Source organism: Rhinatrema bivittatum, chromosome 8 (genome assembly GCF_901001135.1).
Source record: "Rhinatrema bivittatum chromosome 8, aRhiBiv1.1, whole genome shotgun sequence".
NCBI lineage: Eukaryota > Metazoa > Chordata > Amphibia > Gymnophiona > Rhinatrematidae > Rhinatrema > Rhinatrema bivittatum.
This window is the reverse complement of record NC_042622.1, coordinates 134,427,727-134,571,905: the sequence shown is the minus strand read 5'-3', so window position 1 is coordinate 134,571,905 and position 144,179 is coordinate 134,427,727. Positions and strand designations below refer to the sequence as shown.

General features: G+C 43.7%; 2 protein-coding genes across 2 annotated transcripts; one reads left to right on the top strand and one right to left on the bottom strand.

Annotated features, from left to right (window-relative positions):
- Positions 1 to 63,120: 63,120 nt before the first annotated feature.
- Positions 63,121 to 128,393, bottom strand: SAPCD2 (suppressor APC domain containing 2). Its single transcript, XM_029613508.1, is given in 7 exon segments — positions 63,121 to 65,207; positions 74,802 to 74,906; positions 94,164 to 94,265; positions 96,852 to 96,998; positions 109,209 to 109,226; positions 109,228 to 109,337; positions 127,343 to 128,393. Coding segments are annotated over 7 exon segments (1,398 nt in total). The 5' UTR covers positions 128,130 to 128,393; the 3' UTR covers positions 63,121 to 65,078.
- Positions 128,394 to 129,573: 1,180 nt separating this feature from the next.
- Positions 129,574 to 134,169, top strand: LOC115097852. The gene is made up of 2 exons (XM_029613967.1): positions 129,574 to 129,815; positions 133,267 to 134,169. Exons 1-2 carry the CDS (start codon positions 129,677 to 129,679, stop codon positions 133,875 to 133,877), a joined length of 750 nt encoding a protein of 249 aa, XP_029469827.1. The 5' UTR covers positions 129,574 to 129,676; the 3' UTR covers positions 133,878 to 134,169.
- Positions 134,170 to 144,179: the final 10,010 nt, after the last annotated feature.

Below are 144,179 nucleotides of genomic sequence, written 5' to 3'. Positions count from 1 at the left end.
TTCTTTGTGTTTGGCCCAAGTATCATGGCCTTCTGTTCTATGTGTTTTTCCTGTCCTATTTGGTAGGCCCTGCAATCTGGCTCAAGTATCATGGTCTTCTGGTTTTGTGCTTGTCTTGTCTATTGCCTTTTGGTATCTGTTTTTACTGTCTCACCCTTTACTTCTTGTCCCAGTTCCAGTCCTGTCCTGTTTAGGTGGGTGCCTTTAGTTACGTGTATATACCTTAAGTCAGCCACCAGAATTTGAAGGCTGAACCTGAGGGGAAGGTGACCGGTACAGGCAGATGATCCCTGGTACACAGAAAAAAAAATTCAGTGCAGAAATTACCAAGCTCCATATGCAACAGCATTTAGCCAGCTAACTCAAAAGTTACCCTGCTAAATGAATATTTGGACACATCCAGCTAATTGTTATGTTTTTTGTAAGAATGTGAACCCTGGGCTGAGATGAGAGATGTCTCCGCCAACAGGGAGGAGCCCTTTGAGCCTCACCGTCAGCAGGCTTAGTCTCAGTGGCGTGGGACCAGGGCCGGTAGAAGCACTAGGCGAACTAGGCCTGGGCCTTGGGCGCCGAGTATTAGGGGGGGCCGCGAGCAGTGGTATCCCGAGGGGAGCCAATGCCCCCAGGCACAGGGAGGCTCATGCGGCTGCCGGTGGACCTCATCCCACTGGCGGCTGAGCAGCAACACATAGCACGCAAGTAGATCGGCAGGGCCATGGTGGAGCTCACATTGCTGGAGCCGTGCGGGCAGGAAGGAGGAGGAGCATCAGCGTGTGCTGAAGAGGAGCAGCTCAACGCGTGCAGAAAAGGAGCAGCCGCCGTGGGCCGCCGCGAATCCCAAGTCGCAGTGACCTGAGAAGAGGAAGGGGCCCGGTAGCGACCAGTGAAGAGGAGGCCCAGAGGTGAGAGAGAGGCTGAGGGCCTGTAGAGTGTGTATGTGTGTGTGTATGAGATGAGTTGAGAGATTCTGTGTGGGAGTGAGGACCTGAATGTTTTGCAGAGACAGCATGTGAGAGCCTCTGTGTGTGTGAGAGAGACAGCATGTGAGAGTGAGAGCCTGTGCTTGAGCAAGACAGCATGTGGGAGTGAGAGAGAGCCTGTGTGTGTGAGAGTCAGACAGCATGTGCCATTGAGAGACTGTGTGAATGAATGATTGTATGAGACAATGAGAGCCTGTGAGAGCCTGTGCTTGAGCAAGACAGCATGTGGGAGTGAGAGAGAGTCTGTGTGTGTGAGTTAGACAGCATGTGACAGTGAGAGCCTGTGTGTGTGTTTGTGAGAGAGAGAAAGCATGTGAGAATGAGAACCTGATTGTGTGTTTGAGGGAAGAAGATGGAGAGAAAAGAAATTTAAAAAAAGACAATATAAAAGGAATTTGCAAAAAAATAAGCAAGGGAAGGTGGAAAAAAAAAGCCTGTGACCAATCGATTAGAAAAATAAGATCAGACAGCAAAGGTAAAAAAATTACTTTTTAGTGATTGGCACATGTAATCTTTGGGAATGTGCAAGAATAACACTTTCTCTATGCGGATCCCACAATGTACGAGATCAGCATGGAGGAAGTGGAAGCCCATGGGACCTGCACAGAGGAGGCATCAGAATGGGCTTCAGTGCCAGTAGCAGCAATCGGTGCTCCCCAATAGCCATGCGGCAGCAGTGACAGTGGCAGCAGAGGAATGAGAGAGATTCCGAGGTTACTGGCAAAAGAAAGAGAGGGGGGTCTGCCTTTAGTGTGTGCATGGGTATGAATGGGACTCTGCTTGGGGGTGTATGTGTGTGAATGCATGGGTGCCTGTGTGTGTGAGAATGAATGTGTGCATGCCTGGGGGTCAGTGTGTGCGTGTGTGAGAATGACTGGGAGCTTGCCTGGGTGTGTGTGTTTGTATGTATGTGAGGGAGCCAGTGAGTGTGAGAGCATGAGTGTGTATGAGAAAATCCAGGGGAGTAAGAGTTTGTGTGTGTGTGTGTGTGTGGGTGGGGGGGGGTATGGAGGGAGAGAGAGTGTCTTAGAGCCTGAGAGTGTGTCAGTGTCTGTGAGAGCGAGAGGTTATGGTGGATATAAGAGCATGAATGTGTATGTATGTGACAGTGTATGTGTGAGAGAGAATGGACGTGTGAGAGAGAGAGGATAACCTCCTAATCCTCGACAATATCAAGGTGACTGGAAATCAAGAGCTCCCATAGAAGGGGACCAGCAGGGGCTTTTAAAAATCCTTATTAGTTTTAATTATTGGATGTTATTTGATATATGTGCTGTTTTGAAATATTTTATTGGTATTTGGGAAATTGTAAAAAATGTATATGTTTTTAATTAATAAAAATTCTATTTATCAGTAGTTTTAAAATATTCTTTTATTATAGTTTTACTATTGTAACTGATGCTTTATGTTTCTTGATTTTATTTGTTTCATGAGGAATGGTGGTTCTGTTTTTCCATTGTTAATACACAGAGTCTGGCTACTTGGAGTTTCCATTTCAGTTTTTGTCTAATTTGTGCTCCTTTATTTTGTATTCTGTATTTGGTGAGGGTCTGGCTCTGCTCTGTGTGTGTGACCTTGACGAGAGATTATGTTACCATGCAGTGTCTGTATAGGGATCTATAGCAATCGGGCTTGTTTTGTTTCCTCAGTAGGTGGTGTATTGGTATTCTAGGACCCAGTGTAATATTGATCCTTGCTTTTTCACAGGTAGGGTTATTGTTGTTTGAGTCCTTGGTGTTATTACTGTTATGTTACAATGGGATTGCAGTATAGATTTTGAGTGTCTTTTTTGCGATGTTTTATTTTAGTTCACAATGTGCCTGGCAGTGGAAGGTTGTTTTGCTGCTGTTACTGTGAGGTGACACCAGAATTTGAAAATATCTTTTAGTATGATGAGCTGTAAGGGAAACATCCAAGCTCCATTGTTTGGGGGAATTTCATGGATGCACAGAATTAGAGAACTGGAGGTGCAGGATTTGTATTGACATTCTGTCCCTTCCTATATATTCCAGACTTCACTCTCATAGCCATATAGAATTAGTTGAATAAGGCAATTTTACTAGAAGTGTGAAACTGGCCAGCTTTTTAAAATTACGCAGAAGACCCTTTGGACTTTTTTATTAACACTTTTTTTTTGTAACCAATTTTAAAGCAGGATCCATGCTATAGAGGTGGGTGTGATAAAGAAATGTAATTTTGGCTCCCCCCCCCCCCCCCAAAAAAAAAATTCTTCTGTCTAGAGATGCTACTGATTTTCTGTGACCTAAAGCATTAGTACAAGAAGGATTAAGGGGAGATGCTGGAGAAGCACACAAATGCATTAGCCCTGTATGAGAGTTGTTATTGGTCATGGGGAAGATTTGTTTTGTATTACTTTTTTGATTCTGTTTTTGAATTTGCCTTCTTAGTTCGCCGTAGATGCCCTGTCCAAGTATAGGTTTGATAAAGTTTATGTGCTCCATTGTAAGAATGGTTTTAGTTAATAGGAAAGGTTATTATGGTAGATGAACAGCAGGCTAGCACTTCAGGTGCACACGAAGGGGGCGCACAAAGGGGCAAGCTCATCTGTTGCACTCCTTTGTGCACTTCAAAGGCGCGCACCCACTGGAGACCCTTGGTACGCCACTGGGTGCGAACCATATGGGGCCGCAAGCGGTGGCAAAGAGGAGTGGAGATTTGGCGGGCCGCGAGCAGTGCCCAACCTGCTAGCGATCCAGAAAACCACACAATCAGTGGGCGTGATCGAGAACGATGTAGGAGTCGGGGCCGAGACCTGGGGGGGCGCAAGGGAGAAGGCTCGCTTAGGGCGCCTAATCCCCTTGCACTGGCCCTGCGTGGGACACAGCTAGAAGTAGAGACTTTATTATGAAGGAAGGAAAAAGTAATATCCACAGAGTTGTAGATGTAGTAGTACAGTCCTGAGCAATGGGGAATACCCAGAGCGAGACCTCAGTTGAGAAGATCTGGTAGTGGCCCGCGGAGCGGGGTATGCAGAGGATGTCTGTACAGTACATAAGAACATAAGAAAATGCCATACTGGGTCAGACCAAGGGTCCATCAAGCCCAGCATCCTGTTTCCAGATGTTGAAGAACTGGTAGAGATGCCAGAACCAGGAAGTGGCTCCCATAGATAGTGTGTCGGTACTCTGCAGCACAGAAAAGCTGAATGGCTTCTACTAAAGGAAAGCAGTAGTGGCCCGAGGCTCGGGGTACACTGCGAGATTTCGTCAATGCAGTTCGTATAGCAGAAGTCAGTAGAGGTACTCACAAGCGATGGTTCCAGGAGAGAAAGAGACCTGAGAAGCAGGTCTGGTAGCGGTCAGGCAGGTAGGCCCTCTGAGGAGCGGATAGCCGGGAATTCCTTGCTAACTCGAAGGCAAGGGCTGGTCAGATTAAATACACTAGCGGATTGACATCATTGGGAGGGGACGCCCCCGAGGTTTCAGCCATGACTTGTTCAAAGGAAGCCCTTGTGCGTGCCTAAGTAATTCCGGGTCCAAGATGGCGGTTGGCAGAGCCCTTGCTGTTCCGGGAACGCCGGAGAGGTCGGCGGGGATTAGCAGAGACCGCCATTCTTCCTAGACTTGGCGGGGCAGGGAAAAAAAAAAGAGGTGAGCATGAGAGGTCGCAGCCATCTGCGACCGACAGGCATAACACTAATAAGTTGGGAGGCTAGAATTTAGCCGTTTAAGTTAGGGGCGTTTCAGGGACATAACTGGGAGGAGTTGAGTTAGCTGGATGTCTTCGCTGGCTAAATCTGGTCGGGCCAAAGAGCTGTTCTAAAGTTAGCCAGCTATATCCATTACTGCAGCTGCGCTATTGAATATACCTCCAAAGTTAGCTGGATAAGCTTAACTTTGCTATCCGACTGTGTCTAAAAATAGACATCGCAATGTCTTCCCTGAAACTGGAGAAAAAGACCTTAGACTGCAACAGTCAGCCCAAGATTTTTTACGTATGTATTTTAACTCTATATTAGTGACTCCATACCGATTAAGTTCTTTAAATTATCAAAAAAGAGGAACAAAAACTTATCATATATGCAGAGTTCCTGATAAAGGAAGTGTTGTGTTCTCACTAAATCATGTCAATCACTGGTTAAACGCTGATCTTGCAATAGCAAACTGCCAACGTGGCCAGCATTTCGCAAACAATGGCTGCATCCGGGTATCTATATAAAAAATAAAAATCCTTTTAGAACTCTTATTCATATGTATTGGACTGATATATATATAACTACTTATTAGCCTTATAGCTTACCCTTGATTTAAATATAAAATGGCATATACAAGCAGCAAAGCAAATTTAATTGCATGTTGTCACTCATTCAAAACAACCTACAAGATGTTCAGTTTAATGCACATTTAAAGAAACACTCTCCATTCCACACAAATATTTAGACCATTTGTTTTCATAGTCTGTAATTTAAATATCCACTTCTGCTCCAACACTAAAAAAAGGTCCCTATTACCTCCTCGTGTTTGCTTTCTCACATGATCTATAGCAAAATACTGAAGAGTATCAAAAGCATGTTCATGATATAAACAATGGTGAACCACTGCAGCTTCTAACCTGCATTGCTTTAAGCACCTTCAATACTCCATCGCTCATGTTCTTAACATCCTAGTCATTTTGGCACATATAAAACTGGGCAAAGGTATTGCACCACATAAATATCAAAATGTGTAGAACTTGCAGTATAATCTTTCAATATATACTCTTCCCCTGATATTGGATGAGTGAATTTCTTCTGTTGCATCATAATCATGCATACTGAGCAGTGTCCTCATTTATAATGACCAACCAAACCACCTCCTTCCAATGTTCTTTGTATAGTCTCAGTAAGATTAGGCAACGAGAAAGGACTCAAATATTCCTTAGGATTACAATCCTTTGACTATGCTATTCTAATGTCACGTCCTGTGAATTGCTGGTGAAATTGAACCACTGACCAGTGAAAGCATATAATCTTAGCAGTTCTGAAAGACATTCTTGAATATCGCATGACACAGGTGACAGTATAAGTATCCTCTTTCTAGTTGTTCCTGGAATTAAAAGAAAGTCCTGGTTAGAATATAAAGTGTGTTTAAAAGCTTTACTAATGCAGTTATATAGGTATTCCAGTTGTATTAATTTCATGTTTAATGAACTGGACTCATCTTTGTAATCTTGTATAGACATACTGTTCCTCCTGCATCTCAAAAACTATGAATAAGGTCAATTAGTCTTCAAGGCTCCTGGATGTGAACTGGTGTAATGCAAAAGCGAATTCCTAACAGTGGAATTAGGATGCATCTTACTGGACAATATTCCATCTTCATCTTTAAATACCAATAAGTCCAAGAATGGAATAGATCTTTCATCAAATTATAAAGTGAACAGCATGTTCCCCTCATTTATGGAATGATATTAATTCTCGTAGTAATGTTCTCTCAAAGGATTTTGTTGAGGTAGTAGTCGCGATGTAAAAGGACTCAAATACCTCTGCCAATTTTGACACAGTCCGTGTTTCGGCTGAAACCTTCTTCATGGGGGCCATATATGTGTGACTAGTTTCAGTGTCTGTTTTCCCGGCCACATTACCGGATGGCCGGGAAAACAGATGCTGAAACTAGTCACACATATATGGCCCCCATGAAGAAGGTTTCAGCCGAAACACGGACTGTGTCAAAATTGGTAGAGGTATTTGAGTCCTTTTACATCACCATGATGTTAATTCTTCCATAGTTCCTGACCATAAGAGGAATATGTAATCTATAAATCTCTTTTAAATGCTGAGACAAAAGCATCACAATCCGAAATCAAAGGGTCCTGTTTTTCCCACAGTAGGGAGACCCAGGCCAGAGCCTCCCATTCAGTAGCACTTTTGACCTATGGGCTGGAGAGTGAATACTATAGAGCACTGATTCTGAAAGCCCTGGCAGGCTTTTGGATCTCCATAAAAGCGCAGGGGGTTTCCACCTGGGGTTCCTTATGCGTATGCTCCATAGCTACTAGAGGTGTAGGAGCTGAAGGAGGCACTTGCTGTGTCCGGGATCCAGAGGGCCCAGGGGGAGGGTTTTAAACGAGCGCATTAACTTGCTCCTGCAGGCTTACCGGGCATTGCTTCAGCTAAATGTTGATTCAGCTCTCCCAGGAGCTTCCCCTGGGCTACTAAACAATCAGCCAGCGTGATGGAGTACATATTGGCCAGAGCTTGATGTAATAGTTGTTATCTGTGAGTTGCCCCAAGAATGAGCGGCTTAGTGTCAGGAAAGTCCAATACAGGTTGTTGATGGTAATAAGTCTTCTGCCTATGCCAGTCACCTGCCCTTCAGATTGGGCCTTCTGATTCTGATTGTCGGCAAGGCATGAGAAACAGGGGCAGCCCCTGATACAGACAAGGCATGGGAGACCTGGAATAGAGCACGGGGCTGGTACAAACCAAGTATCCAGGAACAGGATGCAGATCAGGCAGGAATGCTGTGGGTAAAACTTGGAGACAAAGAAGTCTTCTGCACACAGGAATGGAGCTAGAGTACAAGGACCAAAAGGTAGACCCAAACTCTGATAACTGACTGATGAAACTTCCTAAGTATAAATACAAACTATACAGGAAACAAGATGGCTATCAGGGGAAAGTGAGGGGCACTGGGTTAGGGGACTGAATAGATAATCCAAAACAGCTCACAGTGCCACCTGCAGGTCAGAGGAGAATCCATCAACAAATCCTTACAGCTGACATGCCGCAGATATACCATCCTAGGTGACTTGCTGCTACTATGACTACCTACCATGCCCCAGATATACCACCTTGGAGGTCTTGCTGCTACTCTGCTTGCCTGCCATGCTTCAGATATACCACCTTGGGGATTTTGATGACTCTCTGCATACCTGTCATGTCTGAGATGCCTACAGACATGAGATGCACCACCCTAGGATCTCGATGCTATTATGCCCAGCTGCCATGCCCCAGTTGTACCACCTTAGTGGTATTGCTACTACCTTGTGTACTACCTTAGTGGTCTTGCTGCCAATATGTTGTAACCTTGACCACTTTTTGGGTTACTAATAGTTCATACAACTTTCTAGTGCAATTAGAGAGATAATTAGGGGAGTATCCATTCATGGACAACCCTCCCACTGGCGGAGCTGTAATGGATACCCCTGGTCATGAGGTTTTATAACAGAGCTCTGCAGTAGGCTCTGGGGGAAGTATTACTTGGAAGTCAGGAGAGGTTGTATTTTCCTAAGTTGGATTTTGGCCTACCTGGAGCCTCAGAAACCCTCCGAGATGCTTACAGGAGGGGGGCCAAAGGGGCTCCACTGCTGTATTCTCCCCACATGGTACAGAGTGGCTGCTCTGGGATTGATTTTTGGGATTTTGTACTTTTATTTAGAGGAGCCCTGTTGGAGGCCTGGGTCCTTCCAAAGCCCAGGGAATGGGGAACCCTGGGCTGAAGATACCCAGGGCCGGATTTTAAAAGGGTTACGTGCATAAGTTATGCGCATAACCCTCTTAAAAGGCCCCTGCGCGCACCGAGCCTATTTTGCATAGGCTCGGCAGCGCGCGCAAGCCCCGGGACGCGCATAAGTCCCGGGGATTTGTAAAGGGGGCGTGTCGAGGGCATGTAGGGTGGGCGGCGCGAATTTCAGGGCGTGTCGGGAGGCGTGTCGGGGCGTGTCGCCGGCCCGGGGCGTGGCCGAGGCCTCTGGACCAGCCCCCGGGTCGGGTGATGGCGCGCCAGCAGCTTGCTGGTGCGCGCAGATTTACGCCTGCCTCTGGCAGGCGTAAATCTGCCAACAAAGGTAGGGGGGGGTTTAGATAGGGCCGGGGGGGTGGGGAAGGGAGGGGAAGGTGAGGGGAGGCGGAGGGAACAGGCAGCGCGTGCCGGGCTCGGCGCGCACAGGTTGCACAAATGTGCACCCCCTTGCGCGCGCCAACCTCGGATTTTATAAAATACACGCGGCTACGCGCATATCTTATAAAATCCAGCGTACTTTTGTTCGCGCCTAGTGCATGAACAAAAGTACGCGTGCGCGTAAATTTATAAAATCTACCCCCCAGTGTTTAGGGAAGATCTGCCCAACAAAGGTGGTGACCCGTTGCAGCAGATTCCTGCAGTTGATTTGTTTTCTAGCATCTGGGAGGAAGTGTTTTCTGCCCATCAAGGGGACTGGCAAGAACTGCAGTCCACAAGGATTCCTACCACCAGGGATCCCACCAGAAGATCAATCTGTTAACTGTGAGTAAAAGATTTACATTCAAAGAAGGACACCCATGTGGCATCCATAGAGAGCCCTGAGGGATAGAGACATTAACTCTGTGCCAAGATAGACTTTTGTACCATTGAGAGGGGTTTCCCAACCATCCAAGGGGGCCTAGCGCAGAGAGACCACTGCACAGTCTAATCCAGAAGTGTGGACGGATTCCTGGCCTAATAAATACACAGATCTGTAATTCTGAGAGAAACTGCAGAGACTGTGGCGAGTGATTTACAATATTTAATTGGGCCATTCAACTAAACTATCAGTAAAGCATTATTTTGGACACTGCCTACATGGTCCGAGTGTGGTTTCTTTGGCACACAGCGCACAGCAGAATGAGGGAGCTCCATCACAGCTCAGTAGTCAGCCCATACTGGGTCCGGAGAGGACTCCTTTCCACCCCTTGTCCAAAAGACCTACACCTTGGGATAGGAGGAGAAGTAAAAGCTAGCCAGGGTCCCTGCCCCAAAGAACTTACAAATAACTTTATGTCCCCCTCCGTACTCTACTTGTACATTAAGGACGGGTTAGAATAAGAATTACGGCGGTTACTACCCCAAACCAATTGTGTCCGATACTTCACTTTCGATGCATATCCAGCATGGCTCTCTACTTCAACAGCATGGGAGAAGACTGATACATCATGCATTTCCAGCATAGCTCCCTGCTTCAACAGCAGGGGGGAAGAAAAACAACCAATAAGGACTGTATAACATAGTCTGGGTAAAACAAATAAGCATGGGTGTAGCTTGCTTATTGCGGCGGTTACTACCCCTACTACCCCTAACTAATCAAGCTAGATATTTCAATGGTGGGGGTGGAAGGGAAATAGAACCAAGAGCTAAGAGAAACAGATAAGTATGAGAGAAAAAAACGTGTGAAGCTTGCTGGGCAGACTGGATGGGCCGTTTGGTCTTCTTCTGCCGTCATTTCTATGTTTCTATGTTTCTATCTCCAACTGCTAGATAAATGTAGGTTCTTAATTTTGTTCAGACGTCTGCTCAGCTTCCCACCAGCTGTCACAACTCCTCTCTCTCTATCATGTAGCCTCTGCCAGAACAAGTCCACTGCTGGTGAAGGGCTTCAGCCTGCCAGATACTCAGGCCTATATGTGGCACATAACCGGTACCAATTTTACCTGACCAGAGGGAAGACCTTATCATTGTCAAAAGCTACATCTTTGTTCCTGCAGTTAGTCCCAGGCAGGGGTGCACTTGGTGCTGCATTTTTTTAGAATTATCTCCTTTATTACACAATAAGATCAACTGGTACAAAAAAGTTAGATCATGCAATCAAAGTTGCCTTTCTCTGAATCACTGGTGCAATTGAAACATACTACTGATGAATGCCTGACCTCCTCAAGTGATGGGAAGTCTCCAAACATCACACGTGGGCCTAGCTCACTTGCTTCCACTGCTCATAAAGAATATAATAAGGCACTCCAAAAGGTCTCTGTGATTGGAAAGTGCTGCTTCATGCCCAATTCAGAGAGGGAAATAGCAGAACAAAGCTGAACCACTTATACCTCGATTAAAACCACTACACCAGGGGTTTTCATCCCTGCCCTTGAGAACCCCTTAACTAATCTAGTTTTCAGGACATCTACAATGAATATGCTTGAGATAGATCTGCATGCATTGCCTCCATTTTAGCCTGATGACGCAGATGACTAGTACTGTGCACGGATACGTAGAAGGCCCTTGGTTTGATCCCCGAGAGGGCAGGGGTGTAGGGTGACTGCTGAATTTGGTGCAGCACCACATTTGCTGCTCCCAGGTGACCTAGAACACAGAGCACCCTCCTACATTACCTTATCAGCACTACTTTCTTGGATGCAAATGCCTAGCAATTTTATGCTCATAGCAACCAAAATCTTAGAGGGAAAATTAGCTAAATCCATTCCTTAAAATAATCAACTAATCTACTAAGAGCAGCTACAATAAAATGTGTGAATGAAAAAATATTTTCTGCAAGAACATTCAAAACATCTGAATGCAGATTAATTTAATAAAGAGCAAACTTCTGTTTAAAATAGTATAGGAGTAATGAAGAGGCCTCAGACAGCTTTCATGGCAGGCAGGAAGAGGGAGAAGGCAAAGAGGGCAAAGAGGGTTTGCCCTCACGAGCCTCTTCCTTTTATTGTACATTCATACAAAGGCAGATGATGTGTCATTACATGATTGGCTACTTTCCCATAGCAACAGAAGAGTCATTACACCATTGGCTTTGGCTCAGGGGGTGTGCACGGATCATATCATTGGCTGCTGAAATCTATACCTCCTGACTTTGTCCTGCCTCTGACTAGGGAAAACCCAGCCCTTCTTTCAGGCTAACAGGATTAATTATAGGCCAGAGAAATACATGAAGTCAGGGATCCTCTCCTAGGCAGAGAGGCTTAAGCACAAGTGATGCTTTTATTCAGGCAAATGTCAGGGAGAAGGGAAGTTAGTGTTTAACCCTGATGAAATGGCTTGCTGGCAAGCGCATATTTCCCACATCTCACCCTTTCTGTTTTTGTTTAGGGCAGCTCAGTAAAGCTTTAGACCCTTACTGAAATCTGTTATGTCTTGGTATGGGCTGGAAATAGGGGAAGAGGGATATGAAGAGAAGAAAGCTATAATTCGACGTGGTGTGCCAGCTGTCGATGAGCTTCTGAATCTCCATATCACCCAGAGCAGGTGCAGGTGGTGTGCCAACGCTGCAGGGCTCGTGATTCCCTATTAGGCATCTTACAAGACATCTTTGTATTCGGGCTGAGAGCAAGGTTTCAATATGGATATGAGGTTGGGTATGCACTGAATACAGCATCACAGGCAAACAATTAAGACAATTACAGTAATTATAATAGAAATCACCCTTTTGAGACCAGAAATATCAGGGAGCCAGGACCATAGCCAGTCCCATGGAGAAGTTGGTATTCTGTCTGAAAGTGGTGCATCAGCAACCATGGTTTCTATCTGCTCTGTGGTATGTGTGAGGTTTGCTTTATAGTCTGATATGTACACACAGCAATGAGATCCAATTAATGCACAAACACCACCCTTAAGGCTAAAATGGTTTCTAAGGTATAGCTGTTCTGTAATGCTACTTCTCTAATCTGAGAAACTTCTGTTGTGAGTAGTTTTAATGCATGGACTGTCTGATTAAATATGGCAGTCGTCCAGTTAGCTAGGATGTGTAAGTCCCTGTAATTCATAGCTGTCCCCATTGGAGGAAACAGGCTTCTAGCTATCTGAGTTTCTGTATACTTTTCTATGGGATTATTTATCGCCTCCCTTTTGTTACGGAGCCTTGCTTTGGGTAAATTTGACTGCATAGTATGAGGGGAGGATGTAGCCTAAAGTGCATCTGTCTCTCCATCTTGGGGAAATGTACATATATGCTCTACGCCCACATAACATCCATATGTTTCCTAACAGATTAGTGGACATGTCATTGGTTATCATTTGGGCTATATAACTACAAAAGGTAAATCCTTCATCCCCTCTATACTTTCTGTACCTGCTTGGGTCTCCCACTGCACATCCTGAAATCTGCCAATTGCATACATATGTGGTATAATAATGTAAGTGTTCAGTGATTAATACAAATGTTCGGTTACAATATGGATATTTCCCACCTGAATTCCCTTTCCATCCCCTGTATCATAGTCCCAACAAAGAGCGGCAGTCTCTTGAATACAGCTACCAATGTGTAGTATGGTATTATTAACTGGAGAGTTAATGAAAACACCTCTCTGTAAAGGATAATTAGTCCATACTGTAAGGTTAAATGGTACAGCATGCATCAGTAGTTCTCCGCAGGCTTGGGTTGGCATGTGTGCGCAGATCCAACAGTCTGTTCGATTCAACAGGTGTGAAAAGTTCTGATTCGAGGATGTACATGTTGTCCTGTCAGAGTCCTTGTTCTGAAATCGCCATAGCTGGAGAAATAAGGCAAAAGATGAGGATGCAGAACACAATTGTTAATGAGTTGGCATTCAGGCAAGAAAAGACGGCTAACAAGTTCTCTGGAGTTTTCTCAAGGCCTTGCTGTTCTAAGAGTTGTGCAGATTGGTTGGATAGGGCCTTGATCTGTCCCCAGGTCATGTGGTGCTGCTTTTTGCAAGGAGTCCGATCTCTGTCCTTCTGAGGGCTGTGGAGACTCATGGAGAAGTTTGGGATCGGGTCCTGTAGACCTGGACACCTTTCCATCTTTCCACGGCTTGATATACCTGTGGAAGCAAGCAGAGAAACATATCCTCGTTCCCCATTTTAAGGGAACGGGACCGTACCAGACATTAAATATGCTATACAAAACTGATGGCTGTGGGTGACTAACCCTAGTCCCATAATGATTACTCATGGCTGTGTTCTTATGTGAACCTGATATGTTTAGATGATTTAAAGTAAACAATACTTTATTCAGCGGGAAAATCCTACTTTGTTCAGGGGCAATCCCCCTTTTTTCTTTTTGTTTGGTCCAGAGCTCTTAAGCGTATGGTTGGCTCTCTCCACAATGGCTTGCCCTGTGGTGTTGTAGGGGATGCCAAATACGTATTTAATATTCAATTATTGACAAAATTCATGCAAAAGGAATGGCTGCAGTAAGCAGAGCCATTTTTAGTTTTCAGAACGTAACCCCATTATCAAGAACGTTTTTATGCAGTGATCAATTTTCATTCAGTAAAATAGCAATAAATGTAAATTAATCATTTAAAGGAAAAGTCATTTGCTGTAAGCTGAATCAAATGACAAGTATATTAGACATTACATTAAACATATGTTACACAAGACTGACATATATTCATTCATCTTGCAAATATTCATTTACACAAAACTGACACATATTCATCCATCCTGCAAATATTTCTTGCATCAAGACAGACAACAGATAACACATAATATGAGCTAAAAATCTTATCAAAAAGTTATCAAAAACAAAATTAGATCAAGGATCAAAAGTCAAAAGTCAAAAGGTGTTTAGAAAAATGTTAAAATAAACTGCAAAGTGTCCATCTTCACATCTCCTCATGGCAGGAAGGCTGTAAATCTGGAAAATATTAAAAACTGGCATACAGCAAAAAATTACTAAGGTAAGGATTAAAGTGAAATTCTTACTTTTTTAACCTTGAAGAAATCAATTCTATTATTCAATTTAATAAAATCAATTTGGATTTGCAAGAAAAGGCTTGGGAGGGATTGCTTTAGATGTAGCAACCTCTGTCAGTAAAAATTTTAAGGTTCAGAATTCTGTATAAATTTTGTGAAAAAGAAAATAAAACTGAAGTGTCCTTAATACAGAAGGTCTGTAGGCCTGAAAAATAAAAACTATTATACAACAGAATTATTAAAACAATAATATAATATAACTTGTAGAATAACATAGCGCCTCCTAGTGGAGACACCATCATTACTTTATAGATTGCAACTATTGTTCCAGGTTGCAATCAATAATACTCTGAGCTTAAATTCAATGTGGAATATCAGAATAGAATTTCTTCATATAATTATTAGAATAGGAAATTAAACATGCTGTTGCATGCTAAAGTTTGAAAGTATTAAAAGATTAAAGACATATAGAAAGTAGAGAGAGAAACTGCAGGACTAAGTCCAGTTTTTTTTTTTTTCTTTTCAAAAGTTCTCCCTCCCTCCCCCATGAGTGGCTAGCAAGAGTTACAGAAAAGGGGGGGAGGAGCAGTGTTTCTCAAAAGAAAAGAACTGCACCCAAGGAGTTAATCCTTCAGTCAATAGGAACTTGAAGATAGCATTGTTTAACAAATTAACATCAACCATATACAATGGCTTGGCAAGGACTGATTCCCTGCAGACAGACACTATTTTTTTAAAAATCTGTGCGCTGGCAATTCAAGCAATTGCTTATAAACTTAAATCTCAGAGAAATGGAGTCATTTTAAATGTGAGCCAAATAAACTTTGCAAAAGGGAAATTTTCACATGTAATTTATACAGTATATTATTCAAATTTCAGTACAGTTTGTAACATAAGGTTCAGCATTCACTTTGTGGGGGAAAATACTCTCAAAGTATGCAGATTTTTTTTAACTGAATTTCAAATAGAAACTACTCCTTAAGCATGCAGTCCCTCTGCAACTGAACATCGAAGACCAGGAGAAACCATTTTTTCCAAATTTGTACTGTCTGCACAGTTACTTTGCCTAATCTGGTCTACAAGAGGTCATTGAAGTGTATAATTAAATCAATTTTTTCATAGTGATATTTTCTTTGCTTGTAACGCAGGAGTCTAATTAAATCCTTTTTTTCATATTGATATTTTCTTTGCTTGTAACCCAGGAGTGCAGCTGCCTGGCCCAAGGTCTTACACGCTGATTTCTTTGAAGACCTGGGGGCAAAGCCACTGCACATGGCATTCCGGGCTGCACTCAACTCTATTGCTGCCACACCCAGCTCTTTAATCCCTTTTGTAATAGGAGAGGTTTGAATCCCTTTCAATAATTCCTCTCTTGTGAGATTTCCATGTAATTTACCTGGACAAATTGGTGATGCAGAATTAATGACTGTCTCAGGCAATGGCAAATGAATGTTCAGGGAGTGGTTAGTGGGGAAAGGGGTTTGCAGGCAAGATGGAGGAAGGCTAGTTTTTCTGACCTCAGTGTTTTCTATTTCCTGGGGCCTTTCCTCTGAGGTGGACGCAGAGGAAGCCACAGGAGCCATGTGAGTGTGTGTCCCCAGATGTTCTATTTCATTTTCTGTCCCCCTTTGTTCATGGTTCTTTTCTGGGATGGGGAAGGCTTGAAGTCCTTCTAATAATTCTGTTTCTGTAAGGTTTTCTTTCTGCAGTTTCTGCTGAAATTCAATGCTAATCGCCCCACCCAGGCCAGGTTGTAGCTCTATTGTTCTCAAGGACTGCTTTTCTGAAGAAATGGGGAAGGTGTGAATTGCTTGTGCTTTGGGTGTAGGTATGGTGAGCTGAGGATACAAAGAATTTGCTGTCTCTGAGGAAGACTGAGAAGATGGGGGAAGGGTATGTCTGCCTGCTTCTAAAAGCACATGGTTTGAAACTGCTGTCTTGGAACTTTTTTTTCTTTCCATGTGTTCGATGGCTTCTGTGCATTTTTGCCAAATTAATCTTTGCTTTATGGGAGCTCTGGGAGCCGTATGAAGATAATTGCCGATTGAAATCCAATTCTGGGTATTTAGAGTTCCAGACTCCATGGAATACCAAGGGCAACGGCAAGCTATTTCACTTATTAATTTTTCTAAGTCCCCCAGGCTGACTTGCGCTATTTTTCTTCTGGTGATGAAATAATGATTATTGATGATTTGCTGCAGCTTCCTGGCATGTAGCCTCTGCTGTATAGTCAAATCATTGCCCATGCTTACGAGTGTGGGGAACAAACTTGCTGAGAAATACTTTTAAAAATTACTAAGAAGTACTTTTTGTTAAAAATATTACGATAGCAAATCTGTTGAACGGTACGTACCTTTAAGCTATGACCAGCTGAAATAAGCATGGAGTTTATCATCACTGTCGCGGGTCACCAGATATAGGAGTAATGAAGAGGCCTCAGACAGCTTTCATGGCAGGCAGGAAGAGGGAGAAGGCAAAGAGGGCAAAGAGGGTTTGCCCTCACGAGCCTCTTCCTTTTATTGTACATTCATACAAAGGCAGATGATGTGTCATTACATGATTGGCTACTTTCCCATAGCAACAGAAGAGTCATTACACCATTGGCTTTGGCTCAGGGGGTGTGCACGGATCATATCATTTGCTGCTGAAATCTATACCTCCTGACTTTGTCCTGCCTCTGACTAGGGAAAACCCAGCCCTTCTTTCAGGCTAACAGGATTAATTATAGGCCAGAGAAATACATGAAGTCAGGTATCCTCTCCTAGGCAGAGAGGCTTAAGCACAAGTGATGCTTTTATTCAGGCAAATGTCAGGGAGAAGGGAAGTTAGTGTTTAACCCTGATGAAATGGCTTGCTGGCAAGCGCATATTTCCCACAAATAGAAATCAGGAAGGAAGGACCATAATGCCATAAAAGCCAGTGATAAGGACCTTTAATTTTCACTGCAAGAATTCAAGTTACACAAAACCTGGACCTTCAAAATGCAGACAAACACTTACCAAATCAAAATAGAAATGTGCCAACAAAAACTGTACTGGAAACCAGAAGCCTGATTGTATTATGTAGTGCAATAATGGAAAAACAGAAACATCATCATTCCTTGCAAAACAGCAAGCAATAAAATCAAGAGATATTAAACATCATTCATAATATTAAAACCATGCTAATAAAAAAAAAAATAAATGCCAACATAGCCAACAAACATCCAATAATTTTTAAAAACTTGCATAAAATTTGCTCTAATATTTACCAAACATCAATAAAATATTTCAAATCAATAGAAAAATCAAATTATACCCAATAATTAAAGCAAATGAGGATTAAAAAACCTCCTGCTAGGGGTGGAGTCAAGATGGCGCCCTGATCGGTAGCACTGTTTGTTTGCTGCGGACGAATTTCCTGGAAAATCTGTTTTTCCTGCTTTACAATCCCGCCAAAAAGAAAAGGCAGGGTGAGGAACTACCCCTCCGTAACCACCCTGCCTCCCGGGCAAAGAACCATTCTACAGTGCTCCCAAATACCCATACAACAGGGGAATAGCGTTCCGGCTGTTGGACCCGCAGAAGGAGGAGCGGAGCTAACCACGGATGAAATATCGCTATCCCCACCTGATGAGAGGTCACCATCGGAGCATAGAGAGACTTCGACTCCGCGCTCGAGGACAGACTCCGAAGTGAAGATCAATCGCTCGCAGGAGGAGGGAGCAGAGCCGCAGGACTCTCTAGTCACCAGCCTCCAGGAGATAGAGGTGGTTCAGCCCGGTGAGTGTAATCGAGATGGTGGAGAAGTGCAGGTGGGAGGTCAAGAAGGTAGGCCTGCAATATCCCCTGATCTTTCCACCGGAGTACTGATAGGCTTGAATAAGCCTGAGGTGGTGACACTGGACGCTCTTTGGCATTTAACATCTGCCATAGCAAAATCATGTGGAGACTGTTCTGATAAAATTAATGTTCTTTCTCAACAAATGGATTTGCTGAACAAAAATTTTGAAACACAAAAGCAGGAAGTAACAGGGAAATTTGAAAAATTGGAAAATGAGATCAAACAGGTGAAATCTGTGCAAAATGTGATAATTCAAGATTGTGGTAACATCAATAGAAAAATAGAAATAATTGAAATACGTTAAGACATCTTAATTTACGTATACTGAATTTTCCTAGGATAGTGGGGGAATTTTCTCGTGGTACAATTAAAAGATACTTTACTGAAATTCTGGAATATCCTTCTCAAGAAACCCCACCCCTAGACAAAGTATACTTTTTGCCAAACAAGAGCAGACAGAATGTACAAGAAATCCCAAGAGACTTTGCCAACTTGACGGAGTTTCTAGAATCTTCGGGATTTGAGATAATTGAAAGAAGTACTTTATTGATTACATTCTATAATGAGAAAGATCTTACAGATGTAATGAGAGCATATTTCAAAAAGATGGAGACACTGTTCTTGGGCGCAAAATTGAGAATATATCCGGACTTGACGAAAACCACACAGATGAAAAGAAAAGGTTTTCTGGCATTGAAGCAGGAAACTTTGGCGTTAGGAGCTTCATTTTTCCTGAGATTCCCCTGCAAGTGTGCAGTGAAATACAACCGAGACAGTTATATTTTTTTTCAGCCAGAACAATTGAAGGACTTTATACAATCGAAAAGAGCCCAGTTGACGTTTGAGAATTAAAATAGCTCATCATTTTGCTACTCAGGGTATTATAGGGTAGCCTGTGATCTGTTTTAGAAATATAATTACCTGTATCTTCCTTCTGTTCCCTCCACCCCCACTGTGATAGTGGTCTAAAGGGTAACAATAAGGGATTATTTCTGAATTATATATTTCTGTTGTATAATTATTGCGAATATGATGCCATGTTTCTGTACAAAGTGAAATACTTTGATGTTTATTTTGAAAAGTTAATAAAATATAAATAAAAAAAAAACAAACCTCCTGCTCTCCACACCTAGGACTTTTTTATTTCAATCACCTTAGATTATCATACATTGGGGAAGGTAGGGCCACACAAACTATCTCCTCTCTCTCTCTTTTATTTACACACATACTAACATTCATTCTTTCACATACCCTCTCTCTCTCTCACACACACACATGCTCTCTTCCCCACGCACATGCCTGCGAGAGCCTGTGTGACAGACCAGGCCTTAAAATACTAATACACCATCTACTGTGCAAACAGAACATGCCAGACTGCTACAAATCCCCACAGAGAAACTACAAACTACACACTAGTCAAAATACTGCACCTCTTTTTTCATATTATGCATAGCGGTGTCAATACCTCTGAAAAAGTGTTATCTGAGAAGAGTTGGCTAGTTGTTTGTAACTGTAGTTTTTGCAATAAACAGAAAATTACAAAAAAAAAATACTGCACCTCTATCATATGCGCATCACAGACAGACCCTTACCTAATACAGAATAAGGGACTACAAATTAGAAACAGAAACATACAGACAAAACTGAAATGGAAAGCCAGAGAAACCAGACTCTGTGAACTCTGGAATACTAAAGAAAAAGCAAAATACAAATGTATAATAAATACACCTTCCCAAAGATGGCATATTCCAATTGCTGAAAGGCAAAATAATTTTTTTTACCTTTGTGTATGATCTTATTTTTCTAATCGGTTGGTCCCAATCTCTTTTTTTCCGCTTGTCTGTCTTATCCTTATACCTTTTTCAGGGTCTCTTTTATTCTTTCTGTTTCTTCTCGCTCCTTCTGTCTTCTTTCCTTCCTACACACACACACACACACACACACAGAGGTTCTCTCTCCCATGCGGGCTCTCGCAAACAAGCTTTCTCTCACAGGCTCTCGCTCTCACATGCTATGTCACACATATGCTCCCATTCCTCCTCAGACCCACATAGGCTCTCACTCTTACATGCTCTCTCACACACAAATACACAGGCTCTCACATGCAGGCTCCCACTCCTATACATACGTACACACACAGGCTCTCACTTTCACACACAGGCTCCCATTCCCCCCCACAGAGACACAATTCTCTCTCACACAGCTTCATATTGTAGCACAAACACATAGGGCCGGATTTTAAGAGGTACACGCAGGCATACATTTGTGCGCGCAACCTGGTGCACACAAATGTATGCCCGATTTTATAACATGCGCGCACAGCCGTGCACGTTATAAAATCTGGGGTTGGCGCGTGCAAGGGGGTGCACACTTGTGCAAGCCGAGCCCTAGGGGAGCCCCGATGGCTTTCCCCGTTCTCTCCGAGGCTGCTTCGAAATCGGAGCAGCCTTGGAGGGAACTTTCCTTCCGCCCTGCCCCCCAGCCCTACCTAACTACCCCCGCTCACTTTTGTTTAATAAGTTGCGCCTGCCTCTGGGCAGGCGTAGGTTGTGCGCACCGGCCAAGTGCTGGCGCGTGATCCTCCGTCATGGCCCCCGCCCCTTTCACAAAGCCCCAGGACATACGTGCGTCCCGGGGCTTGTGTGTGTCACCGGGCCTATGCAAAATAGGCTCGGCGCACGCAGGAGCGGTTACGTGCGTAACCCTTTGAAAATCTGGCTCATAAGCTCTCATATGCTCTCTCTCACATGCAGGCTCCCACTCCCATACATATGTACACACATACAGGTTCTCATTCTCACATGCAAGCAGCCACTATCACACATTCATATACACAGGCTCCCTCACATGCTGGCTCTCACTCCCACATGCTCTTCTGTCTTTTGTATGCAAACACTCAGGCATGTCCCATCGGGTTCAGAAGGCCACCAGCAGACCTGAATCAAGAAGAGAAGCAGGCCCGGAAGGCTGCCAGTGACCTGGGAGGCCACCGGCAGTTGAGAAGAGGAAGGAACCTGTTCTCCCACTGCTCCTCATATTTTTATTTATTTATAAAATTTTTATATACTGTTGTTCAGACTGGCCATAACAATGGTTTCCAAACATGAAATGCAAATAAAACAATTAAATTTACATAAAAATACCCCTAAAAAAATCAATAAGAATAGCCGTCAAATAAGAAATCACCCTTTAAAATGGGTTAAAATTAAACAAAAATAAAATACAATGTAATGCATTCAAAATATAAAATAATGTAAAACAATCTAAGTTCATAATAGTTAATAAATTTTTGTCTCGCACTCTCAGTTGTAAAATAGCTGCTAAGTAGTTACTAAGTAGTTATTAAATAGTCAATCTTAACCTTTTAATAAAAATAATTCTTAATCAGTCCCTCTAAACACAGTTCCGAACAGCCAAGTTTTCAAATTCTTTTTAAAAATTTTCAAATCAGTTTGGATCCTCAACTCAGTGTGAAGCTCATTCCATAGTTTAGGGTCTGCCAGGGAAATGCTTCTATCTCTGACCTGACTTAGATGGGCCAACTTTACTGATGATATTGTTAGAAGGCCTTTGTTAGCCGATCTCAGGTTTCTCTGGGGTTTATATAGATGAATTGCTGCATTCAGCCAGTCCGTTTGTTCTCCATAAATAATTTTATGTAGAATGCAGAGTACTTTATATTGTGTATGATATTTTATGGATAACCAATGAAGTTTCATCAGAATAGGTGTTATGTGATCGCTCTTTTTTGTTCCAGTTAGTAGTCTGGCTGCAGCATTTTGTAATATTTGTAAAGGGCGTAATGTGGAATCAGGTAATCCTAATAACAATGAATTACAATAATCAGTACTAGAAAAGATTAATAACTGCAATACTGTTCTAAATAAAGGCTTTAATCGTCTCAGTGTCATCAGTTTATTATAGCCTTCTTTTATTTTAGCCGAGATATGTTTTTTGAGATTGAGCTCTGTGTCGATAATTATACCAAGATCTCTAGCCTGATTTGCGGGTTTGATCATTATATTATTTTGATATGGTATGTCAGGAAGAGATTCAAGTCTTGTTTTTCAGTTTAATAAAATAACTCAGTTTTATTAATATTTAGCACTAATCTCATGTGTGTGAGCAATTGCTTAATTATATTTAAGTACATGGCTGTTAGTCTATATGTTTTTTTCTAGTGTATCATTTATTGGGATTAGAATTTGAATGTCATCTGCGTAAATAAAGTGTTAAGCCTAGCCCGGCTAGCAGGTGGCAGAATGGTAACATATACACATTAAACAATGCGACTGATAATGCGGAGCCCTGCGGTACTCCTGTAGCGAGGGCAATTTTGTCTGACCTCACGTTATTAATTTGCACTTAGTATGAACAATTTTCCAGAAATGATGTAAACCATTGTAAAGTTGTTCCAATTATTCCAATTTCTTCTAATCTATTGAGAAGTATTGTATGATTAACTGTGTCAAACGCAGCCAAGAGATCCAAGTAATATTAAAAGGTAGCTTTGTCCACTGTCAAAACCCCTTAATACCGTATCTGTCATTGCTAATAGTAAAGTTTCCGTACTAAAATTTTTCCTGAAACCAAATTGGGCAGGGAAAAGAATATTGTTCTTTTGTAAATGCTCCGTCAATTGTTTTTGGACCACTTTCTCTAAAACTTTGGCTAAGAAAGGAAGATTGGAGATTGGTCTGAAGTTATTTAGAAGGGTCGGGTCTAGATTTTGTTTTTTTAAAATGGGTTTGATAGTAGCACACTTTATTATCTCAGGCACTATTCCCTCGTTTAAAGAGAGGTTAGTTATGGAAGTTATGATGAGGCAACTGTGTCCACAATTGCTTTTAATGAGAGTATTGGCACCGTGTCTAGAGGTTGATTGGCGGGATTTAATGTCATTATAAGTCTTTTCATGTCTTCTATTGAAATTTCCTCAAAGCTTGACCATTTATCTATTTCTTTAATTTGCATATTTATTCCTTTGTCTATATTGGGACCCATGCTCTCTATTAAGTTATTTATTTTGTTCCTGAAAAAGTGAGCTATATCATTACATCTATTTTCTGAAAGCTTAGTATTATTAAGGGAAGGCGTTTTTGTCAGATCAGTGACTATATTAAACAAAGTTCTCGGGTTATGGGTAAACTTTTGAATTTTATAGACAAAATATTCCTTTTTTGCCTTGTTTATGAGTTTCTTGTAATATGCTAGAAAGGATTGATACTCTCCAAGTGTTTGGTCCGTTTTATAGGTGTCGCGTTCGTGCCTGTTCTTGCCCTCACTCCACCCTCTCCTAACTTGGTGGCGACTCCCTTCGGTCTGACGGACAGATGCTGCCGCGGCTTCTCCTTGCTGCTTCTCCCTGGAATCCCCGGGCTGGCCTGACGCTACGGATCTGCCATGTTCCCAATGACGTAAGGGCGCGCGCGCTCGCCAGAGTTTGTATCAGCTAGGGCGCGAACCTCAGGGGCGACCCCCGTAGTGACGTCATCCGCTTCCAACTTAAAAGGTCTTTGCTTGCAACTACGAATTGAGTTAGCAAGGCGAAATCTTTCTCCACTGCTCTGCCTCCACAAACGTACCAAGGGGTACCTGCTCCTCGGAGGCCCCGCTCTCCCTTCTTGATTTCAGATTCTAAGACTGGATCCGGTTCTCACTCCTCGAGGGCCTACGTCCCTGAATGCTCAGAAGACTCCCTATTGCCTGGAAGCGATCGCAAATGTGAACACTGTAAGTTCTATTACAGATAGGAACCGGTACTCGCTCCACGAGGGCCTATGTTTCTAATCTCTGCAGACTCTCTTCTGTCTAAGACGTTATCGCAGGTACAGAGATCGTGAGTTATTAATGCAGATAGGAACCGGTACTCGCTCCACGAAGGCCCTTGTTCTAAAACCCTTCACAGCCTCTCTTCTATTTCAGAAGCTATCGCATACCTATAGCTTGTGAATTACTATTACAGATTGCAGATAGGAATCGGTACTCGTTCCATGAGGGCCTATATTTCTAAAAACTTCCAAAGACTCTTTTCTATTCCAGAAGCCATCTCATACACAGATATTGTGAGTTCTTATTCCAGACTGCATATAGGAACCAGTTCTTCCCTATGGCTCCTGTTCCTGAATATACTGAAGACTCTCTGTTGCATAGAAGCCATTACAGATATCTACAATTGTGAGTGTAACATCTATTTCTGGTTATGTATCCAGCATACCCTGTCTACTCACTATCTATAGTCTCTCTCTACAGCTCAGCAACCCAGAGATCGCAATTCCAGTATCTGAGGGACTTCAGCCCTGCCGTGCACATCAGCTCACTACTGCCACTCTGGTGGTTCTACTTCCTGTCTAATAAAGAACTATCTGTGTTTGTCTCCATACTCCAGTCTAGCCGGTGGTCCCTCTCAGGATATCCTCCTGGGGGTGCTGTCATCTGTCATCGGCCCAAGGATTCACCAATTTACCTTAAAGTGTTCATTCCTTACACTACTAGAGCGGTATCATAACAGACTGCCACTCTGCGGGGAGCCAATCCACAACAGCTCACCAACTCCATCTATGGAGTACAACGGACTGCAGGCTACTCTCTTCAGGGAAGCAGATTCCATAACAGATTGCTACTCCTCCTCTCTGGAGGAACAGATCTACATTAGGTTGCTATCTCCTCTCCTCTGAAGGAGCTGATTACTAACAGTCTGCTAACTCCTCCCCTTCGGGGAAGCAGAACCCATAACAGATTGCTAACTCCTCAGTCCATCCTATAACTGATTGCTATCTCCATAACATGAACCTTAACAGATTACTACTCCTCCCCTTGGGAGGAGCTAATCAATACAAATTGCTAGCTCCTCCCCTTGAGGGAGCAAGAATCATAACAATTGGATCTCCAATATCTTTCCTTTTTTCTTAATTTCTTTTTTGCCTCCATGATTTGTATATTAAACCAAGGATTTTGAGGTTTGGTTTCTTAAAAGTCTTTGTTTTTATGGGGTTTATTTTGTCTGCTATAATCAAGGTTTTATCATACCAGGAGGTAATAGCATTGGTTGCATTGGAAAGGTCGACATTATCTATGTTTCAAACTCCTTATTTAGTTCCTCCGTTTTAAATGCAGGGTGATAGCTTAAGGTAATCGGTGAAATACTATTTGCTTCCTGATTTGACTTAAATTTTAAATTAGTGTTTATTAGATAATGATCCGACTAAGGTACAGGAGAACATTCAATATTCTTAACCGGGATTTCTAAGGTATTTGTGAAAATTAAGTCCAGGCTATGGCCAGCTTTCGGGCCAATTCAGTATGGTGCGCTCAGCCGAGCGCACCTTTAGTCCCGGTTTGGCTGCGCGTTTTCGATATGCTATTTGTACCTCTTATACAGTAAGGGGTAATAGTGCATTGAAAACGCGCGGCCAACCCCCCGAAACTAATAGCGCCCGCAACATGCAAATGTATGTTGATGGGCCTATTAGTTATTCCTGCGCAATACAGAAAGTAAAATGTGTAGCGAAGCCGCACATTTTACTTTCAGAAAATAACGCCTGCCCAAAGACAAGTGAATTTTGGCTTTCACAGGGAAAGTGTACAGAAAAGCAGAAAAAACTGCTTTTCTGTACACCCTCCGACTTAATATCATAGCGATATTAAGTCAGAGGCCCCAAAATTTAAAAAAATCTGCCCGTGGCCCACAGGTTGGAAGATGGACGTTTTCCGAACCCGTGGCTGTCAGCAGGTTCGAGAACCGACACCGGTAAAATTGAGCGTCGGCTGTCAAACCCGCTGACAGCCGCCGCTTTTGTCAAAAAGGAGGCGCTAGGGACGCGCTAGTGTCCCTAGCGCCTCCTTTTACCGCAGGCCCTTATTTAAATACTCGATCACGCGCCCAGGCCGTCGGGAGAGCAGGCGCTTGCCTCGGAGCGCCAGCTCTCCCTCGGTTTTTACTGTATCGGCCCGTTTATGAGTTGGACCTGAGGGTATTAAATTAAAACCAAGTGCTGCAAGCGAGTCTATAAGGGTAATACATGCTGTGGATAGTGGTTTGGAATTCATGTGAAGATTAAAGTCACCAAGAATAATTGTAGGCTTATTCAGATTTACATTAAGTACAACAAATTCTATTAAGGGTGAAATATTATGTTCTAGAAGTCCAGGTATGCAATAAATCAAACAAATTTGAAAATTTGGCCTTTCAAATAGAGCGATTTCATGATTCAGTGGTATACATTTTGAGCATAATTTCATAGCATATGCCTGCCCCATGCTATTCAAAACTCGCAGGGCTAGCATTTCGTCTCTGCTGATCTCGCGATGCACGAGATCAGCATAGAGTACATACTGGCTGCACATGGCTCGCAGGCCGGCACACTTAGAGAAGGGAGAGAACAGGCTTCTTCCTCTTCTCAGCCACCGGCGTCCTCCAGGGCTTCTTTCTTCAGCCACTAGTGGGATGGGGCTCTGTTGGTGGCCTCCCAGGCTGTTTCTCTTCTTGGCCACTGGTGGCCTAGTGGGCCTTTTCCTCTTCTTGGCCGCCAGCAAAATGGGGTCTGCTGACAGCCTCCTGGTCCTGCTCCTCTTCTCAGCCGTCAGCAGGATGGGGTCTGCTGGCCGTCTCACGGGCCTCTTCCTCCTCTGTGTTGCCGCACAGCACACCTTGTTTTAAATTTGGTGGTGGCCTGTGCACCACTGTGCACTATGGACCATACGCCCATGCGAGTGGGGTCTTCCTCTCCTCCCGTCAGCTGGGGATATTGTGGAGGTAGCATTCACAGCCCCGGAGGGAGGGAGTCATGGTGTACCAACACCTTCTTGATCAATGCTTTTCATTTAACATTAATGTACTAAGAGGACCATTAAATAATGAACCATGTATTACAGGAAGCAGAAGCATAAATGCATTTGCCCCTGATGCAGAGAACATTTGAAATGCAAACCTGTGTCGAGGTTGGATTAGAGCATCTCAGCACTAGCAGTCAAGTAAATACATTTTTTATGAGCAAATAAAAAAAAAAAAAGAAGAAGAGGAAAGTGTTTATTGAGAGACTTTTTATATGGACTGATGATGTAAATGTTTGAACAGTTGTTTAGCCAACATATCACAACCAGTTCATTGTATGATGGTCTTCTTAGGACAATAATGTTGAGTGTAAAGCATTATTAATCAAGAAGATATTGGTGCATGATATTGTAATGTCCTTCCAAGGATTTCTAGGGATTCTTTTTGGTATATATACATTTCTTATGTGTGACGCACGGTGGCTGCATTCAGGGGCCATGATTGCAGGACCCCAGAAGAAGCCCTGATGTATGGCCACCCCCAGCTCAGGACCATCACTGCAATGAACAGATTAGGTATGGGGGAGGGGAACAGACGACTGCAAATGAAGGCTCATGGCACCAGATTCCAGCCCTAGTTCAGATTGAACTAAAAATACAAAGGAACAGGAGGAAACTGCTGGGTTAAAAAATACCCTCTCATTATCCCCATGATTCCCCGACATACTGAAAATTTGGTACAGATAGGACACTAAACACAAAAGTTATTGTGGGGGGCTACATACACACACACACACTCACACACACATTTGGCGATCTCATTATCATTGGGCATCGGCCATTCAGTCATACAAGAGGCTGGTGGCAGTTTAGTAAAATAAGAACTTTCACGCAGGTCAATCCAGTAACGAGTGGTAGGAAGAGCTGCGTTAGTGCCCGGCGCACCCGCGGTTGCCGCACGCACAGTCCAGCTCACCTACCGCTCGATCCTGTATGTAAATAGCTTGCAAATGCAAGCTGCGTCTAAGCTTGCAAGCTGCGTAAATAGCTTGCAAATGCAAGCTGCGTCTAAGCTGCTTTTCGCGCCTTGCTTCGGGAGGAGGGGAGAGAGGACTGGCAATCCCGAGCGTAGGATTGCCCGTCCTCTCTCCCCTCTCTCTCTTGCAACTTTTTTTTTCGCTTTTTTTTTTTCGCTTTTGTTGCTTCGGGAGGAGGGGAGAGGTCTGGAGCTGCCCCGGAGACCAGCACCCATGGACGCGGCCAGGGCAGGTGAGCGGGGGCTGGGGGAAAGTTTACCGCCTACCCTTACCCCTGCCTCTAACGCAGGGGTAAGGGTAGGCGGTAAGTTAGCAGGTTAAACGCACGGCAAAACGGCAGGGTAAAAAGCGATAGTCGGGGCGCGCGTTACTGGATGGTAGGGAATAGCTAATTCGATCGTTTACATGTTATATACATGCCGGGTGCGGAAGGGGTTACCCAGGGATTTAAGGACGCGGTAAGAGTAGGTTAAAGGGGATTGTGGATCGCAGGAAGGGCTAACGCGGCCGGAAAGTGAGTAGAAAGCGGGTTAGGAGCGGGGTAAACATGGCAGCACTTTACTGGATTGACCTGCTTAATACAATACTCACAGCAACACAACTTGGTTTTTACTAGCTTTTCCAAGTAATGCTTTAATTCCGTTCTCCCAGCACCCCCTAGTGGCACAGCATAGACTTACAATTTAACTCTCTCATGACATGCATAAGCCTTCTTCCCTTTGGGAAGGAGGCAAATAAGGATCTCTGGGAGTGCTCCCGTCAGGAGCCACTTTTCCAGACTTATTAGCCATTATCTGGGGATTGTGAGAAGTCTGTTTTGTGGATTAACGAATGTTTAGAATGTATATCAAATTGGATGAAAGCAAATAAGCTGAAGTTGAATCTGGTTACAACAGGCTCTGTGGGTGAGTAAAGTCTGCATTCATGAAGTTAAGTTTCAGTTAAAGTTAGATGGGACCATTCTTCCTTTGAAATCTCAGGTAAAGAGTATGGGATTCACTATTTACAGAGGAGCATCATATTTCCTCCACTGTTCAAAAGGCTATGTTTAAACTACAAATGATTCATCAACTGAGAGCATATTTGTTTTCCGCTGAATTGAAGATTGAGTTACACACTCTTATCTTAAGTTATTATTGTAATTCTTTACAATACAAGTTTTAACAGACTGCAACTCATTCAATATGCAGCTGTTAAGCTGGTGATTGGTTGCACCTTTTGGGATCACTTCACCCACATTTTCAGGCTGATGCAATACCATGCGCTGGCTTTAAAATTGAGCATCTGTTTTTCTAACCTGTTGGTGCCGTTTTTTTGTTGTTTTTTTTTAATTGTTTGGAGACATTTCTAATTTTTTAGTTCCTTCGACTTAATATTGCCACGATATTAAGTCAGAGGAAGTTCAGAAAAGCAGCATTTTCTGCTTTTCTGTACACTTTTTAGGCTCCTCCAAAATTAACGCCTGCTCAGGGCAGGCGTTTAATTTTGGCGAGTAAAAATGTGCGCATCGAGCCCACTGTCAAGGAGGCGCTAGGGGTGCGCAATTTCCCCTAGTGCCTCCTTTTTACCGTGGCACCCGATTTAAATATTAAATCGGGCACCCAGTAGAGGTGCATCAGCATGCGGTAAGGGAGCAGGCACTTTAACGCTCGCCGATATTGCATTGGCCTGTTTGAGTAGCTTCGTTGGCTTCCACTCTTGTTTTCAGCATGTTTCAAAATGCTTTGCCTTACTTTTAAGGCGTTGCATGGCCTAGGTCCCAATTATTTTGCACAGAGACCAAGTTGGTACATTCCGGGACATTGTCTAAGCACTGCAGAAGATAAATGTTTGGAGTTTCCATCAGCTAAGAGGTTTAAACTGATCAGATCAAGGACCTATGCCTTTTCTTGTTCAACTTGTGTTGTAGGGAATGCTTAACACTGGAGAAAAAAATGTTTTTTAAGATTTCGACATTTGGTTAAAGCAGAGCTATTTAAGAGCGAGTGCCCTTACCTTATTACTGCTCTATCGGGCCGATACAGTACAGTGCGCTCCACTGGAGCGCACTGTTAACCCGCATTTGGACGCGCGTTTTCGACGCGCTAGCTTTACCCCTTATTCAGTAAGGGGTAGATTTTAAAAGAAGCGCGATCAGCCTACTTTTGCTTGCGCATCAGACTCAAGCAAAAGTACGCTGGATTTTAGTAGATACGCGCGGAGCCGCGCGTATCCACTAAAATCCTGGATCGGCGCGCGCAAGGCTATCGATTTTGTATAGCCTGCGCGCGCCGAGCCGCGCTGCCTCCCCCCGTTCCCTCCGAGGCCGCTCCGAAATCGGAGCGGCCTCGGAGGGAACTTTCCTTTGCCCTCCCCTCACCTTACCCTCCCTTCCCCTACCTAACCCACCCACCCGGCCCTGTCTACACCCCCCCCTTACCTTTGTCGGGGGATTTACGCCTCCCGGAGGGAGACGTAAATCCCTGCGCGCCAGCGGGCCTGCTGCGCGCCGGGCCGCGACCTGGGGGCGGGTACGGAGGGCGCGGCCACGCCCCCGGGCCGTAGCCACGCCCCGTACCCGCCCCCAAAACGCTGCCGACACGCCCCCGCAACGCCGCGCGCTCCGGCCCCGCCCCCCCGACACGCCCCCCTCCGAGAACCCCGGGACGTACGCGAGTCCCGGGGCTCTGCGCGCGCCGGGAGGCCTATGTAAAATAGGCTTCCCGGCGCGCAGGGCCCTGCTCGCGTAAATCCGCCCGGTTTTGGGCGGATTTACGCGAGCAGGGCTCTGAAAATCCGCCCCTAAGTGTTAATAGCTCGCCAAAAACGCGCGTCCAACCCCCCCCCCCCCCCCCCCCCCCCCCGAAACTAATAGCGCCCGCAACATGCAAATGCATGTTGATGGCCCTATTAGGTATGCCCGCATGATTCAGAAAGTAAAATGTGCAGCCAAGCCGCACATTTTACTTTAAGAAATTAGCACCTACCCAAAGGTAGGCGTTAATTTCTCTCCGACTTAATATCATGGTGATATTAAGTTGGAGGTCCCGAAAGTTAAAAAAAGTTTAAAAAATTTGAAATCGGCCCGCGGATTAAAAACCGGACGCTCAATTTTGCCGGCGTCCAGTTTCCGAACCTGTGGCTGTCAGCGGGTTTGAGAACCGACGCCAGCAAAATTGAGCGTCGGCAGTCAAACCCGCTGACAGCCGCCGCTCCTGTCCAAAAAGAGGCGCTAGGGTCGCGCTAGTGTCCCTAGCGCCTCTTTTTACCGCAGGCCCTAATTTAAATAAATTAATTTACTGAATCACGCGCGCAGGAGAGCTCGCCCGCTCTCCCGTGATTTTTACTGTATCGGCCTGTTTGTGTTCATTGATCTCACTGTTTTCTTATGATGTCATCCTGTTTAGGGCGAAGCTGAATGGTTCTTGGCTATTTTCTTTGAAAATGTTTGCTTCAAACTGTTTTTTGTTTCTATTTTACTGTATGTTTTTATGTTTTGTATTTGTGCATTGCATAGAACCTATGGACAGGCGATTCAGAAATGGAAATAAATACTGTAAATACAATACATTTCCATGTATCTGAAACACAAGTGTCACATTAAGCCACAAGAAGTTAGCAAGTAGCATATTTAAGACTAATCGGAGAAAATTCTTTTTAACTCAACGCACAATAAAGCTCTGGAATTTGTTGCCAGAGGATGTGGTTAGTGCAGTTAGTGTAGCTGGGTTCAAAAAAGGTTTGGATAAGTTCTTGGAGGAGAAGTTCATTAATGGCTATTAATCAAGTTTACTTACGGGCCGATTCAGTAAAGTCCGCGGGAGAGCGGCCGAACGCCCGCTCTCTCGGCGCGCGCACAGGCAAGTGGCCTGTGCGCGCGATACTGTATTTAAATTAGGTGGTGCGGTAGAAACGGGCAAAAGGAGGCGTCAGTTCTCGAGCCCTCTGACAGCCACGGGCTCGGAAACCGGACACCAGCAAAATTGAGCATCCAGTTTTCGGCCCGACAGCCGCCGGCCCATTTTAAATTTTTTTTTTTTTTAACTTTATTTACTCTTCAGGATCTCCGACTTAATATTGCCATGATATTAAGTCGGAGGGTGCACAGAAAAGCAGTTTTTACTGCTTTTCTGTGCACTTTCCCGGTGCCGGCAGAAACTAGCGCCTACCTTTGGGTAGGCGCTAATTTCTTAAAGTAAAATGTGCGGCTTGGCTGCACATTTTACTTACTGTATCGTGCGGGCATACCTAATAGGGTCCTCAACATGCATGTGCTATTAGGTGCCGCGAGTTGGACGCGTGTTTTCCTCCCCTTACTGAATAAGGGGTAAGGGAATAGCCACTGCTATTAATTGCATCAGGAGCATGGGATCTTCTTAGTGTTTGGGTAATTGCCAGGTTCTTGTGGCCTGGTTTGGCCTCTGTTGGAAACAGGATGCTGGGCTTGATGGACCCTTGGTCTGACCCAGCACGGCAATTTCTTATGTTCTTAAGAGAGAAACACCCAAGTTTCCCCCAACTCTTTTTATCAATAGAGAAATGTTGATCTTAACTGCTGAAGAACAGTTAAACACACTTTTTTAGCCAGCAGGAGAACTGGCCAAACTGCTAGGATAATCAAGCTAAGTAATCAGTGATCTAATGCAAACTGAAGCAGCCTGGCCCTCCAAAGGGAGGGCAAGTCTGTAACATAAGCAGGAGTAAGGAAATGAAGTAAGCAAGAAAAGTAATCTGCAAGTAATTAGAATTGTTTTGTGACACAAGGGAATGTGGTTACTCAAGAGTTTTTTAGCCAAAAGATACCAAAATGTATGTGCCAGTACCTTCAGGCGGTATCCATTAGGTGGGGAGGTGACTTCTATAATCCTATTTTCCACTAATAAAAGGAGAAATCCACCATCCTGCCCGTACTCCAGCTTCCACTCAAAAGACACATAATCACTGTGAGACCAAGAATCTGCACCAGGTCAGAGATAGCAAAACAACCCCCAAACAAAGGGAAAAGACTGAAAAGGTTGTTGCAGCTGAGGTAATTGGCTCCAACACAGGGTAAACAGCTCTGAAAGGGGCTGAAGTTCAGCAAAGGTGGAGCTGTGGACAAGAGCAGGAAGAGTGCACCCTCTGGGAGGAAAGAAGAAATAAAAACACAAGTGAAAAAAGCATCAAAAAACTTTCAAAGCCTAAAATTAATAATAAGACCCTGCTGAAGGCTCAGAGTACCAGCTATGTAAGTTAAAAATTAATATCATTAGTTTTTTACCTCTCTTCCCCGCTCATTAAGACGGTAACTGTTAACGCTCAGCGGTCCGCGGGCCATTGCCGCAGACCGCCATGCTCACCCTCAAGCCGGCAGGGCGGGCACACCATGCCCCAAGTACAGGGGCAGCGTCCCGCATGCCGCCATCCACAGTGGATGCCCGGTCGATCCTGGGCCTGACGAGGCACGTACCGGCGGTGGGGAAAGGCTCCTGCTCCAGGGCGCCTGCTGTGATGGGCATCACCAGCCTCGGCTGTTCCTGTTGAAGCAGGCAGCCTGCTTCCGTTCTGCTCCCCAGGCCTCCCCTACACGCGTACGCACTGACTGAGCCCTCTTAAAGGGTAAATAGTGGAATTTTGCAGAGGTGCCCTCTGATGATTTCATGAGGCCTCTGGTATTAAAGCCTGCCTGGACCTGCCTGAGATGCCTCGGCAATAGGTCACACTCATTAAGTAGCTGCCACACAGTTCTTGTGCTCTGTCTTCGGTTCTGGTTCCTTACTCCTGTTCCTATATCTTCGTTGGTTCCTGTCTCCTTGTCTGGTGGTTCCCGGTTTGTCTGCTCCCTGCTATATCACCTTGCTTCCTTTCCTTTGGATTGACACTTCAGTTCTGACTTCGACTTGGACTTCAGCTTCTTCTTCGGTATTGGATTCTCAGCTGACCTCGGGCCTCCTTGACTTTGCTGGATTGCTGCCTGCCCTGAGCTTGACTCATCTTTGTTTCTGCTGCCTGCCACCAGCTTTGACCTCTGCCCGAACTGACCTGGCCTTCTTCAACCTCTACGGATTCTTCTTCAATCAGAGTCCCGTGCCTAAGTCCAGCTGGACCCAGCACCCAAGGCCTCAACCTGTAGGGAATGTGGGCTCATATTGGTGAAGTTCCTGATGGGCCTCTGCTCCAGCCAGCTCTGCCTGCCAACGGTGAGGACCTGCAGGGCTCCTCCCTGTGAGTAGTGCTAACCTCACCTCAGCCCAAGGGTCCACATACGCAACAGATTGCCAAGGCCATGGACCCGGTGGACCTAGCCACCTTGAAAAATATTCCTGGCCTAGCCCAGAAATTGCAAACCCTCCAGTCGGCCTTAGAACTTGATGTGGCAGACATGAACCGCTTTGCTGCACTCCTGGACTCCTTGACCCTGCTCACTGCTCGGGCGACAATTCCTTTGCCAGTACGCTCCGTTATGCAGGGGACCCTAACTGGTGTCGGGGATTTATGAATCAATGCCATATGCATTTTTCCCTTCAGTCGGCACTCTTCCTGAATGACTCAGTTAAGACGACATTCATCCTCTCCCTCCTCGATGGTAAGGCTCTAGCCTGGGGTTCCCCGCCATGGGAATGCTCAGATCCCCTTCTCACGAACCTCCAACAAGGTCTCAGCCTTTAAGCATGTCTTTGATGAACTTGGCTGGTTGCACATGATGGGTTTGGATCTCCTGCACCTGCGTCAAGGAAGTCAATCATTAATGGATTACACCATTGAATTTCAAACCCTGGCCACAGAACTAAACTGGCAGGGAGACAGTCTACATGCAATATTCTTGGAGGGCCTATCTCCCAAGATTAAGGATAAGCTTGCAGCGCAAGAACCTCCCATCTCTCTTGAAGGTCTCATTGATCTCACAGAGAAGATTGATAGACTCCTTCAGGAATGAACCCGGGAGACCCGTTCAGTTCAAAAAGGTCTCTCCAGGGGTATCGCTTCCATTCACAGATGACACCTTCATGCCCTCAGGGGATTTGCAAGAGGAGCCCATGCAAGTGGGCTATTCCCATCTCATGAATGAAGAGAAGACTCATCGGCGTTAACAGGGCCTCTGCCTGTATTGTGGAATATCTGGTTACCTACTGACTCAGTTCCTGGAGAGAAGGGGAACCATCCTACGCCATGAAGCATCAGAACAAGTGACCCTCGGCCTGGCTACTCCATCGCCCAGTTCCTGTTGCCTGACTCCCTGGAACAGCTCTCTGCTTGTTTCACCACCCCGGCCTTAGTAGATTCCGGCACTGGGACGAATTTCGCACAACAGGAGCTCGCGACAAGTACTGAATTCCTACAATTCCTTTGACATCACCTCTGGCGCAACTGGCAGGCCTGCACCCACCTTGCTCCTCACTGCAAATCTTTCTTCTTCTGGCCCGCTGATCCATGGAGAGAGGGGGGCGAAGGCTGTGCAGGTCACATATGAGTTGGATGGCAGTGTTAGTGCAGATTTGTCTGGATTTGCCCTCTCCCCCCACTGCTTTTAAGCAGGACCCTGAGAGAAGAAGGGACGCCCGGAACAGACGCAGCAGCTCTTCTCTCCCCTGGTGCAGCATTCTTAAGAGTAAGGCCTGTATCAGGTAGTGGGGAAATGCTACAGTGTGAGGGAGCAGTGGTGCCCCCTGATAGATGGTGCCAATGGCTGAGACCATATTGACCATAGGCTATCTACGGCTCTGCTCCCCTCCCCCTTCATCACTGGGTCATGGTAGGAGAAAGAGACAGATTCATGGGTGGTGGTCCGCTGAATAGTGCCTAAAACGTAGGTGGATTGAAAGTGGCCTGCTGTTGGGTTGCAGTGAAGGGACTGCCCATGCATGGGGGTTGGGTGGTGCTCAATTCAAGTGCAGGGAACATTGACCTGGCTTCAGTTTTCACATGCTGATTTTATAGTAGACCAATCTAATATCATTTTTCCAATGATCGAGGTGGCTCACAATGTAACAATTTGTAGGCTGAGATGATGATTGAATTGATGAAGTTCTAATCCAAGCTAAAATTATATCTGACGACTACAAAGAAATCTTTGAGTTCTGCTCACGCTGATATTGGTGGAGAGAGGGGAGGGTGCATGGACTTTCTTTCCCCTGCCAAAGAGTTCTGTGTTGGGAGTAACCATTGCTACTACTGAAAAAAAAAAAAAAAACCAATGATGCTGGCCAGCTGCAAAAACTCTCTTCTCCCCCCTCCCCCCCTCCCCCAATTTCTGTCATTCCCTATATACCTACTTCTCCAATTTTAACGGTCATTTATCAAGATTTTTCTTTCTCTGGCTCATGTATGCTACGATATTCCCCATAAGCATTACTTTAGCAATTTCCCATAACAATGCTGGGATAACCATATGTTTCATATTACATTCTTGATATTCTGACCATTTTTTAAACCTGGAATTCCCTAAACTGCTGATTTTCATAAAGATAGGTTGAAAATTCTACAGACCCTTATCCCTGCAGTAAGTCCCCCAATTCAAATCTATCACAATGAAGGTGTGGTCTGAAATTTTCAAAGACCCAGTATATGACACAGAAATCCAAGAGAAAATTGAGATAACAATAACTAATCAATTCTGGATTGTGACATATGGGCTCTGGAATCCTTTCCCCCACCTATCATTTTTTATGTTTCCCATGTTCAAGATCATTAAGATGAGTTTTCTGTAACAGCATTATAACCACTTTATACCTATGTAATGGTCTAAGTATTTTATGCCTTTTTATTGTTAACAGGTTAAAAAATGATTTACTAAAAGTTATCTGTGCTGCAGAAAGCAATGCTAGGCAGGGCTTGGCAGAGGCAGCATGCTGTTCTTTTGTTTGGTACTGTCTCTCCACTGGTATCAGCTATTTAAAGTTAAGACAGCAAAAGGAGCTGCTGGTTTGTGTCAGGATAGGAGTCCATCAACCATGATGTCACAGCCTAGACTCTTAAAGGAGCCAGGTTATATCAGCACCAAAGGGACAGGCACAAAAGCAAAAATAAGATTCAAAGTAAAACAAAACTAAGGCAGAGTAAAATAAAGGCAAGGGGATGGGGGATGGACAAGCAGCAGAGAACATTTACCAACCTCCTGCAGCAGTGACAAGCTACCACAGCCCCTCCATGACAAGCTACAGCAGCCCCCTTTCTTGGAGTGATAGAGGCACATTGGAGCATCGAGCACAGCAGGGACAGCATCAAGGGATGCTGGGATAGCCTCTGCTTCTTGCCTGTAGGAGAGAGGGTCCTGGAGAGAAAGATGAATCCCGGTAAGCATGCCCATGTAACTCCTGGAAAATATAGTTTAAAAAATGTTTGGACCAAATTGAGTCTTGGGGGTGACCAGTGCTAGCCCCCATCACTTGTGCAAGGCTGGTTTGGTATGTTTATGTGGCCAGGGAAAGACCCTGTGCTGAGACTCCAGACTAAGCAGAAATTCAGTCCTGTTTTCCTGCAGACTCCCAGAATGTGTACTCTACAGCTCAAAAGCATGAATCGGTAATTTGCCTAGCACAGGAGGTGACTAGCCCCTAGAACCTTGTTTTGGCACAATGCAACTATTTTTAAAATATAAGGAAAATTAAATAGAAGTGGCTGACACTTCTATCCTGTCACCAGGAAGGCGGAGAGTTAGAGTTCCAAGGAAAGTAAAGATTTTTTAAAAGTGGTACCACTTCATAGTGACATCAGTGGAGCAAGGCTTTGCTCCGAAAGAGATTTTCTACCTGTGGAATTAATGTGAAGGTAGAAGAATTTAGCAGAGGGTAGGACTGCTGGTGGTCAGCTTTGCCAGGCCCAAAAAGTATATGTGGTGAAACTAGCCTGCACCCTAAGGGGAACATCCAGAAACCAGTAACCCTGCTGTTACCGAGTTCATGTGTCCCTGGGAGATTTGGAAAAAAAGAGAGAAAGAAAGAAAAAGAAGATTTGATTCCAGATCCCAGAGAGATTCCTGTGCCCTAAAGGCAAAAAATGAAGGGACAGATTAGTTATTAGTAGAAGCAATTGAACAGGAACACAGTAATTGTTTTTTGCCTGTTCTAAATTACAGAGAAATGGGATTTTGTTTTGTGTTTACAGTAACTGCTGTTCCCCTGAAATTTAAGACAGGGACTACCTGATTATCATGTTTTTCCTTTAGCTAGATAAAACAGTTTCATCAAGCCACCAGACACCTGCTGCAGAAAGACTTTTAGCTTGTGGAAGATAACTCAGTGCTAGGGAGGTAGTCTTTGTTTTTTATTTGGTATAGTTAGGTAGTAGGTATCCCTTCTAGAGGCGGACACCAATGGAGAATCGGATGCCAGCAACCGCATGACCTATCGCCTGGATGAGAGAGTTGCTGTGCCAGACACTATTGCATCAGAGATTGCATCACAACGAAATGAGCTTGGATCCCAGATAAATGTGTGCATCCACCTACAAAAGGAAATCACACCTTAGGTCTGGCCAGACTAGCAAACTAGCAGAATCTAATTGAGCTCAATAAGAAAGTAACGCAAAGGAACAGACAACACTGAAAATGTGTTGCGGTTCCTGGCCACGGCAGGCCAAGGCCGGTCCCCCCTACCTCCTCCGTTGTTGGCTTCTGCCGCCGCCCGACACAGCGCATCCCGCTCCGGGACAGGCCAACCGCAGCCTCACACTTGGCGGCGAACGTGATCTTCCTCCGACCAGTGGGGCTCTCCCTAGGCGCGCGCGCACGGGAGACTCTGCCCTTTAAAAGGGCCATGGTGGGAAACCTCGGCCCGGCCCTGATGGATGATGTCCAGAGGGGTATTTAAACCCCGCAACAGTCACCAGCTCTTTGCCTTTGCAACAGGTCGTCTCCTCAGAGTGCTAGTTAAGAACATAAGAACATGCCATACTGAGTCAGACCAAGGGTCCATCAAGACCAGCATCCTGTTTCCAACAGTGGCCAATCCAGGCCATAAGAATCTGGCAAGTACCTGAAAACTAAGTCTATTCCATGTTAACATTGCTAGTAATAGCAGTGGCTATTTTCTAAGTCAACATAATTAATAGCAGGTAATGGACTTCTCCTCCAAGAACTTATCCAATCCTTTTTTAAACACAACTATACTAACTGCACTAACCATATCCTCTAGCAACAAATTCCAGAGTTTAATTGTGCGTTGAGTGAAAAAGAACTTTCTCCGATTAGTTTTAAATGTGCTATATGCCAACTTCATGGAGTGCCCCCTAGTCTTTCTATTATCTGAAAGAGTAAATAACCGATTCATATCTACCCGTTCTAGACCTCTCATGATTTTAAACACCTCTATCATATCCCCCCTCAGCCGTCTCTTCTCCAAGCTGAAAAGTCCTAACCTCTTTATTCTTTCCTCATAGGGGAGCTGTTCCATTCCCCTTATCATTTTGGTCGCCCTTCTCTGTACCTTCTCCATTGCAGTTATATCTTTTTTGATATGCGGCGACCAGAATTGTACACAGTACAAGGTGCGGTCTCACCATGGAGCGATACAGAGGCATTATGACATTTTCCGTTTTATTCACCATTCCCTTTCTAATAATTCCCAACATTCTGTTTGCTTTTTTGACTGTCGCAGCCCACTGAACCGACGATTTCAATGTATTATCCACTATGACGCCTAGACCTCTTTCTTGGGTGGTAACACCTAATATGGAACCTAACATTGTGTAACTATAGCATTGGTTATTTTTCCCTATATACATCACCTTGCACTTATCCACATTAAATTCATCTGCCATTTGGATGCCCAATTTTCCAGTCTCACAAGGTCTTCCTGCAATTTATCAAATCTTCTTGTGATTTAACTACTCTGAACAATTTTGTATCATCTGCAAATTTGATTACCTCATTTGTCATATTTCTTTTCGGATCATTTATAAATATATTGAAAAGTAAGGGTCCCAATACAGATCCCTGAGCACTCCACTGTTGCTGTTCCAGACGTCTCTTGTTCCTGTTCCTGTTTCTGATCCTGATCCTGGTTCCGTTGCTGCTCTTGCTCCAGTCCTTGGGTTCCTGAGTCCTGTCCTGGTGTTCCAGTTCCTGCTTCCCTGCCTGTGCCTCCATTCCTGACTCCGGCCTCCTCCTCGTCCTCCAGTTCCCGTGATACCTTCCTTGGCTTGATCTGATGGTTTGACCTCGGCTTCTCTTCTCGTCTCTGCCTGTCTGCTGCCCATCTCGACCCTTGGCTTGGTACCTCATCCTTGCTTGTCTGCTGCCTGCCCCCGATCTTTGGATTGGACTTTCGTTCCACACCTCCGCTGCCTGCCCTGACCCGGACCTCTGGCCTTGCTGTCATCTTCAGCATCACTGTCCTCGATGAGGCACCCGCACCTAAGTCCTGCTGGCCCCGGCACCCAAGGGCCCAACCTGCGGGGAACGGGGGCTGGTATAGGTGAAGCTCCTGCTGGGTTGTCCTCACCAGCTCCACCTACCGGCAGCGAGATCCATGGAGGCAATCCCTCAGTGGTGGTTTCATCACTCGTTCCAGTCCAAGGGTCTACAGTCGTAGCAAAGTGGACAGAAAAAACAAAATACAAAGGGAAAAAAGATACTTAGGCTAAGAGGGATGCTTGGTTTTTAGAAAGGCCTGGAAAAAAGAGAAAATGTACCCCAAAGCCTTAATTTCTTATGATACAGATCTGAAGGTTAAAAAAGTAAAGTGAAGACCAACACACAAAAGAATAAAAGTGATACTTATCTGACTTGGGATTGAATCCAGCAGAAGGTTATTAGAAACAAGTGAATAGAATTGTTAATGTTGTTTTTGCACTGCTATCAGAAAAGAAGAATTTGGAAAGTATTTACAATTTCTAATTGTTGTTTACTTGTTTATGGTTGACAACTTTTTTTGGAAGTATTATTCCAAAGATACATGCTAAAGAACTTGAATACTTGTATTGTTTACTACAAGATTGCTTCTAAACATTTTCTTTTTGGTAAAACTAAACTTTTCAAACTTGTTTATCAGCAATTGTTTATTTCCAGGGTACTTCAGATAACATCCTCCCCTCAGGACAGTTATCCTAAATTTCTCCTGCTTCCCTTCTTTGCCCCGGGAGACTTTCCTGGGTGGGTTCTGGACCCCATTCCAGGATACCCAGTAGGGAAGAGGGCATCAAACAGCCAACCCTGTGAGGTTCCATCTTAGAGGCCTTGCAATACAGCAACTTTTAATACCCCTCCAGCCTCAGCCATGACAGTGGAAGAAGGTCTCTGACCAATAATCTAAGCAGCACCTCCGTGTGGCAGTTTACCCCGACACATTCTAAGATATACATCATAGATTACCTCTACTCAAAAGGAATAAAAAAAAACATTGTTGATAGCCAAAGAATCCACACATTTTGAATCTCAGGTTAGAACCCCCCACCCTGAGGACCCCCTCCTATCTTTCAAAACTTGTTCCCTGGAAGTAGTGGGTACCAGCCAATCACTCAAGTCATCCCATTACAGCCCACTACACTAGTCAAAACCATACTATCCTTCAACTCTGCTTACCCCTCTCCCCTACCCCTTTAAATCTAATATCCCCACTGCTAACTCCCAAAGAAACTGGACAGGCACTGAGCATTTTAGAACACTGCCCCACCTCCCTACCTCCTCCTTGTCATAATATCCTTTGCCAATACAAAAATTAAAAAATTATGAATTATCTAAAGCAAAGAATAAACAAAAAAATACAAACAGTCTGTGAACTAAAATTTGTTCGAGCTCATAGTTGAAACTTAATGGACCCTATGGGCCTGATTTTAAAAAGCATTTACTCGAGTAAAAACCAGGTTTATTGGAGTAAATTCACTTTACTTGAGTAAGTGGGTTTTTGAAAATTGCTACAATATATGCCATTGACTTGTCTATAGGATTTACTCACATAAGTGCACTTTACTTGAGTAAATGGCTTTTGAAAATTGCTATAATAGTAGCTACATTTACGCATGTAACTGCTTTTGAAAATTACCCCCTATTTGAATTTAGCCCACAAAAAACAAAAACATCTTTGGGTAATCATCATAGAACCAAAATAAATCTCCTCAAAACAAAATTGCAAGATCACAAGCAGAATTTTGTAAGATGAAATAATCTAAGTTGTAGATCTGAACAAAGTATACTCAGATTCTGGATCATTGTTGTACCAATCAAAGATGCTTGTAGATCAAGCAAGAACGCAAGTAGTGCTGCTCCCTCCATATCTAAGCAATCACTTTCCAAAGTTTAGCAGCAAAAAAGAACTGATAGCACAAAGTAGTACACCAATAAATTTAACAAAACACTGAACAAATCTAAGTCTAGTCACTCAATGCTAGACTACCACTCAAGTTTTACTCTATTTCTTCTTGTTCTCCATTCAGCTTGTGTAAGAATTTGTGTCCACTGAGAAATTAAAATAGCTGGGTACTGCAACAAGGAACAGATCTTCTTTTCAAATAGCTGTGAGAATGCCTTCCTCAGTAGCACTAGCTTGACCAAGTAATTTTGGAAGATAAGGACTTTCCATCTCTCATATTCCACTGATGTACTGTACATTTGCATGTTGCCTGAAGATAAGGACAAAGTTCAAGAAGCGAGCAATCACAATGAACATAAGAACATGCCAATCTGAGTCAGACCAAGGGTCCATCAAGCCCAGCATCCTGTTTCCAACAGTGGCCAATCCAGGCCATAAGAACATGGCAAGTACCCAAAAACTAAGTCTATTCCATGTTACCGTTGCTAGTAATAGCAGTGGCTATTTTCTAAGTCAACTTAATTAATAACAGGTAATGGACTTCTCCTCCAAGAACTTATCCAATCCTTTTTAAATGCTAGGCCTAATAGCAATATCATGCTTTGGGCCCATCCAGTGCAGATGTTCTATGACCAGGAAATCAATAGATTCTTCTAAATGCAATTCTTTTACTATCCACATTTCAAGGAAACCTCTTTGCTCAGGATCTGCTATACTTTCCAGAATGCCTAGCAACTTAGGGCCTCACTTATTAAGAATTTTTCCCATAGACACAGAATGGGAGAAAATCCTTAGTATAGGGCTTCCCAAACTTTTATCCAAAGTGACCCCATTTTGGAACTTTAAAATTCGTATGACCCCAGAGGCATACTGGGAACTTTTGATTTCCTGTCACCCTGAGATTGTCGAGGTCGGGGGGGGGGGGGGGGAGGGTGGAGGAGGTGACAGCATGCGCACAAACTTTCTCACACATTAGCACACTCACATGTACACTCACTCATATACATGTTTATTCTCTCCCTTGTCCGCATACACGTGCACACTCACTTCTCTCCTTGTTCCACACACTCAGATACACATGCACTCACTCCTCCCTTTTACACACACACACACTCACTCTCTTCCAAACACATACATATACACTCACTTCTCTCCTTCCACACACATACATGCATTCACTCCTGTTTTACACACACACAAACTCACTTCTCTTCCTCTTCCATACATATACATGCACATTTACTCCTCTCCCTTTTCCACATATGCCCATAAATGAACACACTCACACACACACTCATTCACTTCTCTCCCTCTTCCACACACATATGCACTCTCATTCTCTCTTCTCACCTCAATTCTTATTAGCCACAGGAGCCTCCTCTTTCCGCAGGCCCGCAGGATATGTGCTCCACTTCCTCCTCCTCCTCCTCCTGCAGGGTCGGGCTGCTCTAGCCTTGTTTTATTTTCAGCGTGCGGCCCGAAGTTGTTGCTGCTCCTCCTGCATCTGCAGTTTCTTGTTTCCCGCAGGGGAGGGCAACGCTCCTGCTCATCTCGCTTTTCACATCATTTTCCTGAGGCACAGGTGCTGACGCTCCTCCTTCCTTGAGCCTGCGCTGCTCCAGATCCTTTTTCTTCTGGCCTTCTGCAGCAGGGCACCCGGAGTTATCGGGTGCTGGCCCGGAGACCCGGCAATTCGTTCAGAATTCTGGAGTCTCCAGGCCAAATCCAGAGAATTCCCAAGTATGCCCAGAGGATGACCAAAACAAATTAGCAGTGATGCAGTTCCCCTCCATCAATCACTCCTTCTCACCCTTCCTGTACTCCATTCTAATGCCCTCTCTTACCCTCCTCCCCTCTCTCAATCTCTGTATCTCTCACTCCCCAGCCCACCCCTTCTCTCTCACCTCCTCCAGTCCTTTTTACATCTCCCAGTCATCCACTCCCTCTCATGACATCTCCCATTGCCTCCTCCCTCTCATCCTCTCTCTCCAACCTTCCAGCTTCATCTCCTCCCTCCAACCCTTTTTTCACATTTCCATTCTTTTTACATCCCTCGCTTGATCTTCTGTCATTCCTTCTCTCTCACTCTCCAGAAGTAATCCCTCCCTACCTTATCCAACACAAAAAAAAAACCCCTCTTGTCTCTCATCCCTTTCTTCAAATAGCCCCTCTTCCAAACATCTCACTGGCCAGAGTCAATGGTAACATTTTCCTTTGGGCTCTGGGCAAAAGGTGGATGATAACAGTGGGAAGAGAGAGCAGGCTGATGACAGGGGCAACATTTTTCTCTTGTTTAGGTTCAGTGGTTGTTGAGGGGAGGGCAGCAGTGAAAATCTCCACTGGCCGTACACACAGCCCTCCCCTTCTTTCATGGCTGGTCCCAAGCTGCTGCCGCATGCAGCTCACATCAGGCCCTGCAGCTGCCCTGATCCCTGCAACTACAGAAACTCATGCAAGGGCTGTGCCACTGCACAGCCTACGAGTGTGCGCTTATTTACAGGCCCCATGCTGACTTCCACTACTAATGCTGCTGCTGGCACCGAAAGAGTGCTGTCACTTGAGGCACTTGTGACCCCAACTGACGGATGGATAACCCCATTTGAGGTCCTGACCCACAGTTTGGGAAGCCCTGCCTTAGTTCATCAGACCCTTAGCTTTTTTCTTTGTGACCTGTTCTCAAAGTCATCTAATTTCTCTTCATCCTGTGTGAATTTATCTTGAAAGTTTAATATATTGGCTGTTGCTGCACACATCAAATCATTGACCTCAGAGGTGCTCTGCTCAAGTTACTCACTCTGTCCAAAACCCCCGGACTTGCACCACCACTGCTAAGACTCCTTCCACAAGTGTGTGCTTATCGTCAGGGCACCCGAATCTCTGCCATCTTAGCTTCTGCTGACTTCAACTTTTGGGTGCTTTTGTTGCCATAAACTATACTTGCTGTGGACCTGACAAACTGATTAATTTAGCTTTCTCTGAATTTAGAACATTAGAGTCTCACTAAAACAGGAAGGGAGGCGGATAGCAATAAGAGCAAAGCAAATGCATATCTGTCTGATGCCTGCTCAATCCAACACGTGACTTGGCATATTTTTCCCAGAGCCCCAGCAATTTCCTTCAAATCCTGGAGAGTTTCCAAATGTAGCCATGGGAAGATATACCGATGGCATGAAATAGCCAGCTATCGTAGTTAATATTCACTAGGTACTGTGGAAGACGTTCATAGCAGAATGGAGGTTTTTAAGCAGATATAATGATGCTGTGCTGATAAGACCCTTTTTATTTTTATTTTTGTAACCCCTGTACCAAGTGACCACCTTCCCAACCCTGGGGATCTTTGGATGTATTCACCCAGGGAGGAGTATACTGTCTCTCAGGGGGAAGGCTAGGGAAAGGACCGCCTGTAAGGCCAAACTGGCAGAAAACACTTCCAAACAAAGTCCATAAACTCCACTGTTTAAATAGTAATTGTGCTCAAAAAAAAGTAGAAATGTATTTTCAAACACAGAAGTAAAAGCCACATCATCTGGTTTGAATTATAGTCCATTTCCATATCCACTTTACTTGTCATCGTGGTCAGATCACAATAAATTTTACTCCAAAATTCTTAAGTCTCTGACAAGTACTTCTTGGGCTGCAAGGCTACACCCTGAGTGTTAGGGAAATCCCAGTTCATGTTCCCTGCGATCAGATTTGTGTAGAGATTACTCCCTATACCCAGGGCCTGGTTCACCTTCACACAGGTTTTAGATTTTCTCATTTCTTTATAGGGGCCCACTCAAATCCACATTACTCTCCTCACTTCCTTGCTCTAAGTCTCTCTGCCTCAATTTGAGGGACCCAGTGGGATTCCTGGAGAGATGTATCTTTCTAGCACAGAAGTCTCAAATGTCTACTCACTTTTTAGAAGTTGTTTGGATTTCAGACATTTTCCTTCTGGAGCAGTCCAGAGACAGTGCATCCCTTGGGTCCATTGGAGCCAATACCAGTCTTGAGCCCTATAATGAAATAGCCAGCTGGTGCCTCTCCACTAGGCCCACCAACCCTCCAACATAGTTCCTCAGAAAAATCTCTAAGCACAAAACTGCTTCCCTTTTTTACTGTAATTATTGACTTCTACAGCACTTCCCAAGTTCAAGAGAGCTGAGGGTAACTGAAGATTTTTCACTCCACTACTTGTTTCCTCTCTCACACTTCTAGAAGTGCTTCTGGGTAAAGAACCCGTCCCCCCAAGTCCTGAACTCAGCAGACATCATGACCGTCACTAACCTTCTGCAGTTCAGACTCATAAAGTATCCTAACAGAGAGCAACTACTGGTGCCTCTTGCCTGCCTGCCTTCCTTCCCTCAAATAGTTGTCTCCGTGTGAAACATAGCCTTCATAGCCCCGAGAGAGGGGGGGGGGGGAACAAGTGCAGTCATACTGGTCCCAGTTCTTGTAGTGGTGTCGTCGGTAATCCCACTCACAGGAAGCCATCAAGGGGTATCACCCATGTGTACGGGAGTGGGAAATCTGTCGCAATAGTGCCATCTTTCTTCAAATTCATACCTGGGAAACCAGCACTCCTCGTATTGCTCGTGATGTCCCCATCGACAAGGGCGACCATAGTCGGCTGGGGAGCTGGAATTGTCGTGTCATCAAGGACAGGCAGGTAAATGTTCAGAGCCTGGGCCCCTACCCTTGCCCTCTGGGCTGCCATCGTGTCCTCTGGACTCATCCCAGAATCCATTCAAGGGAGCATACAGGGCCTTTGCCCCGAAACTGAGGACAGACCTCATCTGGTTGGAGGATCAACTGGCAGTCCAGCCCCCTGAGAGGAGGAACCCTCCCGGTGTACACTGGCTCCTAGGACCACTGTGTCAATGCCCAAGTTAGGATCACTGACCCTTTGCAGAATTGCTGCCCGGATACAGGCGGAGTCTGAGGGTTCTTTAGGGAAGTGTCCTGACGCCGAACATTCCGTACCTTGACTGATGCCTGGATAGGATCCTACACGCTAACACCTACCTCATTACCCACTTGCGTCATCCCCTCTTGCTTTAGGGGTGGTACCCCTGCCCTACTTCACCAACACAAGCATTGGGCCCCCAGCAGGTCAGTAACCCCACTCCCTCCACAGGGATAGGGTTCGGACACTCTTGTCCTGTATCTGCCTAACCTGTGAGGCCCGCCCCTTCTAATGGGGGCCGAGCCCTGTGCGGGGTCATGACAGACCCATGCCATGGTAGTCAACCAACGGGACATTTGCAGGAGACGACACCAGTGGGAACAAGGTAGTCACGTACTGAGAGTAGGTCTCTGAGATTGAGGGTCTCTTCCTACTGAGCGGCCAACCAGGATGTATAGCTGCAGGCAGGGCTTGTATCACAAATAAGGCCAAATGCATTGGGATACCAGAGGAGACCAATGGTCAGCTCTGGATCCCAATAAACAAATTACTTTTTTTTTTCATATAGCCTTGCCTGATAAGAGCTTATCACTTTATTTATTTATTATTTTTGTTTAATCTCTGAGACCAGGCGGCTGCATAGGGAAATGGCTCTATAGAGCTGCGAAAGCTGCTGCTGCCAGCAAAGTCAGTGATCCAAAGGGGAGAGGACCGGAAAGCCTCTCCCTTTTAAGAGAGTACTGATGCATGTCCGTCCGTCCCCCTCCCACCCCAGCCAATCCCAGTTGATGCCGCAGCTGGCTGCCCATGTACATCACAGCGTGGCCACATGGCATGCCAGAATACAACTGAATAATCAGAACCCAAAGGGTGACTAGAAACTAAGCTGTGAAATACAAATTCACCTGATATAAATCAGAGACATGTTATAAACAGCATGACCTCATATATATGAAGATGCTGACTGCACTCATTTGTTGGAGTGACTAAAGTCTTAGATGATCATGTCATGTTTTTATAATCATAGCTCATGTGTCTATGGTTGCATTCTTTTTATCTTTTTAAATTTGCAGATAAGAACATAAGAACATGCCATAGTGGGTCAGACCAAGGGTCCATCAAGACCAGCATCCTGTTTCCAACAGAGGCCAATCCAGGCCATAAGAACCTGGCAATTACCCAAAAACTAAGACTAACCCGTGCTACAGTTGCTAGTAATAGCAGTGGCTATTTTCTAAGTCAACTTAATTAATAGCAGGTAATGGACTTCTCCTCCAAGAACTTATCAAATCCTTTTTTAAACTCAGCTACACTAACTGCACTAATCATATCCTCTGGCAACAAATTCCAGAGTTTAATTGTGCATTGAGTGAAAAAGAACTTTCTCCGATTAGTTTTAAATGTGCCCCATGCTAACTTCATGGAGTGCCCCCTAGTCTTTCTATTATCTGAAAGAGTAAGTAACCGATTCTCATTTACCCGTTCTAGACCTCTCATGATTTTAAACACCTCTATCATATCCCCCCTCAGCCGTCTCTTCTCCAAGCTGAAAAGTCCTAACCTCTTTAGTCTTCCCTCATAGGGGAGCTGTTCCATTCCCTTTATCAACTTGGTCGCCCTTCTCTGTACCTTCTCCATCGCAACTATATCTTTTTTGAGATGCGGCGACCAGAATTGTACACAGTATTCAAGATGTGGTCTCACCATGGAGCGATACAGAGGCATTATGACATTTTCTGTTTTATTCACCATTCCCTTTCTAATAATTTCCAACATTCTGTTTGCTTTTTTGATTGCTGCAGCACACTGAGCCGACGATTTCAATGTGTTATCCACTATGACACCTAGATCTCTTTCTTGGGTGGTAGCTCCTAATATAGAACCTAACATTGTGTAACTATAGCATGGGTTATTTTTCCCTATATACATCACCTTGCACTTGTCCACATTAAATTTCATCTGCCATTTAGATGCCCAATTTTCCAGTCTGACAAGTTCTTCCTGCAATGTATCACAATCCGCTTGTGGTTTAACTACTCTGAATAATTTTGTATCAAATGACTTATCTTTTAAATGTTGAGTCAATAATTCTTCAAACAGCAGCTCAGCACCTTGACAGTGTTTCAAAATCTGCAACAGGGGCACACAAAACATATGTTAGTATATATGCCCAGTGATATTTTTAATAAAGCAATGAAGAAACATCTCCTCTTTGTACAACCATAGGTCAGCATTACGTGAAAAAAAGAGAATACTTGTTTTAAAGACTAAAATCAAAATGCATTATCAGTCTTTATATTTATTTGACTTAACAGTGCCTATGCATTCTCTATTCATAATTACTGCGAAACTTGAAGAAGAAATAAAAGCAGTCCAGCAGTCCTTACTTGAGCAGAATGATTCTGATGTTTGTCGGTGTTCAGGCGTCCAGGGAGGAGTATGTATGTGTGGCTCCCAATTTAAAGAATTGATGATGGGAATCCGCTGCCAATCCCACATTGAAACAGCTGTGTAGTGGGATGTGTCCATTCAATACCAAGGATCATATTGATGCACATATCACATCTGCCACATGCAACGTGACCTATCTGCTGCTGTGCTGTCAGAACAGTAGTTGGAAGATTATTGACTTTGAAGTTGCCCCAGTGATTTACATCAAGTGAATTTGTATTTCTCAAAATACAACCGGAAGCAGCCGTGCAGCCACGCAGCCAAAGAGGCCAGTGCGCTCAGGGGGTTGGAGAAGAAGATCGCCCAGCCCCCACCTGTATGGATCCCTCAATTCTTCTTCTCCCGGCCTGGGGCCACGGAATGGTGAGTGACCGTTGGCTTGGGGGAGCGGCGCTGAGTGCGCCACTGGCAGCAGGGAGGTAACAAGGGTTGGGCAACCCAAGCACTGAGTTACCGGTGACATCCGGGCACTGCGGCCGCCCCCAAATTGTACAAAATTCTGCAGCAAGGTTGATTACAGGTGGGCGGTGCTGGCAGAGGGCTGCACCTTTCTTGGTGGCTGCCTTTAAGTCTTCATACTCAGTTTAAAATGCTAGCTCTTACACATAAAACCATGCAGCTTGCAGATCCATCTTATTTGACTAGGAAGGTCAATTGATATGTTCCAACTATGCCCTTGTTTTTGAGTCGGGGAAAGCAATTAGTGGTTCCACCACCTCCTAGCAAAGTTAAAAGAATGAGAATTAGGTTTTTAACTTGTATGACTCCTCACTTCTGGAATGTTTTACTATTAGAGCTTAAAGAAATTGAAGATTATATGCCTTTTTGAAAGACTTTATAAACCTGGCTCTTTGGTCAGATGCTGAGAAAGAAACCAGAATAGTGGAGGCTAGAGGGGAGAAAAGATAGCGGTGGTTGATAGATTTGAATGACGTTATGCATTTTCAAAATGTTATTAATTTTGAGTTAAGCTTTCGGTTGTGCGCAAGTCACTTTATTGAGTATAACTTGTAAAAGGCGGAATCTAAACGTATAAATTAAATTGTACTATTTAGAAAAATGAAACCCCTGAATCCTACACACCTACCCACTAATATCCCTAGTGCGCCTTGTCGCTCCCAAAGAGGCAAACTCATTAGGTTTACGTCTTCATGTATATGGAGGAGAATTCCAGAAGGAGTTCAGCAAAAAGGGGTTTCTTTCCCGAAATTTCATAGGAGAGAGGGCCTTGTCTGGAAGACCGAGTACACAACAGGTATCTTCTGCTATTTCTATTGGGAAGATGATTCCTAAAGTCTGAGGAGGGTTCTGGGGAGAAGGAGACAATATTATAAATACATAATGCGGTTGAGAAGTAGACCGAATCATAGTATCTCAAATAACTTTCCTGGATTAAGCCATCACTACCCAAAATTTAATTTTATTAATGATATTGTAACCGTTCTTATTTGGCACCTGTTAGAATGTATGATAACTACCTATATATACCTTATTTTGTGCCTATTTGTAAACCGTTGCGATGGTGCATAACTTAGCGACGGTATAGAAAAGTTTTTAAATAAATAAATAAATAAATAAGAGTCAAGGGAAGGTCCACACTTTCTAGCTGTTATTGCTACTCACAGTGCATGAGAATTTGCATTTTGAGGTTTGTGGTCTGTCTAAGATCTGTTTTTCTGTTTGTTTGGGTTTTTTTGTGTGTGCTTTGGACTGGTTCTACTGTATATTACTATACAACTTTTGTTATCAGTAACCTATTTTTCTGTTTTGCAACAAAATCCTTGGCAGGAGGACATTTTTTCTTAGTGTGATCCTGTGTGCCCTAGAGATTATCCTGTTCCCCATTGCACAAATCTGTGTGTTAGGGGGGGGGGGGGGGGGAGTGAGTTGTCAGTGCTCAGCAGTCTCTGGTGTGGCCCCCTGCGAGAATGGGAGTTTACATATTTATTACTGAGTGCCGGCCAGCAATAAAGTCAGCTTGATCATCTTTTATTAAATCTTTCATTATTATACTTAACCTGAATGCCACTATTTTTGCTAAATCTTTTATCATTACTAAAGAGATTGATCTGTAAGATGCTGGATTCTTTGGATCTGGTTTTTTTTTTTTATATAATACCACTATTGTTGCTAAGTTGACATAATTTGTAGAAGTCCCCTTTTCAAGAGAAGCATTAAACATAGGCAGCAGTGGCTTTATTTCTTTTTTTTTATATATATATATTTTATAAAACTCTGCTCCATATCCATCCAGTCCTTGAGCCTTCATGAGATGTAAGTTTTGAATTACCTGTCTTATTTCCTGTATAATAATGGGAGCATGTATCTCATTGCTTTCTCGTGATTTTTGGCAATTTTGTATATCTTTCTATCTATCTATATATACACACACACACACAAAATGACCTATCTTTTTTAAATATCTACATCTATTTTGCTGCATTGTTTTCATAATATTACTTAAGTATTTATCCAAACAGCTTTTCCACCTCTTCCTTTTATTCCTGCAATGAAATTACAGGAATAAATCTTATGGACATTTTACTAATATGGCCTTCAGTTTTCCAGGCTTCTTGCCAAATTTAAATAACCAAGAGCTATAATATAAAGTATCTTTTAGTGCCCTCTTCTGTGTAAGTATATCCATGCCATTTTCTTCACTACTCATTCATGTTTCCCAACTGCCTTTTTTTTTCCTTCTTTCAGCTTTTCAGTCAAGATTAGTCCTACTCTGTTTCCTGACCTTAAACTAGTTACTTATCCTTAATAAAACATTGCTTCCTGTTCCACTATGTTTTAATTTCCTCAGCAGGCTCTCATGATGGTCTTACTCCTTTGAAAATCCAGAAAAGCATGCTGACAACCAGCTTTCCTTTATTTATTTCCATTATTTATTTTCCACTGATCCACCAATCGCAGCTGGTTACAGTCAACATACACTGGAGTAGTCTGGGGCTTTCCTAGGAGGTTCCTGAAATTATGGTCTGTAGCACTTTCAGATGTTCTTGTTCTGTTCCATGGGTCTGCAGTCTTTGACTCCCCCAGTGGGGGTTCTGTTTTGTAGGATCACTTTCTGTGCTACACTTGGAAAGTTCTGTTCCCTGGGATTACAGTCAGTGCCTCTCCTGACTGTATCATGATAGTTGATGTAGGTTGTATATTCACTTCCAAAGAATGAACCAAAGTGTGGGTGGGGCACCTCACAGCTACAAGAGGCACAAATAATAATTCAAACATGTAGGAGCTCCTTTTTTAGTACATTTGTAATCATGCATGCTTCTTCTTCCTAGCTACAACATGAGCCTTGGAGTGTGGTAATCATTGATCAATGGGCAGCACCCAGGGGCAGATTGGCCTATTGGGGCTTTGGGCATGCCCCGGTGGGCTGGTAGGCCCAAACCCATAGTTGGTGTTGGTCGCAGCAGCCCCATGCCTATGCAGCCACTGGGTCCAACATCATCCCGAATCAGCTCTTCTTTCGTTCAAATCTCTGCTTTGAATTTTCAGTATAGTGGCTGGGTGACACCTACACTCCCCTTCTCCTTAACCAACACAGAGCACTGGAGCCGCTGGTTGCTGCCAAAGACCAGGCCGGCGGGGCTAAAGACTGGAGCTATTCAGCTGGTGGCCAGTGTGTGCGGTGCGTGTCTGTGTGAGAGAATGCTTTTGTGTGTGTGTGTGTGTGTGCGCGAGAGGGTGTTTGTATGTGTGGTGTGTGCCAAAATAAAGTTTTAATTATTGGATCTTCAGTTTGCCAGCTATTTTGAAATATTTGTTCATTATTTTAGTACAGTTACATAAGAAACATTTTATATTTCTTATGTTTGATGTTTTATGAGAATGTTAATGTTTTTGATTTTCATATACAGTTCAACTCAGTTTTCAACTCTACATTTATTTATTTTTTTTGGAGACTAGAATAAAAAATTGTCAGGTGTGGGGAGTGGTGAATTTTTTACATTTTTATTAGTTATGTGATGTGTCTGCTATTTTGAAATATTTTAAACATTTCCCAATGTGTTTTACATTTATTGGATGTTCTGTTCATAAGCTGTTTTGAAATATTCATTCATTTGTTTAATATGGTTTACTAATATATTTTATATTTCTTGATTCTATTTTTTGATGTTTTATGTGGAATGGTTTATCCATTGTTGCACTGCATACAAAATCTGGCTTGTTGCAGCTTCCATTTCAATTTTTGTCTGCACATTTCTATTCTGTATTTGATGAGGGCCTGTATCAGGCAAAGGTGAGGTAAGTATATGAGTGAATCAGATACCCTATGGGCTGGTTTTGAAAAAAATGCCCCAGGCTATTTTCCTATAATCTGCCCCTAGTTGGACCGCACTTTGTGCAGCACACACACCACCTCTTCACCTTTCCTTGCCTGTGCTTCTTTGAGGCATTCCAGCCTTTGTCTTATCTTTAGCGAGACAACGTGCACTGAACTCTAGATTTGGCTCATTCTGAGTGTTGGGAGGAGGAGCAGCAGTGAAGGAGCTCTGGTAGTCACATAGAGTAGCTTTAGCTTAAGTAACTAACCGAGCAGCTACCTGCACCATGGTGAATGTAGAGATACCCTGGTCTCTACGAGATGGCCCTAGGTCCCTATATTAGTTAACAGCTGGAGGAAAGTACCATTCCCTAAGGCACCTCCCCCTGCAGTTTGCCTAGGTGGTAGATTCCTTTTCTGGTAAGGGAGGGTGAGCCTAGGAGTAGGGAGGGCAGTATGGTTCTGGTTTCAATGAGGGAGGAAGGAAGTGTTTCTGGGTACTCTCCTGTTAGTCCCCAACCTAGCACAGCAAGTGAGACACAGCCCTGGCCCTGCCTTGTACTAAAGACTGGAGGGAAGAGGGACCAGAGAAGAGGTTTTTTGTTTTTTTTACCTACTTTTGTGAGTGTCCAGACCTGCTCCTGTGGGAGACAAAAGTCCTTCTTAGAAGTGCAGAGACCACTACCACAAGAGTTGCAGTTTGAGTTAACTTGTACCATCCAATGGGAAGGAAATATTTTTATGCCCCCCTTCCTTACCCAGGTCTAGACAGTAAGAACTGCTTCCAAAGTAGGCCTTTCCCCCTGCAAGGTCCCACGAGAATCAGATTAGAGAGACTGAGAAAAGAGGAACATCTGGAGACCCCCACTAGGTGTCCCCACCCTGACACACAGACAGGCTGGAGTTCGAGGCAGACGACATGACCCTCAGGAACGCTGGGAACAGGGACTCTACAAACAGCTAGGACACCCAGGCCACATAGGGATACTTACTCTTCCAAAACAGAGGGACCCACTATCTCAACTCTCAAACTTAGGGATACTTACAAGGGATAATTGTAAATAGCTTGTGCTCTAAAGTTTCTACCAAACCTGGAAGCAAATTGACTTTAATTTTTCTACACATGATTGCATTATTATAAGGCCCAGTCAAATATTATTTGAATACCCACCTTATGAGTCATGATTGGTTTGTTCAAGTACCTGCACCGAAGAGCTATGGTAGCATGCAGACCTGGGAGACCACAAATGCTGGGCCCAAGAAGGTTAACCTTCATGCCTTTAGAAAAATATGCCATTCGTCAAGAAAAGGTGACACCGCTAGAGATGTGAATCGTGTCCTCGATCGTCTTAATGATCGATTTCAGCTGGGAGGGGGAGGGAATCGTATTGTTGCCGTTTGGGTGTGTAAACTATCGTGAAAAATCGTTAAAATCGTGAGCCGGCACACTAAACCCCCCTAAAACCCACCCCGACCCTTTAAATTAAATCCCCCACCCTCCCGAACCCCCCCCCCCAAATGCTTTAAATTACCTGGGGATCCGGCGGTGGTCCAGAACGGCGGCGGTCCGGAACGGCCCCCTCAATAGAATCGTGTTGTCTTCAGCCGGCGCCATTTTTCAAAATGGCCGCCGCAATATGGCGGCAGCCATAGACAAAAACGATTCGACGCAGGAGGTCGTTCCGGACCCCCGCTGGACTTTTGGCAAGTCTTGTGGGGGTCAGGAGGCCCCCCCAAGCTGGCCAAAATTTTCCTGGGAGTCCAGCGGGGTTCCGGGAGCGATTTCTTGCCGCGAATCGTTTTCGTACGGAAAATGGCGCCGGCAGGAGATCGACTGCAGGAGGTCGTTCAGCGGGGGTTCCGGACCACCGCTGAACAACCTCCTGCAGTCGATCTCCTGCCAGCGCCATTTTCCGTACGAAAACGATTCGCGGCAAGAAATCGCTCCCGGAACCCCGCTGGACTCCCAGGAAAATTTTGGCCAGCTTGGGGGGGCCTCCTGACCCCCACAAGACTTGCCAAAAGTCCAGCGGGGGTCCGGAACGACCTCCTGCGTCGAATCGTTTTTGTCTATGGCCGCCGCCATATTGCGGCGGCCATTTTGAAAAATGGCGCTGGCTGAAGACAACACGATTCTATTGAGGGGGCCGTTCCGGACCGCCGCCGTTCTGGACCACCGCCGGATCCCCAGGTAATTTAAAGCATTGGGGGGGGGGTTCGGGAGGGTGGGGGATTTAATTTAAAGGGTCGGGGGTGGGTTTTAGGGGGTTTTAGTGTGCCGGTTTTCCTGCCCTCCCCCTTCCCCCGATTTACGATTTTTTAACGATAAATCGGGGAAATTGGTATTGTATCATGGCCCTAACGATTTTTTGACGATTTAAAATATATCGGACGATATTTTAAATCGTCAAAAAACGATTCACATCCCTAGACACCGCAGTCTCTCTTCTCCTGTGCTTGTATATAGAAGGAGCTGGTCCATTGTATAGAATTGATGGGAGTCTCCATCCCTCTCTTCTTTTGTTTCAAAATTTGAGACTGATGGGGCATTTAGTGCTTCTCTAGCTCTTCTTGGCAGCCCTATGATTCCTAGAGCACCCGGAGGCTCTGGCATGCTGAAGGAATTGCCAGGGGTCTGAGCCAACACTAGAAAACTCTGGAGTCCCTGCGGCTGCCGCCATAGTCCTTTCTAGGCCTGCACAGATTGGAGGAGGTGGCCGATTGGACTGCATGTACTAGAAGAAGGGAGGGGCGGGGGGGTCTTAGCGGTCCATGGTGAAAGGAGCAGCAGCATATGGCTGAAAGGAGGGCTTCCATTGGCAGTGAGAGCACCCAGGAGGAGGTGGTTTCTACTGCTGCTGCTGGTGGGTTCTGGGTGAGGAGAGTAAATGAGTGTGTGTGTGTGTGGGGGGGGGGGAATTTATGCTATGTGGCATGTGGTGGGAGGGAGGGTGTGTGTGAGTGGGTATGGCTGGTGGCTGGGGGGGAGTGTGTGTAAATGGGCATGTGTTTGCACATGTGTGGGAGACAGGAATTTGAATGAGCATGATGTGAAATAGAGCATGTATGTCAGAGTAAATAGCTGCATGTAAGAGTATATGTATGCATAAAACTGAGTGCACATAGTGCCTGCCCCACCCCATGAGCCCCCACTAATCAGTGAAAATCGCAGGGTGACTAGAAATCAAATGTGCCTAGCTATAGCCTAGGACACTGAGGGCTTTATTATCTAGGGCAGTGGTTCTCAACCTGTTGTCTGTTGGGACACACCTACCCGCTGATGTTCAAATGAGTGACAGACTGAATACATGACCATCACTGCGTTAAATGCATACCTGGAAAGTCTCCTGCTGTGACTCAGAGACTCAGGCTTTAGCCACAGAACGCAGAGGCTCTGGGAGAGCAGCTAGGATCTCTGGCCTCTTAGAAATCACCATTTTTGCTAAGGAGATGGCAGGTGCTAGGACAGAGACTAAGGAAGCTTTGCTACCAAGTCTCTGCCGCTAGCTGCTGATTGGCTCATTAGGATAGCTAGAACCAATCAGCAGTGAGAGACAGGGAAGCACAACCAGCCTTAGACTGATCAGTGTAACAGATGAAGAGATGGTAAGTGAAATGTGCATAGAAACATAGAAACATAGAAATGACGGCAGAAGAAGAGCAAACGGCCCATCCAGTCTGCCCAGCAAGCTACGCACTTTATCCATTTTTATTTCCCTTTTTCTCTCTCCCACCTGTTACTATTGGCTTCCAGTACCCTCCAGCCCTAATTCCCCTCCACCCCACCACCAATTTAGAGAGCAGCGCTGTATCTGCATCCAAGTGACATCCAGCTCAATTAGGGGTAGCAACTGCTGTAACAAGCAGGCCACACCCTTGCCCCATACTCTTACCCACCCCTGTTATTATTATTTTTTTTTTTTTGGAGATAGCAGCCCTCCATCCTTCCGCTCCGTGAAGGTGGAACAATAACTACTGGCCACTGGCATCCCGCTCCGTGAATGCCTCTGTGGCTACTGCCGCTCCGTGCAGTGTTTTGCTGCCTCCACTTTATTCACGCCCTCTAGACTTGATGGATCCATAGTGTTTATCCCACGCCCCTTTGAGGTCCTTCACAGTTTTGGACTTCACCACTTCCTCTGGAAGGGCATTCCAAGCATCCACCACCCTCTCCGTGAAGAAATACTTCCTGACATTGGTTCTTAGTCTTCCTCCCTGGAGCCTCAGCTCGTGACCCCTGGTTCTTCTGATTTTTTTCTGGCGGAAAAGGTTTGTCGTTGTCTTTGGATCGTTAAAGTTTTTCAAGTATCTGAAGGTCTGAATCATATCACCCCTGCTCCTCCTTTCCTCCAGGGTGTACATATTCAGATTCTTCAATCTCTCCTCGTATGACATCCGATGAAGTCCCTCCTTTCTGGTCGCCCGTTGGGTGGGAGAAAAACAGCAGGGCCGATGCAAAAACAGTGGGCACAGCCAAGCGCACTGTTTAACCCGTGGTTAGACTTATTTGGTTGCACGTCCACCCCCCCTTATGGTATGAATATTAGTGCATCCAAAACATCCAACACCCCCCCCCCCCCCAATGAAACTAATAGCACTCATCACATGGAACTGTATGTCAGAGGGTATTAGTTATTTAGCCCAGATCAATATATAAAATAACATTTTTTAAAAAAAGTGTCCAAACCCACACATTTTTATGCTCAGAAATTAAGGCCTGCCCACAGCCGACGTCCATTTTCCTAACCTGTGGCTGTGCATGGGTTAGGAAAATGGATACTGGTAAAATTAAGCAGCTGTTTTCCTCACCCACTGATTGCCCTATCTTCTTGGGCACGACCCCTCATTTAAGTATTGAATCGCACTCACAGGAGAAGTGGCTAGGTGCACATTAAGAAAGTGGGCGCTCAACACCGAGTGCCTGTTTTCTGTGCTCATGTATTGCATCAGCCTTAGTGAGTGTGTGTGTGTGTGTGGGGGGGGGGGGGAGGGGCAGGTCTAAGAGAGAAGAGACCGTGTGTGTGTGTGTGTGTGTGAGAGTGACGTGGGGGTTTAGGGAGAGGAGAGAGCAAGAGGACATGCTCAAAGGAAACAGTGAGAGAAAAGAGGAGAGGATTGTGTGTGCGCGAGGAGAGTTGGGAGAGCAAGAATGGGTGGAAAGGAACCAGAAGGATAGGAAAAGAGAGAGGCAAGTAAGGGAGGGATAAAAGTGTAGGGGGAGTGAGAAGACACCAGTGAAGAGGAAGAGAAAGTAAAAGGAGGTAGTGCATGTCCTATTGAGAAACCACTACAAATAAGACTCCTACAAATGATTACAATGCTACTAAAATACCTCACCTCAGTCACAAACAGAGCTGTCCTTCATCAAATACAGAATAAAAGACCATAAATTACAAATGTGGCAACAAAACTTGGAATAGAAACCCCTAAAAGCCACTCTGCATGCAGTACAGAGCTAGAGAACTAGAAACAGAAATATATTGCCTTCTGCATTACACAAAATACAAAAATAAAAGAAATGCTCATTCCCAAGACAGATATTGCTCTTAATCCTCATCACTCCCCTTCCATGCCATCATCCCTCACTTCTAGTTACTCCCTTTCAATCATCCCCTCACAGCCCTGCCCACCATTCCCAACCTTCATCCTAATCCTTCACTCTCCATGCCACCTTCCTCTTCTCCTCCAACCCGTTTCCCACTTAGCAGCCCCCCCCCCTCACACTTCTTTCTACCTCTCCCTACCCAGCATCTCCAAGCTCCTTTCCCCCACCTACCACAGGGTGAAGAGAGAATCAGCAGCATCACTTCCAGCCCCAGCAGGGGGAAGATAAAGGTGTTCAATCAGGCTCAGAAAAGCAGGAGTTGGCAATGTCGCACTCTGAGCTAGATGAAAGAGGAATCATCCTCCCGCTGGGCCAGAAAGAGAAAGAAGTGAGAGGAGCAGCCTCCTGGCAGGCCTGATAAAGGAGAGAGCAGCCTTCTGCTGGCCCTGTAACATTTTTTTTTTTTTAGGACCTTGTGACACACCTGTTGAGAACCACTGATCTATGGCACAAATAGGAATGGAACTGAACGAACATTTAAGCGATTAGGGGAGGCCAGACACCATGATCTTACACATTCATGTTCCCAGTAAAAAGAAAAAAGCTAAAAAGTTTACACTGTAGCATTAAACAAGATGCAATATTTACTGTTTCTCATGTGTATCAAGTAACATATTACCAAAAAAAACCCCAAAAACTCTCAAAGAAGTGAAGCTGCTCTGACACACTCTGGCACTCACTTCAGACTAAAATGGATTGGTCATTTCTCTACATGGACTATGTCCATGAGATGAACTGCAATGAGCTCTAGGACCTAATTTGCCACACTGTTCATGGTGTGAAAGGTCATGCAGGGTAGTGACAGAAATGAAGAGCTTTCACTGGAATTCTCCTGCCAATGTCTTGGTGACATGCTTCATTTTTGTTCTAATAAAATTAAATTAGCAACTGGTCCTTCAAAAGTCAGTTCCACCTCTGCCCTTTCCCAGGTAAGATTAAAGGATTCCTCCCACAGACTTTGTCTATATCTACCTCCTTTTCCTGGAGAAAAATCCCAGAGTCCTCACGCACCTGGAACAGGATTGGGCCAGGCCAGAGCAGCTTTAAATGTGCAACTGTTTCTACACAGCAGAGACCAAAGCTTTATTTCTTCCTAGCAAAAAGAGCTATCAGTGGGCGAAAAGCTGTTTTCTTTCCATCTGCTTTCAAAGAAGGCATCTTCCTCTGTGTGTATCCCACAGGTCACAAGTACCCAGCAGAACTCAAAGCGTAGATCTATTGCTTGGTGCTCACTTGCAGGGATAAAACAAAGGCTTCCCAAAGTTTAACTGGCTAACGACCTTTTCCACAGGTGGAATCAAAAATAGGACCATATACGCGAGGCATTATTCAATGACCTCAATCAAAACGTTACTGAAAATTACTTAAATTTAAACTTTTTGAAATGTGTTTAATGTGATTACCTCAATATAATTTTCTACATACTTGTATCTCAGAAATCAAATATATAACGTGGATTTGTGAAAGCTTCAATAAGGCAGGGGGAAGAGAAGGTGAACTGCAGTGCCTGCTCTTGGTGACCCTCCCTCCCTCCCTCCCTCAGGGCCATCCTTGGAGGAGGGGGAAATTGGGACAAAAATACCAGCAGAGGCAGCCTGCACAGGGCGCCCAGATCATCATCATCAGCCTTCCCCATGCCAGTCAGAAGCAGAAAGACCACACAGCCTGCTGGCTGAAAGAGATATTTACCTCCCCCTCTGCCCCAGGGCCACAAGAAACTTAATCAGCCTTCCCCAGCCAGTACAGAGGATGAGAAGCAGCAGTGGGGCAGCCTCTTCTCCCAAAGAAACGAGAGGAGTATTCTTTACGCTGCCTCGCAAGCAGCAGCAGCAGCATGGCCTGCCAGCCAGAAGATGAAGCATCAGCTTTCCCTCAGGCAGGAGCAGGATCAGCGCAGCCCCCAAGCTGGAAGTCTGATGGGGCTGAAGGACGAGGCTGCTGCTGCTCCTTGTGTTTTCAGAGGGGAAAAGGGAGCAAGAGCATAACGGAGAACAAGTGTGTGTATGTTCATGTGATTGAGCACAGCAGAGAGTAAGAATGCATGGGTGTATGTGTGCGTGAGATTGAGCATGGCAAAGTGTGTGTGTATATGAGATTGTTTTATATATTTATTTTTTTTGTTTGGTCTTAAAACAAGCTCAGAGTTCACCTTAGTACAACTGGTGCTTAGTGTCACCATGTAGACGGCATACCCATCTCTATACGGCCTTTGGTTGTCGTGGTTCTTGAGGCTTGCTTCATTTCCTGCCTCCTATGTCATGGGACCTCAATATGGTATTGACTCAGCGATGAATAGTCTATACCTAAACTTGAGAGTAAGGCTCTCACTTCCTTTTCAACTGCAAACTTTATTTACTTGTGATTCTCAACCAATATACTTTAGCCTGTTTGATTTAAAAGGTGTTGTAATCTGCCTTAAGGCTATTCTGGGAAAAAAATAGAATATCAAATGTCTCTCAATATGCCATGTTGAATCAGACCACAGGTCTGTTGCATCCAGCATTCTGACAACTGCCATTCCACATCAATAGGAACTATCTGGCAGATCCCAAAGACTAGATCCATTTCTTGTTGCTCACTCCCAGGGATAAGCAGTGGCTTTCCCAAATCCAGCTGGCTAATCATGTTTACTCTTCCTTCCAGGAACTTGTCTAAACCCCTTTAAAATCCAGTTATGCTAGAAAGCTTGATTGCATACTCCTGACAACAAATTTTGCAGCTTGATTGTATGACTGAAAATATTTTCTTGGCTACTGTTTGTAGTAAGACTAGGAACAGTCCATGAAACTATTTGAAAGGGTAAATAACTAATTTACCCATTCAACCCTATCCTATTATTTTGTAAACCTGTCATTTCTGATCAGTCATCTCTTTTCCAAGCTGAAGAGTAATACCTGTTGAGGATCTTCAAAGAGGCCATCCCATCCTCTGGCATTTTGGTCACTCTTCTCTGTACCTTTTTGAGTTGCAGTGACCAGAACTGCACCCTATACTCAAGGCATGGTCACACACTGGATTGATACAGAGGCATATTATCTACTTTATTTTCCAATCGTTTCCAGATCATGCCAAACATTCTATTTGCTTTTGACTGCTGCTGCACACTGAGCTAAGAAATGTATTGTCCACACTGACTACAAGAGTCTTTTCCTGGATGGCATCACCTAAGATGGAAGCCAGCAATGTGCATCACTTTATGCTTGGCCACTGTAAATGGCAATTGAAATTGAAACACCCAGTCCCTCACTTTCAAGGTCCTTCTTCAGTTCTTCACACTATGTTCATATTTAACATCTTTCAATAAATTTAAATTTTGCAGATAATGCAATCACCTGTTTCTTTTTCCAGATCATGACCATAAGTCCCTTACAGATTCCTGAGACACTCCACTCTCTCTCAACTGAAAAAGCTGACCATTTAAACCTACTGTCATTTCCTCTCAATCAGTTACCGAGCCACAAGAGGACATCATGTGAGGAATCATGTGGGACTGTGCCAAATGCCCTCTGAAAATTAACATGCTTAAAAAGCCCAGAATACTTCTGGGTGGGTGGCTTTAGGACTAATACAGCCAGCTGCTGTTCTCCCAATACCCATAGACATTCAAAAAGAGGAAAGTGTATAATCCATGTTGACCTTGCATTTCAATTTAGTGCACAGAAATAAAAGCTCAAAGATATTTTTATTGGACTATCACCTTAAATTTGGTTGACCTTCATTTGTGTATTCACATGGACTAAATATGGCAGCCACACTACTTTAATGCACAAAAAACAAATACACTCAGCCTTAGATTTCAGTTTTATCAAACAATGCATTTTATTTCAGTTTTATAAGTGATCAGGTGACTTGCACCAAATCCGATCAACGGACCTGGTCTATAACTAGCCCGTTAACAGCCAAAATACCTGCCGCCTGTCAAACAGTACCAAGTCTAAGAATAAATCACATTGACTTGACTCACCCCCAAATCAACAGCTTGAGATGCTGCAAGACCCTGAAACATACATACAAGTTAAACACGCTGGAGTTTTGCATCTTTGGATGTGCACACATTTTAGGGGAAGACTCAGGAGTGCGCATACACAATGAATCCACTGCACTTTCAGACTCATGTATCCATGTCAGACAATTCATATCAAGAGATCTAGAAAGGGCAGCAAGACCAAGGAAGAGAAAGTTAAAAAAATAAAATAAAAAAATAGACAAAGTCTGGCCATCTCCACTTGATCTTCAGAGTCCTGCAAGTTAAATCTTTCCACCCCAGGATCCAACTTCATCTTTCTGCTCAGTTACATTCTGCTCCTCATGGTCCTTGTTCACAGACGCAGAGACCACCACCCAAGAACAGGTGCCGGACAAAATGGCACTACAGGCAAGAGCAGCTATCAGCCTCTCCTCTTGTGGGCTTGTAGATATCATCCATGAAGGGCAGCATGCTGCTCCTCCTTCCTCCCCCCCCCCCCCAGGCACACCATTTAGGGTGCCCCCGAGAAAGTCCTTACTAAAACCACCATACAGAAGCCCTCAAACAATCCAGAGAGAAGTGCCAGAGTTTTAAAATAAAACACACCCAGAGAAGAACTTGCACACAAGTAAACAATAAAATAGAAATATGGAGAGATTATAAATTAAAAAAAAAACAAAAAACACCAAACAATAGTTAAAAGTTTTCAATACAAGTTGGCAGATTTTCACTACTCTGTTACTTAGTCTTGGTGGTTTGATGGTGGGTTTTCGTGTGGAGGTTTACACAGTCAGAATGAAGGCATTTTGGCCCAGTGATGGCAGCGTCAGGTTCAGTTTAAATCAGATAACCATGAAGGTTCTGGGCAAATAAAAAGAGCTGGAGACACTCAGGACCTCAAACCTACTATATTCTACATTTCCCCTTTGCTGCGAGTGCCAGCATGAAGCTTTACATTTTTAACAGCTTCTCTTTTTATCCTGAAACCTCAGGAACTACTGCTGTCTGAATAGCAGCTGCTAGTACTGCCTTCCATTATCTCACCACGAGCACCGGCTGCCACAGCTGCAGAGGACGGGGGACCCTGCCCCAAGCACAGGAGAGGCTCCAGCTCTTTCCAGGAGTGTAGAGGCAGAGCATATGCTAGCATGGTTGCTGCATAGACACAGAGCAGAGGTATTTAAGCCAGGTATCCCCAAGCCTGGGAGGCAAGAATTCAACCACCAAGACAGATCATGAAGCACAAGGGGCCAGCCAGACACAAAACAAGTGTAAACACGTCAATTTCAGCTTAAGGAGGGTGAGTGGGCTGAGTTACAGTACTTAAAATATATACACACCCTCCATGCAACACAGAAACTAGGAAATGGGACAAAACAAATTGACACTATTTATATACACTTGGACACTGACGAAATACATCTGCATTATACCACACACAACATACAAAAAGGTACAAGTGTGAAACAGCTCTCTCAGGATCACACTGGTGCATGTTAATAACTGTGCAAACAAAAGCTACTTTGAAGAGAGTGTCCTGGAGTCCTCGAACCCTTCCAATGGTAAACAATGTTCTAAGAACAAAGGAAAGTATTGGGAAGGTGCTATGACATGGTTTCCTTATGACAAGATCTCCAAGGGATCCCAGTCTTTTTTTGGCGAGTGTGAGATCTGGTCATTGCTTTTACAACGTTGCCGCCCTATTTCAGCAAAGGGCCAACAGCAAGGATTCTCAGGGGCTAGATGAAAGTGGAATCCAGCTGGCTCGATTCCTGGTTGCTCCGGGCACGCGCTTCAAATAGCTGCTTGATAAGAGCAGATTTCTCCTGCTCCAGCTGCGTGATCCGATCACTCTTGTCAGTCACCTCCTGCAAAGATCAGATTAAGCCTAGGTGAGAAGAAACTGGTCATGGAAAGGTTAAAAGGGACAGGACATACCACAACTAGTCACCTTTTAGTACCAGAGGTGAAGGTGGTAGTTACTGATGGGCACAAGAGAGATAAGAAAGCAATAGGAAGGGCAAGACCCCAGTACACCATGTCAACATTAGAACACATAAGAACTGCCAAACTGAGTCACATTAAAAATATTTAGGCAGTCTCAATATCCTTTCTGAAACTGAGAAGCACCAAGTGCTTAGATACTATGTACAAAAAAACAGGGCATATGTAGTACTCTCCATCCCCTGGTTTCCAGGAGTCATAGTTTAGGGATGCAGTGACACAGACATACATTACATAGCCTATGATTGATACATCTTCTATAAAATGTGTCCAATCCCGTTGAGTACTTAACTCTCTGCTTCCATACAATCCACAGGTTAGGTCTATGTGGTATGAAGTGCTTTGTTGGTTTTAAACCCACTGTCTGATAATAGAACTAGGGTGTTCTGGATGAAATTATGAACAGTGAATGATAAATGCCCCATTTACTTTCTCTACCCCTTCCATGATTTTATGCATGTCCGTCTCCCACCAATTAACTTTTCCAAGCTGAGGACAGTTAGCTTTGTATTTCATCTAAAATTAAGAGTTGCTCCATACCCTGATGGTCTTTGGACCTTCTGTTTGCCTGGCAAAACGTTTAAATATTAAAAGAGAACAATTTTCAAAGCAATCAAGGCCAGGTAAACTGGCTGTCCAGACACTGCCCTCCCTCAGTCTGGCTCTGAAGATGCATGCAGGGCCCTATAGCACATGCACTTTTAGACACATTAGGGGAAGGGGGTGTTTTGGGAGTGTTTTTCCAAAGCTAGTAGAGATTATAGCATGACTGCCACTGAAGTTTGAACTAATTTTTGGAATGAACTAGCTTTTTCACTCCCCCATTTAAGATCCAGAATCACTATGATGTGAATTTAGGATTTAGATATATATTTAGATATGTTAAATACTTTTAAACTCATTTGAGGTTTATGGGAGGTTTTTTTTTTTTAAATTTCTGCATTTTTTGTCATCTATTCCTCCCTTTGCATAGTTGTGTCATTTTGCATTATACCTATTAAGTTACCTGTGTTTTTGACAATATAACTCAATCTTTATGGCAGAATTTATTTAGCTATTTAGAACAAGTGGTCTCCTTGGTTTTATTGGGTATTAAATTGTTCAATTCTGAAACTGCAGAATAGCCTATCTAGAGTTGAACTGACATCATCAACATGTGCTTGATTAGGACTATGCTGCATTCTGCTACTCTTAGTATATATTAAGTCAGGTGACTATGCATTCCACATGTTCTTAGAATTCATAAAGAACTGTATTTATACCCAGAGAACAAAGCATTTTTTGCTCGGTGGAATGCCATTTTTAATAAATGCTTCTATGATTTAATGTTGCTCATTATTTAACTACTAATTAAGCTGCTGCAGCAGCCATGAAATTGCTGTGGATTTTAGTTGGAACTCTGAGGAAATACAGTACTAAAGGGCATCTACTATTTGTAAAACAGTACTGTAGCCCTGGCTGGGGGTCACTAGAACAGACTTCTAGAGGGTTCTGCTCTTTGGAGAGCTCAATGAAGACCGAGCTTGGTTGATCCAGTGCTCTGTAAACTGCGAGTTCCTTCCTTTAAGGAGGGGCTTTGGGAAGGTTCACAGAAGAATACAGCTAAGGTTGAATATAAGTGCTTTACCCAAGGCACCTAGGAGAGAAGTGAGAAGAGAAAGCGTGGTATAGGGCTCCTAGTTCTTGGAAGAAGTTGGTGTTTGGAAGTGTTCCAAGACCACCGATGTGTCATCCCAAGTATAAGAAGACTATTCTAGCTGGGGAAGCTCATAGTACGCCATTAAGGCTGCTTTCAGAAGAAAGATTTTCCATCTGACAAGCGATTCGTTTGAAGGAAGGAGCTATCCAAAGACTGAGTAACTGTAAGCCAATATGAATTGCCTTTACTCAGTTTTCTGTTCCTGTGAATAGAGTTTGAGGATCAGAGTTTTCCCTGGTTATTTCGTTTGGACTTTACAATGCATTTTCTATTTCTGAAACTAACCCATGTGGACAATGGTTTGTGGTAAGTCCCCCCTTGGGTCTCCCAGAAGATTTCTGGTCCCCATATAATGAACCATGGCAGACAAAAACACTCATTCCAGGGCTGCAGCAGTGCTACTCACCACCTCTGCAGTCTACGAAGGAGACCTCCATGAAAAGGGGGTTACGGTCATGTTTGTTATGGATGTTTCTGGTGTAAGCCTCTGCGAACTCTGGAGAAGGCGGCTAATAAATTACCAATTTGGTTTTGCAAAAACTTAAGACAGCTATCACAAGAGTTTTAAAGTTCAATTTCTAGACTAATACACAGATGGATAGATTTAAAAAATATTTTTAAAAAGTTGAGTAAATTTTGTTGTGATGAAATGGACTAAAGGATATTTCATAAGAACATAGGAACATAAGAAATTGCCATGCTGGGACAGACCAAGGGTCCATCAAGCCCAGCATCCTGTTTCCAACAGAGGCCAAAAACCAGGCCACAAGAACCTGGCAATTACCCAAACACTAAGAAGAACCCATGCTACTGATGCAATTAATAGCAGGGGCTATTCCCTAAGTATAATTCATTAATAGCCATTAATGGACTTCTGCTCCAAGAACTTATCCAAACCTTTTTTGAACCCAGCTACACTAACTGCACTAACTACCTTCTCTGGCAACAAATTCCAGAGCTTTATTGTGAGTTGAGTGAAAAAGAATTTTCTCCGATTAGTCTTAAATGTGTTACTTGCTAACTTCATGGAATGCCCCCTAGTCCTTCTATTATTCGAAAGTGTAAATAACCGAGTCACATCTACTCGTTCAAGACCTCTCATGATCTTAAAGACCTCTATCATATCCCCCCTCAGCCGTCTCTTCTCCAAGCTGAACAGCCCTAACCTCTTCAGCCTTTCCTCATAGGGGAGCTGTTCCATCCCCCTTATCATTTTGGTTGCCCTTCTCTGTACCTTCTCCATCGCAACTATATCTTTTTTGAGATGCGGCGACCAGAATTGTACACAGTATTCAAGGTGCGGTCTCACCATGGAGCGATACAGAGGCATTATGACATTTTCTGTTCTATTAACCATTCCCTTCCTAATAATTCCTAACATTCTATTTGCTTTTTTGACTGCTGCAGCACACTGAGCCGACGATTTTAAAGTGTTATCCACTATGATGCCTAGATCTTTTTCCTGGGTGGTAGCTCCTAATATGGAACCTAACATCGTGTAACTACAGCAAGGGTTATTTTTCCCTATTGCACTTGTCCACATTAAATTTCATCTGCCATTTGGATGCCCAATCTTCCAGTCTTGCAAGGTCCTCCTGTAATGTATCACAGTCTGCCTGTGATACATTACGTTTCTTTGAATGAATAGAAATAGATCATTAAGTGAAAGACTGTAGCCTTTGACACTTTAGGGGAATCTTCTGATAATTCATGGGAATGTGTGAATTCCCAGTACACACATGAAAAACTTATTTTGACTTATCTTCAGTGAACTCAGATAATGTTGATGGACTTTTACCTTGCAATTATGTCTGATACTAAAACTTGTGGGGTTTTTCTTCAGCAGGCTTTTGGGGAAAAAAAAAAAATGGTCCTATCCTACAAGTAGCATTGTTAAATCTTGGACTGAATCATGACTGAGTATGGGTACAGAGAAAGAGTTTAATTAGGCCACTTTTGTATGATGATTTGTTTTTACCGTTTTAGGCCTGGATTCACCATTCTATCGCAGAATGGTGAATCCAGCGAAAAGGGGGGAAAAAGGGGTAGCACCACCACGGTGTTTTCACTGCCGGCTTTCGCACCCAGTAGTACCTCTGTGAAAGATGGTGCTATTGGGCGCGCTACTAGCGACGATAACGTTGCTTTCCTTATCGCCGCCAGCGAAGACACCGCCGAGTCCACCCCCAGCATGCTATCGCATGCGATAAGCATTTGAAAATGACCCCCTTAGTTTGTTATGAATTTGTAAATCGCCACAATCATAGAAGTGTGTGGTAGGATTTTAAATACGATATCATTGGATCCCACCCCTCCCAATGGTATTTGTTTAGATTACAACCCATTACAGAACTCTGACGACAACTCCAGCCTTGAGAATAGCTTCTGTTTTTAACTTACCCTCACACTGAGGAATATGTACTTTATTTGTTCTAACTATTAAATATGACTAGTTTCAAGTTTGTGTATCTGTTTAAACCTTTTGTCAATTAAAACCAGCTTTGGTTTTGCTCGAATCAGCCCTTACTTTATGTTGCTAATAGATTAGAAAATGTCAAAATGCACCCCCTGTTTTTCTGATCCCTTTTTGTCAGTTTGAGACATTGGTTTTAAGGGATTTACAGACAACAGAACAAATGCAGATGCAACGATATAATGAATTTGACTAGACAGAGGGCTGCTTGCTTATATTCCAGTCAGGATTCATTCTAATGTTAGAAAACCTACCGATAAAAGGGGGAGGGATTGTGATAATGGATATGGATACATATGTAGGTGAAGTACACAGACAGCTGTTTGGTACTTTTTATCAGTCATTACCTATGGATACTACTCCTGCTGTTCAAGCTCTAAATTAAACCCATTTTGGATAAGAAATAGAGTATTGATTGCCTTTTTTTTTTTAATAGATCTAGGCCCTAAAATTCAAAGTCTTTTATATCTCTGCCTGCCCACCCTAAAGTGTCTGGAAAACAGTTCTAAAAGTAAAACCAATGCCATATGTGGATCAATTTCTACACTGTGGTCACTACAAGAGCTCATTATATTCAGTACTCGAAAAATGTTAACCATTTTACAGGAAACACAATAATTTGATTCATCTTTGTTGTTGGCAACGGCTGATTACAGCATTGTATACAAATGTTCCACAACAGCTGCAATCTCTACTATTGATATTAGCCTGCAGCAGACTGAAATGTAAGATATTCTGTTTGTGTGTAAACTTGCCACTAGCCATGGGAGCCACTATGGCTCCCTCAGAGGCTTGTCTATGCGTTACAGCTTTAGAGGAAACTCATTTACAAGTCTGGCTTTTGGACACATTTTATCATCTTTTTCATTTGGGCAGGTTCTGAAGGAAAAAAAAAGCTAACATTTTTGTTACTTGGATGAAATCTTTTCATCCCAACCTTAATTCATACATGGTATGAATACATACATGGTATGAATTTTCTTGACATAAAAAAATAACTGAATCCAGTTTCACGTTTATGATTCATACTAAGAACATACATTTGTCATACTGGGTCAGACCAAGGGTCCATCAAGCCCAGCATCCTGTTTCCAACAGTGGCCAATCCAAGTCACAAGTACCTGGCAGGATCCCATGGATAAGCAGTGGATTTCCCCAAGTCCACCTTAATAATGGTTTATGGACTTTTCTTCCAGGAACTTGTCCAAACCCATTTTTTATACTTTGTTACACTATTAGTTTTTACCACATACTCCAGCAACGAATTCAAGAGTTTGAGTCAAATAAAGTATTTTCTCCTACTTGTCTTAAATGTATCACCTAGTAACTTCATTCTAAGTCCCCTCATCTTTGTACTCTGAAAGCATAAACAGATTTGCATTTATCATTTCCAATCAACTCATTTTATAGACCTCTATGATATCTCCCCTCAGCAGTCTCTTCTCCAAGTTGAAGAGTCCTAACCTCTTTAATCTTTCCTAATAGGGGAATCGTTCCATCCCCTTTATCAGTTTGGTTGCCCTTCTCTGTACCTTTTCTAATTCTGCTCTCTCTTTGAGATGCAGGGACCAAAACTGCCCACAATGTTCAAGGTGCTGTCAAACCATAGAGTGATAGAGGCATTATGATATTCTCCATTTTATTTTTAAGATTGTGACGTTTGTGCTTTCCAGTTCAAGAATTTAAAACTTGTGCTATAAAGCTAGTTCAGCACGTTATTCAGCAGGTTTATTTGTAGTCTGAGTGACAGCTTGTACTAGCTGTGGGTGGTACTTCCTTTTTCTATCTTTAATATAAACTGCTTTGACCATGGCTGTAGCTGGGTACCTATTGTACGAAAATGCTATCCAAAAGCTATTTTTTGTATTTTTATAAAAGTGGTTGGGCAAAAAGAGTCCTTGGAATTTTGTGTTGTATATTGTTTTGTTTCATCTAGAGATTGTTGGACAAAGTTATGAAGCCTTTTGGAAGCTAATTCTGCATTTCTGAAAGTAGGGAAGCTCTCCTTTAGGGGTAATGCTTGGAAAATTCTCTGGGATCACTTGAAACGCATCTAAGATAAGTGTCATTTATGGATTTAAATACCCTCTGATGAAGCCCTAGTTGGGCAAAACAAAGGTTCTTTGTAAGGGATTATTTATAAATTGCTAATGCTTCAGAGTTTGTGAATTTTATATTAACCTTTTAGATCCTGCTCATTGAAGCAATTAATTCCTGATGCCCCTTTTTACATATCTTAGTTAACTAGACCCAAATACGGTATAAATATGATATAAAAAAATTGCTGGTAATTAAAAAATGTTCCCCTTGTGGAACGTTGGTACCTAAAAGGTTAATAAGATATGGAGACACTGTGGCCAGTTTTCTAAAATTTATTTTTGAAAGTATTTCAAGTTAAACCATGGTGTGGGGTTTGAGTGTTTTCAGTATTTTTTTCAAAGCTAGTGTAGCATATTTTTACATCTTCTTCCACAATTCCACTTATTCAGGGCGGATTACATTAGTACAATCAGAATTTAGAACACTTACACATTATTTTTTAAAATTGGTTTTATATAAAGATTCACTTTACCACATTAAGTCTAAAACCTGCTATTCTGCCTCTCCCTCCCCTCATGCCTATCTGAATAATTCAGCTTTTACTAATTTTCTAAATTTAAGGTAGTCCCATTCTTTCCAAGTTACTGGTGCAGCAATGGAGAACACTTGTTTTAGTCTTTAATATTATTTTTGGACTGAAGGAATACTTAATAAATCCTAAGAATGTGAACACAATGCTGTTCGAAACAATCAAGCCTATCTCCCAAAACATATGACTCCAAATGTTTTGCTTTATAAACCATTGTACAAAGCTTAAACTGGACTCTATAATATAAAATAGTGGTAACCAATGCAAGTTGCATATGGTGCTGAAGAGATATTCTCCATGGTAACCCAAAAATTAACCTAACTGCAGCGTTCTGAATTAGTTGTAACCCCTTAAATAATTTTCATTGAAGCTCCTAAATATGAGTTGCAGTAGTCCAGGCTATTTTATACTAAGCTATAAAGTCCTCTCTATAATATGCTCCTTTCCAACCAAATTTGCCTACAGTCTTGCTTTGAAATGAAGATAGGTAATTGGTCCGTTTAACATTTAAATGGCATGGAGGGTTTCAGACACGCTGTCTGACAGATAAGCGGCAACCCATGAGGAAAGAAGACATTAGAAATGTGAGTAATAAGGATTATATATATACAAATAAGATAATACCTGTTTTTAAAGAATTTTGGAAGATTTAAACTTGTTTAACATAGCTCTCCTAGTCCCTGAAGAAGACGAGAACGTCTAACACTGGCAGTGGTGGGCAGACCGCTCCATTTTCGCGATGCAAGTATAAATTCAACATGAAATGATATCCTATACAGAAATCAGATAAGTGTATAAAACGTTTTGGACAAACAGACGCAATTGGGGTGACCGTGCAGAAGAGAGCTATTTATAGACAATATTGTCAACACAGAAGGAGAGGATTACAAAAGATTTTAATGGAAAGAGAAAAGTTTATATTATTAAAAACATTAAATGGGGCACACTAGTAAATGAAAAATCACAAAAAATTATAAAAGGTATATTCATCATTGAAGCTATATCCAATATATGGTTCAGCTCATGTAAGAAATACTGGACAGTGTATATTATATTTCTAGTCCTCTGTTGGTTGGAAAGGAGCATACTTTATACTAAGGCCTGGACTACCATTTTAAAAATGTTCCATATTTAATACTTTCCTTAATGATTTAATTTAAAAAGTGTTGTCTTCACTACCCTTTTCACTTGACAAAAAAAAAAAAGTCCAACCCAAAAGTGACGATTCCTGCTGTATTTGCAGACAATGACTTTCAAACTGCATCACCAGAAATGGTTGTACAGGAATATTTCCCACCCATAAAACAGTGTTCTCACAATTAAAAAAAAAAAAAGCCATTTGTTCCCATGCATTCTTTAATAACTATCAAAGCCTTAATCAATGACTTTATAGGAACTTCACCAGGCACCAAACTAGGTATAGAAAATTGTATGTCCTCAGCATAACATTTATATATGAGGTCTAATGACAATACTTTTCCCAATGGACTTTAATATATTAAACTACGTAAATACATTGAGTCCTGCGGCACTCCCATATCTACTTCATATTATTCTGAACATTCATCATCCAGATTTCCTATTACTCAGAAAGAAACAAAACCAAAGCAACACCAATTCCATAAGAACTTAACCTGGCATGTGTTATAAAATAGCCACGTGCACCGGGAACTGTACGTTCGTGGACGTGCTCCTTTGAACATCAACCCCTTAATGTAGTATTTCATCTGGAGAATTTAATACTAAATTTCTAGCCTTCTTCCATAAAAACACTTATTACAGTTACATCTGGTTCATCTCTAAGCTTTTTATAAACAAGTTGTCCTTGAGGACCTAATTCGATCCCCAATTTCAATAAAAGCAAATAGTGATCAGTCCAAGGCATTTGAATATTGGTTTTTAAGGAAATTAATCCCTGTTTAACTAAATGCTCAGAGGTAAACAACAAATCTAACATCTAACTTGTGTGCGGCAGAAACCTGATATTACTAAAAAAAATGTTAAATTCATGCACCAAGGATAGATTGCAATTTAGTCACTCTCTACCAAAATTTGTATTTTAATTTCAACATAGATAACATCCTTTACAGCATTCGCTAGTCCAATAGGAGGTACATAAGCTACAGACAGAAATGCATTCACCACTATGGAAACTGTCATTCCTGCTTGAATTAAAAAGGGGAGTGAAAAAAAAAAAGTTCATGCCAAAATTTGAGACCTAGTATCACTATTTGATGTGAATTCTGTCAAATTATTTGAGGTTTATGGGCGAGGTTTGGAAAATTCTACAAATGAGATTTTTCAAGTCTGCACTTGCTGTTTTCCAGCAAAACTCTGCCTGAGAGAAAGCAGCTGCAAGTCCACAGATCTTTTGCATCTGTACACAATTTTCAAAAGGGAAATGTGCACACAACTTCCCCTTTGAACATTACATACTTTGTGCCTGGATGAGCCGTTTGAAGCTTACCCCTGCATGGGCTATCGAGTCACTTGCATTCTCTACCTAACATGCTGCTTTCCATTCATATCTTTTATGGCAATTTCTGCCAGTTTCAGCACTTTGTGGCTGGGAGGACAAAAATATTGCTCCACAGAACACCATCTTTCCAGCCTTCACTATTTCTCTACGCCTCCCCCCCCAAAAAAATTTGCCTCACCTTTGTCAGCAGCCTGTTCTGTTCCTTCAGCATGGTGATCGCTTGCTGCCGGCCTCCCACCACAGGAACAAAGCCATTGGTTGCAGATGAGGAGGATTTCAGAGGCTGCAGGGGGGGGGAGAGGACAAGAGGTGGTGAGCGAGAGGCTCTCTCCCTCCCCCCCCCCCCCCTTCCCCAAGCCATCCCTTGCAGCCTTTCCATCCTGAATGAGGTGCTCTGGGCAATCTTCTCACAAGGAAGCCAGTCTGACTACCTTTTCTTTAAATCTGGGGCTGCGTGATCTACACATATGTATGCGTACACACAGAAAATCTGAGACAGAGCATCTTTTTACCTTGAGGCAGAAGGAAAACTGTATTTTGTTGGCACTGCCCATAAGTTATTTTCTCTCGACAAGCGAGGGATATTTGCTTCTCTGCCTCTTAGCTAAGGACCTTCATCCGTGTTTATTATGAACAAAAAAACAGGAGAAAAGTTAGTGGGGAAAAAATGGATTTTCGACTGTAGTTCTCCCGTTTTTGTTCCTTATAACACTGAAATTCTAAGGAAAAAGAAAAAGTCACTATAAATGAAGCACTCTACTCTTTGCCAATTTCAAGAGTGTAGGATTTGTGGGGAGGATGGGTTTAGAATGTGAATCTGTTCAGCATGGGGGAAGGGAGAGAGAGAGAGAGAGAGAGCAGATTGCCATCCAACCCCATGGAGGACAGGAAACTGTTTGGACTGTTGTCAAACCAGAAAGATTAACCCCTTTATCCCATTTAAATTAAGCCAGGATACAGCGCATCATACACAGTTCACCACTGGAGATACCATTAGATTCCCCACCCTTGAGAGCTTACAATTTAGTATTCTAAAACTTCCACATGGAAGAAAATCTCATATCCACAAGAGAGCAGCTTTCAAACAAACCTGCCTCAAAAATACCAGACATACAACACAATTATCCCCAAAAACCTTAATGCTAAATTACATCATAAAAATGTTTCACATTAACAGGTTCAATCGCACACTGGAGCGATTCTTGCACTCAGCAACAATAGTACAACAAATATAAGCGCAAGTAAGCCTTTGCTGGTCAGGTTTCAAAAGTATAATTTTAATTCTCAATGCGGCAACTCCTCTTAATAAGCACAAGGTTACATATATTTGTTGTTACATGAACAGGTTACCATCTGCAGCTCAAAAGATTTCTTTGAACTTATTTCCAGAAAATTAAGCAAAAACATCCCTCCTTCAAACCCCAGCTTTTTTTTACATGGTCTTTGGATGGGGCAGACAGACGTTTTAAAACATGGAATACTAAATGCCTCAAACTGACTGGTTGGTCAGTTATAGTACAGCAAATCTCAGCCCTTCCCCCGGCCAGAAAAAAATAAAAGTTACTGTCAGTTGTGCCTTTGCAAAGCTGTGAAACTGGCCTGTGGTTTAGGAGAACGTGCTGGACGGTGGAGGAGTCTGGACTCCAGCTGTTCTAACTTTTTTTTTTTTTTTTTAATTTACACAAAGTGAAACAAGCAGGAAAAAAAACCCGACCTGTTTATCGCTGCAGTATTTAAGTCACAGCAATCAAACATTGGCAGTTTTAGAATATATTCTCTGCTTCTTTTTCCTCTCTGGGACCTCCATGTTTCCACCTGGGCCTGCTCTCTCATTCCCCTGCTTACAGAAACACCAGGATTCCCTTCTGGGCTGTGCCAGATACCTGGAGCTGGTCCCTTTACAGCCTCATTTTCCTACTTAAGTATTAAGAACACCACTATTTCTTCTCCTTGTTCAAGTTTGGAAATTTGCACCATCCATGTGCTAATTACTCATTAAAATTTACCCAGAGATAGCTGCAGGCCTGGATTTAGAAATAGGCAATTGCCTAGGGCAATGGCAGGCAAACTAAAGCCCCCAAAGGTTTTAATTCAGGCCAGCCTATCACTTGGACACTTCATTATGTGCGGCCCACCAATGGAACTGAGTGGAAAGAGAGAAAGGTTTGTGTGTAGGTCTCCTCTTCTTCTCCCTACTAATCTCCTACAATCTCAGGGTAACCAGAAATGAAAAGTTTCCAGGTATGGAGAAGGGGGAATTTTTTATCCTTATTAGTTTTAAATTATTGGGTGTTTGATATGTCTGCTGTTTTGAAATATTTGATCAATTTAGGGAAAATGTGTATAAAGTTTGTTTTTTTTATCCTTATTCATCTTAATTATTAAATGCTATTCTATTTGTCATCCTTTTTGAAATATATGTATTAGTATGGTATATCTGTTGGATTTAAGTTTTTTTTTTTATTTTATTTTGGTAGAAGCTGGGATCCATGAGAGAAGGGGCTCCTTGGGTGCTAAAAAATAATGGCGAATAAGCCTGCTGGATTCTGAAATGCCTGCAGCAAGTGGTAGGGATCAGATTGCTGTTTGGAGGAACGCCAAGGGGGACTCATCCTGCCCTAACCTCCAACCTTAGTTGTGCTCGATAACTTGTAATGTGGCTCCAGCACACAAAAAAAAAAAAGTTTGCCCATCCCTTGCCTAGAGCACCAAAAGCTGCCAAATACCCAGCCAAAACAGAGTGGAAACTATGTTAAGGAGCTTGCTCTAGCAATTCACTTACTCTGTGCTGCTGTGGCACTGACTATCCCCACTTTCCATCTCTAAGGTCTCTCACCCCCTACTATAGGCACAACTCTTAAATCCAGTCCTAGATGGCTGCACATATTATTTTGCTGAAGCATGGTAGATAAAAAGCAATATAGAAGCCCACATCTTTTTGATTTACTCAGAGCTTGAGCAAATTGCCTGCTTTAGGTCAGCAGGGGGCACTGCATGCTCAAGGATTAAAACACTTGTTTAAAAGACATGGAATAGTAGTTCCTACATGCAGTTGGTTAACACTAAACCACCACCATCAAGAAACTGCACTGCCTTGAGGCACACCCCCCTCTGAACAGGGACTGATCTGCTATAGACTAATACTCTGCCATATAATCGCTTGCACTTTCGTATTATCCTGTTTTCCCACCTCCCCACCCCTCTGAAATTAATTGCTAGAACACCCTAATGGTGCTGATGCAACCAAAGGTTTGAATAAAAAGATGTCACAGGTAGGCTGCTAATGATGTGGTACACTAATCTTACACCAATGTTGTTTTGGGAGGCAGTGCCGAGCAGTATTCCCCACATTTGGGCCTTGGATTGGGTCATCCTGCAGTGATGAAATACTGTCTTAGTAGGGGGACCTTCCCACCCAGTGCTCAGGGCACTGACCTGGAACCTTTTTGAACTGTGCTTGCTTCCCCTGGCAGCTGGCACGGAACCTGTTGCCAGACCCAGACATATCACCTTTTCTTTAAATCACCACCACCACCGCTACCATCCCAGTTGCTGCTTTTCTGATATGGATTTTAGCGAGACAGAAGCCAGATTCTTGCAGTTTTAATCAATTAGATAAAGAATCCACCATGTTAGACTGCTTTAAAATACAACCCCCTAGCTCTATTGGAAAGTCAACAATGAATCTTAACTACCCATTTTAAGATTAGCACAATTAAAGGAATGATTCTTTTTCTAACAGTTTGACAAATTCTGTATCAAAACAGTTTTCCCCTACTATTTATAACTTCTTACCTTAGTTGGTAGAATAATTAAAGCAGTCCCTCAAATACTTTTCATATTAGGGTCCTATTTATTAAAATGTGCTATCACACATTAATGGGGTCCGTTTACTAATACACATTAATGTGCAACAATGTACATTGGTGCATTTTAGTAAAATAGGCCCCATAGATTCTTAGAAGGGAGAAATGTTTTGCTCAGTTAAAGTGAGCTACTCATATCTTACCTAAATGAAAAAAAAAACCTGGTTCTTCCTGAGCATGGCTTATTTTTTTTCTTTTTAAACCATTTTCCATAAACAATTCCCTGAACTTCCTAGCTACTAGAATCTCTTGCATCTGGTTTATTTATTAGTCATTTGATATTCCCTCTTTTTCCACGAATGGTCTCAAGGCGGATTACAGAGAGTATTAACTAAAACAATCACAGTACATTGGTCGAAGGTCATTTAAAATCAGTTGATACAATGAATAGCATTGAGAAGCCCATGTATACCTCTTAGATGGCTCAGGTCTCTAAGGATAGTCTAGCTGAAGCCAGAGGGGGAGAAGTCATTTGGGAGGATCCAAGTTCTTTAGTGGGAGCATAAGGGAAAAGAAGTTGAGCAGGATACTCAAAGACTTATCTATGCACTTTTAGACAAAGCAGAGTGTGTTGAATTTTATCTTGCTTTCAACTGGGAGCCAGTTGAAAGCAAGTTGTGTGGTCAGTTGCTTTGGCCCCTACCAAGATTCTAGGTGTAGTATTCTGGAGGTGCCGCAGACTGTATTGTGAAATACCGTTGAAGAGTTCAGTAGTAGATTAGGCTGGTAATCAATGCATGTATCATGGTAATAAGATTGTGTGTCTAGGTAGTTGCACAGTTAGCAAATCTGGCACAGATGCATAAAGTCCTTACCACCTTAGAGATATGAACTTCCATTGTTAAGTACTGATCAAGCTGAACCTCTGTTTCACACCAACTCCTTAGGTTTTAAGGGGGACAGGGCCGGTGGAAGCACTAGGTGAACTAGGCGATCGCCTAGGGCGCCTAGCATTAGGGGGTGCCGAGCCTCTGGTGGCCGACAAGAAGGCTCATACGGCCGCCGAAGATCAGCAGGGCCATGGTGGACCTCATGTCACCACGACCCAAAGAAAAAGGTTGCATCTAAGCCTGCAAATACTCCTCCTCCTTCCTGCCCACATGGCTCCGGCAACATTTTTCTTCTGGGTCCGTGGGGGCAGGAAGGAAGAGGAGCATCAGCCACGTACAGAAGAGGAGCAGCGCTTAAGGGCCGCTGCGAATCCCACATCGTGGGCGGCCCGAGAAGAGCCCATCCTGCGTCGACCCGTGAAGAGGAGGCCCAGAAGTGAGAGAGAGGCTGAGGTTCTGTAGAGTGTGTGCGTGCATGAGATGAGTTGAGAGATTGTGTGTGAGAATGAGGACCTGAATGTTTGCAGAGACAACATGTGAGGATCCTCTGTGTGTGTGTGTGTGTGTGTGTGTGAGAGAGAGAGCGCATGTGCCAGTGAGAGCCTGTGCTTGAGCAAGACAGCATGTGGGAGTGAGAGAGAGCCTGGGTGTGTGAGAGTCAGACAGCATGTGCCAGTGAGAGACTGTATGTATGAATGATTGTATATGAGAGAGAGAGAGACCATGTGAGAATGAGAACCTGACTGTGTTTGAGGGAAGAAGACAGATGGAGAGAAAAGAAATAGAAAAAAAGACAATATAAAAGGAATTGGCAAAAAAAAATATAAGACAGGAAAGGTGGAAAAAAAATCCTGTGACCAACTCATTAGAAAACTAAGATCAGACAGCAAAGTAAAAAAAATTACTTTTTACTGATTGGCACATGTAATCTTTGGGAATGTGCAAGAGTAGCACTTTCTCTATGCAGATCTCACAATGTAGGAGATCAGCATGGAGGAAGTGGAAGCCCACGGGGCCTGCAGAGAGGAGGCAGCAGAATGGGCTTCAGTGCCAGTAGCAGCAATCAGCACCTCCCCAATAGCCACATGGCAGCAGTGACAGTGGCAGCAGAGGAATGAGAGAGGCTCTGAGGTTGTTGGCAAAAGAAAGAGAGGGGGGTCTGCCTTTAGTTTGTGCATGTGTATGAATGGGAGTCAGCCTGGGTGTTTGTGTGTGTGTGAGAATGAATGTGTGGTGTGAAAATGAATGGGAGCCTGCATGGGGGTCAGTGTGAGAATGATTGGGAGCTTGCCTGGGTGTGTGTGTGTATGTGAGGGAGCCAGTGAAAGTGAGAGCATGAGTGTGTATGAGAAAATCCAGGGGAGTAAGAGTGTGTGTGGGGGGGGGGGGGGGTATTGGGGAGAGAGTGTCTTACACCCTGAGTGTGTGTCAGTGTCTGTGAGAGCGAGATGTTATGGTGGGTATAAGAGCATGAATGTGTATGTATGTGACAGTGTATGTGTGAGAGAGAATGGACATTGAGTATGTGTGAGAGAGAGGATAACCTCCTAATCCTCGACAACATCAGGGTGACTGGAAATCAAGAGCTCCCATGTATGGTCAGCAGGAGCTTTTTAAAATCCTTATTAGTTTTAATTATTGGAAGTTATTTGATATATGTGCTGTTTTGAAATATTTTATTGGTGTTTGGGAAATTGTAAAAAATGTATATGATTTTAATTAATAGAAATTCTATTTATCAGTAGTTTTAAAATATTCTTTTTTTAGTATGGTTTTACTATTATAACTGATGCTTTATGTTTCTTGATTTTATTGTTTGATGTGTGGTTCTGTTTTTCCATTATTAATGCACAGAGTCTGGCTTCTTGGGGTTTCCATTTCAGTTTTTTCTAATTTGTGCTCCTTTATTTTGTATTTGGTGAGGGTCTGTCTCTGCTCTGTATGTGTAACCATGATGAGAGATTCTGCTAGCATGTAGTGTCTGTATAGAGATCTATAGCAATCGGGTTTGTTTTGTTTCCTCAGTAGGTGGTGTATTGGTATTCTAGGACCCAGTGTAATATTTACCCTTGCTTATTCACAGGTAGGGTTATTGTTGTTTGAGTCCTTGGTGTTATTTCTGTTATCTTACGATGGGATTGCAGTATAGATTTTGAGTGTCTTTTTTGCGGGGTTTTGTGTTAGTTCACAATGTGTCTGGCAGTGGAAGGTGTTTGTGCTGCTGTTACTGTGAAGTGACACCAGAATTTGAAAATATCTTTTAGCATGATGAGCTGTAAGGGAAACATCCAAGCTCCATTGTTTGGGGGAATTTCAGTGGATGCACAGGATTAGAGAACTGGAGGTGCAGGATTTGTATTGACATTCTGTCCCTTCCTATATATTCCAGACTTCACTTTCATAGCCATATAGAATTAGTTGAATGAGGCTATCAAAATAATTTTATAGTATACTAGAAGTGTGAAACTGGCCAGTTTTTTAAAATTTACGCAGAAGACCCTTTGGACTTTTTTTTTAACACTTTTTTTTATAACCAGTTTTAAAGCAGGATCCATGCTAAAGAGGTAGGTGTGATTAAGAAATGTCATTATGGCTCCTCCCAAAAAAAAAATTCTTCTGTCTAGAGACATCACAGATTTTGTGTTACCTTAAGCATTAGTACAAGAAGGATTACGGGGGGATGCTGGAGAGGCACACAAATGCATTGGCCTCTGGGCACCGGAGACCCTTGGTGCACCACTGGGTGTGAGCCATATGGGGCCGCAAGCGAGGGCAAAGAGGAGTGGAGATTTGGCGGGCCGCAAGCAGTGCCCAACCTGCTCGCGACCCAGAAAGCCACACAGTCAGTGGGCGTGATCGAGTGAGTAGGAATCTGGGCCAAGACCGGGGGGTGGTGGGGCAACGGAGGGGGGTGGGAGGGCACAAGTGAGAAGGCTCCCTAGGGCGCCTAATCCCCTTGCACTGGCCCTGAAGGGGGGTACTTGCTAGGGAACGTAAAGATAGAAGGTGATGACATGGATGACCCAGCCCGATTTAGCAGGGTATGAGTTTATGATTGCTAAGCTATTGGGCTACTGCTGTAAGACAGTCATTGAGATTGGTCTTAACCTATTTTTATGCACAGTTGGAGGTCCCCAGTAAATAAATGGCATTAAGTGTTGAAGGACTGAATGAGGTTGCAGACTCGTTGAATATAAAATGTTGAAAAGGATTGAGGATTAAGCCCTAGAGTATTCCAGAAGTGAGATCTCTGGGTCTGGCAAACCATTTAAGGACAATGACTTCAGTGCCGATGTCTCAGACATCAAATCAAGAATTGATGGTAAATAGTGTCAAAAAGGTGACAAATATCCAGAAGGACTAATAGGAAGTCACCACCTTGGTCTGCATGCAGGTGGATACTGTTAGTTTTGGCCATTAGGACAGATTCTGTTCCATGGCCTTTTCTGAAGCTAGATTAGTTTAGAGATGCTGCAGAATTGTTGCCCTCTTCTAGAAAGGTCAAAGAGCTGGAAGTGAACCACTTTTTTTTTCCACTAGCTTGGACAAGAGGAAGCTGGAGACTGGAAAGGTAGTCTGTTATATTCATATCAGAGTCCGGTTTCTTCAAGATAAGACTAGATAACCACCTTTAGTGAAAAGGATAGGGAGCCTTAGTAAGAATGGCAATTACAATGGTTATTCAGAGGCTAGGTCATGTTTCAGGTTACAGATGAATTGGTGGGGGGGGGGGAGGATCATGGATAAACAGTCTTTGGATGACCTTTCCCACCTCTTGAGGGGAGATAGTATCCCATTGTCCTAAAGTCAGACTAACTGGAGGGAGTGAAATTGATCTGGCCAAGTTTGAATGAGGAATAATTGCATATTAGTGGGGCAACTTGGGCCTGGGGTGAGTGAGGCAGATGTGGAGGCAAAAGCAGAATGAGTTTGCTCAATTTTTCATGGAGAAAAATCCAAAGTCTTCTGCTGCACGGTCATTGGTGGTGTTAGATGTTTGGGATTCAGGCTTAGAGAGTTTCTGTATCAGTTTTGAAGAGTTTACCTAGATGATTCATGGAGAGTTCCATTTGTTTGATGTTGATTTTCTTGCTTGCTGAATGGGTGCTTTATATTTTTGGAACACTCCTTGCAGAAACGCAGGTTGGTATCTGTTGCTTTTCCACCATGCTATTAGAGTTGATAAGACTGAGGAGGAGGAGATCACGGATACCATGGAGAGTTTCCAGTAGGGTAAAGTTTGATAGGTGCTAGCACCTTGGTGGTTTAGTGAATTCATTGTTCCATAGTCAGACTAGAACTCTAGTGGGTCTGAGAACACAGATCTCGTGTCTATGCAGTACTACATACACCTTTTCGTGCTATATAAAAGGCTACAGCTTTTCAGTGGGGTCATGCATTTGAATTTTATATGCTACCATTGTGCAATGACAGTTCAGCAAACAAATTCCATTTACAACAGATCAGGTATGAAACATTACTACGACAGGACTTTGTGAAAACATCTTTTCAAAGAAAAATGTAAGTTACCTGTTTCTACTTTCTCTAGTTTGCTGCTTTAAATAATGGATTGATAGTGCTCTTAAGTTTCTTAATTGGGTGACTTGTGTGGAGAAAGGTGAGTATTTTAATCTGCCTGTACATTAGTCTCACTGTCCCACCCTTCCATACAAAAACACCATGTCAATTGATTTATTGGGGTGTGGTTCCATGGAAAGCAACTAGTAAACAAGGGGTTTTCTTTATGTGAGCTGAAACGCATATTGAAAAGGAATCTACAAATCATAAGCAGAAGTTTGCCGAGCACCAACCTTATTGCCTTTCACATCTTCCACACAATTACAAGAATATTAGTAGAGCTGTAACTAATAGAGATGTGAATCGTGTGATCGATCGTCTTAACGATCGATTTCGGCTGGGAGGGGGAGGGAATCGGATCGTCGCAGTTTGGGTTTTTTTAAATATTGTGTAAATCGTGTAAATCGAAAACCGGCACACTATGACAGGTCAAAGGTAGCGCCGGTGCCATTTTGTTTCTACAACGCATGGAGGTCCGAGAGTAAAAGATCACACCGGGACCCTTCCTCTGGACCCCAGGTAATTTAAGGCATTTTGGGGGGGTTCGGGAGGGTGGGGGATTTATTTTAAAGGGTCGGGGTGGGTTTTAGGGTTGTTTTAGTGTGCCGGTTTTCCCGTCCTCCCCCTTCCCCCGATTTACGATTTTTTGACGATAAATCGGGGGAATTGTTATTGTATTGCGGCTCTAACGATTTTTGACGATTTAAAATATATCGGATGATATTTTAAATCGTCAAAAAACGATTCACATCCCTAGTAACTAGGCATTTTAGCACTCAGGGCATACTAGCATATTTGTGCTCCCTCCTCCAGCCCCTCCACTGTTATCCCAACCTCTCCCCACAACCCAGATGGTTGGAAGACAGCAGTATTCTTCCTGCATTTTCATCAACTGCTGGCCCGTACCTGCATTTTAGTCATTTTTCTACCCCAAGGGGCTTTGTACCCTCTCACTCACTTCTAGTTACAGCCAAGATTAATAATATTGGTGAAATGCTACAACCAGGTGACCAGCTGTGTGTGTGTGTATTAAGGAACCATGGGTTTCCTTACCAGAAAGGATAAACCAAATTCTAAGTACACTGAGATTAGTGATAGAAGTTTGGTTATGGGCTCCCCCCATGTGGGAGAAGGTGTGTGTGCTTGAAGCCTTTATAAACCCCTGCCACCATCTCAGAGTGTGGATTTTCAGATTTCCTGAGTTAATCTTCCAGAGGGCAGCATAAACTTTGCTCTTCTGAGTTTATTTTTTTTCCTGGGTAAGGCCTCTGGAGTCTCTGAATAGAGACAGTGCCTTATCCCTATTTTTGTCCATGGTTTGTTGGAAACCTTTTGGTTAAGTGAAGAAGAAGCTTTTTCTTTCCACTTTTCCTGCCTCTTATTTGGTCTCCCATTAGTGAATTCTGCCTTTTTATATTTGAGGATCCAAGGGCCTGGGAATTGTAGAGTTTGGAGTGTCTGAAGATGCCTTCTTACCTAGAATGGACCTACAAGGAGAGGTGTCTGTTAAGAATGGACTCGTCTATTCTCAGAGAGAAGGACTTTTTTGGGGGTGGGGAGGGCAGGAAGTATGGTTTGAGATCTTGTGTAACAGATGCAGGCAAGGGTCATCTGAAAAGCATGACAATTCTGGTGCCCCATTAGTACCCCCAGAGTGGGAAGTCAGGAACAGAAAGACTACAGAGGTATGAGAACTGGAACTTTGTTCTGCTACAGGTAAAATGGTATAAGTCTGGTTTCCCCATTCCTATTTGGGGGGGGGGGGGGGGCGGAATTTAGAGAATTGAAGGGCCAAATTACCTAAGGAGGATTTTTGTTGGAAAGGGGTCAAATTTATTAAATCTCATTTTTATAACAATCAATGAATAAATTGCTTACCTGATAATTTAGTTTTCCTTAGTGTAGACCGTGGTTTATGCTCCCCTGCCGGCAGATGGAGACTGCAAAAATCACAGTACATATAGTCCTGCAGTGAACCCCAGCCTCCCAGTATTCTTTCAAAAGCAACTGTGGACAGACTAGCAAAAAAACTTGATTAAACAGTTAACCAGAACTGTACTCATCCAACAAGAAACACTAAATGCACATAAGATTCCTAGGTACCCCTATCAGTTTATCAGTAAACCCTGGGAATCTAGAGCCCCACAGGAGGATTACTGACATGCGGCAGCCGAAGGTAGGAAACTGTCCATCTGTCTACACTAAGGAAAACAAACTAAGTCTATCCCATGTTACTGTTGCTAATAATAGCAGTGGCTATTTTCTAAGTCAACTTAATTAATAGCAGGTAATGGACTTCAACAACTTATCCAATCCTTTTTTTAAACACAGCTACACTAACTGCACTAACCACGTCCTCTGGCAACAAATTCCAGAGTTTAATTGTGCGTTGAGTGAAAAAGAACTCTCAGATTAGTTTTAAATGTGCCACATGCTAACTTCATGGAGTGCCCCCTAGTCTATTATCCGAAAGAGTAAATAACTGATTTACATTATCCCGTTCTAGACCTCTCATGATTTTAAACACCTCTATCATATCCCCCCTCAGCCGTCTCTTCTCCAAGTTGAAGTCTTAACCTCTTAAGTCTTTCCTCATAGGGGAGCTGTTCCATTCCCTTTATCATTTTGGTCACCCTTCTCTGTACCTTCTCCATCGCAACTATATCTGAGTTGCGGCGACCAGAATTGTACACAGTATTCAAGGTGCGGTCTCACCATGGAGCAATACAGAGGTATGACGACATTTTTAGTTTTTATTCACCATTCCCTTTCTAACACTTCCCAACATTGTTTGCTTTTTTTTTTTTTGACTGCCGCAGCACACTGAACAGATGATTTCAATGTGTTTTCCACTATGACACTTAAATCTCTTTCTTGGGTGGTAGTTCCTAATATGGAACCTAACATTGTGTAATTATAGCATGGGTTATTTTTCCCTATATACATCACCTTGCACTTATCCACATTAAATTTCATCTGCCATTTCGATGCCCAATTTTCCAGTTTCACAAGGTCTTCCTGCAATTTATCACAATCTGCTTGTGATTTAACTACACTGAACAATTTTGTATCTGCAAATTTGATTACCTCACTTGTCGTATTGCTTTCCAGATCATTTATAAATATATTGAAAAGTACAGGTCCCAATACAGATCCTTGAGGCACTCCACTGTCCACTCCCTTCCACTGAGAAAATTTTCCATTTAATCCTATTCTTTGTTTCCTGTCTTTCAGCCAGTTTGTAATTCACGAAAGGACATCACCACCTATCCCATGACTTTTTACTTTTCCTAGAAGCCTCTCATGAGAAACTTTAACGCCTTCTGAAAATCCAAATACACTACATCTACCAGTTCACCTTTATCTACATGTTTATTAACTCCTTCAAAAAAGTGAAGCAGATTTGTGAGGCAAGACGTGCCTTGGGTAAAGCCATGTTGACTTTGTTCGATTAAACCATATCTTTCTATATGTTCTATGATTTTGATATTTAGAACACTTTCCACTATTTTTCCTGGCACTGAAGTCAGGCTAACGTCTGTAGTTTCCTGGATCGCCCCTGGAGCCCTTTTTAAATATTGGGGTTACATTAGCCACCCTCCAGTCTTCAAGTAAAATGGATGATTTTAATGATAGTAAAAATTTGTAACCTAATAGGTCTGAAATTTTCATTTTTGAGTTCCTTCAGAACACTGATGTGTATACCATCCGGTCCAGGTGATTACTCTTCAGTTTGTCAATCAGGCCTACCACATCTTCTAGGTTCACCGTGATTTGGTTCAGTCCATATGAATAACCCATGAAAACATGTAAACACAAGCAAAAAAAATTAATTTAATCTTTCCACGATGGCCTTATCTTCTGTAATTGCCCCTTTAATCCCTCGATCATCTAACAGTCCAACTGACTCCCTCACAGGCTTTCCTGCTTCAGATATATTTACAAACGTTTTTACTGTGAGGTTTTGCCTCTATGGCCATCTTCTTTTCAAATTCTCTCTTAGCCTGTCTTATCAATGTCTTACATTTGACTTGCCAACGCTTATGCATTATCCTATTTTCTTCTGTTGGATCCTTCTTCCAATTTTTGAATGAAGATCTTTTGGCTAAAATAGCTTTGCACCTCCCCTTTTAACCATGCCGGTGATAGTTTTGCCTTCTTTCCACCTTTCTTAATGTGTGGAATACATCTGGACTGTGCTAGGATTTTTTTTATTTTTTTTTAACGACCATGCCTCTTGCATACTTCCTTTGCAGCTGCTCCTTTCAGTTTTTCTCTAACTAATTTTCTCATTTTATCAAATTTTCCCTTTTGAAAGTTTAGCATGAGCGCCATGGATTTGCTTTGTCCCCCTTCCAGTCATTAATTCAGATTTGATCATATGATCACTATTGCCAAGTGGCCCCACCACCGTTACCTCTCTCACCAAATCCTGTGCTCCACTGAGAATTAGATCTAAAATTGCTCCCTCTCTTGTTGGTTCCTGAACCAATTGCTCCATAAAGCTGTCATTTATTCCATCCAGGAACTTTATATCTCTAGCAAGTCCTGATGATACATTTATCCAGTCAATATTGGGGTAATTGAAATCTAAATATACAATGTTCTTCAAACTACTGTACAATGAGTCATATAACCACAAAGACGTTGTAGCAAAAATTTGACTAGATAGGTATCAACACTTAAACTATAATGTTCACTTTTGCATATCACATTTATAGCTTAGGGACCTTCATAACATCCACAGTGCTGCAAGTTAATACTTGTGTTTTGCACCTTTGTGAATCATATTTAATCTTTGGTCCATTAGTCCATTGAATAGACACAGAATTATGTGTGTTTTGAGACTTTTCTTATATTTTTCAATTTTTAGTTAGTATAAAATTGGCGGGAGTACTTCAAGGTAGTCTTGGACTTTCATTTGAATCAGTCCGTCTCCTTGCCGTCCCTGGATAAGGTCAGGGATATGAAGGAGAATCGCCTTTTGCACACCTTGGCTGTCAAGAGACTTGCATGCAGTATCTGGAGGTTTCTGAACCTTTTCAAAGATAGATTGCTTATTTTCTCCATGGCGGGAGTAAGCAGAGCGCTCTGGCTTTGCGGGCTACCATAGCTTGCTGGGCCATCCATTGCTCCTACCATGTGACAGGGGCCGACCAATGGCACAGATAGCCCCTGTCACATGGTAAAGGCAAAGGGCCATCGGCGCCATTTTGATTACTGGCAGCCAATGGCCCAAGAGTGGGAGATCGCTCCCAGGACCCCGGCTGGACCACCAGGGACTTTCGGTAAGTCTTGGGAGGGGGGGGGGAGGGGGTCCTAGTGGAATGAGCCCTAACCGGACTAGGCAACAGCTTTTCAGTATCCACATACATGGCCATGTACCTCCTTAATCCAGCAAGCTATGGTAGCCTGCAAAGCCAGAGCGTTCTGCTTACTCTCACCATGGAGAAAACAGGCAATCCATCTTTGAAAAAGTTCAGAAACCTCCAGATACTGCATGCAAGTCTCTTGACAGCCAAGGAGTGGAAAAGGCGATTCTCCTTCATATCTCTAACCTTATCCAGGGACGGCAAGAAGACTGACTGATTCAAATGAAAGTCCGAGACTACCTTGGGCAAGAAGAGTGGAACAGTATGCAGCTGTAATGCCCCCTGAGTCACCTGAAAGAATGGCAAGGTAAGGCCTGCAGCTCAGAAATTATATGTGCTAAACATATAGCCACCAAGAACACAGTCTTAAAGGTCAACCACCACACGTAAAGGCTACGCAGTGGTCAAAATGTAGGGCCCAACAAAAAATCCAGTACCAAGTTACGACTCCTCAAGGGAGGCTTAAAATGCTTCATTCCCTTCAAAATAAATGGATCACATCAGGGTGAGACAATGAACCACCATTCACTTAGCCCCTGAAACAGATAAGAGCCACAACCTGCACCTTCAAGGAATTAAAGCCAATCCTTTATTCAACTCATCCTGCAAAAAGTCCAGAATGAGTGGGATCTTAAATGAACAAGGATGACCACCATGCTTCTCACACCAGGCCTCAAAAAAACTTTCCATACCCACACAAGTCAAGGAAGTGCAGAACGTCTGCGTGCGGAGTAAGGGGACAATCACCACAGAGGAAAAACCATGCTTCAACAGGCAAGCCCTCTCAAGGGCCAAACCGTAGAACAGAACAGAGTTGGATCCTCGTGAAGAACCAGTCCCTGCTATAAAACTGATCCATGTGCGGTGGAAGGCGAAGGGGGTCTCTGAGGAGTCTTTGCAAATCTACAAACCATGGATGCCTGGGCCAGTCCAGTGCCACCCGAGTACTAGCCCCTTGTGGCCTTCGATCTTGTGAACTATCCAGCCCAACAAGGGCCATGGAGGAAAGGCATAAAGCAATCTATCTTCTGATCATATCTGTACAAGAGCATCTATTCCCAGGGACCACAGATCTCTCCTGCAATTGCAGAATCAAGGAACTTTCGCATTGTGAGACGTCTCAAGTAGGCCTAGGAAAGTAAGGCTCCAGCGATTCACAATTAGCTGAAATGCCTCAGCTAATACCACCCACTCTCTTGGGTCCAGACTCTCCCTGCTTAGAGAATAACTCACGGGCTTTAAATTTAAGAATAATAAATTTTCCTGTCATTAGTAAGGTGTCGCCCATTGAGTTGTTCAGGATGTATGTTATTAAAATCTTAAACATTACTGAACAAAATATGCCTACCATAGTCAGAGCATTTTATATAAATAACTCGTTTAAGACGAAAGAAAATGTCCAAACCGTTAAAGAAAAAGTAGATGGGGTAGAGGGTGGAAAAAATGGGGATTCTACATTAGACTTGTCAGATTTCTTAGAGAAATCTCAAGAAGAGTTAGTTGTGGGTAAGACAGGCACGATGCTAGTAACCTTCGCTTTCATTACCGATCGAGATTTGGTCATGAAATATTTTTTCCGTAATAGGTCCAAAACCTATTACGGTAATAAAATATGGATATACCCAGACCTAGTTAAAAACACTCAGACTAGGAGGAAAAAATTCTTGGAACTAAGGCCTAAAGTAATAGAAAGGGGAGGTCAATTTATTTTACGATATCCCTGTAAGTGCTCACTTAAATTGGATGGACATAATTATCAGTTCACAGATCCAGAACACCTAAAAACACTCCTGGGTTGATGAAGGAACGTTAGATAGAGATAGACTAGGGGGTTAAACCTAATTTACTTATATATTATTTTGTTTAAAAATTGCTCAAAATCTATAAGCATCCCTAATTTTACTTTATAAATACAGAAGTAATGTAAGAAAATATTAGGTTTGAATGAAAATATTCTATGTTTGATTAATTTCTTTTCTTATATTACATTACTATCTGTAATTTTCATATGGACAAGTTATTCTTGTATATATGTTGAAATTATAAATAAAGAATTTAAAAAAAAAAAAAAAGAAAGTCCGCTCTTACATGGTCTTTTCCTGAAATGTGAGGCCAAGATCTGCAAGATGACCTTCCGCCTATTCTATAAGCTGGTCTATTTCCTGCGGCAGTTGCTGGCTCTTGGTTCCACCCTGGCAATTGATGAAGGCCACTAGGGATGTGAATCGTTTTTCTGACGATTGAAAATATTGGAAGATATTTTCAAACTTGTCAGAATTTGGGGGGGGGGGTGTGGGAAGAAAGGGCACACAAACTCCCAAACCCACCCTGACCCTTTAAATTTAATTAGTTTGAATCCCCCACCCTCCCGACCCTCCCAAAATTTTTTAAGGTACCTGCTGATCCAGCGGGGGTCCCGGGAGGGGGGGATGCTAAAAAAAAAAAAAAAAAGGTGGTTTGTTTGTTTTTTTTTTAAATCGGCTCGGGCACAGCAGATTAAAAAAAAAAAAAGACCGCAGGGAAAAAAAAAAATTTTCCCCGATACCGAAACAGATTCACATCTCTAAAGGTCACAGTCCCGTTGTCAGACATCATGCGAACCGCTTGATCCCACACAGCCTGTAGCTGAACTGCAAGCATGCTGGCTGTACCACCCGGGCTTCCACTGCCTCAAAGGCTTGCTTAAGAATAGCCTCAATCCTTCTAGGCCACTCCTCCCTCTACGGGCATAGTCATCCGCTTAGAGATGGTACATACACTTTAGGAAACTGCAAACACTCTCAGAGCTGGATCCAGGGATGGATGGGCCTTCCAATGTCTGATCCCCTTTGAAATATGCCTCTGGGGCATCCCATTCCAGATCAACCAATTCCTGAATGGCAGCCATCACAGGGAAATAAGAGGCTTTATGTATGGCATCCGAATCCGGAACACCCAGCTGTTTTAAGGTCTGGGAAATCAGGGTCAGCAGTTCATCTCTATGAAAGAACAGTAACATGGTTTGATATGGTTCCAGTCCTGGAGGAATTTCCCCATCTTCCAGGGAATCGGGATCAACCTCATCAGTGCCATCCGGATTCTTGTTGAGAACACCCACAGGGAGCTGAGGAGAGCCCCAGGGCTTAAGCATAGGACTAGAAGAGGGAGAAGCCACTGGCTGAGGGTCCGGAGGACTGCACCTGAAGGGTGGAATTTTTTCAAGGCTTACAAGCCTAATAAAAAGCAGCTGAGTCCAGAACAAGCCCAGAAGAAACTGGAGTTGGTCCCACAGAACTGTCCTCTCCTGCAGAGGAGCCAGTCAAGGGATAACCAAGGTCTGGCGTCCCTCCAGCCAAGGCTGTGACCAACCCATCAGAATGAGAGGAGCCAGGCTCAGCAAAATCCAAGGAAGACCACTTTCTCTGAGCGTCTGAGCAACGCTGACAGATTAGAAGCCAGGTCAGGCTGAGAAGCTCTAATATGACAGGTAACACAAATAGGAAGATAGTTAGGCTTGTTTGCCAGCGCCATCGCAATGGTAAACGTGCATCTGAACGGCTCATTCTCAAAAAGGCTATGCGCACAAAAAATAAAGCCCCATAGAAGTGCGGCAAGGCGTCCGCACAACTTGTGCAATAAGCTAAGCATGTGAACAGTTGTTAAAACTTGTGCATAAAAGGCGCGCCCAAAACTGAGCACACAACACATGCACAGAGCAGACTCTTTGCGCACACCAACAGCCTGTAAAGGGCAGCAGAGGATGCACATTCACATGAAAAGTCCCACTGTGGCCTATCATGCGGCGTGCAAGAAAAAAGCCTAACTGCGGGGCCTAGCCAGGCTGCCCAGTTCCCCAACCCCAAGGGGGAATGGGAAATGAACATTAGGACAGCGCGCTGAGCATGGAGACTGGAGGAAGTCCTGAAATCCCTCTGTCTCAAAGGTAAAAACAACAAAAAAACAAACCACCCCACTTACCTGAGTTCAGTGCTTACCAGCTGAGTACAGCCAAAGACCATCTCTGCGGGAGGAGAGGTTATCTGCCATCACCACCACGCTCAGCCTCCTGCACCCACTGCCTTTCAGCTGAACTAGCAGCTAAGTCCACACCAGGAAACCCAGCTACCAGACCAAGACACCTCTAAGGGACCATGGAAATCACAGCAGGAATTCTGAACTGAGGGAGGGGCCTTTAGGTATCACCGCAGGAGAGCAGGGCTCTCTTTTCCTTAATTTACATTTCAAGTGTCTCCTTCCAAAAAGCTTGAAGCAATCCCCATAGGGAGATGCATGTCTACCATCTGCTGGAGACTGAGAATACTGGCAGGTGACATAAAATTAAGCTGGAACCCATATTGTTTCCAGCATGATTATTTCTGCTATTGTTGCCGAGATATCAGTGCCGTTTACAGAGTACTAAAGATGTGGTTTGGGAGAGGAACAATGTAAAAAGGCCTTGGAGCCAAGCTTCCCTCCTAGGGGATCCTGAACTCTCAGAGCAGAATGATAAAGTGAATAAAACTGTAACTAAGGTCCAAAATTTGAGATGTGAGCTTTTGGTTGGCTATCAGGGTCTTCCTGCCCATGGGCTACATATGTAATAAGGATTGCCAACTGGCTCCATATTCACCCAACAGGGTTGGTCCAGTCCAGGATTTAACCCTGTTGCACACAGGGACCCGTAGCCTTACTTTTCTTAGGGAATGCAATAGGCAAATCAGAGCTACAAGTCCCTGGATGGCAAATCTGGAGCCAGTTGGAAACTTTCTATATGCAGTGCACTACAATGAGACTGCAACCTTGCAGGTTTGTAGCAGAATAAAAACAAACACCCCTAAAGTGTTACCAGCTAAACCATGCCAAGGGTATAGGCCAGAAGAAGAAAAAGCTAGTGCATAAGAAAGGCTGCTTTCACCTTGCTGGAAGAGGAAATGAGGTCATTGAGGTAGCGATGAACTTCCTGTAACTTAGGTAGAAGATAACTCAGGTGACCTTGGCTCCCTTCAGAGGACAAATCCTGGGGAAGGACAAGAAAAAAAAAATATATACACACATACATAAAAGATCCTACTGAAGGAGAATTAAAGGGGGGGTGGGGAGGAGACACTCTTACTAAGACAGGAGAATTCTACAAAAACAAACTACTTGCAACAAGGAAACTAAATGTACTTTTCAGAACCAGGAATACTAGATCTTTACCTGGGAGGGTCCTAAGAATATTTATTTATTTATTTAACGGATTTATATACCGGCGGTTCCTGTATAATATACATATCACCCTGGTTTACAAGTAACAGTAACTATCGCATCAATTTAGCGGTTTACATTGAACAGATTAAAAACAAAGTAACAAATTAGAGTATATTACAAAACAGTTAATAAGCCTATGAGTTAATAAATATATTTAACATGGTAATATGAGTACAATATGGGTACAAAACAGTTAATAAGCCTATGAGTTAATAAATATATTAATATGCAAATACCCCCAATTACATAGGTCCTCATTGGAAAAAAAAAAGTCAATATTGACCATCAGTGATATGGTCTTTAGGAGCCATTAAACAATGAGAGAGACTTGATTGGGTCTTGCTTATAGGAGGAGGAATTGGGGGTGAATATAAAAACACTGCTGCAGTTTAATTTTGGTTTTTCTGTTTTTTGGATAATATCCTATTTCTCCCATCTTCACTGGGTTCTTCACTTGGCCCCATGAATGTCATCTTCAGGCCAAAATATTTGGCCACCTCTACTCTGGTTAGAGACCAGTGCCCTAGGAAGGGGGCAGGCAGAATAGGCTCCCTCATGCCACCACTCCAAGCTGCAGAAGAGATTATGGTGATGGTAGCGGTAGCAAGGAACAGAGTGCAGAGGGAAACAAAATTACAGGATTGGGGGTGAGGAGTAAGGGACAGTGTAGGCGAAAGTTGGGCAAGGAATATAAAAAGAAAGGAAGAAAACTGAGAGGAGACAATTAAAACAGGAAAGAAAGGAAAGAAGGCAGACAAAAATCTGGTACAAAGGCTGAAATACTTTCACTGGGTAAAAGAATATTACAACTAATACAAAATCTCATGGACCACAAAGCATTGGAACCTGCATGGATCTTCTACAAAGAAAAAAAAAGGTCACAACTTAAAAAAAAAAAAGTGGTCAATTCAGCTTTTTTCAGTAAGTTTGCACAGGTACCCTAATACTTAGTGGTGAAAAATAAATAAAACAAAACCACCTTAAAATTCTTTGTACTAGGAAATTAAACTAATTTTCTCTGTGGATAAAGATAGCTTACCATTGGTATAATGGGGAAATTGTCCCAGATTTGCTCACCAGAAAAATCTGGTAATCTTATTTTATGGCATCAGTTTTTTCTACCAGCTTTCACACAAGTAATCTTGTATTCTAACTCGAGAAGCTGTCTTGGTCCTCTTTGGCATACTAGCTAGTACTATGGTAAATGACAGCAGATAAATGAATTGGCCCAGTTTATCCAGCTGAGATTTTTCCTCTGGTTTTCTACCATTTTGAGAAAATGAGCAAACAAACTCCTATATGCAGACACACCAGCTCTCCTTTCCCCCTCCCCCCAGCCACTCTCCACATCCAACTCAAATGTGGAAACTCAATTACCCAAAGAGGATTTTTTACATGAGCTTTCCACATCACACACACACACAACCTAAGGCATCCTCAGATTTGAATAATTCACATCTAAATAAAATAAATAAATATGTCCCATAAAATGCACCACCTGCAGAGAATCCAGATGAGCTGTTAAAGCTCATTGTGTGTAAGTTTATACAAGCAACAAGATTTTGCTGTTCCAAGAGTGAAGCTACCATCCTAATTTTCCTAGTGGTTCTCATTCCATCACAAACCTATGGGCAGGATTTTGGCATTACACATACAACATGATCCAGGCGGGGGTCTCAGATCAGGTGTTGCAAGGCTCATTGAGCAAGCTGGAAGTCCCTGTGTTGCTTAAAGGTCAGCTCTCCATAGGTAAGAGCATTGGGTCATGTTAGGAAAACCACAGGGATAATCACATGTAAAAAGGAGCATCTCAAAATAAGGGACAGCTCTAGATGGTTTTCCAAGGGAGGAAGTTCCCACTGGCCCAGGCAGATCTGATGGTAGATCAGAAAGGAAGACACATCCATGCATTCAAGCCTTAGAAGTTATCCCAGTCTGCAGTCTTTTTCTTTCTATCCTGGGGCTGGGGAAGAGTTGACAGATCTACAGCATTCGAGATCATAGCAGGGCTTCCCAAACCTGTCCTAAAGACTCCACAGCCAATCAAATTTTCAGGATATCTGTAATGGATATGAATGGGAATTTATACATATCAATGCATGAAACATCTCTCATATGCATATCCACTGTGGGTATCCTAAAAACCCGACTGGATGAGGGGGTCATTGTAGTGGCTTGGAAAATAGGGAATAGGGTGGAATGCAATATGAAAGAGTATCCCTATAGGGCATATAGAGGGAGACTGAAAAAGTTTGTGATGTATAAGAGGGACCTCCAGCATGCTTCCCATGAGCTCCTATCCCAGTTTTTTGGTTCAGCTCATTCAAAAAGGAACCTTTTTTTGTAGACATACTTTCTGGGGCTGGTTTTTCCCCAAGTGCTTCTGGTGTTCCTGAACAGCTTGAATCTGCTGGTGATACCAGTCCCGAGCCCGCTCCAACATTTCCAGCCCCTGAATCAGGAAGTCTTTCTCCTGCTCCAACTCTTTCATTTGCTTCAGCTGAAAAGACACAACACATGAAAGACAAGATGTGACATCTCCATATCCCCCCCACCCAAACCAGCCTCCACAGACCAAATCTCTGGTATTTTCTAGAGTATAGTAAGACAGAAAAACAAACTGGGGTTTTCTGCCACCCTGGCTGGAGGAAAGAGGCATATCGTTCGATCTCAGTCCATGGAACAGGATTCTAAGAACAAAACTAGCCCTTCTTCTCACTTAGTAATAGAAGTTACAATTTGGCAACCATGAAAATGCATACAACAGATCCAGCTGAAGCAGACATTGGGTAATTAAATGTCCTGTTATAAAACTGATTAATCATTGTTAGTTTACATGTTTAGGTGACACAGAAATAGGATTTTGCAAGTAGGTCACAAGGAAGACTATTAGAAGAGAGCATGTGCAGAGGGCTGGTTTAGTGGATCAGTGGCAGTACTGCATTCTACTATATGGAGGGCCATGGGTTCACAATTTCTGGGTCAGGTCTTGGGACGCTGTGGAGTCAGCACCCCAGTTATTGTGCAATAGTGCTACTTAGTGACCAATTTAGGGCCCATGATTACAGGATCCCTAAGAGGAGCAGCCTTGGTGCACAGCCCCTAGCTGAAGACTAACTGCAGTGAGTGAACTAAGTTGTAAGGCAGTATAAAATAGGGGAGGGGGGGGTGAAAAATCCCCAAGAGGTTGTGAATGAAGGCTGATGGTGCTGTAGCTCAGCCCTAACTCCAATGGAATGGGAAGCACAATTAAGTAGGAAGAATCCCACCCTTATCCCCTCCTGCAATATAAAGGAAACATGCTACCGAAGCTATTGGGCAACTAGGGCATTCATACAGATAGCAATAAAGATGCTTTTGGTACCATAAAAGGTGCTGGGGAAGGGAAGAGATATTTGGGTTTTTTCAGAGTATCTTAGATATTTTACTCATCAGCCAATCAAAATACCAAATAATCTGTTGGTTATATTATAGGACAAGTAGAAAAGCCCGTCAAAAGATGGTGTAGAATGAACTCCCTCCTACACAATTCCATTCCCCCCAGCCAACTTTTCACAACCATGGCCCACAATATTCTCCACAGCAAATCAGTCTTGAGGGGCAGGAGCAATGCCAAATCACTCTTGTCCTGCTAGGTGCGACACTTAAGATAGTACCAATGAACCATGGATTTCTTTGAACCCTGGCAGCCGCTTTATACGTGCGCTAGAGACCTTGACCAGTTTCCTAAGACCATGTGCCTTTTCATGGCAACTCAAAAGTAGTCACATTCGGGCACAGTAAGTATTTTCCCTGTCTACAAAGGACTTACAATCTTAAAGTTTGTACTCACTATTCAGTGCATATGCAGAGTAGGCTACAGGTGCAAATACATAAGCATTGTCAAACACAAAGCTTAAGGCCAGAATCCATAAGCATATTCTCATTCGTCGCCAGACTCTGGAATTCTCTCCTGAGAGAGGTCACATTAGCCACTGAAAAGTTCATCTAACATATATGTTAAACCATCTCTTTTGCCAAGCCTACCCTTCTTAGCAACATCCCCATGATAGTTTCTAGTGTCTCACACCTCTACCTACCCCATTTGAATACTTCCTCTAGGCTTTGCTATTAGCATACATTGATTTGATACTCTATGGTGACATGTCCAGGTGTCGTATGTACTGTTCCCCCCCCCCCCCCTTTGCTCATATAAGAATATGAGATTTGCCATACTGGGTCAGACCAAAAAGGTCCAGAACCCAAGATCCTGTTTCCAAACAGTGGTCAATCCAGGTCAAAAGTACCTGACATGGTCCCAAAAGGTTGATTTCTTGCTGCGTATCCCAGGGATAAGAATGTCTCCAAGACCACCTTTATAATGGTTTATGGCCTTTTCTTCCAGAAGAGTATCCAAAGCTTTTAAAAACCCAGTTACACCAACAGCTTTCACTACATCCTCTGGCAATGAATTCCAGAGTTTAATTATGGGTTTAGTAAAAAAAAATGTTTTCTCCTATTTGTTTTAAAATGCATCACCTAGTAACTTCATTGAATGTCCTGTACTTTTTCTTCTTGGGGGGGGGGGGGAACCCCACCACACAACTGTTTTGCTTTTACCTGTTCCACTTAGTCTTATAGACTTCTTTCATATCTTCCCTCAGCTCAATCTTCTCCAAGATGAAAAGCCCTAACTTGTTTAGCTTGGTTGCCCTTCTCTGTATCTTTTCTAATTCTGCTATATCTTTTTTGAGATGTAGTGACCAGAACTGCACACAATACTCAAGATGAGGTCACACCATGGAGTGATACAGAGGAGTTATGATATTCTGTTTTACTCTCCATTCCTTTCCTAATAATTCCTAGCATTTTGTTTTCTTGGCTGTTGCTGCCCACTGAGCAGAAGATTGCGATGTATCATCAACTTTGATGCCTAGTGACTACTAGTGTGGAACTGTGTATTGTGTAGCTATGATTTAGGTAACTCTTCCCTACATGCATCACTTTGCACTTGTCCATATTCAATTTCATTTGCATGCCCAATTTCTCAATTTGAGGACCTCTTGCAATTTAAAAACTTTACACAAAATTATTCAAAATTATTCAATCAGCAAATTTGATCTCACTCATTCCCATTTCCAGGTTATTTACAAATATATTAAAAAGCAGTGGTCCCAGAACAGATCCCTGGAGCACTCTATTTACCTTTCCCCACTGAGAAAAATTGACCATTTAGTCTTCTCTTTAAACAGTTCCCAATCCACAATATGACACTGTCCCCTATCTTACTTTAACTTAGCACAGCATGACATCTCCCCCAAGCAGATCATTAAATACAAGAATACAAAAGAATACAAAAATATTTGACCAGAAAATAGTATATATAGACATCTAACACATCTGGTCTCGCCCATCAAGGCACTGAAGTATACATATTATCTATATATAGCTGGGCAATAAATGATTGCAAACCCCATATAGCTCACCAAAATAATGGAGGACCCATTCACCTATCTATACAGCCCTTCCCATTCAAAGTAAATGGATAGTGGATAAACCATATATGCCCATCTCTTTTATCCTAATATTCCCAAAAGAAGCTATTATACATGGCCATAATGCTTCAGGAGAAAAAAAAAAGTTATTTTCAATCAGTGCAATCTCTTTGTCTGTCTGTCTGTCCCAAGCTTCAATAGTTGGGGCAGATTTCCACATACTGGGCAACAATGAAAGTGTTACTAACCTAAAAAGGTCCTACTCTGTAGTATCTTGATGTGCTGAACACGAATATGACCATGACAAGTTTTTATTGGCTCTCATTTTGAAGATATTTAATATAGTTCACTTTCTATGTTTAGTCATGTAAATAAGCCTAGAATGATGTAATATTGCATAATACCATCATGCACACATCATCCAGTGTTTATTACATCATTTTCTGATGCAATGCAGTTCTACTGCCATGCTACTGCCGAGTAAGCTGACGTCAGCAGTGTACTATATGAAGCCCAGTCAGAAAGGGTGCGCATTTGAAATATTCATGCTGGCTGACTACTGCTGGACACTCCGCAGAGATGCTCCCGAACAGGTGTACAAGAGACAAGCAAAGAAATCTAAGACGTAGTCTATGACTTCATTTTTCAAATGGTATTAACCGTAGGTCTCCTACTATTGGCATACAGTTCAAGATGTAATTATATTATTGCATATTACAAAAAAACTAGAGCCAGTTTTGCATTTTCACAGTCACATTCGTGTTTAGCACATGGAAATGTATAAGAATTGACTAGTTTCATTTCCGTAACATGACTTGTGAAAATTTGTTGCCCATATAAATCGCTGTAGTGAACAGCCAATAACTTCTTAGCAGTGGCCCGGTGTTGGGCTCCCCATTTCCCCAAGAGACAGCTCCAGGTAAGCTCAAGATTTCCATGCAGTATTTTGCCAACTTTGTGGCCAAGGCTTTTCCAAAAGCCTTAACCTTCAGGCATGTCACCACATTTACAAGTATGATGCCTTGAGACCACACTCCCTCCAACATAGCCTGGATGATCCAGGAGAAAAAAAGTAGCAAAAAGTATGTTCGATGTAATAATTTAATCAATTCCACCCTTCAGATATTTCATTAGCATCTCTCCCAATATATTTCCAATCATCCACTTTCAAGTTCGGTATTCCCCTGATCAATGCATTTGAGTGGTGGGTCTTCTGCCAACATTCCCCCCAAAATTGCTTTGTATAACCAAGAAATACTGCATCGCGGGATATCTTCTGTCAGAAATATCTTCTCGAATTGGGATGGCAGCTTACTTTATAACATACCTTGTAAAGATATCACACCAACGTTGCAATTCCTGCACTGGCTACCGATGATATATCGTATTAAATACAAAATTCTCATTATAATACACAATTTAATCTATAACCCATCATCAGTCTGGCTATGGTCAATGCTGAGACTCTACAAACCATCTCAATGGACAAACGTATTCTTGAAGTGCCTACAATAAAGACAGCAAGATTAGATCAGACCCGTAAGTGTGCATTTTCAGTCGCTGGTCCAGTTTTATGGAACTCCTTACCAGAGGACATACATCTCATATCCAATACCAAAGAATTTAAAAAGCTTTAACAACCCTTTTATGCACCATGGCTTTATAACATCACATAATCATAGATTTCATGTCTTCCTTTTTTTATATTGAAATACTTAAATTTTTAAAGTTGTTCTCATGTCCCCTATTTATGTTTATTTAATTTGTTTTGTTTACTTGCTTCATATAGATCTTTTACTAAATGGCTTACCTTGAATTTATGTATGTTTTAAATTGTAAACCACATAGATCAATTAACCAAGTTGTATAAGCCGGTATATAAGAATTTTTAAATAATAAGATTCCCAACCTCTCTAAACACCCAAGCATATCCCCAGCCAAAAAGCACTAACACCCACCAGTATCCAATCTTTGTCCCATTGACGAATCAAACTTCTGGAAGTGACAGAGCCAAATTTCCTGTGAAGCACCCCCCCAATAGACTAATGTTATACCCTTTACAAAAACGTCAGGGTCAGAAAAATAGTGCCCATTTAACTCCGCAAGAAAAAAAGAGAAAAAAAAAAAAAGAATGCATTGCTTATCTTGGAAGTTATGAAGGTGGCCACTATCAAGGCTCATGGAGAGCCTCTCCAAGCCAGCAAAGGTGCAGCAATGCGGTGTGCCTGATCAACTGTAAGGACGCCATTTTTGCATGGAATTTTAAGTAGCTGGGGAAGGCAACAGGCCACAAAGGTGACAATATCATGGCCCTCTTTTTTACCGGGAAGGCCTATAATGCGGATGTTTCGTCTCAAACCGATTTTCTAAGTTGCCTGTTTTCTGGGCAACAAATGTCTGCAAGCCCTCCATTTTTTACACCTTAGCACTCAGCAAATTCAGAGAGTCCTCCAAATCTGAAGCCCGGGTTTTGGCCTCATCCAATCTTCCCAAGTGGTCTCACATAGTTTCCACAAGCTGGACAATTTTATCCACTACCACACCCAACCGGGTCTTCAAGTGTGATGTAATCTTAGTGGTAAAAGCCTCCAGGAGGCCCTCAGCTTTGTCCAGGCAAGCCATGGGGGGGCCTGGTTTGTCTCACCCTCTAGTATTGGCGCTATCAGCTCTTCATATCACTCCAGTTTGCCCCGTGTACCCTTCTTCAGGGGCTTTGATCGGTTTCTCTGCCCAGAGTGCAGATATGGAACCTTGTGATGAATCCTTGCTTATCATTTCAGGTAAAGTTTAGTGACAGATTACAGGATTTAATCAAAGAAATGTGAGTAGGCCCCATGGGAGCTCAGCAACACATGTCTGTGTGGCTCAGAGCATGACTGGAAGTCCTCTGGGATCCCTTTTTAAAAATTGACGTCATTTGGCAACCCACCAGTTTTCAGATACCATAAACTAATTTTAATGATAGTTTACAAGTTATCAATAGCAAGTCTGCAGATTCATTTTTCAGCAGGCTGGGGTGTATACCATCCGGTCCAGATGATTTGCTATTCTTTAATTTGTCAATTTGCCCTATTACATTTCCCAGGTACACAGATTTGTTTCAGTTCCTCTGAATATCTTGTCTGGCATGGGTATCTCCTTTACAACTTCCTCAGTGAAGAACAAAGCAAAAAATTAATCTAGTCTATCTGCTATGGTTTTGACATCCCTAAGTGCCCCTTTTACCCCTTGATCATCTAATAGCCCAAGTGACCCTCCTCGCAGGCTTTTTACCTTATATGTACTCGAAAGTTTTTATTATTGAGTTTATGCTTCCAAGCAAGCTTCTCTCAAATTCTCTTTGCCTTACTTATCATTGCTTATGCTATTTCCTGTTTTCTTCATTTGGATCCCTTTTTCATTCCTTGAAAGATGTTTTTAATCTATTATAGCCTCTCTCACCAACTTTTAACCTTTTTTACTCCTTTTCTTCCCTCATCTCCCAACATGAGTGTGAGCCCCTGAAGGTGTTCACAACTCCTGTCTCCCATGTTTTCTCCTTCTTTCCTTTTTGGAAAACTAAAGTTATCCAGCTCATGGATGCAGATGAACCCAGGTTCCTTCCCAGTGAAAAACCTTCTCCTTTTAGTTTGTTTAAAAGCAAAAGGGAAAAATCCATTACTGAAACAAAAGGAACCAACACATGAGATCAGGAGGATGATGGGGGAGAAAAGGCTCCCAGCTCACAAAATAAGGTTTCTAAAAATAGTCTTTAAACAGAAGGCACTTTGGTTCCATTTCCACTCAAGTTTAAGATCTTCAAATTCCAGAGACCTTACTCCTCCTCCTCCAAAATAAAAGCAAGGAGGACAGCACTGAACATGCTGCCCCCAACTTTCCAAAGTAAAATGATGATTAGGATATATAAGGAACTCGCCACTTACCATTTACAACCTGGGGTGCTACCCATCTAGCCACTATCCTATTCTTCCCACAGAATGAGTTGGTGCAGACTGAACTAGTGCCCAATTCTAGAATTTGTGATGTATACTGAAAGAAAGAAAAAAGCTTTTTTCAAAAATCCTCCAGCCAAACAAATACACAGCACAAGGAGTAGTAGATTTCTCTTCAGTTCTTCACTCCAAATTCACCCAGAGTATAATCTGTTATGAACATTTTCACTAAGAATAGCAAAACGATTTTACAGCAATGGTGAGTAGCTTACAATAATGGGAAGGGCAATATTGAAAGTCCTCAACATCCATACCATCAAGTTGAAGGGAGACTGATGACATACATGATTCCCCTCCTGTTAGGACTGAATCCAGACCCAGAGGATTTGGCGGATAGACTGACTGACAGCTTGACAAGGCAGGAGAACCACACTTCCCTTGGGCCAAGCTAGGGTAAGGAAGATAAAAGGCATGCCTGGTCCTTAAGAATTTGCTACAAATTCTGCTAACCACAGATGTGGTGGAAACAGCACCTAGAACAGATCTGAATTTGCTTGGAAGAATGGAGCAAAATTTGTTGCATTTTCTGTTGCAAGTAAGTTGATCAATTGTCGAGTCCCATAAGGTTAAATAGCTGGTTTGCTGCACCTTAGTCCAGAGATCACTCAAAGGGTCAAAATAATTCTGCTGATGTGATCTGCCAACATGTTGACAATTCCAGGAAGGTAAGTTGCTTGAACAAAAGCCCCACAACACAGCACATTTGCAGATTCTCTGAGATTCCTAGCAGAGGGTCCAGAACCCTGTGCTCTTTTCCTTGTTCATGTAGGACATTGCTACGTGGTTGTCTGTTTGAATCAGAATTCTCTTTCCCTGAAGATGCAAGAATACTCTCAATGCATGCCGAATGTCTCAAGAGGTTGATCTGGAACAGTTCAAAGTTCAGAAACAGCCTGTGTCAGCAACCCTATTTTTAACCCTATTTAATATAGTAAAAACCTTAACTACTCCCTATAATGAAAATTCCACAAATTCCGATACTAATTTCTGCAATATTATTGCCAAACATTTTGAATCCAAAGTACTCAACATCACTGCAGAATTTTCAAATCTTCCTTACCCCACTCAGGGAAAGGAAGAACCTAGCCAATCGTGGTCAGAATTCAACCCTGTTTCAGACACTTCCATCCTAGCCATTATAAACAAACAAAAACCATCCAATTCTCCCTACAATCCATGCTCTGGAGCCTTTTTCAAAGCTCTTAAACACGAAGCTTGTTCTTTTCTCAGTCTTTTAGTTAATCAATCCCTAGAATCAGGTGAATTTCCTCATACCCTGAAAAAGACCTCCATACTACCAATTCTAAAAGCAAAAGACACATCAGACCTTAATAACTACAGACCTATTGCCACCCTCACCTCCCTGGCTAAATTAATAGAATCCGTAGTACTCCACCAGTTAACAGACTTTTTAACCGAACATAATATTCTTCATGTTAATCAACACGGATTTAGAAAAGGTCATTCCACAGAAACACTCCTTTTATCTTCTTTTGATACATTCTTCCGTGCATTTGACTCATATACAGACTACATCATAGTCTTTTTAGATATATCAGCTGCATTCGATACCGTTAATCATCAGATTCTCATTTCAGATCTCAAATCCATAGGTATCACAGGTACAGTTTTAAATTGGTTCTCATCATTCCTTTCCAATCGACCCCAGCAAGTTAACTATAATCAACAACATTCCGCCCCTTACACCATTAATTCCGGTGTTCCTCAAGGTTCATCACTTTCTCCCATTCTATTTAATATATATCTTCTCCCTCTATGCAATATTTTATCTTCCCTCAACTTACAATTCAAAATATATGCAGACGACATCCAATTCTTTGTCCCATATAAAACATCATGGTCAGCCACTCTATCCCTGGTCTCGCTCTACTTAGCTACCATTAACTCCTGGTTTTCTCATAATCGATTAAAATTAAACCCTTCAAAAACCGAACTTATACATTTAACTTCCATCTCCGATTCTTCATTAGGTCCACCATCACATCTGACAATTAATAATACTTCTATTCCTATAGCACGTTCTGCCACAAGTCTTGGCGTAAACATAAACTCAGACCCCTCCCTAAAACAACACATCTCCTCACTCACAAAAAAATCTTTCTACAAGCTACGACTTCTAAAACACCTCCGTCTTTTACTTTTCTACCGAGATTATAGAACCATCCTTCAATCTTTAATTTTCTCTGGTCTAGACTACTGTAACGCTCTTTATTTAGGATTACCAGATTCCTCACTCTACCCACTCCAACTGATTCAGAACACTGCTGCCCGAATACTAACCAGAACCTCTCCACGTCATCATATCTCCCCTGTTTTACAATCTCTACATTGGCTACCCATAAAGTTCAGAATAAAATACAAAATTCTCTCCATTATCCACAGCTTAATTCATAATCATACATCCACTTGGCTTTGTTCACTACTCCGGATTTATAAACCAACACGACATTTAAGATCACTTAATCAAAATCTTTTCAATCGCCGGGCCAATACTTTGGAACTCTTTACCAAACCCCCTACGTTCAATATCTAACCCTTCTCATTTTAAAAAATCTCTCAAAACTCACCTTTTTCAACTTGCATTTAACATCTCATCTAATTAAACGATTACACTCTTATGCCAAACTATAATTGCATAGTCATCTGCACCCTTTTTAACCCTCATTTTCCATGTTTTCAATTTGTCATTCTCCTCCCTACTCCCCCCCCTGCAATATTAATACAATCTTTATTTTTTCTATTATTTCCACCCCACCCCTCCACCTAGAAAAAATTAAGCCCATGGCATCAAATCTTTTATTTTATAAAAGTCTTTAAGCCTAGCATTCTGACTAGTTGTTGTTTATTTTATGTATATTTGAAACCTCATTTTATTTTTGATTATTTTATGTTTATTTTACTCTTGTAAACCGTTTTGATAAAATTTATTTTTAAAAAACGGTATATAAATGCTTTTAAATAAATAAAAACCCATCCTCTAGTGGATGTGGCCATTGCCAGTGTCACCAGATATGGTAAAGCTCAAAGAGGAAACTACTTCCAGGATGGTTGGTTTCAGTCAGGAATTTGGGGGGGGGGGGGGGGACATTTCTCCATCTCCAGGGTTATCTTTACAGAATGCAAGAAGGGCTGACCTGGCTGATCCTACTAGGAGAAGAGACCTCACTGAAGAGCTCTCATGTGCAGGCAAGGAGGAATAGCATAGTTAGAGCAGTGGCTATGAACCAGGAAACCAGGGTTCGAGTCCCACTGTCGCTCCTTGTGACCTTGGGCAAGTCACTTTACCCTCCATTGCCTCAGGTACAAAACTTAGATTGTAAGCCCTCTGGGGATAGAGGAACAAACTATTGCTTGCTGGTTGAAAAGACTCCATCTCAAAAAGGTTGGGCCAATTGAGACTGATCCGTATTGAAAGCTAAACATTGGTGAAATACCGGCATAAGACAGAAACACAATGGTAACTACACTCTACAAGTCTGAGGATACAATTATCTTTGGTTATCTTCCTTCACTCAGAGGAACAACTGAATCCTTTCCCCTATCAAAAAGGAGGGTGGGGGTCGAGGCCCAAGGGTCATCAAAGAACTAGGCCCCAGTTTCGACCAGAGCTATTGTGGAGTCTTAGGCAGGACGTCTCACATGTGGGTGCCCCTGGGACTGGAGGTTGCTGTTGTGGTAGTACAGGTGTAGTACAATGCCACTGAAATTAGTGGAAGGGGCATCTCTGGAAAAAGGACTATTTAAAAGCAAAGAAGGCTGGTCAGATACTACTGACTGCAACTAAACTGCTGCATACTGCTCCTTAATCTGGGCAATGGTTTCTCTGACCTTGTTTCCAGACCACAGAACGTCAGCCAACTTGTCATGAACATCTTTCCATGGACTGCTAGCTCTCCACCAAGTCATCCTGCATGCCCCAATGGCTGCTAAAGATCTGGCCAGTGTCACTCGTATGTGACCGGATGAGATACTGCTCACATTCTTCTGAATCCAAAGGGCTTACCAGGTCACCATTCTGCTTCCCTACCAGGGTATCCACACAAGGCTTCAGCTTGTTGATGCAGTCATGCAAGCATTGTACCATATAAAGTTGTGGAGCCACTATGTGAGTGGCTAGCACAGAGCTCTAGCAGACTTTCTTTCTGAAGTAGTCCAGCAATCTGGAATCTTTACATAGGGGTGTGCTGGAAAAACTCCTGGTCCTTTACTCATACTTAAGATCCAGCATCCTGACTACTGAAAGGTAGGAATCCGGATAGTCCCACATACCAAAGAATTTGATGAATAGGACTCATTGCTGGTTTGGAAGGGGATTACAGAATCTGAAGTAGACCAAGGACAGACAGACAGACCCCCAACGGCTTTACCCAATTTGTCCAGGAAACTTGAGTATGCAAGGTCTTCTAGTGGGGATGAATGCATTGGTAAGTCCTGTAGACTCCTCCTCCAAGCCAAAACGGTGGTAGGATACTAACCCATGACCCCCAATTAAGATGATGGTAATCAAAGCAAAGATCTTTGTCAACCTGAAGATGAATGCTGGCTATACTCCTCTACAGAGGGGGATGGCCTGCCCAACAGACATGAGCTAGCTTTCATTATTGATTTCTGATGGGAATTCCTATGGTGTTGAAGCTTGAGGGACTTCCTCCCGGGGGGGGGGGGTGGGGGGAGTGCCTCATGAGGCAGTGTGCAGAAACTCCAGCACATACTCAGTTAAAAACAAAACAAAAACCCAAACACACACTCGGGAGCTAGAGTTATGGGTCCATTCGAGTCAGTCAGATGATGCTATCCATGTATCATAGGTAATTCAGACCTGCTTGTCAACAGTGAAGAGGAGTACAACCATCATAATTTAAAATTTATTAACCACTCACTCATGATTGTGGTGGGTCACAAATTAAAACATCATAGTGTCATAAAAAAATATTGTACACAATTGCTACCTAAAATTACTTACAAATTATGTCTCACAAAACTCCACCCTCTATCATGCTTGAGTGAAAATAGCCATTGTTTCATTTTCTTTTTTTTTTTTTAGTGAATCTCCAGGGCTCTTTGAGCTGTTGTGGGTATGTGATGACAATGTATGGCGGAGATAAACATAAGTCATGTGATTTAATTCACACCCTCTCTCACATGTCTAGCGACCAGTGGAGAACACAGAAAACCCACCGAGACAGCCTTTATGTGCTACTGAGTTTGGGGACTACTCCTTACCATGCTATAGTCGACTCCCATTAGTGATGGTGTGTCGTCTGTGCTCACCCCGATTCTGTGGTGCTGCTGGGGGTCCTGCCGTTTCTGCAGAGGTGCTCTTACTCTGCAACCGGCCCCCGGGTCTTCCACCTGCAATAGGGAATTGGGGTAAGAAGCAGTCAAGCCGGGCAAACAAGGGTAATCAACATCCACAATGAGATACGATGTGAAGCCAAGGCTTTTTGAGTGAACTGGGAGGCTCATTTGCAAACAGGAAAAAAAATAGTCTCTGGGAGACTAAAGATGCAGCAAGCAGGATGTGAGACAGGGAAACTAGAAAATGGGCAAAACCTGCCTTTATAATGCTACCAGTGCAAAATGATCTTGAAAAGAAGCAGTTTTTGTTTGTTTTTTTTAAGCAGGGCAGATTTAATGACCAATTTAAAAACAATTTTTTTTCTGCATTCATGCTTGATATGGGAGAGAAGAAGGGGCAAAGTGCCACAAAAGCAGCCCTTTGAAGCAATGTTAGTACGCATGGCCCTAAAGCAATATTTGTGTATGGCTGGTGTTGGCCGATGATGACATCAGCATATTACACCAATTTTAAAGTCTCTACATTGGCTACCGGTGTTCTGGCAAGGAAGATTCAAGATATTAGTTTTAATATTTAAAGCAATCATTCTGTTCCAGTTGCACTCTTGCCAACTTTGAAAATTTATATACTGTCAGATGCCTGCGGTTACCATCTGTGTGAGACCAGAGAGAAATTATTAACAGTCCCCAGCTCTGAAATAACCTGATATTAGATCAGAGGCTTGTATACAGGCATTGCTGATGCTTAGGCTATGTCTTGCAAGGAGCAGACCTCACCATGTCTAGCCCAGTTCTGTGTATTGTCGATGCTATACTGGCTGTACATTGTGATAAGGGAAGGCATTTTCAGATTCTAAGAATTTTTCTTATTAAGCGTGCAGATATTTATAGTTATGCTCATTTGTTTGATATTTTTATAGGTTTTAATGCTTTTTTTTAAATATAGGTTATTTTTATGTATGGTGAATGTGTAAGTCACCTTTAAAAATATTTTGATAAGGCGAGTTATAAACTTGTAAAATAAATTTAAAAAAGCAACAGGGAGTACACTCTTCTTCAGATTGGGTATTTGGTACAATTGCCCATGCCTAAATCCAAACCCTACTTTTCAGTTTCAGCAATGCAGTGCCTACACACTATTACTTCAGTGTATTCAATTAACCAGGCAGAAAACCCATACCATATATTGAGCTAGCACTATGTATGTGCATTTGTTGCATACATATCTCCTTAATGGAAGGTAGGTGTGCATGTTGGTGACTGCCTACATGTGCGCCTACCTTCCATTCGCAAGATATACATGCACACCGCCAAAATTTAAACAAAAGAGAGCAACAAATACACCTTCAGTGCTAGATGGGGATAAGGATGGGTCACAAATTCACACCCCAGAGCATGCCGAGTTACCAGAGAATTGCAGTGTGTACAGGTCACTACCATGGCACATGCTAATTTACATAGAAGAGATGCAGAGTCAGCAGTAAGGGACCAGTGCACTATGTTCTCTGCAATACTGCATAATCCAAGCACTTGCTAAATGAGCATTAACTTCCTAATTTCTATATTTTTCCTTAATTTCTATATTTGGCCTATTTTCAAAATGTCAGGCTTATCACCTCTTGCCCCCCCCCTCCCAATCGAGGAAGATTGGCAGGTCACACCCACTACCCAGGGTAGCAACCCACCCTCTATTAAATAACAAAATGAGAGACAACAGAAGATGCAAAACCTAAACCCAGGTTTAAGAGAAAAAAATCTCTAGACTTGATTTACATCTCAAGGTCTGGCCTTCAAGACATCAAGACCAAACTTGCTCCCAAACGAGATCTGCAATTGAATAAAACACCCCCCCCCCCCCTCCCCCAATCAGAATGGGCTCCGCAGTTAAAGTGTAAATTAAAGCCAGGTATCACTTGTTCAAAGTTCTTACGCCCTCTCCTTTGTTTCAGCCTCGAGAATCCTCTTGCACCAAACCGGCAAGCCCTAAATGCTATGCATGGCAGGATGCACTAAGATCTTGTGTTTAATGGAGGAATGTTGCCAAGCAACAGGAGTGTCACATTCTGACAGGAGTGTTTATATCTTCTCAGAGTTGGCACAGACAAACCCCGATCTTGGGCACCTCACCCTGAAGAATCCTGCATGCACACTTACACTGCATAAGAGGGCAGTCTCCACATGGGACCAGATTTTACAAGACCATAGTCTGACATTTTCTACAGTGACTTGTTTCATTGCTATGACAGACCGGCACCTTGTACTCACTACACATCTTTATAAGTCACTAAGGTTTAGTAGTTATTGGTGAATGCATTGGCTAACCCATAACAATTACCGGTATCTAACAAGACCTCTCCTTCCAAAAGGACTAAAATTCACAGACACCCATCATTTAATGATTGGGATATGAAACTGCCTCCCCACAACATATACACCAATCTTCAGCCATAAAACTTGCACATCTGTTGGTTTATGCCATCTTGCATAAAACTGACCTACCAACTATTTACACTCATACACACAAGAAGCCAGCTTCAACAGGAGGCTGGGTGCTACAGTTTCCTGGGAGTCCATTTGAGCAGTGCTAACATTGGCTCCTTTCATGGCCTGCATCGATTAGGGCAGGAATCCCCAAAATTATGGCCAGAGAGCCAGATGCAGCCCTTGGCTAATTTTGTCTGGCCTGCAGTGGTGAGAATGCATTCCCCGCCCCTACCACCAGCTCAGATACTTTAAGTTGGATGTGCAAGTGGCAGCACATCAGAGCGGCATGGGACGGTGCATACTGGTGCAAGGCCACCACTGACTGGAGCAACTTGGGTTGAAAACAGGGGAAAGACTGCAGTACAGTCATAAGGCCACCGTGGAGGGTGGCGCCATTCATGGGAAGGAAGGCACTGGTGGTAGCAAGCTGTGGGTTCTGCAGGACTGTAAGGGAAAGCCATGTAAAGTGGTTCCTGGAGCTCCCAATTTCACTGCTATCTGTTCAGAGCATGGAGGTCGTCCCCCAAGGCGGCACAGGATGCAGAAATCTGCATCATAACCCAGATGCCAAGTCTGGGAGCCTCTGCTCCCTGGATTAGGGTCTCCAGAAGGGGTTGGTTTGCTCATGCCACAAAATCTGTCATGCTGCACGAGAGGAGGGGGTAAAGCGAGAAAGGGGTGGGGGAAAGATGAAAGGAAAAAGAAGAGGGAACATGGGGGGGGGGTGAAATGTAAGTCTACACACCCCCATCCCACCCTCTACCTCCCAAAAGTAGGCAGAAATTGGGGAAAGAGGGAGGTAGGGGCACCAATTTTGAAGAAATTTAGAATTACTGACCCTTATCTGCCACACCCTACAGGCCTGGGATCCCAACCCCTGCCTCCCCCTTTCCCAGCATTTCAAGCCACCAAAAAGGCCCAGATATGGTAACCCACTCCACCCCTAAAGCCTAAGCAAAAACAAACAAAAAAACACAAACCACACTAAACAAAAAACAGCTTTCCCATCTATCCCACCCCCTCCCAGTACAGGACGCTCTCAAGAACCCACCCCATGGCCCTCTTGGCGATTTGAAGTGTCCTTCCCTTGAGTTTGAGAATCCTGGATTAGGGCATCATCTACCACAACTAATAAATTGACATGCAGAGCCAGAAAATCAAGCCAGAGACAGGAAAGGCTGGAAACTATTTTATTGCTGGAGCCCAGAAAGAACATCACTGAATTAGTCAAATGTAAACCAGCTTGGGTCCCAACTCAGAGTATCAGAACCTAGATATAGCTCCCACAAGGAGAGAATTTACAAGTAGGAAACTAGAGCCAATCAACCAATTAAATGCCATATCTGGCACACAATTAGTCCCGTCTCTGCAAAAAAACACTCCATTCCTGAGAGAGTTTGCACCAGGCCTTATACTTTGTAACAAAAACGTGGTTGTAGGTATCGGAAAACTGCATCTTGAGAGTAGATTACAAAACGTTCCCTCAAGGTCTCCGAAGAGACTGACTGCTCCCTGCTACCACTTTAAACAGCTGAAATTGTGTTATACTAGCTGAAACCCGGTAAAGCTTCATGGGAGAACGTAATGTAGTAAACAAAAGGAGAGTTTGGTTTGGAAGTAGTAAGCGGCAGAGGTGTGTATTGTATTGGAGATAGCAGGAACATCGTCTAGTGAAGGCTTATTTGGGTATATATTTTATACATGCTGTGAAAGGAGACATATAGTGAGGTAGTGAATGGCAGGAGTGGGTGTGAGAAGGAATGTAAGAAACTACAGAAAGACAGAGGGCGTGCTGGAGAGAACATACGCGTGGAGGGTGGGAGCTGGAGTGTAGCGGGGAGGGGAACAGGAATCTGAAAGGTGGGTGGGCCTACGGAGGGGAAGTGGAGTCTGAAGGGACTTCCTGGAGGAATAGGACTTCCTAGACCAGCGGTTCCAGCTGCAGTTCACTTACTGCCGAGAGCCTGAGTGGGACAGTCCAAGCTTTCTTCACCCGGGCGTAAATTGTGGCCAGTAACCTTCCTCCCTGGACTGGGTATGCACAATTGCACAAATATGAATAAACCATTACATTCTTACTAGTCAACGCTCAATCAGTATCTAAGACATTTCCCATCATCACAGATCTAATCTATGACACTAAACCTAGTTTAATTGCAATCACAGAATCATGGCTAAAAAAAAATCATATATGGTACTAAAAAAAAACCAGATCGCACATAAGTGATTTTTCAATTACCATAATAAATAGACGAGGTGGTGGTTTTACTACTAATTGAAAAAAAATTTAAATGCAAACTGCTAACAACCACACCTCCAAAAAATCATGAAATTGCAATATTTGAAACAAGTCAAATACATGTCTTATCTACAGTCCACCAAGTCTCCTCAAATTAAACATTTCTCCACTAATCGAATTCCTCACAATACACAAATACATCTACACCCATCATACTAGTCTATTTCAACCTGCACATGGATACAACTATTATCAGATACATATATGCCAGACACAAAGACATAATGAAGACACTAGGTTTTAAACTAAATTACAGACAAACCTACACACAAAGCAGGGCACTCATTAGACCTAATATTTATCAACAGCTACCTTGAACACAAACACAAATTGTACACAAATTCCTTGGTCAGATCATTTCCTCATCCAATCTACCATTAAATATTTAGGACCACGCGAGATACAAAAAAAGGAATCAGTTGAATTTAAATACTGCCCTCCTTATAACACTGAAACACTGAAAGACAAAGTAGAAGAAACATTAACAAACTTTAACTATGATGACTGCCACACAGCAACAACTGCATGGGCTAATAAGACAAAATTAGCAGATGAAATGAATCCCACCAAAAATATACACATCAAGGAGCCCAAGCAAACAAATCCCTAGCACAACCAAAATCTTAGGAAAAAAGAAAAAGAATGGAAAAAACAGAAAACTTAGTTAAATACCGAAAACACCTGGCCTACTACAAGCAAAAAAATCTTGGATGCAAAGAAACAATAATTCAGCTCAAAAATAGAAAAATTTACAAACAACTCAAAAACATTTGGGCAGATTCAGTAAAGTCCTCCTCTGTATCTCAGTTCAGTTAACTTGTATAATACTTCAAAACTCCCACCTAAATTCTGGTCAGAATAATAAAAGTAGTTCTCAGTCAAGTCTCACACCAGTTCTGCTTGATGAAGCAGGTGCAGATTCTTTATCCTGAGCTCAGTTCAGCTGCAGTGTCCACTTGCTTCAGGAGATTGGAAGTCTCAGGTCTCACAAAAAAAAAAAAATATAATATAGCTATATATATATATAAATTCCCTCTCTACTCTACACAGGGGCAGATTGGTCTATCAGGGGATCGAGCATCCCCCAGTGGGCTGGTCGCGCTAGTCACGTGGTCTGCTGAGCGCAGCCATAACAGAGCCGCACTCAGCAGACCACGTGGTATCTCCTGGGCGGCGAATCCCCGGGCCGGTCTTCCATCAGGAATCCACCACTGACTCTATATAAAATCCTGACAAATCTTCTGAATTTCCTTGCAACTAAGTCAACCTGATACTTAATGTATGCAGATCCTATTCTAAATACTGTTCTTCTAGCTATAAATGAAACAAAAAGGTCAGAAAATTCTTTGAACTCACTTTTCCTTCACTACAAAATTAAAAAAAAACAAAACCAAAACCCACTTTCTCTGCACTGCTAGATACCGTAGTTGATATTTTAGAGTAGGGGTAGGAGGAACGCTCCCGTCTGCAACTGCCCCCTCCATTGTGGTAGCAGCCATATGGCTGGGGGAGGACCCTCACCTCATTGCTATGTCCTTTCCTTGCTCTGCCTGTCTGACGGTAACAAGACAACCTTTCTTTTATACCTATAAAGAAAAAAGTTCATTGGCAATCAATCCCTCATTGGCTCTGGTCTGGGATTACACCCCAAATTCTGATTTCAAGAACTGCCATAGGTCCATTCCACTCAAAGTGTTCCTTCTGCCAAAATATCCAGTTACTCTGAGCAATTCTAGCCAGGTCCACTTGGTGTCACTGCAGTCCAAGGGATATCACCACCACTGGCTTCCGGCTACGACACCTCCCCCCCCCCCAGACTTCGGTGGGCTTCAAAGGAAGGCATTTGCATGGCTCCTCTCTGTCTGACCGCCAAGGTACTGCCAAGTAATTCACTTCTCAGTATTTGCTAGTCAGAGCAAGAATAATATCTTAAGCACCAGGCTTATCTCTATATGAAACTATATATTTTTTTTTGGGGGGGGGGAGGGAGCTCAAAAGAATTAGAAAAGAGGTAAATGTAACCTAAAACATTTGAGAAGTACCACCCTGTGGTACTTGAACTTGCACACAATGGGGTAGATTTTATAATTTTGTGCGAGCGCCTACTCTTGTTCGCGCAGCAGGCGCGAACAAGAGTAGGCGGGATTTCAGTAGATACGCGCGTATCCATTAAAATCCGGGATCGGCGCGCGCAAGGCTGCCTCGGTTCCCTCCGAGGCCGCTCCGAAATCAGAGTGGCCTCAGAGGGAACTTTCTTTCATCCTCCCCTCACCTTCCCCTCCCTAACCCATTCACCCCCCCCCCCCCGGCCCTATCTAAACCCCCCCCCCTACCTTTATCGCCGGATTTACGCCTGCCGGACGCAGATGTAAATCTGCGCGCGCCAGCGGGCTGCTGGCGCGCCATCACCCGACCCGGGGGCTGTTCCGGAGGGCGCGGCCACGCCCCTGGAACACCCCCGGGCCGAAACCACCCCCGAAACGTCACTTCACGACCACCATGCCCCCTGACACGCCCCCCCCAGCACGCCCCGGGACTTACGCGCGCCGCCGAGCCTATGCAAAAATAGGCTCGGCGGCGCACGCAGGGGGGGGTACGCGCATATCCTACGCGTGTACCCCTTTGAAAATCTACCCCAATGTGACAGCTGGATAGCAGTAATACTGAACCATGCCCAGAACTGCTTTCTCAGGGTCTCGAGCTCCCCCTCTGCAGCAATCCAAGCCCCTGTCAGCAGGTCCCCCGCTAGGGTCTCCTGTATGGAGCTATCACCCAGCTCAAGCCAGTTTCTCTACAGCACTACAAACTAAAATGGGGCAAAAAGCAGGACTGGGCAGGTTTACCAGAAGGCACCAGGGTCACTGGGGGAACAATCCAGCACCTGGCAGACCCCTATGCCATTTTCTGAGGTCAAAAGTCAAGATCTGCAGAGAGAAAATCTTTTGGAGCTGCTCAGAGAGAGAGAGAAAAAAAAAGGGTGTGCTACAGATTAACTTAAAATTCACACATGCATTCCTAAACGATAGACCAGCAAACAGACATGACACAGACTAACATTTAGTTAAGGAAAACCACAAGGAGAGAACTACATAGAATCAGAAATCCTGGACCCTGGCTCATTCACCTTTCTACCTTCCTTTATTAAAAGGACAGGAAATCATTGCTCACAAAAGACCTTGTAATTCATGTGGGGGGAGGTTAACCTGGGGGTTCTCGCATGTGAAAACAGCTGCAGAAGAGGGAACCAGTCCTTTTTGAAACAAAGTTTCAGAACTGTACACAGAAGATATGGATCCTCTCACTGCCTCCGATGCTTTTATCACATAGTATGCTAGTGCCACTCAGTCACCACATTTGGCTAAGTGGGGTATCTGAATACCAGAGACTGGATTCAAATACTTTTATCCTCACTTCCATGAGGCACAGCAGCTTATAATGTGCATGTCCCCTTTCAGTTTCTAAACAGGTAGAGTGAACTGAACCAGTGCGGAGATGCTTCCCCCCACCCATAGGCCTGACTTTTGTACCTTTTGGAGTTCATGAGTGATTTGGGGAGGTGGAAGAGAAGGGCCAAAGTTGATGACTTCCCCATAAGAAATGCATGGGGGTGGGGAACTCTGACATCTAGAGAACTGCTGGAATGATTGTAATGAAACTTGGTATCTAGTCATGAACAAAAAAAAAAAAAAACTTTATAGTTGGGCATTATGAAATTTTGGCAGGTGATAAGGGAAGGAATGGATTCAAGGCTATCTAGAATGCTGCTCTTTTTGTGCTTATAAAAGCAGGTAACATCTTGCCATGTCTCTCTTGCTTTGCTCAAATCTGGTCACAGATTTGACCAAAGCAAAAGAGGCATGACAAGATATTACCCACTTTTATAAGCTCCTAAAATGGTCACCTGTGGTGTACTAGGTCCAGTATAGATACCACAGATCATGGCAAGATATGGCCTTGGGAGAGGATAAGATTGTGAGCACCTCTGAAGATAAATCTTTAAAAAAAAAAAGTTTATTTAGCAGCTACAGAGAGCAAGGCCGAATCCATTAAATAGATAATTTCAAAAGCAAATAGTGAACACTAGCACCATTTGTTTAAAATGTGTTTAACATAATGGTTCGGCAGCCATGAAACCCAGTGGTCTGTATAGTCTCCAGCCTGCAAAACCAGCATAACACTGGTTTTATTGAAAACCTGCAATTTGAAACAGAAGGTTGCCTCATACTGGGCCTGGAATACAGCCATTCCCTTGAGTTGGAGCAGGGGCTGCACATATGCCACAGGGGCAGCCAATGAAATCTGACACAGAACAGTAAGAAAGTGAATGCATGAGCAATGATGAACATTCCCCCCTCCCATGAAGTAGGTAATAGCTAAGATTCTTTTATTTTTTAAGTGAGAATAGTGAGTGGTCTCACCTCACTCCCCTTCACCCCCCCCCCCCCCTTCTGTCTCTCATATCCTCCTTTCACTCCTACCTCATTCTTCAAAACGTAGCCAGCAGTGGGATCTCGTTCTCTGTGGCAGGCCTCATGTGAGAGCTAGTGTTCCCTTTTCTCAACTCCACTAAGGGGGAAGAAAAGACTGCTCATATGGCACTGCCTGTCCTGCTGACACTGCATGGGAGCTGGCTCTTCCTAGCAGTGGCTGCATGCAACCATGTTTGAGAAACATTGATCTAGGACAGTGGTTCTCAACCTTTTTTCAGCTGGGACACACATGACAGATGGTTCTCACATGCATGCATGTGACTGTCATGCATGCATGTGTGTGTGTGTCCCAGCTGACTGTCACTCACTGACACATGCATGCATCTGTCCCGGCTGACTGTCATGCATGCATGACAGTCAGCCGGGACACACCTGACAGATGGTTCTCACATGCATGCATGACATCACATGCATGCATGACAGTCACGGGGCAAAATGTAAATATACATTCTGCATCCTCAGGAACCCCCTCCCCTCCAAAAATGGGTGCAGAGCAGAACTAGGGCATTACCCGTACAGCTCACCATACAAAAAAAAAAAAATCCTGGTTCTGACGACATCTCAGTAAAAGCAAAACAAACTCTTTACTGGCAAGCACAATACCCCTCCTTTTGAAAAGACAGTAATTTACCACTACAAATATTTAACCAGGCCCTAAATACCAATACACCTCCTACTAGGAAAACAGAGCAAGCCAAGCTGCTATAGATACCCACTCAGAAATAATTGTAAAAACTATACTGAAATGTTACAAAACAGCATCTAACAATTAAAAAAAACTCAAATTAAAAATTGTCCAAATATCAATAAAATATTTCAAAATAGCAGACACCTCACATAATACCCAATAATTAAAATGACAGTCAATCAAGAAAAATAAACTTAAAAAGCCACCTTTACTTACCCTCTCCAGCAACTCTCCTACTCCTTTCCCTTGCAGGCCAACAACACTCACCAGAAGCAGCAGTGGCTACTGAAGCTCTGTCCTCACAGTCCTCTTCCTTAGGGCCAACAACCAGTATCTCCCTGACCAGTGTCTGTCCCTCAATCACACACAAAGCTGCCACTCAGGCTCCCATTCTACCACACCCCACACACAAAGCTCACATGGAGCCTCTTCTCATTGTTTGGCCCAATAAGCCTGGCCACTGCTTATCAGCTGCCACTGGCCTGACCTACGGCAGTGCGCAGGGTTTCTCCTCTCTTCGGCCCCACCCCTGGGGAGAAGGGAAGCACAAACGGGGCAGTGGGACCCCGGAAGCTGCAACACACCGGTTGAGAACCGCTGATCTAGGATACTACTGGAATGATGATGATACACAGCACCGTCTCAGTCACATGCAATTTTCAATAAAATGCATGGGTTGCTGCAACAGTACTCTCCTGCTTCATGACTCTGTTACCTTCTTATTGGTCTACTTTCTATTTTGCCCAATCTATATCTTACATATTCTAACTTGGCAGTCTGGAAAGGTCAAGTTGGTCTTTCTCTGCCATTATCTATATTACCATGTTATTGAAAGGCGTGCATCTTTCAATATGATTATATCCCTTTTTTTTTTTTTAATGTATTTGCTTCCCCACATCCACTTTAGTTTTTTCATGCTATATTTATGTTTTGTGAATTATAATAAACATTGATTTTTGATGAGGAACAGTACAGCGGCATTCAGTTTACTTTGCTACACAACATTTTGAATCTGGTAAGAGGACATTTAAAAAAATGAACTGCAGAAACAAAATGTAGAGAGTGTGGAAAAAGGAGGGGAAAACCCAAGGTGTATTTGAACCCAGAGCTTTTAAGGACAAGAGTTCATGTCATCAGAATCATCTGACTCCACAGACTGTTCTTGAAAGCTTATAACCCAACACAAATGTTGGTCTATGGAGGTACCACCAGCCTCTGTTCTGCTTTTGCTAATTCAGGCTAACACAGCTACCTAGCATGTTATTAGTACAAGTGCTGTAGAGACGGTGGTGGAGCTAAACTTCAGTCTTCTGGTTTTCAGCTTTGGGCTCCATATCCTGGATATCAATACACAATGAGCTCCAGGACTTATTCAACACTTTAGGTCTTCGGGAAATATGTCATCGCTTCTGAAGGCAAAGACCTCTACATTTTGCTTGCTATGACTTGTAGCAAGCACCACGTGTTTAGCTCAACATACATACATACATATATACATACACACATAATTTTTTTATATTTAAAAAATTTATTATCCAGTATAATGTAAAGCTTATAAACAGTATGTTAGAGATGAGAACAGCAGTACAAACATATAGGCAAATACAGAACTTGTGTTGCCTAAGTATAAAATACATAACAGTTCTAGTGCAATATCTTTTCCTCAGGTGAACAGATATCCATATGTAGAATTGCCATTTCCCACTCTTCCCTAGTAATCCCCCCCTACCCCCTTGCCATTTCTCAGAATCTCCTCATACTATCAGTTACGCTATGCCATCTGTGCTATGCATTGAATCAGCAGTGTCCACATCCTAGAAAATTTGCATATGGTATCCCGCCTATGGGCCATTAATTTCTCCATATAATGTATTTGTCTTAATTTGCCGTAGAGCTGCATGAGTGTGGGTGGGTTCGTACATTTCCACTAGTCTGGCAGCAGTAGTAAGAACTAGTGTAAACTTAATATGTGACAAAGGAAGGACTTGACGTAAATTTGGATGTGAAAGTATTGGATATTGTATACTAAACATTCTATATCAATACTAGTCAACACTTCTTCCACAAATTTTCAGACGCTACTCCCAAACTACTCATGTGTCGTGATTCATGTGTCACCAGCTCCGTGCGAATAACTGCAAGAGCACCATGAAATCAATAGAGAAACACTAAAAGATAAGTGTGGAATTTTTTCCATGTTGGGATTGTTTCCTTATAGCAAATTTAACTTTAATTGCAGACAAATATTTAAAACATTTTTTATGGCAAAATTAGTCTGATAAGACTGTTGAACAAAAATGACCTATGATTATACATAAGACCGAGTTTTAATATGCGAAAGCTCATTCGATGAAGCCTATTATGATGGTTATAATCACGACACATGAGTAGTTTGGGAGTAGCGTCTGAAAATTTGTGGAAGAAGTGTTGACTAGTATTTATATAGAGTGTTTAGCAGTAGTAAGAAAACATTTTTTGTTTTTCATCATCATCTAGATCTGGATAGGGGAGTCCAAGAAACCAGAACTCCCCACACTTTATCCACCAATCCTTGACAAGCACTCCAAAACCCTGCAGCTTAGGACATTGCCACCACATATGTCACTGTCACCAGCAATTAGGTGAGCGGCCTGGGCACCATTTGGCCACTCTCACTGGGGAATAATGCCAGTGATACAAAGTTTGTATCTATTCTTCAACATGGATATGGACATTGAGAATTGGCCTAGAGCCTGAAAACATACCTCCCAGTTGTTGTGATTCCAGTGAGGGCCCAGGTCCCGGTCCCAAGCCAACAGATGGGTATGTATCAATAACCAGTAAAGCTTAGAAATCCCTTTTCGAAAAAGTGTCGTGCCTGAAGGCAATACCCTTCAGACAGTGAACGTGGACTACTTAAATCGGAACAGGGCCCCGGGGATCCCAAAACGTGTCGCAGCTGGGCATATGCTAAATAGTCAGTGGTGGTTATCTGAAACTTGTCCTGTAACTCTCTAAAGGGAACCATCTCTTGGCACCAAACCTGTCCTAAATGTGTTAACCCCTGAGATTCCCAGCACTTAAACATCGGGTTTTCCTGTCCCTCAACGAAATCCTGAAGGTGTTGGATTGGGGACAGATATATATTATTTTCATGCCCAAGTCTATAATGTTATAAATATGAGCACTTTTGATGTACTTGGATTCAAAACAGAAAATTGGAAGCCCTTCCCTATGGTAGTGGTGCTGGAGCCCATGCTATCTCCTGGATGACCGTGCCAGCAGGAGTTACTGATGTGCCCCATCTCAGAGAGGGCAGACAACTGCAACAATCCCTGCCAGCAGAAGGAAGAACGTGGGAGAGACCAAGTACTTCCCTCCAATCCTGATGACTGGCAAGGGTCCTTGAATATCACTTGGGCATGCCAAGTGGGGGCAGGCTTTTAAAAGAGGGGAAGACAGAACAAAATAAAGACAATTAGAAGCCTGGGACTTGAGAGAGTTCTTCTACCCATCTTTTTTGAAAATCAAAAATGTATTTATTTTTTTAACTTTATCCTCCATATCACCAATTCCTTTGCTCAGATCGGACTACTGGCAAGGGTTCTCTAAGCAGAGATGCGGGCAAATGCAATGCCCTCCCCCATCACCACACAATTCCATGATCTCCTTATTTTTTAGGTTTGTTTGTTCGTTCCCCTGGCTAAATGAATAGTTGGGAAAGAAAGAACAGCTCAGCACTGCAGAAATAAGGAGTAACAAGGGTGGATGGGGGTCAAGTGATGCAGAGGAAAACAAGAGGCAAAAAAATAAAAATTATTTTTTTAACATAGAAAACTAAGGGGGAAAAGATACAGATGACTTCTTGCCCTTTTGCAGATTTTAAACTTGCAATTTATAATTGCTTTAAAAAAAAAAAAAGTCTCCATCTTATTTTACCTTTGTTCATTTTAATCTTGCTTCCCACCCACCCCCAGCAGGCAATATCGGTTCCCTTACTGGTCAAGGCTCACAGAGGATTTTGTTCTCACTTCTGCCCTGCCGTCCAGCTCGAATGGCCTTGACAGATAGGAGGCCAGAGCACACAGATCTAGCCCTTTAGCTTGCAGAATGAGGCAGCATTTTAACATCTTGCTGACCTGGGGCAGAGTTCTTGAGATTTATTCGTGGGTACATCATATCGGTTTACAAGGAACTTGAAACATTGTACAAAGAACATGAGGCAGAAACTTGGAGTGGGTAATACAACAGTGTACAGAGAACTTTGATTTAGGCAAAGTGCTGAAAATGATATAATATACAAAGCAATGTAAAGGGGGCATAAACAACGATTGAAGGAGGAGGGGGGAGGAGAAGGGCAGATGAATAAGATTATTGGAGCAAGGGAGCATAAAGATGGCATTATTGAGCATAAACATAAGATTATTGGGTCGGGATAAAAATCTTTTAAGGTAAGTAAGGCCTTAATGAGCAAGAGAGGGGTGGGGAGGGAGAGGGTGGATGCATGGAGAATGGATTGAAAACAAATGGAGAAAAAGGATGGGGAGGGGGAGATTGGGGCTTGGAGGAGTTATTCTGGGAATGTACTGTCACATTCGTTTTCAGTGAAAACCCAGCAAGCCTTTTGGAACAGAAATGTTTTACCTTTGACATTCTTTCCTTTCTTAGAGCAAGGAAGGCACACTCACTAAAAGCTTTGTGTATTTCCTATATACTGTTCTTAGAGGCTGAAGCCTGGATTTCTCTAGTTCTGTAATTAACATCTTATTGGTCTAGTCAAGACTTGCAGAGAATATCTTCAGCTCTGCAGAACAGGGACTGCTTATGATTCTGTAAAGCAATGTGTACGTGTGATAGGTTCTATAAGTAACAGAACCAGTAAAACCACAGAAGTTTTAAGGTATTGCATTTTCAGAAATAAATATTTACAAAAAGCAAGGAGCAAGTATAGTTTGTTTGTTTTTTTTGTTTACACCTTACTTATCCCATCCATTGCAGCAACAGTCCTGAGCCCTGGGCCACACCAAGGCTCTTTCTGGAAACCTGCAATTGTGGCTCCTAGATCTGGCCAGTAGGTGATATTGGAAGAGCTTTGGGGGCTATTAGTGCCCTCACCTGGGGGCAACAATTTTTGCATGCTTCTCATATGCCTGTAGTTGCTGGGAAAACGGCCTTCAATAGATGCAATACAGCAAAGATGCAAGAAATAGAGAAGATGCAGGCCAAGGATGGCCAACCTTTCATGTGCAAAACATGGCTGTTGTGCTCCTGTCCCAACAACCAAGTAGCACTGCAGAAGACAGGAGGGGGGGGAAGGGCTGGAGCAGGAGGCACACAGAAAAGAGCAGAGAAAAGCCGTTCTAGTCCCTGCTCCAACCCCTCTCCCTCCTTTCCTCACAGTGCTGCAGACTGCAGCAGAAATGGGAAGGGACTGGAGCAAGGAGCAGAGACTTTACCTGCCTGCAAAGAGCAGCACTGGGAGTCAGGGAGGGAGTGAGTGAGCAAAGCTGACACTGAGAGGACAGCAAAGAGCAGCCAATCAGCTCCCTGTTCTACCCTCAGGGAAGGGTGGGACAGAGGGGTTGAGGAGGATGCGAGAAGTGGCAAAGAGTAATACAGGCCGATTCAATAAAAAGGTGTGGGAGAGCCAGAGCTCAGAGTTGAGCGGCTGCTCTCCCGACAAGTGCCCGGGCATCTCTCCTGGGCATGCAATTCTGTATTTAAAATGAGGCCTGGCGCTATTAAGGAGGCGCTAGGGACAATAATGCATCCCTAGCGCCTCCTTATTAGCAGAAGAGGAGGCTGTCAGCAGGTCCGACAACAGACGCTTAATTTTACAGGCATCCATTTTCAAACCCACAGACCTGGTGGGCAGAATTTTCTGCTCTTCTGTATACTTTTCAGGGTTGCTTCCAGCGTACCCTTGGCAGGCTTTAATTTCTGAGAGTAAAATGTGCAACTTGACCACACATTTTACTTTCAGTATTCCAGGCCACTAACTTATAGGCTCATCAACATGCATTTGCATGTGATGAGCCCTATTCAGTTTTTGGGGTGGCCGCAAGTTTTCCAGGCGCTTTCAGCCCTTACTGTATAAGGGGTATTAACACATCTAAAAAAACGCACAGCCAAACGGGGCTGTTAGTGACAGAGCCAGAACTGGGAAGGGGGGAGAAAAAGAATGGGTGACAGAGCCATAGGTAGGAGGATCAGGAGGGAAAGAGTGTCATGGGGGATACTGGTGGTAGGCAGAGGATGAGGGGGAGATAGCAGGCCCAGTATAACCCCCTAAGAGAGGAAAAAAAGGAGAGACATGGTGGGCTCAGGGTGGAAGGGCAGAGTGAGACATTGGGCAGAGGGTGGAGGAGATGCTGGTCAGAGACTGTTGGGAACAGGGTGGGGACTGAGGGGGATTGGCTGATTGAGAGATGTGGAAAGATTGGGGGGGGGGGTGTTGAAAGATACTGGCAAGGATGAGGGAAAGGGGATCACCACTGGAGACCCCCTCCCACACAGAGTTGTTTGACAACCTTTCAGGCCAATTCAGTAAAGGCCATGGGAGCGCAAACGCCCGCTCTCCCGGCTCGTGCACAGGCCACTCACCTGTGCGCGCGATACAGTATTCAAATGAGGCCCGGCGGTAGAAACGGGCAAAAGGAGGCGCCTAGGGACACTAGCGTGTCCCAGGCGCCTCCTGTTTGACAGGAGCGGCGGCTGTCAGCGGGTTTGACAGCCGCTCAATTTTGCCGGCATCAGTTCTCGAGCCCGCTGACAGCCACGGGCTCAGAAACCGGCAAAATTGAGCGTCCGGTTTTCGACCCGACAGCCGCCGGCCGACTTCAAATTTTTTCTTTAAACTTTTTTTTACTCTTCGGGACCTCCAACTTAATATCGCCATGATATTAAGTCGGAGGGTGCACAGAAAAGCAGTTTTTACTGCTTTTCTGTGCACTTTCCCGGTGCCGGAAGAAATTAGCGCCTACCTTTGGGTAGGCGCTAATTTCTGAAAGTAAAATGTGCAGCTTGGCTGCACATTTTACTTTCTGAATCGCACGCAAATACCTAATAGGGCCCTCAACATGCATTTGCATGTTGAGGGCCCTATTAGGTTCGGCGGGTTGGACACGTGTTTTCCGCCCCTTACTGAATAAGGGGTAAGGGAAAACGCGCGTCCGATGACAGGTTAACAGTGCGCTCCGTTACAGTATCGGCCTGTTAGAGCCTTGGGTGGTCACCCTCAAAGGGGACCCTCCCATCTCTTGACAACCTGAGGCTCTCTAGTACTGTTGTATTCTGATCCTGGGTTACCGTGTTTCCCCGAAAATAAGACAGTGTCTTCTATTAATTTTTGCTACCAAAGATGCACTAGGCCTTATTTTCAGGGGGATGTCTTATTTTTCCATGAAGAAGAATTCACATATATTGTTGAACAAAAAAATGAACATTTATTATATTCTGAATAGTTGTCTGGTTATGCTGGTTTGTGATGACAACTAACTGTGAATCCTGCAGGGTAAAAAAAAATCACAGCTGCATGCTCTGGTGTTCTGTGCGACGGGCATGCTCCCAAATAAAAACTTTGCTAGGTCTTACTTTCGGGGGAGGTCTTATTTTCGGGGAAACAGGGTAGTTCATCCATAATAAAGGATGCTAAAAGAAGTTTAAAGGGATTCATGTTTCAGGCACAGAACAGGAACGTAAGAGCTGCATATTTACTTGCGACAATTACACAAAATATTTCATTCAGCACCCACGACCACCCAGCGAGTTCTCCATCACAGACGAGAAAAGCGTTGCTCTACTGACTGGCACTGTGACTAAAAAGCGGACTGATGAGATAGGCTGTAGTTATGGTGATTCCAACCAGGATGGTACGAACTGTGCATTCAGTCAAAGCTGCAAAGAATGAAATTCAGCTTGAGAGTTGCAGCGAGAGGCCAAAGAAAGCATTGATGAGAACACGTGTTAGGACCTGGTCCAGGCCAGACCATGTTAGGATTTAAACACCAGATACGACTTTCCAACTGCACTCACAAAGATACTCCTTCCCAGAAATAAATACAGCAATATAAAAAAAACAGAAATTTAGTCTAATGATCACGATACTGGGATTTCTCACCTGATTGTCCTCTTTGGGTTGGGTCTAGATGTGCTTGGCCCGGGTGCTGCAACCCATTTCGGTCCGGTTCAACGCGATAAGGTCCGGTTTTGAGTTCCTGCGAACTAGGAATCTTCTCTAGACTCCTTGCCGAGTTTTCAGAAGTTCCATTCATATACCTGACTCCCAGAGGCTTTTTCTCTAAAAATATGTTGTGCTCCTCCGCCGAGGAATAGATCGTCAGGGGCTTCTGGCCCACTTTAGCCCGCACCTGACACGAACCAGCGTGCCTGCAGCTCGGCCCCACAGCTATGGAACGTCCATTCTCCTTTGTCCCCCCATGACCGCAGGGAATTTTATCACCGATTTCGGGATTCAAAATAGACCTCCTCAGCCCAAGCACGAACCTCTCGAAAGTCAGGTAGCCGTTCGCGGGAGCGACTTTCCTCAAACACTCCAACACGCCTTTGGGCAACTCGCGGGTGTCCGTGCCCTGCCAGCGCGACTCTATCTCCTGGATGTGTACATAGCCCCGCTGGTGGTCATCCAGAATATCGAAAAGAGTCCGAAGACTGAGCAGAAAGGCTTTAGGGAGTCCCTGGGTACTGGAATGCAGCTCTACAGGCAGCAAGCAGCCGCGACCCGAGCCGATCACGGCCATGGAACGCTGCGGGTGCAGAATTCCAAAACTCGCTACACAACGTTCCAAACTTTCTCTTTCTAACAAACCCCAGTGTTTGAGACAGCAAAATGCTGCTCCCTCCTTTGAATGGCGAGCCTCTTTTGTTACGTCAGCGTTAATTTGCATGGATACCGATTATTGGTTTAAGGCTCGGGCTTTCCCTGCTTTGATTGGTTCTAGCATAAAGATAATTAGTTTGATTTTAGAAGTGAAGCTGTTGATTCTAATCTCCACGCCAGTGGTTCTCAATCTTTTTCGCATCCTGACGTACCTGGCGGGCAATGCTCACGTATCACATACGGCTCACAACAATCCACAACTGAACTGAAAAAAAAAAAGCCTCGGTATTACTTTTAGTGAAAGCGGGTGAGCTTGTCTCACACTGCTGATAATAACGGGTGGCAAGCAGCTTTTGTGGTGTTTCTGTGAGTGGTTATTAAAAAAAAAAAAAAAAGTTTTAAATTGAACGGGGTGGTATTGAAAGGTTAATTGGATTAACAGAGTCATAGCCTGGGGATTTTATAGGACTGGGGCTGTGCTATGTCTCGTAGAGGGCGGGAGCGTGGCCGCGGTCCTGCGCGAGGCCAGGGGTTGGGCTGCACCCATCCTGCGTTGCCTGTCTTCCTTTCAAGTAAGACTGCTGCTGACATGTCTCCTGGTCAGCTCGCCAGCGGGGGAGGGTTGGGGCCGCACGAGGTTTCCAACGTTTGCAGGGGTAATACCTTGGATCTGACGGTCACGAGTGCTGCGTTGTCCTCAGCCTCTGGCACGGCTGAGCAGGCGATCACGCCGGCAGACTCAGGGGAGAGTGGCCCAGAGTCTGCCGAAGTGGAATTATTCGATCCTCCACAAGTGCTTTCGGGTGCAGTGGGGGTAGGGGCGGAGGCAGAGATTTCTATTAATGCCTCCGTCATGGACTTTAGTTTCCTTTCCGATGCTAACGAGTTAACTGCTCGTGGCAAGTATCCCCGAAGGAAAGGGGGGAGGGTAACCATGGAGATGAGAGGGCGGTTGCTAGCAGGGGGAGGGGGCAGCAATACGAAGTGACAAGGAGGCAGCCGTTTGAGGGATAATGCCGGGATCCCTTCAAGCACAGGAAAAAAAAAAAAAAGGTGCTGCTCGTTTTCAGGTCAAGGCAGGGAGAGGTAGAAAAAAGGGTTTTTTTAGAGGCATCCACGATTGGGGCCCGAGCCAAGACAAGTGAATTTACCAGCAATGTGCAAGGGCATGTTCAGGCACAGAGGACAGGTTTTCAATCTAGGACAGCCCCTTTAGTTCAATATTGTAATGCAGGTGAGAGAGCTCGTTTATTCACAAGTTCCGTGGGGAGGAGGCAGGGCGTACAGAGTAAGTTACCCAGAGGTATTCAGGAGAGTTCAGGGTTTGATTTAGAGCAGGGTATGTTAAGGGAAGGGAAGCAGGTTATTGAGGATAGGGATATTGGTGACATGGGAAATTTTGGAGGATGGCCAGATTGGTATGGTAAGGAGTCATGCAGGGGTATGGTGCCGAGTTCGGGTCCAGTGGGGTTGTATGGGAGGGAGGGGCATAGAAAGGGGGGTAAATTTCCTAGCAGGGGTGGTTTTGAGGGCAGAGTAAGGCATGAGGTGTCAGAAGGGAGTTTAGGTAGGGAAAGGGGGGCATCTTTTCTTGCAGGACTTGACGATGAGGTGATGCCTGGAACTTCGAGTCAAGAGGCCTGGCGGGACAGGGAGTTTGCAGGACCGATGACAGGTCAAGACAGCGGTAGTTCCAGAAGGGGAGGATGGCATTCTGCATCCGGGCAAGAAAAGGAGGTTCCAGTGGAAGCAGGTGAGAGAGAGTCAAAAGGTAAAAAAAAAGGAAGGTTAAAAGAAAAAGAGAGGGAGTATCATCCAGTTCCTCATCTAGTTCAACCGATTCATCAGAGGACTCCTCTGATTCGGGGCCAAATTACAAGGAAGTATTGTGGGAGGGGCCTCAGCATGGGGTAGGGCAATCAGCGGGTGCTACATTAGCGGAATTGTGGGAAGGAGTACCGAGAAAACTCCGCAGACGCATTCGCAAGAGGAAGTATGTGAATATTTTTAGGCTGTTGGAAGGGAGAAGGGGATCTAAGAAGAGTAGAAAGAAGGATAAGAAGAAGAATAAGAAGTCCGGAGGCCCTCGGGTAACTAAGAATATAGTGAATTGGGTGAGAGGATTTTTGCGTTTGGCCAGTGTGGTGGGTCATTATGATCCATCGCAATACGGAGCGTTGCTGTCATATGGTGACAGCATACTTGGAGCGTTCCAGGATTATGAGGGTTGGGCATGGCTCAACTACGACGAAAAATTCCAGGATAAGATGGAGGGCAGTAGAGTAATGTCTTGGGGTTCACAAGATATCAACTTGTGGTTAACCCAAATGACAGGCAAGGGGTCCAGGGGTTTCAAGAGTGTTGGACAAGGTAATAGTAGTTTGGGTGGCGTTGCAGGGGCTAGCGGGGTAAGTGGGGCAGTTGGCTCCTTTCGTGCTGGAGGACCAGTTAGTAAAGGCAATACAGGAAGTAAGGCAACCGCAGGAGGGAATGACGTTTGTTGGCGGTATAACAAAGCAGCCTGTTTATTCCCAGACTGCAAGTTCCGACATGCATGTTCCATGTGCGGAGGTCCACATTCAGCCTCTAAATGTGCACAGGGTGCAAGCGGAACTCATGGCAGAGGGGGAAAAGTTTAAGGATTTGAGCAGCAAGGCTGACTCGCCAGTGGCTTTGCATGCCATGCTATACTGGTTGAGGCAGTATCCTAAGAGAGAAGTGGCTAGATTCTTGTATAAAGGGTTCTTAGAGGGTTTCGTCATCCCGTACCAGGGTCCGGGAAAAGGGGAGGGGGGAAGGAACGCAAAGTCTGCTATTAAGCATGCTGGGATTGCTAGGGAAAAAATATGGGCAGAAGTTAATTTAGGGAGAGTGGCAGGGCGGTTGGTATCGCCGCCATACGTCAATATGCATTTGTCTCCGGTTGCAGTAATCCCAAAAAAGGAACAGGGTAAGTTTCGAATGATTCTGAACTTATCGTACCCAAAGGGCAGGTCAGTGGATGATTTTATACCTAAGGAGTTTTGTTCAGTGCGTTACGCATCCTTCGTCGAAGCAGTTAGTTTAGTTAAACAGGCGGGAAAGGGAGCATTGTTAGCAAAAGCAAATATAGAATCTGCTTTTAGGTTGTTGCCTATACATCCTAGCAGTTTTCCTTTGTTGGGGTTCCAGTTTGAGGGTCAGTATTATATAGATAAGTGTTTGCCAATGGGTTGTGCAGTGTCGTGTGCATTTTTTGAAGCGTTTAGCACATTTTTGCAGTGGGTTGTTGAGCAGAGTACAGGCGTGGGAGGGATGTTGCATTACCTAGATGATTTTTTCTTTGTGGGACCAGCTAAGTCAAATTTATGTCAGAGGCTATTAGATGGTTTTTTGGAAGTAGCTGCTGCTTTCGGAGTACCAATTGCGAGTAATAAAACAGAGGGCCCAGTCCCTAGGCTCATCTTTTTGGGGATTGAACTAGATTCGGAAGCTTTAGAGTCATGTTTGCCAGAAGAGAAAGTTATGAGACTGAAAGGGTTGGTGCAGAGGGTACGCAGGGCTTCTAAGGTCACATTAAGGCAGATGCAAGCTTTAATTGGGGCACTGAACTTTGCGTGTCGAGTAATTCCTATGGGAAGGGCGTTTATTAGACGGTTATCCAGTACCACGGTGGGGGTTAGGGCCAGTCATCACTATATTAGGGTGACACGTAGGGCAAAGGACGAATTAGGTGTGTGGGAGGTTTTCCTGGAATCATTCAATGGGGTATGCATTATGCAGGGTGCGGAGGTATCAAATTGGGATATAGAGCTTTTCTCAGATGCAGCGGGAGGGTTGGGGTTTGGAGTATACTTTCAAGGTAATTGGTGTGCAGAGAGGTGGCCAGAGGAATGGAGGGATGAAGGGTTGATTAAGAACATCAATTTCTTGGAATTATTCCCGATAGTAGTAGCACTGAGCATTTGGGGAAAGAAGTTAGCAAATAAGAAAGTTTTATTATGGTGCGATAACTTGGGAGTGGTGCAGGTGATTAATAGACAGTCAGCGAAATGTCCGAGAGTGTCAGAGTTGTTGAGGGAGTTAGTTTTCCTATGTTTAAAATGTAATGTAACTATTAGAGCGAGACATGTGCCAGGCGAACATAATGTAATTGCTGATGCACTTTCTCGTTTCAAGTGGCAAGAATTCAGAAAGCTAGCGCTCAGAGCAAATTTGGAAGGGGATCCGTTCCCAGCACACCTGTGGCAACTGGGCCGGGTGAGGCATGGACGCTGATAAGGAAGTCACTGGCACCGGCAACATGGGAATCGTATTTGAGTTGTTATAGGGTAGTGACCCAGTATTTGGAGACAAGAGGATGGACGGGAGGCCCTGTGGAGGACGGGGTTTTAGTACAATTCATATTGTGGGCAAGACATAGGGGATGTTTGTTGACATCTGTGCATTTGTACATTGCAGGGTTCTCTTTTTTCCAAAAGTTAAATGGTTGGGGAAATCCGGCTACGAGCTTTATGGTCAAAAGGGTTTTGGTAGGGTGGAAAAGGGAGAGGGGATGTATGCCAGATAGGAGGCTTCCCATCAGATATGAGGATCTGTTCGTTATAGTTGGGCATTTGGGAATGGTGTGTTGGTCAGATTATGAGGTACTGCTGTTTCAGACAGCTTTTGTGCTGGCATTCTTTGGTGCAATGCGAGTTAGGGAGCTAGTGGCAAATTCTAAAAAGAATGCAGAAGGAACAGGACTCATGGTAAAGAACGTTTGGGTGGGTAATAGGGGTGTGACGATTTGTATACATCATTCAAAAGTTGACCAGCAGGGGAAGGGTCATTTTGTAACTTTGGAGACAGCAAGAGATAGGCGGGTGTGTCCGGTGCGAAATATCCAGAATTTCCTGGAGGTGTGACCAAAAGTGGGGGGTTCCTTTTTGGTGCATAAGGATGGATCGCCTTTGACGGTTTATCAATTTGTGCATGTGTTAAAAAGAGTGATAAGTATTTTGGGATGGAAGACAGAGTGTTACACCTCGCATTCGTTTAGGATAGGTGCGGCGACATCGGCGGCTGAGAGAGGATTATCTAAGGAAAAAATACAAGCCATAGGACGGTGGAAGTCGCAAGCTTTTTTGTCCTACGTAAGACAGGGTTGGTAAAAAAAAAAAAAAAAATTGGAGGGGGTGGGTGAGATTTAAGATAGGAGGTATTAACATTGTGTTTTCTTACAGAATTGCGGGTGCGACGGGGGGATCAGGAATGTGCCTGGGTCGTGGGCCATTCTTTCGTGCATTGGGCCCATCACAGAGCGGAGAGGAGGCCATATGGATCGAATCTCTACCTGGAAGAGCTGCAATGGAGCATCAAATGGTTTAGTTGGCGGGGAATGAAGTGGGACGGATTATTAACTTTCTTGCAACAGTGTGTTATGGAGAATGGGGTGCCACAAATTTTGTTAATACATTTGGGGGGGAATGATATTGGCAAGTGGTCATATAGGGAAATGGTGTCCAAGATCAGGAAGGATTTTGCGACCATTCTGAATGGGATGCCGCACACTGTGTTAGGGTGGTTGGACATAATTGTGAGGTATCAGGGTTTAGATTCCCCAATCTGGTACAGGGGAGTTCGAAAGATGAACAAGCAAATTGGGAAGTGGTTGGAGAGAGAGGGGGGGTGTTGGGTGAAGCATGAGTGGTCCAGGGAAGTTATTCCAGGTTTATTTAGGTCTGATGGGGTGCATTTGTCGGACGTTGGTATCGATTTATTTAATAACACGTTGCAGGAAGGATTAGAGCAGGTTATTGCCAGAATAGAGGGCCGCAGTGGGGGGGAACAATGACAACGGAGGTTGTTATTGTTCTATGGCGGAAAACCCGAGCCCTAATGTTGGTGATTTGATTGTATTGTTAAAAGGTATGCGGGGGGGGGGGGGCAGAATCTTGTGTAGCGTGGGGGCTGCTACATGAGATGGCCAATGAGCAAGAGGGGGGCTGATGCTCAGAGGCCCTGACGCTTACTCACGCTGGGACGCGTGGTAAGAGATGTGGAGGACACAGGCAGAGCTCTACCACTGGACGAGGTGGGGGGCATGTTAAGAACAATGTTACAAAGGGGTGGGGGGGGATGTTTAGCTTTGTATTAATGTTTAGGGGGCTTGGGTCTTGTTGAAATAAACTGCGGCCTTTATTTAACCAAATAAACAAGAGGTGTGTCTTTTTGGAAAGGATGTAAGGGGGAGGGGGAGGATGGCAAAAGGAAAAGTGAGTCTTGCCTCTCCCAGTTATTGTTGTGAATGACACAAAGGAAAGATAAGAGTACTCTCTGAACAGAAATTACAAAGATATTTTGTACAAGCTGCGTTCTTTGTCCCCTGCTGGTCCACCGACCTTTCTTCTTTTACTGTCACTTTTGGGTCCAGTAGGGGCCCAGAAGAGAAAAAGAATTGCCATTTCTTGCTGGGCTCTGGCAGGAATGGAGAACAAGAGCTGTGTCCTGGGCCCAGTGGGTAAAAAAAATCTGCCTTGTGAACTATACAACTTGTGCATCCTCCCCTTCCCCATACAATTAAATATGCATTTATAATATATTTTACATGAAATAAAGACATTAAAAGGACAGTCTGAGATTAAAAAAAAAAAATTTATATCACTTACAACATGTATTTACATGCACTGTTGTGGTGCCAACCAGAAAACCCTACAAAAAAGTAGAACAAAGAAAAGACATTTGAAATCCATATGGTATTAAGCATATTGTAGCATGTTCAGTGTGGGCAATGAGTAAAAGATTTATAATAATAATATAATAACCTCCCAGCATGCAAACAGTAATAACCCTACCTATGAAAAAGCATCAGTGCTAATATTATACCAGGCCCTAAAACACCAAATACCCCTCCTATAAGGAAAATAGAACAAACCAGTTTGCTTTAGACCCCAATACATAAACTACATGCTGGCAGAATTCCTCACCTCATTCCTACAAGTAGAATACAGACAGACACTCACCAAATAGAGAATAAAAAGACCATACCTATAAACTGAAATGTGCAGACAAAACTGAACTGGACTCCAAAACAAGCCAAACTCTGTATTCAGTAAAACAGAAAAACATTCCTCAGAAAAACATAAAATAAAATCAAGAAATATAAAATGAATAGTAATACTAATAAAAATAATATATATTTAATAACAGCTGAAGAATAGAATAACATCCAACAATTAAAAACTCATAAAAATGTTCCAAAAACATGCAATAATTAAAACAGATAAGGATAAAAAAAATCCCTTGCTCTCCATACCTGGGAACTTTTGATTTTCAGGTCTTCAGATTTTCTTGGATTCGCAAGAGGAGAGAAGGGTGATTAGTGCTCATAAACTTTCTCCTCTCTCTCTCATTATATACACATACACTCTTCCCTCACTCTCACATACTCAGTCTTACACAGACACAACCCATAGGCAGTTTCTCACTCTCACATGCTCAGTCTTACACAGACACAACCCACAGGCTGTTTCTCACTCTCACATTCTCAGTCACACAGACACATTCACAAAGGCTGTCTCTTACTCTCGCATGCTTAATCTCACATAGAAACACACCCACAGGCTGTCTCTCACAAGCTTAGTCTCAAACAGGCGCACACACACACAGGCTGTCTCTCACTCTCAAATGTTCAGTCTCACACATTCTCTTTCACTCTCACATGTTCAGTCTCAGGCATGTTGTGGATCTGGACCCTTAGACTGAGGGGGAGTTAGCGCAACCTGCAGGGAGGAGCCCCGCAGGTCCCCACCATCAGCAGGTGGAGCTGGCTGAAGCAGATGCTCAAGTGGAGCTTCACCAATATCAACCCACATTCCCCTTAGATTGAGCCCTCGGAAAACGGGACCGGCTGGTCTTGGGTGTGGGCTTCTGTGGAGATGAAGTCATGGCAGGCCAGCGCAGAGAAGGCAGCGAAGATAGTACAAGCCACGGTCAAAGCAGGCAGCGAATAACAAGGTCAGGCTCAAGCTGAGGTCAGATGCAGGCAGCAGCCAGCAGTGTCTTGGTATAGGCAGAGGTCTGGGCAGGTGGAGTACAGTCAGAAAAGAAGTAGGCAGAGGTCAGGGGCAGGCAGAGATCGAGTGGCATCAAGGTCCAGTCTGAGGTCAAGCCAGAAGTCCAATCCAAGAAACGAGAAATGATGAGAAAGTTGGAAGACACGGGACCACAGGAGCAAGACGAGATGCTGTGACAGATGAAGGGAAGACTGACCACGAAGAAGAACTGAAAATGAAGCAGGAAATCAATACGGAACCAGAAACAAGTCCCAGGAACACACAACAGGAGCAGGAAGCAGGAACAAGAATCAGGAGCAGGAACACTGTGGCAAAGCAGATCTCATATGAGACAACCTATTGCCGAGGCTAAGAAGGACTGCAGAGAGGTGGCTTCTGATAGGCTCCAGCAGTGATGTCATCTTCCTGCGCCTCTGGGGTTTTCCCACTGTAGGACCTTTAAGAGGGATGCCGTTGGCACGAACATGCCCCTAGGAGGGGCCTGAGGTAGGGGCAGTGTCAGCATCAGGACAGACCCAGGGACTTGCCACAAACTAGCAATGTGGCCGGCAGCAGAGGGGTCCGGGCTGGAGGTAAGAGCAGCAGTCCATGGCAGGCTCGTGGATCGCCAAACACAACAGTACCCCCATCTCTAAACTCTCTCTGAGGGTTTAGGTTTCTTGGGGTGTGTGGCATGAAATTTCTTCAAGAAAGTCTTATCTAAAATGTTGGAGATTGGTTCCCATGTGTTCTCTTCTGGGCCCTATCCCTTTTATGAGATAAGGTATTCCCACCTCTTGCCACATCGTCAGATGTCCAGGATTTCCTTTACCTGGTAGATGACATCATCCTTGGAGGCAACCTCCTGAGGCTCTGGTAGTTTCCTGGAGGCACACGAGAGGATTAGAGGTTTTAGGAGAACATGGAAAACATTGTGGATTCCAAGGGACACAGGAAGTTGTAGTTGAATAGTTACCGGGCCCAATTAGTGTTGGATTGGGAATGGCCCAATATACCGGGAGCAAGCCACATGGAAGGTATCTGGAGTCGAATGTGGCGAGTGCTGAACCAGACTTTGTCCCCTGGCTTAAATTGTGGTTCTAGTTTATAGTGCACATTTGTAGTTTTCCTGGCCCTCTCTGCTGCCTTTTGGAGCATTTTCTGGGTATGTACCCAGAGTTCATGAAGCTCTTATGCTGTCAGTTGTGCCACAGGTGAAGGGATGGTCCATGGAATAGGTAACAAGGGTGACAGTGATCTCTCATATACAATCTGGAAGGGGGATGACTCTGTAGCAGAGCTGGCATAGGAGTTGTGGGAGAACTCTTCCCATGAGAGGAGGGAGACCCAGTTATCTTGTTGGTTATTGGCATAGTGTTGGTGTTTGACGTAGTTGAGGGTGGATCCTTGGGCCGGTGGCAGATGACTATGCCCCTGGGGGAAGATCCCGAGAGGGACCACCGGTCAGGCTCAGAGTATGGAGACAGACACACACTAGTTCTTTTATTAAACAGTATGTTGAACCACCAGAGATGGCAGTAGTGAGCTGGAAGTGCCCATCAGGTACTGGAACAGCGATCCTGGATAATTGAGCTGTAGAGAAACTGAATATAGTGAGTAGGCAGGATATGCAGAGTTCAGGAACAGAGCCTTGATGGTAGCACTTACACAATAGTCTCTAGAAGTAGTCCAGGTGTTGGAATAGGAGCGAGTACCTGGTTCCAGGGAAAGCTCTGAGAGAGAGAAGATAACCCACTGGTGTAGTAGGCAGCGATGACTTCCAGGCAGAAAGAGTATTCAGCAACCAGTCCGGGAACATGGGCCCTCGAGGAGCGAGTGCCGGTTCCTGGCTATGACCTGAAAAACAAAGAGAGAGCGAGGCCCCCGAGGAGTGGGTACCCCTGGTAAGTCCGAGGAGGCAGAGTAGCTTGGAGAGAGCGGAACTGGTACGTAACCAACTCCTATTCAACTCCTTGCTAACTCAATTAGTTAGCGATTTCTGAGACCTTATATATCTGGTACTGATGACGTCATCTCAGGGGGACGCCCCTGAGGTTCGCGCCACTGCTAGTACATCAGTCGGGGCCACGCCGTGCGCGCACCCTTAGGCCCTTGTGAATCATGGCGGATCACAGTGTCGAGCCGCTCCAGGGACACCGGAGGAAGATGGCAGAGAGACGCCGCGGCAGCCAACCTTCCACTTGAGCAAGAGGGAGTTGCCAAGGAGGTGAGGTGGGCATAGTGGAGACGTCGGGCAGCGATGGTCGCAACACATAGCCTCTGAGGAACCCTTTTAATGTGTGGTTGGTCTGCTCTGACTGACCATTAGCTTGAGGGTGATATGCCATTGTGTAGTCCAAGGAGATGTTGAATTTTTTGTTGAGAGCCCACCAGTATTTGGCTGTCAACTGGGCTCCATGGTCAGAGATGATGTGCCTGAGCAAGCTGTGAAGGTGAAATATGTATTGCGTGAATAGCTGGGCCATAGGAAGGTTGTAAAATAGAATGAAATGAGCCATCTTGGAGAATTGGTCGATTACGACCCAAATGATTGAGCAACCGTTCAAGAGCAGGAGATCCACTACAAAGTTAATAGATAAGTGGGTCCAGGGTTCACTGGGGGCTGGCAATGGTTGTAACAGCCCCCAAGATCATCCCACCAAAGGTTTTTTTCTGCATTCAGGTGGGACAGGAGTCCACATAGGCCCGAATATCTCTTTGCATTTGGGGTTACCAGTAATACTGTTGGAGCATTGCTAGAGTTCAAGCTTGTCCTGGGTGACCAGCGACATGGGAGTTGTGGGACCATCTTAACACTTTTTCTTGGAGTTTAAGTGGAACAACCATCCTCCCTGGTGGGACAGTCTTGGAGTAGGCTAGGAGGATCCGGGTTGGATCGAAAATGTGCCTGGAGGATTCCAGTGTATCCTCTGCCAGGAAGGAGCAGGAAAGGGCATCCGCTCTAGCATTCTTAAGTGCAGGCCGATATCTCAGCTCAAAATGAAAGCGGGCAAAAAATAGAGACCAATGAGCCTGTCTAGCATTTAAATGTTGGACACGATGGAGATGTTCCAGATTTTTATGATCCGTATAAATGGTTATGGGTGTTGTGCATCCTCTAGCCAGTGGCACCATTCCTCCTGCACTAGCTTGATCGCCAGGAGTTCTCTATCACCAATTCCTTAAATTATGTTCAACTGGAGAGAATTTCTTTCAAAAGAAGGGACATGAGAAAAGAGTGCCTGTGGAGGAATGCTGGCTTAAAATGGCCCCTACCCTAATGGAGGAGGCATCCACTTCAACGATGAAGGGATGAGTAGGGTCCAGGTACTGCAGATATGGTTTCTGCAGGAAGGAGTCTTTAAGGTCTTGGAAGGTCGCCACGGCTTCAGGTGGCCAACGATCTCACAAAGTCACACATACACACAGGCTGTCTCTCTCTCTCTCACATACTCAGTCCCATGCAGACACACACCTACAGGCTGTCTTTCACTCTCACATGCTGATTCTCACACAGGCACACACAAATATATTCGCTATTTCTCTCCTCCTGGAAACGTAAATGGCAGCAGCTTCAGCCTGTCCAGCCTCTGTGGTTGACAGAACTCATTCTCTTTCTTGGGATCGAGGAGGCTGACACTGTACCTCTTCAAAGCTGGCTCGCACTGCTCATTCTCCTCAGTCAGTCCCGGCACCTTTTTCTTACTTATGAGAGTGGCATGGCCTCTTGTTACCGTGCAGAACCACCTCACTTCCTCTTTTGGGCCGTGATGATAATGAGAGGCCATACCACATGCACCCCCATGCCTCCTACCCAAGAGATATGCCTGGGCTTGAAAATGCTGACAGCCCAGGCGGAGGAGATCTCTGCATTCCGCTGGAGCAGAGGAGGGGGAAGAAAAAACAGCTGCACTACCGGTAGAAGGAGAATCACTGAGGAGGAGATCTCTGCTGTTATGGTTTGATGAATTGGTGAACCCCCGGCCGAGGGGAGAGATGTCTCCGCCCACAGGGAGGAGCCCCGTGGGCCTCACTGTCGGAGGGTGTGGTTTCAGCGATGTAGGACACAGCTGTGAGAGAGACTTTATTAAGGAGAAAGATAGTACATAACCTGAGGAGCGGGAAATGTAATAAACACAGTCTTATAGTAATTACAGTGATCAGGTTGATGATGTATATACAAAGGTCCTGGTAGTGGCCCGCAGCACGGGGTACACCCGAGAATTCCTGTAGGCTGATGTAAATACCTCTGAGTGCAGATCCGGTAGTGGCCCGCAGTGCGGGGTATGCTGAGGAAGCTGTACTGTAGAAGCTGAAGAGGCAGAGGTCAGTGATACAGGAACCAGGCCGTAGACCCAGTACAGGAGATGAAGTATCCTGAGGCACAGATAGAGTAGCGTGGATGAACTGAAGAATGGTAGTGGCTCGAGGAACAGGGTATGCCGTGGAATCTTCAGTAGAGATGATAGAAGTTGGAGAATGTACTCACACAAGGAAGTCCCAATAGAGATACCCGAGGAGTTGGTCAGGATGTCCCAGGCAGGAGGGCCCTCCGAGGAGCGGGTACTCAGAGCGTCCAATTGCCAGGAGGAAAGTCTGGAACAGAAGATCCAAGTTAGAGCGGATTTAACAAGCGAGAGAACTCCTTGCTAACTTGTCTTAACAATGGGCCAGTCCGTATAAGTACACTAGCGGTGTTGACGTCATCGGGAGGGGACACTCCCGAGGTTCCCGCCATGATGTATTCATAAGGAGGCCCTGCACGCGCGTATCTTATAAAATCCCGCGTACTTTTGTTCGTGCCTGGTGCGCGAACAAAAGTACGCGTGCGCGTAGATTTGTAAAATCTACCCCCAAATGAATAGAGCAACAAATGCACAATCCTACATTAATATCCCATCCAAGCTTACTCCAGTCCAGTCATTATGATGACAATGATCAGCTGGAGGCCATGGACCAGTGCTCCTTCTGGAACCTTGTATTCATAGGTCCTAAATCCAGCTACTAGATTTTACTATTGCACAATAATTATGACTCCTCCTTCCCCCCTACAGCAGCTGTGAATGTTGCCTCCACAACATCCCCAGCCCTGGGTAACCTCAGGAGCAAACGACTAGAGCCAGGAATTGAACCCATGTTGCTCTGTAAGTATGGCAGTGTACAGCACTTTCACTGAGCCACTAGGCTGACTGGAGTAGCTGGTTAATATCGAAGGGGCTTTGAGAACCTGATGTGAACATACTTTAGCCCTGCTGGTAAGGAGCAGGCTCATATAGTAAGTAATATGGGTTAATATCTGTTCTTTCTTCTTACTTTTATATATCATCTTGTGATGTATACTCACAGTCTTCTCTTCTAAGTGAAGTGAATCATCATACCTGTTAGCTCAGATCCGCAATTAAAAGCTGACACATTTGGGTTCTCATAATCATTGTTGCATCTGTATATCTGTGGAAGCAAGCAGGCAAAACCACTTCAGAATACAGCACTGATACTAACTGAAATTGAGAAAAAGACCAAAGAAATTCCCCACCCCCAACCGCAGCATTTCAGCCTTCCTACTTCTGCATCCATGTGAATGCTTTCGGTGTTTTCCTGAAGGAAATGAAACTGGATCCTGAACAACTGCAAAATTATAGGAATATCACTGAGCATTCAAGAGGAGTGCAGGAAGGGTGCCATAGCATGGCACCACACTGAGCACCACACGCGTATCTTATAAAATCCGGGGTCGGCGCACGCAAGGGGGTGCACATTTGTGCACCTTGCGCGCACCGAGCCCTGCGTGTGCTGCCCGTTCCCTCCGAGGCCGCTCCGAAATCAGAGCGACCTCGGAGGGAACTTTCCATACACCCCCCTGCACCTTCCCGTCCCTTCCCCTACCTAACCCACCCCCCTGGCCCTATCTAAACCCCCTCCCTACCTTTATCTTAAAAGTTACTACTGCCTCTGGGCAGTAGTAACTTATGTGTGCCAGCGCGGCCGGCCCCAACACAGGCCGCTGTGTCGGGGCACATGGCCACGCCCCCGAGCCGGAAACACACCCCCGGACACGCCCCAAAAATGCTGCGTCACTCCCGACACGCCCCCCCCCCCCCCCCAGGCAAGCCCTGGGACTTACGTGCGTCCCGGGGCTTGCGTGCGCCGCCGAGCCTATGCAAAATAGGCTCGGCGCGTGCAGGGGGGTTTTAAAAGGGTTACACACGTACCTTATGTGCGTAACCCTTTTAAAATCCGGCCCTTAATTTGTTATGGCAGTAGGCATGTATCTCACAAATGGATAGTAGGCATGCAAAATGGTGCTGGCTACATACCTGCGCACCAACTATCTATTCTTGAAATACATATGTACTGCTGAAACGAATGGAGCAAAGAAAGCACATACCTAAATATTACACAGAGGAAAAATTATTTGGTTAGTTGCAAATGAAGACTCATAGCACCAGGTCCCAGCCCTGGTTCTGACTTGAGCTGGAAGCCCAAAAGGAACAGGTTAAAAGTGCTGGATCAAAAAAGACAATTCTCAGAGAACAGATTGGATTCAGATTTAACTAGTTCAGTTACCACTGCAATTCCAAGCTGAAGGTAAATTACAAATCCGGTACATCAGGTAGGTCTCGGCCCCAAAGGATTTACAATCTATAGGGGTAATTTTCAAGAGGATTTACATGCTTAAAACTGGATTTTACCCTAGTAAGTGCACTTTTCACGCATAAGTGGGTTTTTGAAAATTGCTACAATATATGCTACTAAATTGTCAAATGATTTTAATCACTTAAGGTGTACTTTAAGCACATAAATTGGCTTTTGAAAAATGCCATGATATATGCTACGTTTACATGTGTAAATCCAGAGGCAATGGAGGATGAAGTGACTTGCCCAACATCACAAGGAACATCGAGATTTGAATGCTGGTTTTCCTGCTTCTTAGCCCACTACTCTAACTCTTCGGTTTCTCCTCAACTCCGCAGCTCAAAAGCTAGTCTGAAATGGCCCTTGAGAAATCCAAAACAAAATGCCTTAGGGGGACCATAGTCTCTGTGACATAGCTGGGAGAAGAAAGCATCCATTTCAGATCCATTGTCTTTTGCATCAGCAAAACTATCTTTCCATTTTGGCTGCCAGCCCCTTGTCTGAAACCCATTTTTATTAAGGGACAGAGAACTGGATTAGTGGGTGCTCTAACTAGAGAGCAGGCATATCCTGAGATGACATACTTCAGTCCTTTGGCTGTACTAGAAGTGGGTCATCCAATTCTTTTTCTCTCCTTCAGTTTCCAAAGCCACAAGCAGTCAAAAAAAAAATGAGGCCAGTGTGAGGGATAATCTTGCTTTAGCTCTAATCAATAATTCAAGGCGCTTTTTCCTTCATTATCTCTTGCTTAGTGCCTCACTCTCTCTAACCAAGAAACAGTAACGTTCTGCACCAGAATCAATAGCAGGTGGTTGTTAAACCGGTGGAGGTCAGAAACCGCTATTGTTAGCCCTCTGTGAGATTTAACATCACAAGAAAACGTTTGATCTTTAATGGGAGCCAGAGCAGCAAAAGGGACCCAGATTGCTTATGCTCGGCCTTCTCCCCCAATCCCAAGAAAAAGGAGCTGTGATTATTTGTTGGGCTACCAGGCATTTTCTACTTTTTCAGCTAAAAGAGTTCAAAGTGTTTTACAACATGGAAAAGTTTAAATTCATAGTCTCATAAATTTAACTAGAGAAAAGGCACAGTACAGTGTTACATAGGATATTAGTGATAGTTCTAATAGCTTAGTTAAAGGCAAATGGGAACATTAATATATTCATAAACTTACAGTATAGGTGGTGAAAGGCATAGGGCAATCGTTATGGTTCTAGTAGCTTAGTTAAAGACAACAGCAGACGAAAGTATCAATACGTTCAAACTGGGCAGGTCATCTGGGTCCAACTTGGGTGTCTTTAAAATTGACCTGATTGTTTCTGTTTTTAGGCTGTCTGGTAAGTGACTCTTTGCAAAAGATTTGTTGATAATAGCTTTGAGTTGGTTAAATATATCTAATTTTGGTAGCTTGATTAACCCAGGATGGGTAGGTGTCTGGCAACACTAATATAACATGGGCAGGAACTGGA

Bases quoted from the DNA above. Each gene is read 5' to 3' on its own strand.
- LOC115097852 (XM_029613967.1), top strand. From the start codon at position 129,677: ATGCCTGGAACTTCGAGTCAAGAGGCCTGGCGGGACAGGGAGTTTGCA. The intron at 129,816-133,266 runs GTGAGAGAGAGT...GTTTTCTTACAG, and splicing joins GGAGGTTCCAGTGGAAGCAG to AATTGCGGGTGCGACGGGGG.